This window comes from Gymnogyps californianus, chromosome 2, assembly GCF_018139145.2.
Source record: "Gymnogyps californianus isolate 813 chromosome 2, ASM1813914v2, whole genome shotgun sequence".
NCBI classification, from domain to species: Eukaryota; Metazoa; Chordata; class Aves; order Accipitriformes; family Cathartidae; genus Gymnogyps; species Gymnogyps californianus.
This window is the reverse complement of record NC_059472.1, coordinates 19,830,940-19,975,118: the sequence shown is the minus strand read 5'-3', so window position 1 is coordinate 19,975,118 and position 144,179 is coordinate 19,830,940. Positions and strand designations below refer to the sequence as shown.

Sequence of the window (144,179 nt, the reverse complement as noted above, 5' to 3'; positions counted from 1 at the left end):
TCATAGAAAAAGAGGCAAGAGACACAAGTTAAGAACATAGAAAATTCTGATCAGATATTAGAAAACTTGCTTTTCCATTAAACATTGGAACAGGTTGCCCAGAGGAGTTGTAGAATCTTCATCCTTGGAGATGTTGCAGATACAGCCCTGAGCAACCTGGTCTAAGTAGACCTGCTTTGAGCAAGGGGTCAGACTGGATGACCTCTGGAGGTCCCTTCCGACATAAATTGTTGTATGATTCTGTGATTCAGTGGGTGATGTTATTCACCCACTCACATTGTCATTGTCTGAGAACCTGGGCATAGTCCTGTGGATTTGAATCCTAAAACAGACTGAAAAAGTATAAACTCCCACTTTCTGGCAAGAGCTCTGCTTTAGTATTACGTAGAAGTCAGGAAACACAACCTCTACTGTCTGTTCTGCAATAAATTAAGCACTACTCTGTTCTGTCAAAGAACAGGTATATAATCTCAGGAGAGAACTTCACATTCTGGCTCCTAAATGGACAAAAATGCCCATCCATAGCCCTTATAAATGTCTATGCAAGTTCTACAAATCAATGGTTCCTCAAAACTCAAGATTTCTTGACATTCCTTTAGAAGTTCTAAACTCTCCAGTGCCTTGCATGAGGATACGTGTTGGTTTTGGATTTCATTTACCACGATTTGCCTTCTTTGTCTAAGAGCTGGTATTATGGACAGTTCATATTGTTTAATTACTAGCAAGCCTCCTGACACGTTTCTTTTTTCATGCCAGAGAGCACTCTCACAGACAACATCTGAGAACAGTTTGGGAATAGCATAGGGTGTAGGAGAAAGAACATTTAGTTACATGGACGTAAATTATGCCATGACACATTCCCTAACGGCCCGTTTTAATTACATGCACAGATGCAAACAAGGATTCTAACCATTAGGTTCTTAGCTCCTTTCCTGGATATAGCTTGTAGTTATCCAAATTATTTATCCATACAAAAAAGAGTAAAACATGATTGAATACCTTTTGAACTCTACCTATGGGTTTATCCATCCCTATCCTTTAATCTGGAAAGCAGGACTTAGAAGAAACTAGTCAAACTCTCTGAAAATACTACACTTAGGCAAAATGCCATGGCAGACTAGTTATACCATACAAGCATTAGAAAGGTCCCAGTGCAATGCCCACTACAGACAACAGAAAGACTCCTACTGACATTGCTAGACACTGGATTGAATTTTAAAAAAGTGAGAGAAGATACAAACTAACTAAATATATACATGGAATTCAAGAAATATAATTCAGGAATAAAGAAAACAGTGATAATGCTAGAAGCATGCAGCTAGCCAGGAAGCTTGTCAAAGGCACAGGAGTAGATATTCCTCAACAAAACTTTAGCTGAGAGCCAAAGAATGTGAATTTATTTCACTAATGATGACAAGTTCAAGGCATCTACACCAAAATAAGATGAGTGTTGAAAGATGAATTGACACAGGTTATGCACTTCATCTGAGGAGTGCAGATACTGTTCTTACAGGAGGATAGAACCATTCAGAGCACAAAGATATTACAGACAGAACAATGACTGCTGTAATAAAATGATGTGCAACAGGTCAGAGGCATAAAAAAGCTGTTCTTTCAGGGGGATACTTAAAGTCTTTTTCTGTTTCAGAGCTGATAATAAAATAAGAAACAGCTGAGAATCCCCAAGCATGGTATTGCTATGTATTTCATCAGTTCCTTCACTGTGAAAGAGGGGAATGCTACAGATAGATAGAAGAAGTTCCCCTTGCACAGATTTATTTTCAACATGACTTAACACTCAGCATCTCCCTCACTGTATATAGATGGTGATCATCTTTCTGTATTTACAAACTGTATTAGTTAAGTTCACTAGGGGACTGAAGTTTTTCCCATTTGAAGCATAGGAAATTGCACAAATTCAAGATAAAAGTATGCACTATTATGCACTAAATGTCTATTTATAAACTGCTGTATGGCTTCAGCATTCCATCTGGCCCTCCAAACCAGGGCCTGCTATGGGACATTTGGACACAGAGACATGAAAAATTAATGTTATGAAGGGAGTAAGAAAGAGTTCTACTTGTCAACAAGAGTTTTGGCTTTCATTTTGCAGATAAAAATGTAGCTATATCTGGAAATGTTCTTAAGATTTAAACATACTTAAGTAGTTATAAGGAATTATAATTATTAAAGAACTCTGTAAACCAAAAATACCAGGGAGTAAACTGACTTAATGAAGACCTAGTTCTTACAGGCAAGTTACACTGGTTTAATGAAATGGGATCTTAAAAGGCAACTTTAGCGCTATCATTTTTGTTTTAAGAATGGTTTCTTTTGCTTTAGGTTCAGGTCACTCTTAACCCTAAATTAAACTGATTCCTCATGGAGGCAGGCTTTAGTGCTACAAACTCCAAAGAAATTTCCAAATGTACAAAAAAACCCCAAATAAACCTACTTGTGCATCTTCCAGTTTGCTATAGTTTTGTTTTTATGCAGAACTTCCACAGAGCATGACTTCTCCTACCATTTCCACTCAACACTGTCTCCCAGCGATGTCCATTTACAGACATTCACTAAAGATTTTGATATTAAAACTTGCACTATGTATGTTTACAGATACCCAGGTTAAAAAGGCAATCTAAACATAAGCAGGGATATTCAACCAGTACCTTTCTTTTGGAATATTTGAATGCTGGGCTACAAAAAAAAAATCTTGTCATCTTGAAGAATATTCTAGTCCTTCACTAATTAGATTAGGGATGGATCAAGGATGAAAGACTTGCAATATTGTGCTCACCAAGTCTATGAAATCTTATATCATGCCAGATCTGTAACGCTAGTTTTCATTTTGTATTTTTCATCTCATTCATATATTATGGAGGAATATAAGAAAGACTTCACATAGATACACAGGGAAAAGAAAAAAAAAAGACAATATTGCACAGCCAGACATCTCAATGAAGTAGGTCTATCTACCTATCTTATGGACCACCTGGGAGCTTGTCTAAATTACAGCTCTAATGGCTAAATTTAACCCCAAAGAGGGAGAGTCACAAACTCAACAGGGCAAAGGAATATTATGCATAGGAGCAGATACATTAAAGGTGCTTTGTAGACAAGAAATAAATCCAAGCCTAAGTTTAGAACGAATTTTTTCCCCCTTCATAATAAAAGAAAGCCCATTTAGCTGAAAGAGCTATAGCACATGGAAGTGTACTCCTGTAATTAGTAGCAGGCAAATACAATACTTAAGGGCATTTGGCAAGATAAACAGGTTCAGGTGATGGGAATCAACTGAGAAGGTATAAGTAGGATGAAGTCCTCAGACAGAAGGGGTAGTCCTACTGAGATAGACTGAAGTATCTGAAAGTCTGATTTTTTTTTTCTCTTTCATTGCTATTAGTTGAACAGAGTTGTCCATTCTGTTGTACTGAGTGACAATAAAGTTATTTTGGAATTTTAGACTAGTGCAATAAGAAGTACATGGAAAACAAGCACCAGAAATGTTCTCTCTCTATGAGAAGAGCATACACATTAAATTGACCTGGAAAAATGCCAGCTGAAAAGTATTCAGTAAGTGCATAGTTATTGAGACACAAACAATAATGAAATTAATAAAAATTATAGCCTTAAATCTCATGTACTCTACTACCTTAAAAACAAAAAAACCCCTCCTTCTCTTTTTTACAAATGAAAGCTGGCGCTCTTGAATCATCCCATGCTGAGCAAAGGGAAGCTGAATATTTTTAGGAAATCATGGTATTTTTTAAAAATTACAGGGAAAGAAACAAAATCTAGACATTTAATGAAATCATAGGAGACATAGACATGCATTATTTATGCTTACTCAGGAATAAACCAATAAAATACAACATTAGTGTTTTTGTTTGCAAGAGTAAACATTTAGTGGAATGAGACAGTTTGGAAGAATATATAGATTTACTTCCTGTGAAACTTCATTAATATGCTTTGCAACCAAGTTTTCAATCATTATTTGCTCATCTGAAATGGAACCAGAAATAAATGTCAACTACTGATAGCAAAATTCGGTGCCCAACTCTGTTCCCCATCTTGTAAAAGAGGGTTCTTTCATGCTTTTGAAGTTCATGCTAGATATTGGATGGACCATCTCTTCTCAAACTACTTTATGCCCATATTCCTTGGAGCAAAGGAAAGCAGGAACCTACAACAGCAGGACAAAGAATCTTTTGAACAGTCAGATAAATCTATGAAAATTTCTCCCAGAGAAAAATATGCAACTGATAAGCAAATTGCTTCCAGGAGTGCTGCTAAATTCACTGCTCCTTTTTTCATTTGAACTTATCCATAATCATAGAATAACCCATCCCCTCTTCCATACTTCTATCAGGGATTAAAAAGAAAAAGAAAAAAGCTAGAGTGCCAAACTATAAAAAAAAAAAAAAGAAAGCTAATGTTGAATTTATTCACAAGATGATCCTCAGATATTACAGTGATAGTCACTATTATAGCAAAGTATTCTCTCTCAGATTTTTTTTTATACTTTGTGCTTCTTTAATTGAATTCTTACCTATGTTCCAATTCTGGAGCCATACATACCTCACCCTTAAAAATATTGTGTCTAGATAGTAAAATAATATGAATAAATAACTTTGATGCAGTGATAGAAACATTAGCAATATAATACACTGATCACCACTGGATTAACTTCTTAAGAAGATATTTGTAAAGCATGTTTAAGTCTTTGGAGGAACTACTGGAGAAATACAAAGTATTATTATTAGAAGATGTTACAACAGATGTCCCCTAACAATTTGCCACAAAAACAAAAACTTAAATTATTTTATAAAGTTCCTTTGGTGTTTCAACAGTCTTTGAAGTACAGAATAATATTTTCTAAGAGCTGTGATTTATAGACATACTGTTTTATTTTGATTTTTTTGTAAATCATGTGGGGTTTCTTCTGCTCTTGTAATGTGACAGCTTAACTCCTCTTATGTCAGAACAAACTGAAAAAAATCCATAAACAAAGGAAACTCTCTTAGGACTTGTAATTCACAAAGTATACATTGGCATGATGCATATCAGAAAAAAACTGGATGCAATTTCACACTTGCTTTCTGTTGCAGATCCTGGTGACTGGAATTTTATGACTTCATTGGAAATAAGGCTCTTATACCTACTTTACACTAAACAATGCAATGCGATTATTCTAGATATCTCTAACTGAACATGATACATCTACATTACACAAGGAATTGTCCTAGAAATCATGAACCGGTCCTGCACTAGCCAGGGGTATTTCCTGGACAATTAACTGAAATTTTCAGCAATTTAGTAAGTGTGGGTAGCCAGTCCTCCTGACACTTCTGAGTCCAGAAGCAGGAGGATAAGTTTTCTGGAATGAACACAGGTATCTCTGTAACATGCTGCATCATTCACTCTGGACATGGTTATAGCTCCTGAAACAAATTCATTCTTCTTGATCATTTCCCCTGTTGGTGAACCCTAATATGCAATAACGGTTAGCACTAGAACTAGATGAGGTTTTAGCAGCATAGAGTTCCTGATGCCAACAGGAAAAATAATTTGTCTCATACAGGAAATAAAGGAAAAGTGCTTCAAAAAGGTCATCTATTCTTAATTTTTTAAATAAATGCTTTGATTTTTTTTCAATTTGAAATAGCTTTAACTGTTGAAAATCCCCATGACTTTTTTTCAAAAATGCTGACCAATTCTTAGAATTAAACTTCTATGTCAACTTAGAGTTGGGATTATTGTTTCTCAAATGGTCATATTTTGTCCCCAAATATGACATTTATTCACAGAGCTCTAGTTAACAAGGTGTGAGTTGAACAGATGCAGTGAATTATATAAAAAATACATCATTTACCAGAATTAGTAAAATTTGTGGTAAGTGTAACGACTTTTCCATCCCCAGTTTCCTTAATTTGTAAAAGAGCAAAATACAGATGACTGAGCAAAAATTTGTTTTCATTAGTAACATGAAACAGCTTAGCCATGTCTTTAAAGAATTACTTGAGCGTTTTCTTAACCTTTTTGTGGGCACTCTTTACAATATTTTTCCTAAAACGTCTGAAGATTGTACTGTTTCTTGTATTGAACAGATCCCTGTATTGCTCCTGGAAGTGTGGAGCAGCAATTTGCACTGCAAAATTACCAGAGTATTTTGCATTTGCATTCTCTTTTGTCAAGCAGAAGTCCTGGGACCTGAAAAGTGATGATAAATCAAAACCTTGATCTGCTGCTCTGTAAACCCAAGAAAGAGCACAAAACATTTAATGACTTACTGGTAAGTCAGTTGAGGTCACAATATTAATACCTGTCAGTAGCTAATTAAATGAATAGGAATACAGAAAAACCTGAAGATCTGTATTTGCAGAAGGGTTCACATAGCTGTACAAACCTAATCTTATTTAGGCAGGCACCTACAAAACCAGCTAATTATTCAAAAGTTGTTGGGAGGTTTTGACAGGGAAAAAGTCTCTAAGTGTGTTTCATGCTCATGCAACTGTTCTGAATTCAGAATACACTAATCTGGAAAAAATGTCTAGAAACCCAAACGGCTGGCTACATTCATGTGTGTCTATCTCTCTGTGAAAGTTCATTGACATTATGGAGGAATATAAGAATACCAGAATGTGCTTAGATGCTATATTGTTCAGCATCTACCGTAAGTTTTAAGGGTGCACCAATACAGGTTTAAGAAGAGTTGACTTAACTCTTTCAAGACCTATAAAGTACATTGGACAAAACTGTACACTGAGGGATCCCAAGCCAACTGCTGAAAGCCTTAACCCTGGAAACCGAAATGCTGAAATCTTTTTGGTGATTTTAGGAGTCACCATAAAACTGTCGTTGTGTTTTACATCTTTGATTCTACTTTGTTTTATGGATATTTAAAGAATATACATGGATGGAAAGCACCACTAATAGAGATCATCCCCCGTGTCAGTCTAAAATGTATTCTAAATTGTATTCTTTCCCTTTTAGGGGCTAGCTATCCTCTAAAATGCATTTTTCTAACAATTCAGTATGTGTTTTAAAAGAGTCAATTATATTTGCATGTTCCAGTTTGATCTGTACATCTGGAATCTCTTTAATCAGTCATTTTCTTATTAGACCAGGTGGAGAAATGATAGTCTTGTTCATACAACTTTGTATTAAAAAAAAATGCATATGTTTGCTTCATGAAGGGAATAAAAAGAGTCTAGGGATGTTGGAGTTAACTGCATGGGCTGGTTACTTGAGGTTTAACAATTCTTGCTATTCACGGCTGTCGGTGTTGCATCTAAAAGTGTTATATTCCCTGTTGTCTCCCAACTCTTTGTACTTTTTATAAGATTAATACTGCTCAAAGAATTATGTAAGAAAGACATGCAGCTGGTAATCAACAATCTACGATTAAAGCAGTTTTAAAATGTGCTGGATATTCTAATCCTTTTAATTCTCCATTTTCATAACAATTTGCCTTCGTATTTTCCCTATGGAGTTTAAAACTGTAATCTAAGAAAAGAAGAGAGATAGTTTCATTTCCTCATTAAAAGTTTCCATTCACTTCAATAGTAAATCTGAGCCTGGAACAATTTGTCTGAGTATTAGCTGGTGCATAAGGAGCGAGGAAACTGCCCAAACAACTCTCAAACAACTGCTGCTTCAAAATGTGTTCTGGAATGGAAGAATTTTTGCTATTTCCTACCCCTGAACATCAGCATCATATGCTACCAGTCTACTTCCAAAGACAGAGGGACCTGCATGTGAAGGAGAGACCAGGGCATAACAGAAACTTGAGCATTTTTTCTCACAATATCAGTTTGAAGACAAAAAGGAAACATCAGAAATTTCATCCAGCCTTCATCAGCAGGCTTCCTCCTCCAAATTGTTAGACTTCTTCCTGGGATGGATGGATGGATGGATGGATGGATGGATGGATGGATAGATTTTTTAACAGAAATCTATAATAGAAATATCAAAAAGCTAGCTAAGCTCTAACTCCATGGTAAGCCAAGATGAGAAGTGACAGCAGCTTGATTTAACTTACTCTGTTGTCTGATTTGAAATTCTGACAATGAGTTTCATTTATAGGATAACAAGTTTTGAAACAAAATACTCTTTTCCAGTGTCCCATATTATGCTCCAGAAGAACAATGGTTTTGCTTTAAAAAAAAATAAAATTTTACCCATGTAATGGGAAAAATCAATGCATGGTTTACATCAGATTCATGTTTTGAATGCTATATCTGCCAACGTTCACAGAGTCTGAAAACACAGTCTGAAAAATGTGAATCTTCCCATTTGGGTATTAAGTCATTCACGGAACTCAGGAAAGAAACCCCTTGCAGCAAAATAATTGCATATTTTTATATTTTCTCCTAAAACTAACAAGAAGAAATAGGAGGGAAAAAAGTGTAACTGTTCCTTTAACCACCATGCAAAAATGTCAAATGCTTTTCATTTAGCTTGTGACATTTCCAGCTTTTTCCACTGTTAAACAAATTACCTAAGAAAAAAAGATTTCCTATGAGTAACATCTCATTAAAGTGAGATGTCCTTGAGAAGTTCTGCTGACTTTTATAAATGAGCAAAAGAAGAAAGAAAAAAGAATAAGCAAATTACCAGAGCTGAACACAATCCCAAGGCGGAAGAGCCAGACCCCAGCAGACCAGTGAGAGATTTGAGCTCTGAAGGTCAACATGTCAACAAGGACTCACAAAAACCTTCATGAGGAGCGGTCAGAGCGCACCGTTGGAAATGGGTCTTACATCACTTGTGCGAGAGCCATATTAAGACAACACCGTTTGCACTGGGGCTGGAACATCAGAAATGTCACTTTATTCCTTTGTTCACTTAGTCTCTGCTCTCACATCACTGATCCCCCCAATTATATTATAAGTACAATATTGTTTATGTAAGAATTAGTTTTTCTAAGCAGTGTTCCGATGTGAGTAGCACTTTATACCATGAAGGATTGTTGAAGAGCACATTTTGTGTTCTTTTCATTTACTCCTGTAAACACAAAAATTGGAGTCAGCTGTCAATTTAGTTGAAATTAAAAGGATGAATATCACTTTAATGTTACAATTGAAACCAGATTACTTTTTAAACACAGAAAGAAGCAGCAAGTTATGCCTTGAAGAGTTTGTAGAAGATTTATTGCAAATGCACAAACCAAAATCATTTAATGCAACCACAGCTAAGATGCAGTATATATTGTTTCATTTTTCATACAGCTAATTCTGGCAGATACTAATTATCCCACCCCAAACCAGCACATGTATTTAATTATCCCTTTGTCTCTAAAGCTGATATAAAATCCAGTAATATAACACAATCTAAAACTATTTAAATATACTTCATTATTATTGGGAATTATACATTTTTCTTCATCTTGTGTTTAAAATATAATTCTACTATTCTTACTGGTTATTCTGAGATTTTCTTGCTTGTCTTGATTTTTCCCTCAAGAGAAGTCCAGCTTAGTAATGTTTTGTGACACCAGATGCACTTTTAAACAGAAAACACAGTAGAATGCAAAGCTCATTGAAGTCAATGAAAACAAAATTAGACAAAACAGATGCAGTTTGTTTCAGTTGCCTTTGGCGAGGATGCTGCCTCCTCTGCATGTAACTACATCATGGAGAAAATATTTGCAAGTAAAATCTGGCAATAATAGCAGAGTACACACCAATACTAGCTGCATACTAGCAATGAGGTAATCTCTTCAAAACACTTATCTTCCAGCTGTCAATGAGGCCATGCTTGCAGCAGTGTCTTCCTTAATTGGCTTTGTAAAGGCCAGCTAAGCACAAGAGTTTTCACGCGTACCTACTGCAGTGACCCCAAACAATCCTACTCTCACCATATAACTTGTCTTTCTCCTGGTAACTTCCAGCCGTGTATTATTTTGTACTTAGCAGGTATGACTGTTTCTCTAAGTGGCAGTATGACAGCATGCAGCTGCTGTAGAAGAGCTCTGGCGAGGTAAGGCAGTGGGGGCTGCTGCCTGCTGCAGGAACAGAGCTTCCCTTGCCCTGCAGTACCTGACTCCCCACTACTGACTAAGCAGTATGCAGTAGGGTGCTCCTGAGCCACCAGTCTGCAGTGCTCTCTGGAGGTGGTCTTTTCAGGGTTTCAGGGATATTTCAGAGAACCATCTGTGCGAGAGAGATGAAACAAACACAATACTCAATGGTCTACAAACCTCTGAATGCTTTTACAGCCAGTTTGCAGGGGAGAGTCAGCTCGCTTCCCGAATTGCAGGAGCATGCTATAATTCTGGTGAGTATCAGGAGCTGGAGATCTTTGTTTCCTTTCTCTGATGACCTAGGACAAGCTTTTAGCCTTTAGTACAGAGAGTCTGCAGGATACCTGCCTCCTCTTCTATTCTGCCTTCATCAATTACAGAGTCAGGTTGCGTTCCCCATTGCTATCCTATGACGTTTGTCCCCTGTATTCCCAACAGCATCACAGGGACAAAGACCCTGTCTGACTCTTCTGATGCATGTTCAGTGCTTCGAGACTCCCACCTGCCAGTAACTAATGGAAACCTATCACTTCAGAGTCTGACCTGTCTCTCATTTGTCCCAGCCACCCTTTCAGCAGAGCTAGGAAGCATTTCCTTGTCAATCTATAACAATAATAAAAAGAGGGAAGGAATGGTCATGGCTGTACTTTCTAATGGGGAGATGCGTTAAAGGCTCTGTTGTGACAGTCCAGTTCTTGAGGTGATGAAGCTAGCCAGTATATCTACAGTTGTCTATTTGCTTTGCGTGAGACATAGACCAAAACGTGCAGGAAATACACCTTCCATCTTTCAAAATATTTTCTCCTGTGCTGAAGAGATTTGAATGTCCATTGATTTTACGTCTTGGTGGTACTCATCAGCCAATTGTTTCTTTCTGGAAACATCACATCCCATGAACTGTATGGCTGTAAGGATTTCCAAATTTGACCAGTATCCTCTCACTCAGGTCATATCTAACCTTGTCTGTGACATAGATGGTGTATTTGGAACATCTGTTTTATCCTGACTTCTAAGAAATCCTTATTTTGATCCTGAATCTTAACATTTAAGTGTGCCCTCTTTCTCTTGATGGCTGCTAGGGCCTCTCGCTTGCTTAGAACCAGGTTGTCTGCCTCTTCTCTCATAGTTACTGGCCTGCTCCCCATCTCTTTGGCTCTTCCACACCACCATAGCAAATTTCCATAGCTCTGGAGAAGCTCTTGTTTTTCTGTGACTTTTTGTTAACAATCTCCTTGGCCAGCTGCTCTAAGACTCCTGATCTCCCTGGGTTCTGGCTTTTGATTATTTCTCTCTGGCATGGGGTAGGAGGAATGACATTCTCTCCTCAGCTTTATATAAGATTTTGAAAGGGAAAATATGAAAGAAGCATCCTTAAACAAAGGTTTTTTCATTGTCTGAAGCCAGACTTTTTTTTCCCTGTTGACTTTCTTATGTCCTTGACATTGAAAAAGAGAGAGGAAAGAACGAGATTCTTTAACTTTCCTCTGGCTCTTTTCTATTTCCTTAAGTACATTTATATATGCCTGTCCAAGCAAGAGGGAAACAAACCTGATCAGTGTGAAATAAAACTTCATCGTCCCTGTTATCTACTGGTGCATCATTGCATATCATAGTTATTGTCAGCTACTTAGAGCAGCCAAATCCCCCTGCTCTGGCCTAAGTTGAGAGGACAAGTTTATCTAGTATATATAATATGTGTCCCCTCTGGACTCACCATGAGTTACTAGTAAGAGCAAACTGCAGATTTTGGCAGAAGTCAAAAGAGCAGAAAGTGAGGAAAAAGCATCAACTTCAGCTTTCTGTAGAATCAGTGTCAGGCTGCCAAGAATAAACTCAGCACTTTAAAGAGAAAGGCAATCTTTTTTCTTTTACCTCTGTGTTGGGGTTTTGACTTTTGAAATGGAATTGAGATTGAAGTAAATGAGGATGTAAAATCATATAAAAGGTGTTTCCTTCATCCATCATTTACCATGGATGTAATCTTCTTTTTAAAAAAAAAAAAAAAGTATAGTAGTCTCGTTAGCTAGAGCTAACTACAGAGTTGGACTGTAGATGAATCAAAGATCTTAAGATAGACAGATCTGACAAAAAAAAGGAAACATTATTAGTTTGGTACCATATGCTTATCCAATAACCAGCATGAGATCCATCTACCCTCTGTTCCAAGTTTGTTTTGTTTCCACAGAGGACAGATCAAGGTACAAAGCAGGATCACACAATGTAATATAGTAGGATCACAACCCTGGACTTCAGGAGAGCAGACTTTGGCCTCTTCAGGGATCTGCTTGGAGAAATCCCATGTGATACTGTCCCGGAGAGAAGAGCAGTCCAGGAGAGCTGGTTGATTTTCAAGGATCGGCTCTTCCAAGATCAAGAATGGATTATCCTCATGTGCAGGAAATCAAGCACAGGCAGTTTGGAGGAGTCCTGCATGGATGAACAAGAAGGTCCTGACAAAACTCAAACATAAAAGGAAATGACACAGGAGGTGGAAGCAAGAACAGGTGACCCAGGAGGAATATAAAAACAGTCTGAGCACACAGGGATGGGAAAGACAAATCCATCTGGAGTCAAATCTGGTGAGGTATGTGAAGAGCAATGAGAAAGGCTTCTACAGATTTATTAGTAGCAAAATGAAGATATGACTAGGAGAAACGTAGGCCCACTTCTGAATGGAATAGGGGTCCTGGTGACAAAGGAGATGGAGAAGGTCAAGGTGCTCAACGCCTTCTTTGCTTTGGTCTTCACTGGTAAGCCCAGCCTTCAGGAATCCCAGGCCCCTGAGGCCTATGGGAAAGTCTGGAGCAAGGAAGACTTACCCAACGAGGAGGATTAGGTTAGGCAACATTTAAACAAATGGGGCATATGCAAGTTCATGATATGTGATGGGATGCACCAATGGATGAAATTGGGGGAGGTTCCTAAGGACCCGAAGACAGTACATGTCACTCCTGGAAGAAAGTAAATGTCACTCTTATCTTTAAGAACAGCAAGAAAGAGTATCTGGGGAATTACAGGCTGTTCAGCCTCACCTAATTACTGGGAACGTGATGGAGCAAATAATCCCCAAAACTGTTGCCAAACATATTAAGGACATAAAGATAATGGAGAGAAGTCAACATGGATTTATGACGTGGATATCATGCTTAACCAACCTGATTGATAGCTTTCTACAATGTGTGGTTCTATGAATGAGGGAAGAGTAGTGGATGTTGTTTATCTTGACTTTAGTAAGGGTGGCCAACTTGTTGAACATGAGCCACTAATGTGCCTTTGCAGCAAAGGAGGCCAACAGCATCCTGATCTACCTCAGGAAAAGAATCAACAGCAGATTGAAGGAGGTGATCCTGCCCCTCTACCCAGCACTTGTGAGACACATCCAGAGCACTGGTCTCCCCAGCAAAGGAACAAATGAACATGCTGGTGTGAGTCCAGTGAAAGGCCATGAATATGACTAAGGGACTGGAGCATCTGTCGTACAAGGAGAGGCTGAGAGAGCTTGGGCTGTTTAGCCTGGAGAAGAGAAGGGTCAGGAGGATCTTACAAATACAAATAAATACCTGATGAGAGGGAATAAAGATAACAGATCCAGAGTCTTCAGTGGTGTGCAGTGAAAGGGCAAGAGGCAATGGGAACAAACTGAAATAAAGGAAATTCCATTTATACTTAGAAAAAGTTTTTTACTGTAAAAGTGATTCAATACTTTGAACAACCTGTTCCAACAGAGAGGTTGTGGATTCTTGATGCTTGGAGACATTAAAAACCTGGCAGGACACAGCCTTGAGCACTCTGCTCTAGATGGCCCTGCTTTGAGTAGGTGGTTGTACTAGAGGATCTCCAGAGATCCCTTCCAACCTCAACTAATCTGTGGTTCTGTGACTCTGTTTCCAAATCTACCTCCCTTCATTTGCAAATGAAAAGCTTAAATCTTTCAGTCCATTTTTGTCTTGGGAATTCACTGGAAATTTGAAAGACTTCTAATACTCACATAATACCAAAAATGCATGGCCAACTGAGAGTAACAAGTGAGAAACAAGGTACAACTACGAAGTAAACACTCTCACCAGCACTTCTAACTGGGATATTATTCTTCTCTTTTTTGAATAAAACCTACATATCTTGCAAGCACCAAGTCCTGGATACCCTGGAAGCAGTATAAGCAATATTTCTTCAGGAACACATGATGGTAACTTGTATTAAAGCCACATAGCTGAACTGAAAGCAGTTAAAGAAAGGAAGCTATGCTATACTTACTTAATTTATATTTGATTTTTTCAAACATGCTGGTTTTAGCTCTGGGGTTTTTTTTCCCACAGTGTAGAGCAGGGAAAAATATTAACTGCAGTACTTTGAGGCATGACAAAAACATTCCCTTTGTCTTTTGATAATGAAATGTCTCATCATGGGTCTACATGTAATTATGGATTAAACAATGGGCAAGATTTGGAGAGAAGGTTTATATTTTTCATTAGACTGATTTGGTCCACAAAAAGCTATTTTCCTTTCCAAATCTTGATCCTCATTTCTTTTAACTATTGCACCCACAATATCTGTGCATATAAAGATGACAGGCAACATCAACAGGGCAGAAAAGGATTTCAGTTTTTTTTAATCTTTGAGTGTATAGGACAAAGAGAAGATGTGAGCATACTATATAAGATGAATCTTATCATGCCAGCTCTCATTTGGCTATAATATTAAGTGGAAGAAAAGTCAAAGTTAGAACTGAGAACGGATCGCCTCCTTGAATCTAATCTGAACTGAGATTTAAAAATATCATATTAAACATCATATTCCTTAACAGTAAAACAGCTTACTTTCCAAACAACATTCAGCTCAGTTCAGCCTTTCAGACAGATTTTCTTTTCTTTTTAGAACAGAATAGTATAGAATAGACTATTTCAGTTGGAAGGGACCTACAACGATCATCTAGTCCAACTGCCTATGTTTTTTGAAACATCATCAAATCTGTGTACTGTTCTGATCTTTTTTTCAATTAAAAGAATACACATCAGGGAAAAATTCATGTCACAGTCTCCACAAAATAGGTATTATCAGTGTAGGATATATAGGAAAAAAGCAACTCCCATCCAGAGGAGGATATATGCCCCCATCCAGAGGCAGAAATAAAAAAAATATTTCAACTGTGCAATATTGCCCAATGAAAATTCCTAGTGCTTTCTGCGGGGCTCTAAAAAAATAAATCACACAGAGTATTGAAAAATATCCTCATGTGAAATGTTGCCTCCTTTCGGGATTGCATTCTTTCTTTAGAAAGCGCCATGTGTAGACATGGCGCTCAGGGACATGGTTTAGTGGTGGACTTGGTAGTGGTAGGTTTACGGTTGGGCTCAATGATCTTAAAGGTCTTTCCCAACCTAAATGATGCTATGATTCTATGATTTATGTTTTCTTATAGCTGTGTATTGTCAGCTATTTATCGTCACTGTTTTGTAGAAGTATTTGCACACACATTTTTACATTGTTCAGCTAAGAAAGGAAACATCATTTAGAAACAAGGCTCAACATCTAACGTATTAAGTCTTGATTAATTTAGGTGGAGTGCAGAGATACACTTGTAAATGTGGATTGTGAGGAACCTGCAGTGGACGTTCTGGCTGTTAGGCCTCCGTAACTCTGTGATACCCTCGGGAGCCGCGGACAGCGGGATAGCCCGGCGTACCGCGGCGAGGCTCCCGCGGCGGCGCGGCAGCAGCACCAGCGGCAGCACCAGCGGCGGCGACAGCGGCAGCAACAGGAGCAGCAGCAGCGGCAGCAGCGGCAGCGACAGCAGCAGCGGCAGCGGCAGCGGCAGCAGCATCAACAGGAGCAGCAGCGGCGGCGGCAGCAGTGACAGCAGCAGCGGCAGCGGCAGCAGCATCAACAGGAGCAGCAGCGGCGGCGGCAGCAGTGACAGCAGCAGCGGCAGCGGCAGCGGCAGCAGCAGCAACAGGAGCAGCAGCGGCGGCGGCGGCGGCAGCGGCGGCAGCGCTGCTCCGCGGCCTCGGGGCGGCACTCGCGCTCCGCCGAGCTCTCCCGAGATGTGCAGCTCGTTTTTTCCTACCCTGCAGGGCCATTTCCCATCAGAAACTAATCTTGTTTTCAAATCTGCGTGTTTCTTAGAACTATCCCTAGAAAACTAAAGGAAAACAAAAGAGCTGTGCAGTGTCTGTGCAACAACTCTTACGCTGGGCTCTGGCCAAGATGGGAGTGCCAAGAGAACGGCTTCCCGTAGTAACTCAGCATTTCTAATTCTGCATGAGAATGTTAAAATAAACATACACACACACTACTGTTCTGATTTTGTTTGGACATAAACCTAAAGGGTCAGTCTACTTTTTAGTAAAAATGCTCTTACTCTAATCCACAGCAAAAAAATGTATAACAATGAATATGCATTTTGGTTTCTTGGACAGTTTCTTGGATAAAATTCCTTAGACAAGGTTTCTTGGATATTTTTTGTCAATTTTTTTTTACAAAAATGCTATTCAGGCAATAAACCAAAATATGTTAAGATTTCTTTGAGAAGTTTTCTAGGTTTAGTGGATCTGACTTTTCCTTCATAGTTCTGCATCAGAGTGGTTTTGGAAATGAGACACTGTTTTATTACTAAAAGCTATGACAGCAAAATCTCTCATCTCTATTCAAGCTGCACACTGTTTTTCTTCAGTCAAATAGTAACTGATTAGCCAGGTAATGTTTAATATGAGGGAAGTAGAAACTGTCCTTTGTTTTGTGCATAAACTGAATCTGAATTAGCAAAAAATCTAAAGTCTAAACCACCTTTGGCATACGTAGCTGCTCTCTTTACAGCATCTTTTGCAATGTGAAGAACAAGGAAAAAAGTGTTCTGTACTCATTATTACTTGCATATGAAAGGCCTTTTCTGATCTGAATCTAGGCAGAATGAAGTACTTTAAATTCTTTATTAATAGATAGATTTTTATAAAAAATATCAAACAATCTTGCTGCCTCCAGAGGATGCCTTTTGCCCACAAATCTTCATTTGATTACTTTCAAGGGAAGCAGTGGTCAATTTTGATCAACTGCTTTATTTTAAAACATGTTTATTTTGGTTCTTTTTCCTTTGAGAAGATCTTTTGAAGATTTGTGTGATGTGGGTTCTTTGTGGAATCTAATCTGTTAATCTTCTTCTGATGGCAAACTGTTAAACTGTTAGCAAGAAGTTGTACATGAACGTAATAGTTGTTAGATAATAATGTTCTATTATACCCTGCTGAACAGTGACAGACTGTTTAGAGATTACAGATGGGATGAAGATGATAAAGTAATTGACTCCTCTTGACTAAGCCTGAAAGACTAGTAGTAGTCTTCCTCCACGGTGCTGACAGTCCTGATTTATTCCTGTGGAAGATAGCAAATCAGCGCAGTGGGGCTGGAGGGCAGTTGATCCAGAAAAGAGTATGATGAAAGGGTATTTAGAGAAGCAGGGCAGTTAACTGGAAATGAACAGGACAGGACTATATCTAATAACATGGTATTTCAAGAGCAACTCAGAGCTGGCATTAGAGCCCAAAGTCTACATGGTGTGGACACAAGCCGCAGACCAGAAGCTTTACGGCAACCTTGGTGATATTCCAGGAAAAGAAAGGTTGGTAAGCTTTGTCCCTTGGCAAGCATCCACGAGTGCATGAATCACAGTGTGCAGAAGACAGTTTATCGCTATATCTTCCATCTATGCTTGAATAAAATCATGTGGCAGGTAGATAAGAGGAGGGGCCCTGTCCAAAATGTGCCTCACTAGGATGTAACAGCAACCAAATTGAGTAGTCATATATGCTAACATACACAGTGTCCCAGATCCTGATGTTCACAGTTAGGTAGGTTTGGGCCAGAAAATTGCCTGGCATTATTTTGCCCCCTTGCCCAATGTGCAAAGTTGGCAAAATCTAAGTTTCCTGTTATGGTGACCACAAATATTAGCACAGCACAGTTCCTGCTCTGTAATACCCAGTTTATGAAGCTTTCCACTGGAAATTTAGGCAAGGCAGTGGAACGTTTTCTCCTTTTGTGCAGTGGCCAGAAAAACAATGGAGCTATTAATGTGTGGATGATAATATCTTATTAAAAGATAATATGTTTCTAATTAAGAGCCTTGTATGACAGATGGATACAGCAGTATTTTTCATAGGGCTTGAGACTAAGGAAGAAGAAATCCCAAGCAATCAAAAAAACTGAGTGTTTTTTATCCCTACCTAAGCAGAGATGGCTATGTGTAAGGAACATACTGTGTGGAAATCTGCTTCCTCAAAGTGGAAAATAATAGTAAGATATTAAACTTTTCAAGCAACTCTTTCAGCAATGGAATACTATTGCATTAATACAAAACCAGCAAGCAACATATTACTCTTGAAACAAAAGAGTGATAATTAAACAAAGTTATGGTAAAAATTAAGATCAGAGGAACTGAGGCACAGTCAGACAAAGGGCTGTTCAGAAAATCCTAGGAGGTGATGTGTTCAAAGAAGTCTCCTTCTCCATCTCTCTGAAGGCAACAGAGGAGAATGTTGTGGCAAGGACTGTTATTAAAAATGAATCGTTTTCCACATTTCTTGGAGGCAATATTTGACATTTGTAACAGAAGGAGCTCCAGCACAGCTCTTTGCTGCTGCACCGTCTGCATCATGCCCCTCTCCAGTCACATGCTCCACCAAAGTCCCTGGCCAGTCTGTTGCCTTCTTCAGGGATGGAGCTGAAGCCTCTGTTCCCTTTTCAGTTTTCTTTGAAGACTTGTCAGCCTCTCTCTAGGTGACAGTTCCCTTCTTCATATGGGCTGTAGTTCTGCAGTTGCTAAGGGAAATGACAAAAAGCCCAAGAACGTGTTGGGCTGCTCTTAGTTTTCATGCTAACAAAGATGAAATGTATCTGCTCAGAGTTTTGGAATGCTGTTGTCCTCCTTCTCCTCTGGGGTGGCTTTTCTTTCAAGGGTCTTGTCCAGAAAGGCCTGGACAAACTAGAAAGAAATGAAGTGCTGCTATTCACTTGGCAACATTTATTACAGGCATGGAGGGCAAACAACAGTCATTTGAGCCCTCTGACTGTTGCTTTGACTTCCAATTTACACAACAAAGCAAAACATCTTCTTTGGCTTCTATTCAGTTTTATGATACACAGAAATCTGCATAAAGTTTAATGCAAATTTTAGCATTCACATCATAAATCTCTGTTCAACAAAAAACTCCATACTTCCTCAAAGCTTATACAATTTGAGCCATCTCTGTGGCTTGATTTAAATATTTACCTCTTGAAGGTTCAGCTTTATTTAACATTAAATTTATTAATGCATCTTTGAGCTAATACATCTTTCCTGTTGTTTTAGTTACACTCTTGGTATCTTCCACTATCATAAATATTTTTGTTGTGCAATGCCTGAATATTTCCACTTGTTTTGTGCAGACAGCTTGAATTAAAGGACAGCATGAGGTAGGAGGATTTTATGAGCAGATAGCACGTCAGGCAAAATGCATGAAGGCAACAAACATGAGCTGTGATTGAGGATTTCATGCAGAAACTGAAGATTTTGAAAATTTTAAATTCTTCGCACTTGGCAGCTGCTTGCATATGTGGCATTAATCCTAAGGAAGGATCCCAGATTTACTAAGTATTGTAGCAGGCAGCTGATATCCAGAAGAGGGTAATTTTGGTGCCTCCTGTGCAGAAGTGAACAGAACAGAGGATTCCCTCTGCAGCACTTCCAGGCTGGCTGAACTCCTCCTTTACAGTCTGCACAGCATTGGTGCCCGAGCAGCAGTCTGCTCAAACATACCTGCTTGCTTTGGTAAGTCTCATCCTGTCCAGATCTCCGGATCTCATGGAGGAGAGAGGTGGAGATTCAGTTATGAAAAGTACTGTCATCTGGGACATTTTGATGACCATCCACTTCCTCTTCACAGACATGCAAGGATGCACTCCAGTTTGTCATTGTACGGGCAGACAGCAGCATGACCAGAGGTCTTGCTTTGGCTTTTTCTCCTTAAGGTATTTCTGCCAGTGATCCTTTCATTGGTTTTAGCATTGGGGACAATTTTGTCTCCGCCTTTTCTCTTTGCAAGTGCATGACAAGAAAGTGTCATGTAGATATGGGCATTCTCTGACAGTTCTCCAGCTAGAGTTGAACATGTGTCTCTCCCTCAAAGGCACTAGGCTCAGGATCTCTGAAGGGTTCCCAACAGAAGTAGCAGAAAGCAGGAGAATGGCTGCACCACTAGGTGTGTGATGTTACTATTTCTTAATATCAAGAAGAGAAACTCCTGTCTTTTCACTAGTTTTTAATCAGATTGATGACATGTAGTCAAAGTGATCCACGCACAGAGGTCAAGTGAGCAATTGGAAGAGTGCTTGAGAGCAATGCTTGGGATGCAGCGCATAAATCATTAGGCTCCAGGTTTTTTGCAAAATCTCACCCACAGAGCTGAGGAAGAAAGTCAATCGTGAAAATCTTCTTGATGGCAAAACCACTTCCCCTCATATGTTTCCCTCTAAAGACACACCTCTCTCTGCTTTCTAATGTAAACTGTTAAATAAAATGCCAGCTTTGTGCAAACAGGTTTCCTTGCAGAACACTGCGGCCTCGGTGCTCACCCGAGTGACTTATTCTTAAGAGGATTAGCACTGCAATACCCCACAGCTGCGACAAGTTATGGTAATTCCTACTTGCTGAGCCAGCAAACCTGCAGTATCAGCTCATCTGTTCAAATGACTGCTCACTGACTGCAGAAGCACTGATTTGGACTGGCTCTGCTGTTGCGTATGCCTCAAGTACAGCATGTTCGGCCAAGGCCCCCTTAAAAACCTAGGCTTATAGGTTAAATGGATTTGAATTGATTCTTGCCTAAGAGACAGAAGGGTAACATCAGAGATCCTGTAACACAGGGGCATTTGAGAACACCAGTTTTTGTGAAGTGAAACATCTGTTTCTATTCTAGGTCTCCATTACTGTCTGCAAAAAATATTACTAGCTACCACTTGACACAAAGTATGAGGCAATGAAATGGAATCACTAAATGAGTTCCTTATTAAAAGCACTTCAATTTTTTTTTTTTTAAGTACTGCTGTTACATTTCCAATCAGAGATTTGTTTCTGCAGCACTCCTGCCAAATGCATCACTTTAGACAGTAAATTACCTGGAAATATTTGCACACAACCTCTGATACAATTTCAAGGAAGCAAAGAACCAAAATAAATGTTAAGCTGCCAACAAACCCAACACAGTTCATTTCCTTTACTGCCTCCTTATAAAGGTAACTTTATGGGTTTTTTCAGATTGAAAAAAAAATGTTGTCTTGTCTGAAGTTCTAATCTGTTCAGGACCTTTTTATTACTTCTTTAACCTGAATGTTGTTAGCAGTTTCCTCAGCTTGGCACTATTTCTCATGCCAAACATCTGAGGATATGGAGATTTTTTAAATTAAAACTGCAGTTGTGCTCAATTCATTTGAAATATGACTAAAACATTCTGCCGTGATTCTCTCTATAGCATCACAGTGTTAGCTCAACCTGCCTTTTTTCTCCTGCTACAGCCTTTTTGATATATATTCCTGTTTCTTTGATCCTAAGCGAGAGACCATGCACCTCAGGACCAATCCTGAGAGCTCTCCGAGGCTGGCACAACACCACAAGCCAGAGGTTTATGAATCACTTTTCATCTGATGGGCACTAATTTTTCTAAACAGACTGCCTTCAGCATTTCCTACAAGGACTCAACAAATTTGAAAAATCATTTTCAGGAATATTGCAAAACAAATACATACATAAAGAAGAATTTTGCATTTGAAATTGGGACCTCAGCACTATCGGCTCTGCCATTCTACTTCAACCTGCACTGTTGTGGGCAAAGCAGTCTAGATTTGGGGAATTTTGCTGGAATGCCAACAAACACAAACCTCTGCTTACCAAGTTTGGTATTGAGAAAAAGAACATGCATGCAAAAAAAACCCTTTACATAAACCCCTATCCTTCTCTGTCCTCTGTCTCTATTTTCCTTCTTTCTGCCATGGATTACACTAAATCCATCAAAACCCATCCAGTGAGACGGTGAGCCTCAGTCCCTCAGGCGTGTCCCTGCCCCACCATCGGTCGCCCACAGCCGCAGTCCCTCAGAGGTGTACCTGTGCCAGCATGGGTCGCTCACAGGCCCATCAGGGTGTCCATACCCCCTTCAACATGGAGCATCTCCTGCTCCAAGAGTGCATCTCCAGACTCCAGCAGCTGCCGTTGTCCTTCTAAAATATTTTTGAGTAGCAGCCCTTGGGGCTTCAGGATTCGGCTAAAGTTTTGATCAGGGATGGGTTTTCCCACTGTTGACAACACTTGTTTCAGGGCCAGCTGGAAGCAGCTGTGACCTTCACAGGGTAGTTCATGGCCTCCCCACACTGATCATCACTGCCTCCCCCTGCGACTTAAAACCTGTAGCTTATGCCCACTTATGTCTACATGCCAAATATAAATTTGGAAAAAAATTAGTGTGTGCCGAAAAAAAAATGGTCACATTTGACAAGATATTGTGAAAATAGCACTGAATTTCTAACACCTTAGATATTTATGTTGTACTCTTATGCTTCACACTACCAAATATTTCTCATTAAAAGAATCCTTTGAACTTGTAATTGTATATAAAGCAGACAATCACGTTTGGTTTTTTTAATTAAAAAGTAGTTTTGCCAATTGACAGATACCAATCATACCCCAATTCTGGTTAGCAATTTGCAATCATCTCCCATTGAATCATTTACTGAAATAAACAACTCATGGTAGAAATAATATTTTCTTCTTTTTTTTTAAACAAAAGAGCAAAAATTAAAGGCCTGGCATTTTCTCTAAAAAGCTAAGTAACAATTATGAAGCTCACAGTCTTCTAAATAGCAATTTGCATAACTGGCATTGAACTGACATTGAATATGCAAGACATTGGGTCCAAGCCAATGGCTTCCCATGCTCTTGAGAAGTTTGTATTTGCACACATGCTTTCTATCTCCCTCATGATCCAGAGATACCAGGATTGGCTAAAATAATACTCTTGGAAGAAATGAGAGCATTTTCACAATTTTGAGGGCTTATTAAGCTTATACTAGTTTTTCAGTTGTTGCTGTCCCCCACTGATGAAAAACTGCCTTTTTCGTGAAGACCAGAAAAAGGATTTATTCCCCCAGAAGGCAACAGGTTTACCTACACACACTGAATGGGAAGAGGTAAAGAAGATCTCATCTACTTTACCAGCTTCTAAAAATTAAATAGCATTTTTGTGTTCCCATTTACAAGGAAAATACTGCCCAATTTCATCCATGTATCAAATCTTCAACTACTTATCTAAACGTCATATGCTACCCCGTATGGCACATAGTTTTGAACAACTCTACAGATACAGCTGGTCATGGCCTGTGAGACGGCCTCCTTTCCTCTTAAGATCTGTGTCCTGTACAACTGCCATTCTTTAGTTCAATATATACACAATATCATGTCTTTATTACTGCTACTATTAAGCAGTTATTAAAGATGTAAGTACAAAACACAGTTCAGACGTACTTTGTTTTGAAGGTCTGAAGCTGAATAGTATCTACCCATGGAGAGACTTCACCGACAAATAGCATTTGTGAGCCTGTGCTTCTGATTACATCTAATGTTAACTTCCAAAAAGTTTAAGGGTAGGATTCTTGCTAGCTTAAGATTATACTGTTCTTCAGCTTGGGCAGAAAATTTTTGGAATGTGTTTGTTTTTGTCTTTATCTGTATCTGACTGAAGACCAATATGAATTTTCTCCAAAAAATGGGATAACATTTTATACACCAGCCAAGTCTGTATTTTTACAGATTTGTGCCTGCTCAAACTCATGGTAATTCACTGAAGTCTCTATGAGCTTTCTGGGAGCTCACAAACAAGATGAACACAGTGGTGTCTGATAGCTTCACCTCAGCAAGATCTACAGATTCAGCTGCAAGACCTAACAAAGCTCCTGCACCTAGATGTCTGTCTCAGCTCCACTCTGAAGATTAATGCAACATAGCAGTATGTTACATGGTAGAATGCTTGTTTCTGGGCTGCTGTAATTTGTAAACTCCTAAACGCAGATACATATCCATGGCTCTCAACAAGCATAGCTGAGGAGAAAGGCTGGTGATGATGACCCCTGGCAGTCTGTGGAGAAGATGGGTGGGAACGCCAAAGTGCCTGGCTGCCACAGTTAAGTTAAAGAAGGCTTGCGAGTCAGTCCTCAGCAGTACCACCCCAACTGTACAGACACATTTATACAAGAATTAAAAATCAGTTACTGGCTGAGCACTGCCCTTGTCTCTGGCCGTATGCACATCTAGTCCTTCAGAACAATAAATACGCGCAGAGCTATCATGTATTCCTTTCAGGTAGCTATTCTCCCTTACAAATGGCTTAGCTCATACTTAGTTGGGTTTCTATGTCCAACGGATGGCAAAAGTGTTGTTAATAGGCTAGGCCAGGCTAAGTAAAGCTCTAACAAGTCATGATTATATATATACTGAGGTGGACTTTCTATTAAGTCTCACTTGGACACGTATTCTTCATTTCATACTGAAGCAACTGTATAATTTTGAGAGTTTTTAAACTACGATTTACTGATCCAGGTGCACTTTGCATAGCAGATGCCACGTGGAAAATGTGTGGGTGTCGTGTTTAAAACAGTTTGGTCCTGTGTGAGATCTTTCATCAACAAAACTTTCAATGCAACTCTTTTCTTCAGTGAATGCTTAGCAAAAGCATTTTTACAAACAACAGAGAGCAAAAATCAGCATAAGAGGACTTTCATATTAGTGTGACAGAAGAGACCTATAATAGCACCAACATATATAACCAACAGAGCAGAGGATACATGTGCTTAGCATTGAATATAATTTATAAGTGAGAAAGAAATTCATTAAAAATTAACACCACCACAGTAAAATTCAGAATCTCACTCACTCCAGGTTTCTCCGGACATTTCAATCTGCCTAATCAACCCACCCTTGCTGAGTTCCCAAGAAGGCAGAAAGTACACACAGTACTATGTACACAAAGGGCCTCGTTGCTGTTTATCAATCAGCCTCAGGACTGCTACACTCTGGATCATGATCTACTCTCAAAACCTTTAAATTATTTATAGAGGACAGGGGTGCCATAAAATTTTCTACAGGAAAGGAAAGTGACTTCTGCTTGGCAAATGCAGCATTCAAAATGGGCTACAGCTGGTGGACAATTTCACTGCTGGAATAATTAGGCAGGTGAAAGCAGGCTGAAGGAAGGCACTCTCACCAGAAGCTTGATGTGAAGAGAACGAGGAGCTTGCTCTTTTTAAGACTAACTAACTCAGATGGAGGGAAACACACATTTCAGGAATTATGTTGTATAACCTGCTATAGTCCACAGAAGATATTCTGCTTAGGAATCAAATCTGTCCTCTTCTAGGTTTCAAGTCCTACTCCAGATCTTAAGAAACATATGCTGGGTTTCAAGACTGGTCTTGAATAATGCTTTGGTGATACAATAATCCAGGCTGAAAGGCACACCACATCTTCATGGTTAGCAAAGGATCCATCAGCATTAAATGACCTGTATTTGTTCAAGAAGCCTTCATCTATATTTATATCTGTTAATTAGCCATTTTAATAGGGAAAAGGTAATTTGGGTTTATGATAAGGTTATTTGTGGCAGGAATTTCTGTTGTACAGCCAAGTTCTCCATCTCGTCTGTGTATTAAGCACAATAATGCTAGCATTCTGCTTAAAAACACACTAATATTCTTCAGTGCCAGTATGGTCAAAAATCTCACTTTTCTAAGAAGTGGACTTGAAGGCTTCCCAGATAATATCTCTGCCCTTTCTTTTTACATCACACCTCAAAAAATTAAGCTGACCAGAGAAATCATAAGAATTAATATATTTCTTTGGAATGCATGTGCTACCTACTTTTTCTCTCTGAATAACATCTGGATTTTCTTCAGAGTGACTGGCTGTGTAACTGGGAAATACATGCCAAAACATCTGCAAGTCAGCTACATATTGCAAAGCATCTGCAGCTTAGAGCTCGTGGGAATTCCTTGAATTATGGTATAGGGAACACCAGGGAGCAGGAGGGAAGGGGAAGAAAGAGTAGGCAAAAAACCCAAATCCTTGTGCTGTACTGTTTGCATGAAGGAAAAATAATAACAAAGTGAGACTAAGAATGAAGAATGATTGCCTCATTCAACTACTCAGCATTGCAGAGCTGCAGCTCATTTATAATCAGCAGAAATACAATTCTGGTCTTTTCAGTACAGATTTTAAAAATACTATCATTCAGCATTCATGCATCATTATCACAACTGCATACAAAATTCAGACTGAAAATGTTTCTTCCACATTCGTTCTTACTGTTGCCAATCTTCTATAAAAGATCATCTTGTCATAAACTGGAAAATTCTTAATGGTTTTAGTTCAAAGTCAAATATACCTTTAGGTGATAAGAACCTTGTACATTCCCTGTCAAAGTCTTTACCAACTGTCTCAACAGAACTGATCAAAGAATTTGATTTTGAACAATCCCATTGAACTGGGATTGAACTGATTTGAATTTGCAAATTCATGATGAATGCATGATGAAGTAAAAAAAAAAAAGGCAGAAAAACTGTTGTCTAAACTATCTTGGTAGAGCAACAAAAACTATATACTTTTATATAAAAACCTAAAAAGAGGCTCTAACGGGTCCAACCAATAGTTCAATATTGTGCCTTGGCAATGGGCAATACTGTGTAAGGTGAGCACGTGAGCCATTATCTGCAGTCCATTCATCTCGTACTCCCTCAGCATCTGCAATCATTGGATCAGGGATGGTCATTATACTTGCCTATATACTTACCTATTCCTGTTTTAGATTATGGATGTGAGGATACATACTTGCTTATTCCTCTCATCATTTGTATATAGACCTTTAGTCCATGAATTTCTCTTTAACTCTCCAGAGAGAAAATATCTGATCACAAAATAAATTACTAGGATCAGCCTTAGAGTTTGAATCCACATGCCCTAGACAAGAGAACAAGCAGACTAGAAAACATTTGTGGCAGAAGGGCTGTTCACTGCTCCTGCCGAAGACAGGCCACAGCGTAACAAGGAACATGAGGCCAAAAGGAGAGTACCAAACTCTGACAGAGAAATCCTGTGGCTGCACTCCATGTCTCTGAGATTTTTTGTGTACGTATCACTAGACAGCAACTAAATAAAAGACTGAAACAATTCTGGAGCAAAGCTCAGGAACCCCCCTGCAGCTGAGGGCCTTAACTTCTGTAGGTGGCAACCAATACCTCCAAGTCCACTCAGAAAGAGAAAGCAAACATAACCTCTCACCAAAGTTTCTGATAAAAAGAGGACTTCAGGGGAAAAAAAACCCCACAACTCTTATCTTTCCCATAAAGCCCCCTTAAAGTCTGATAGGGAAGCTAAGACATAGTTGCAAGCCTAGACATGTTCTCTAACTGTCACTGTTTGCTCTCTTGAGCTGAATTTCTATTTTGAAAAGTGACTGGGGAAAAACAAAACAGCTTAATTTTCAGTGTTTATTCCTTTGTGGTCTATGAACTATTAGTTAGTTTCATTGGTATTGCCCAAGTAAAATCAACAAGATTACATGAGTGACACTGAAGATGATACATACAATTTGAAAACTAGGAGGCTAGGCAGCTCTTTCACAGCTTGCATGACCACAGATACACTACTGGCCAGTTTAAGTAAGGATCCAACTTCACTGGGGTTGAGAACGTATGTTCATTAGACATAAACAGAGCCAGTTTGCATTAAAAAAAAATCAGCTGAAGTCTAGAAGAGTTAGACAATGGGCTAAAGGCTGGGATCCCTTAGGATCCTCTTTCTAGTCATACTTTCCTTATAGCATTTTTCACTCCTGAGAGGAACTGCACTTCAAACGCTGGTCTGCCCTCCTCTCAGGTGTCCTGTAGATCAGGCTGTTCTAATACTTCCTAAAGTCAATGTCCTTTCCTCACTCCTGGACAGAGGCTTCTCATGAAAGAAACGATGCCAGCTTCAGCGCAGAGCTTTCGGTAAAGAACTAAACAAAAAGCTGACAGTGGTTTGTGGGTTACACTGTCAGAAGGGTACATTTTGTTCTTGTTGGTGTCAGTCCAAAATAACATCAGTCTAACGTTTACTGGAATTTATGCTGGCTTACACCATCAGAAGTGAAAGCAAACTAGTGTCAAGAGACAAGTACATTTTGACGGTGAAGGGAAAGAGATGTGCAGTTTGAATTCAAAAATCTCTCATACCCTCTGGTAAGTGGTAGCATCAGTCTTCAGTAGCATCACCCACTTAAAAAACATGGCACTTGTGCTGGCAGTATCCAGTTATTTTTATTCTATATTCTATTTCATCAGCATAAGAAAGTTGAAGCACTAACTTTGATCTTAATCTGTCTGGAAAATTCTTCTCAATTTATAAGCTTTCAATCAAGATTTTATCAACATTTTTTATTTTCATAAAAAAAGAAAAATAAAGTTAACATGGCATTTAATTGATTTTTGCTTTATTTTTAGCTAACTCAAATGAAAATCTACTTTATACTTTTTTCTGCTCTGCAGTTTTCTGTAATAAAAACTCATACTGATAAAGGAGACACATCATATAAGTTCTACCAGTATTCACTGTCCTTTCATAGACATCTTTATGTTAAGCATATAGGTGTAAGAGGAGAACAATTTCCTAATACTGACATTTGTAATATGAAAGGTTTGCATTGCCATAATGTGGAACGCAACATTTTTTTTCCCCCAGGAATAAGAAAAGAGACATGTAACAATAATTTCTCACTAGCAAGAACAGCTGAGATGCAGTAAAGACCAGTCAGCCACAAAATAATTCCTTTAAACTTGCACCTGGGTTTTTTGGGTTGTTTTGTTTTGGTTGGTTTTTTTTTTTTTAAATTTAAAGAGACAGATGCTAGGAGATCAGGATAAGGTAAGGCATACTGAGGACAGAGAGATCCTAAATGCAGAGTGGGGCTGTGCAATTGTCTCTTCTGGGACAGGTGAATAAGATGTAAAGGAATGTATGCTTTCAAAAAAGAACTTTTTGCACATCATAGCAATGTAACACTTTTTTTAACCGATGATTACAGCATGAAAAGTTCTTTATCCTACTAACCTGAATCTTTTCTAGTTTTAAACAAATTTCCAATAGCTAATCATTAAACTAGGAGCATAAAAACCGTGTGAACACAGAAGCTCCACTGCTCCGAATCCTTCCACTGTTTGAGAGAAACAGTTAGATTCAAAAAGTAATGACAGGTCTGCAAGGGGAAAAAGGTGGCATCTGTACCTGGTCAGTTGCTTACCAGAAAAGAAGTAAGACCTTTACAAGCCTGCTTCTGGTCAAATTTAAAGGAAATAAGAGGCAGAGTGGGCACAGGCTGTTTTCATGATATCCAGCTTTGAAAACCTGATCTTCTTCACTTTACCAAGAAACAGTATCTGTTTGAAGATCCTGAAGCAGTAGCATAAACCAGTCCTCTCCCAGAGCTGTCCCCAGTTCTCCAAGCATCCCAGCAGAAGTCTGAAAGCCACCGTTGTGAGGATCATCTCTGGAATCCAGAAAGGGAGTAGTCTGGGAGAGGTTGGACCTCCTCTACTCAGGAGACCACTGCTGCGGTACTGTGCCTGGTTTGGGGTACTCAGTACGAGAGGAATGGAGTAAGTCCACTGGAGTGTCACTAAAATAGTTAGGGGGCTGGAGCACAAAACATCTGAAGAGAGGTCAAAGACACTGTGGGTGTTTCACCTGGAGAAGAGGAGGCTAAAGGGAAATCTAGCAGCAGTCTTCAGCTATCTGATCGGGGCTTATGGAGAAGACTGAGCTCAAATCTTCTCAGAAGTGCACAGCAAAAGGCCAAGGGGCAACATACACAAATTGCAACAACAACCACCATCCCTGTGAAGGTGGTCAAACATGGCAACACACACTAGAGAGGTTGTGAAATCCTCCACCTCAGGCAGATTTGATATAACTTCGAGGTTAGCCCTGTTTCAAGCAGAGATTGGGGCTAGGTGATCTCTCAAGGTCACAGAATCATAGAATATCTCAAGTTGGAAGGGACCCATAAGGATCATCAAGTCCACCTCCCTGCTCCTCGCAGGACCAGCTAAAACTAAACTGTATGACTAAGGGCATCATCCAGATGCTCCTTGAACTCTGACAGGCTTGGTGCCATGACCACTTCCCTGGGGAGCCTGTTCCAGTGACCAACCACCCTCTCAGTGAAGAACCTTTTCCTAATGTCCAAGGAATGGTCCTTCCTAACCTCAGGAGAAGTATGATCCTACAAAAACCCCAGTGCTATGAATACATTGATAGGATCCACCATGCGAAGGCAGGATAAAAACAGATATCTAGGACAAAGAAGAAACTACACACGAGGGCACTTGCTGCATAGGGATGAGTTCCTTGTATCTACACTTTCAAGGAAACTCTGAATTTGAAGGTGACTGGGACAAGAGAAATCAATGTATATCTAATGTGCAGTGCTTTTTTAAACATGTTGTAATTATCAACTAAATAGCTGTTTGGAAAACCCTCAAATTTTCCACTCCAGTGGGAGAAAATCTGCTTCCACACACCTCCAATTCTTCTATGCATATGCTATTCCAAAGGAATGTACTCTTTGAATTAAAAAGGACCAAATATTTTACTCAGAAGCTTGTGACATCATTTTATTGTATTTTGTAGCATTCTTTCCATGACATGCCTAATACAATATTCGTAACCATTACTAAAAGGATTGTATAAGGGCATTCACTGCACTTACAGCCAAATTTTATAACCAGTAAGCAAACAGGCAGCTACAGTTCTTATTGTCCTTTTTTTTTTTTTTTAAGTGAGCATTTAATGTCCAAAATAGTAGCCCAGGATCAGAACAATCTTACTGTCCTTAACATTATTATGTTCTAGGTAAATATGAACATATTCTAAACGAAAGATGGTGAAAACCTCATGGTTAAGTGGAAGTCCACAAGCGGTTTCATGGAACATTCATATGTGCCTAACTACTGCACATTTTTATAGCAACACTTGTCCTAGCTAAATATGGATATATTTGTGCTTATAGATGCTTTTTTTCCCTAGTTTATATTTGTAAAGCATATAACCCATAAAACTAAAACTGAGATTTGTGGGATTTTTCTAAAGTATATGTCAAAAAGAGTTTTGTAGGGGTCTGGGGTCTGTTTTACCTTTTCCTTGCTTTGTGCAGGTCATATGCAAGTTTTAGTCCTAGAACTGGAATAACTTCTCTAAGTGACAGCATAAATGACAGCCATTTTAGTGTGGGCTTTTCCCAGCAGATATTAAAAAATCTCCTTGAATGCAAGCCCAATAATGCTAGATTACCAAATTACACATCCTGAGTCATTTTAACTTCCTACACAGAAAACTCTCTCCACCCCTCCCCCAAAAAACCCCAAACCAAACACCAGATGCAGATTAGATTTGCTAAACTTCTACAAATAACTGGCAATACTGGGACATTGGTGTTTGCTATACTTTTGAATGACTGAACTCAGATAGCTTTTTCTTTTGTTTCTCACCGATTCAGGTTTGCTGTATCTGACTGGATCAGGACTAACAGAAATAAAACATTGGGCATTATATTTGAAAAAAACTACACATACAATCTTAGATACCAAGAACTTTCCATATAATTTTTCTCCTGACACTCAAAACATCTATCATCATCGTGCCTCATCTTAAAAAAAGTTACACTTCTTTTTCTGAGAGAAAATACACTGGGGCTGAGATAGGAGTACAGAATAGCAGAAAAGATTCATGGTTTACTAGTCTGGCAAGTATACTTCAGAGCTGACACTCCGTTGTGAGGGTCAATACAAGGTAGTTTAGCCATCTGAATGTGCTTTACAAATGAGAAAAAAATCCAGTTTGTAACTATTGAGAAATATGAGAAGATACTTAAAACATAGTAAAAAGTAAACATTTACTGGATTATTTTAAAGTATATTACTAGAACCAACGGGACATAACTTTAAACATGTATAAAGTATTATACATAAAAATGCATAGATATACAGTAAATATGTTCATTTATATGTAGACAGAGTAATATGTACACATAAAGTCTGTTGTGCTTCTGTAAGTCTAAGCAGTAATTCCTGCAGTATATTGTCTTAAACCAGTTTTATTATGCAACTGTTTCAATGTAGCAGGTGCTGAGAACAATGTACATTAATGCTAAGTAGGTAAGTCATATCCATTTACTCTTGAAATGTACAAATATAGGAAACAAAGGCCATAAATGCAATAGTACCTACACCTCCAAGACTTCCTTTTTTTTAATTTAAATATGCACAAGTCCGCCTAATGGTGATACATAGGTTTCTTTCCTCCTTCCCTTCTGCGTCAACATGTTGTTGACCAGGCACTCAGGACAAAATCTTTGACACATTTCAGCACCACTTCCACTGATTCAACTCAGTGCGCTCCTGACCTCGAAGTCTTCAGGTCAAAAATGAGAGGAAAAAATAAAATAAAAAATATATAAATAAAACAAACAAGCTTGTGGGCTTTTTTTCACAAGTTATTTGCCACCAATACTGTCAAAGCAGCTGAATCATAGTGCATCCATGGGCAGGAGCATATAGCAGCTTTTGTGCACTTTGCAAAAAAATATATTAAAGAAAATCAAGTCTTTACTGGCTTGTTTTATCTGTCGCTAAAAAGATGCTGTGCTGCTTCTGAGCCCTTTCCATCAAATTCTTTTTCTTCTTTTTCTTGTCCTTTGTTTTTGTTGGTCTTCTCCCTAAAAAAAGAAAAAACAAATACTATCAATGAGTCAACTAAGTAAAGAATACAGAAGTGATATTAGACTGTAGTCGAAAAACTCAGCGGCACAGAAATTATTGATGGGGACTGTAAAGGTAATGCTAGCTAATGAGCTTCCATCATCAGTGAAAACAGAAGTTTTCAATGTGATACAAGAGGAAGCAGGATCCCTGACTGTCATCACTTGCCCACAGGCACAATTTTGCTGGTATGAATAACCATGCTGATGTAGGTCTCACTTTCGGCAGGGTAACTCACGCAAGCAACGTTATGCAAGTGCCTGGGGCCAAAAGCCAAATGAGTACGTAGACTCCTAACTCACTGAAAGCTGGATATGTGCCTTAGACCCTTGCGTAAATTGACTTGAGTGAGTAATCCTATTTCAGTCAAGTCCAATACATCCGTGATTTCAATGAGAAATTAGGCATTACAGCTCAAGTATTTGGTTGGATGTCATCCTACATGCTTTGGCAGAAACAGTGCCGCCTCTGTGAAGAACTGTTGCTGTTGCTTATTAGTACACTGTGCCTAATTCTCACAGCACATTACTGTGCAGAAACAAAAATTTCATTACACGCTTCTTACTATTGGAAGTGCACTGAAAAATAACCAAAATTGGGAAATCAGGATCAACGCAGGGAAAAAAAATTCTCAAGCTCCTGGGATGGGAAAGTTTTTTCCTGTTCAGCTCTAATAATAAATCAGGGCCTTTTGATTATCTCAGCAAAGATGCCATGGACTGAAAAAATGCTAGATAAAAAGGCCCTCATTCAGCAATGCATTACCTTTTAAGTATATGATTAAATCCTATCAAGTCTAGTAGGATTTAAGGAGATGACCAAACGCTGTCTGGAGTGAGAATGGTCTGGGTTTTCTTGGTAGTATCATATAGTGAAATACATGATCGATGGTAAAAAAATAAGGTTGTTAATCTCTAGATGTGCCAACTTTGTAAACTTTCAGGAGAACTAAATGAACTTAAGAAGACAGTAAAAGGAAATTCAAGTAGCAGATGACATAAAAATGTGAAAATGCATTTTTCATCTACATTGTCAGTACATTATTAATTGGGAGAAACGTTTGCCAGTCTGGCTTTGTCTTACTTCCATATTGTTTCTTAATTAAAAAGGCCCAGTAGGAAGCATTTTTCTCTATTTGATAATAACACTGAATAAATCTGATTCTAAAACTATCAAAACTTATGATTCATTAAAAATATAGGGTTATATACTTCAGATTACATATTTGTAATTTGCTGTCTAGGCTACTATTCTCTAGGAATTATTGGAATACTTGTATATAAAATAGGACAGGACATTAAGGTAATGAGCACATGAGTTTAGTCCATATTAAAATCATAAGGGTCCTTGGAGTTTACTTCTGCTTCTCGTTAGAGTCTGGCATTAATGCTACTATGGCATTTTGCCATTTTTAAATCTAGTTAATCCTACACAGTAAAACCTCAGTCCAACCAATCATCAATCAAAGCAGCTTTTAAGTTAAAACTCTTTAGTAACACTGTATCTAATGACTAGGCACACCTAATGAGGTCAGAGGGAAGGAATACTTGACACAAAGTGGCATTACAACAAGCTGGTTTGAATTATAGAAATTTCCATATCAAAATTTTATTACATGATTCTACTAGTTGGTATATTGTAAGGCTTCAGAACTGGGACGAATGTATAGTTCAATACTGTATTCTAACTTGCACTTTAAATATTGTAATTTTTTAACCCAAATCTTCAAAATACTTATTAAGGAGTGGATGAGGGGAAACAATTTGAAACCAGTGACCAATGCTGCTGGTCAATTGATTCTCAGAAGACCAGCAGAATCAATCAGAGCTTTATTGGAGTTTTGTTATCCTGTTTGCTCAGTGATCTTACTTTCTGAGGTTTTTCACTGTACAGACCAATTAGTAAAAGAAATATAAACTCCAGTCAGTGTCTCATCTAGTTTTCTCTACGACCTCCTCCAGAGAACTAGAGTAAATGCTTACTGCAAGTTTAAGGTAGTGAAAGATCCTATTATTTTTCCTCTGGAAAATTTGAGATGCACAGATAACATGCCACCCAACCCACTTGGTATCTTTGTCTAAGCTTTACAAAGTAGCTCCTGTAACACAAGCGTCAAATTGCCAGCATGCTCCTTATACGATATCCTTAAAACAGAAATGAACTGGACTAGATTTCAGTGATTTGACATGTCATTATGCAACAAACACATTACGGTGCTTCTGCTGCTCTGCAGCAATCATCCCCATCACTGCTTTTGCCCCAAGGCACACCAAAGGCAAAATACCTTCTTTTACGTGTGCCATGGAGTAGCAACCCATGCAGAGGCAGTACCACTGAGCCATTGATACCTGATAATTTGTTCTCCTGTTAGTGAGCTCTTTGGCTGCTCACTGTACTTCCAAGTGCTCTGTTGTACAGAATAAGTTTCATTATTTTCAGGACAATATTAAACCACACAGAGAAAATCCAGATGGCTGGCAATGCTAAGAGTCTCAAATTCCAGCTGTCATTTTAACCAGAAAACCGAATAGAAAAGGTATTTCTTGGCTAACCATCGGTTCCCATATTGTTACTAGAACGCAACAGAGATTAGCAAGAAAAAAGTGACTACAATGACTAGAGAGTTCAAACAAAGTATGCTGCTGAAGTCCCCATGCATGAGAACTTTTATTAAATTCAGATTTCAATTACAGTGCTTATTTTGTCAGCAGAAGCACAGTGAACAGAAGTAACTTCTGAATATCTTGCTACAGATGTCTTTTGAAGAACATGATGTTTATGATATGGAAAGTAGATCCTCAAAGAGGATCCGGGAGCCAAACTGTCCCAGTTCCCCAACTGGAGGGGAGCAGGGCGAGGACAGCCGATGGAGGAGGCACTCCCCCGGGGTTGGGATGGCAGCGGCTCCCTCCGCCCTGTGCCATGGGTCGGGTGTGGAGAACCGCGTCCGCAGGGAGCCTTGGGTGGCCTCCCCCATGCCTCGCCATGCTCACTGCTCCTGAGAGCAAGAGCCCTGACCCCAAGACCCTCTCTCCATAGGAAGCAGCAGGGCTCTGCCACACTTGGCTTTGCTGGGGCAGTTGAAAAGGAGTGGATTTTAGCAGCAGCGTATTATAGTCCAGAACTTGCTGTTGCACACAGAAGGCAATTCCTGGCTGAAGCAAACAAGAGAGAGCAAAAAGATTTACTTTTATTTTTATTGCATTTTCCCTTGCATACTAACTAGCTAACTAACTTTTCCTTGAAGAGCATTTTTTATCTCTGTCTAAAAAAGGGCTCCTTGATTTTTATTATCAGAGTCAGCTCTGAACATTATTTACAGAATTTGTTTAATACTCTAAAGTCGTGTATACACTGAAATGCATAGGGCCTAAAAAAGATCTGAAACTTAGCTGGATTCAGTGTTCAATTATCTAGCAAATAAAAGCCTTAAAAGCTTATCTATCATTCTGTATCTCATATTTCTCCACAGGTTATTTTACAGAAGGAAGATTGGCAAAGCCATTCATTCAAACTCTTTATTGCAATGTTATAAAATTCAGTTTTGGTATTTGCTTTATAAATTACCAATGAGTAAGTCCTTATTTTCTAAAAGTAACTTATCCCAATGGTTGGTATCTTTACAGTGTTACTCATTAAACTTTCGTTTGGATCACTTAGTTCTGGTAGGTAGATGGGCAACTAATATGCTATGCAATGAAACATTATCGTTAGCTAACAATGTACCACAACTGCTAATGGTATGATAAAATATAGGTAATAGTACAATAACTTACAGGTAATAATGCAATTCCAACATGAATTCCTGAAAAAACATTATTTATGCTAATATACACAGCAATTGTCCGTACACCAGACACTAACAGCTACAAAAATAATTATTTAACTAGTCTCTTACTGGATTGTTTTTCTTCCTCTTTTGTTGTTTTTGTACCATTTTATCAGTGTTGCTCCTACAGCTGCTGCATGCTGGTATATCAGAGACTTGTGCTCAGTCCTCTGCTTTGTCTCATACCCTGAGCTGAAAGGTGTTTGGAAATACTGCATGTTCCTTCTGGATGGACCCACCTGGTGAATTCGGGATACACATTACGTGCTTCAGAAGGAGTCTTCATCACCTTCTGTCAGCTGCAAAGGCAGCTTTCTCCAGACAGAGTTTGGGCAGCAGATTCCTAACTCTCAGGGAACTCCTGGTTCTCCAGAACTAAAATGCAGCAAATGTATTCACAGGGACTCCCAGCCACATTGCTCAAGATCCTTGGCTCAGACAGACAGCATCAATTCAGTATCTGAATTGTCCTTCATCTGCTGTATAAATACTGTTGTATGTACTGCTCTTCTAACAAAATCTGTCCATTGCTAGTTTCAGCAGATGGAGAAAACACAGTATACATCCACATGAGGGCAGCAAGGATTTAAATTTAAAACATTTAATAGAAGGAAAAAAAGCAACAATTATCTGCACTTTTATTTCATAGTGTAATTCCCTCATAAATTTTCAGCATTCTCACATACAAATTATTATTTTAGAGATATCAAATGTTTAATACTCCCTTCCTTATTTTAAACATTTTTCTCTTCTATTGATGATTACTGAATAATGGGAGTTACAGGTGTCTGCCTGCTTCCCTTCCCTGGGTTTTCATGTGCAGAACTTTCACTGCTAGCAGTAAAGGCACAACGGTGTCCTGCAATAACAGCAGACCTCGCTGAATACACCTTTTAATCTTTTCTTCCCTTTCATTAGACCTTTTAGGAGCTAAATGTTGCACACTTGTACATCATTCTATACACCTGCAGTTCTATCATAGACCCCGCATGTGGCAGCATCTCATCCGCACGGTAAGCTAGAAAAGTTATTACACTCAAGTCACATCACTGAAGGATGGCAGACACCAGGGAACTAATGACAGCAGTGGAAAGATGATAGAGATACTCGATGATTAACCAGTCAGATCAACTCAAGAGAAAGATGACAGATGTAAGCTTCTGGAGGAGCCCTCTCTGGCAGGACAACTTCTGTCCTGCATAGACCCGTGGATGCCTCATCATTTACTCCCCATTTGCACTGCACATCAAACTACACATAAACAGTGACTGCAGAAATCCAGCAACCAAGGATTCAGTCCAGAAATTATTCCCCAGAGGTAATTTATTTCCTGGGGCCTTCAGTCGGGTTAAAAATTTTGGATACTGAAACTGCCAGAGAAATACACAAATTGTTAAGAAATCTTATAAACACACACTCAGTGAAAGAAAAAAATTTCCCCACTGCTACAAAGTCAACCTCTTCCTGAAGCATGATTTACAAACCAACGCTGACAAGTGGCCCACACGAAGAGGATGCAAAGAGCTTTAATAACTTAGCAAACCGCACGCTGCGGGCATCTCTACCAATGTCACCTGCTACCAAATTCCTGACAGCTTTCCTAAGCTAGTTTGCAGTTGTTGTTTTTAACACCATCAAATTTAGGCTGAAATTGGCTATGCTCAGTGTGTGCTACAGGAGGAATACGACTTGGGAGAAATCAGCCAAAGTAAAATAGCCTTTTTGGACAGGGAGTAAAAGACATTGGGAGTTGGATGGTGACACTGGAAAAGAAGTAAGAAGGTTGAGGAGATGGGACAGAAAGGGTCAAGTGTCAGAAACCAGTTCCTCGTTTTCCTGGATGAATTTCTGATGTCTTTTGAAGAAGTCCTGCGAACACATACTTGCCTCTGAAGACAACAGAAGGGATGGTATGATCACATAGAGTACATCAGCTGCCTGCAACGCCATTTCAAATCCCAAAATACCAGAATTTGTAAAGGTGGGTTAATTCATGTTTGCAAAGCACTGAAACACGGTAACAATGGACACCATAGAAAAGTCATGAATTATTTCATCATTCTTTCTTCATTTGCAAGGGTTGAATAACGTTGAGCAAATGAGGTCTTAGAACAATTACTGAATAAAAATTTAAAAAAAAACCCATAATTATAGACTTTATCACAACTGATACAAACAAGGAGCAAATGAAGGCACTTCTTCAGCTTTGAAGTGCTTGAGTTTGCAAGCTTACTGGTCTTTTGTACTTTTTGGTGCAATACTAATAGCTAATGGTATAAATTATATGTATTTCTGGCCTACTGAAATTAATAATAGACTAAGAAAATGAGTTCCCTTATGAAAATGCACAGTTTGATGTTTTTTTCACACATTCTTGTCTATTTGATGTCAGCTTTCTTGATGAAAATCAGGGAAATTTCTGTCTTGAGTAAACCTTGTAATTTCTACACAAATCATTACAAAAGCGCTGGTAGTGCAGAGCTAACCTGCGTGATATCTTATTCAGCTCCTGACAGCCAGAATCCTGATATTTTATTTTCAACTTAATAATTTCACAACTTTGGGTAAATTATTATATCCCAACCAACACTTAACGTTGCATATACTTGGTGTTTGTATACACCAGACATCAACTACTGAAATGAAAGCTAATTTAAAAGAATCAAAGAATAATTCCTCAACTAAAAGAAATATCAAATTATCCCAAGTTTCTGTATCTTAATCCCACTAACTTTTTTTGTTTTGACACATCCACTAAGAAATAAAAGGGTTTACTATTTAGGGCAAGAATAAGCAAAGTAAGTGAGGTACTCTTTTTCTCCCAAAGTACACACCTACTTTTCATCTGGCCTGAATACAAACTAAGCAATACTAAAATCTGATGTTCTTTCCTTCTGGACAATATTGAGTATCATCAGATATTGTTATCTGTTTCAGAAATACTGATTCCTCCAAAAAGAATGGAATTTACATGTCACAGCCTATTAAGAGTTCAGTGGACTTTTTCCTCAACTTCAGGGCAAATTCACTAGGAAAAGAGTCATCTTACATTGCTGAAATGCAATGCATTTCCCACACTGCAGTTTTCCAATGTATACAGTAGATGGCAGTGAGATATTAACTGAAAACTGGCTTCCACTTCCATCATTTCAAAGAATATTAATTTTTCTTTGTAGAAGTACCCATTACTCTGCCTAGAACGTAAGCCATTCTAATCGTTAATGAATATAAAAAGTGCAAAAAATAAAAATTCACACATATGGACTCAGAGAAGAAAGCAAAAGAAAGAACACTAGGGGAAGAGGAAAACTAGCAAACTCAAGATGACATGGAAACTCTCAGAAAACTCTGATAGAAGACCTATGTTTAACTGAACAGCACAGATGTTTAAATGTTGGGTCCCATTGTCCTTTCAGTCACAGTTGTGTAAAAACAGGTGAGTCTCCATTGCAGCCAAAATGGTTATCATCTAATGTAGATTTAGCTCAGAAGTCAAATTATATGAGTATCAGTTGCATGCAGGGTACTCGCTATTCTTATCTTAGTCAACACCATGTCAGATCAGCTGCTTTGCAAGCAGAGCCAAGCAAAATATTTCCAATGAAAGGTTTGGGCTTGTTTATTTTCCTTCCTTTCACAGTGCAATATAAAGCAAATTTCAAAATAATAAAAAAATATTTATACACAGTCAAGAGCACACATACACGTGTATATTTTAACTCTATAGACAACAATGGTAGCTAAGAACTAATTGGCTTTGAACTTCTCTAGGTTTGATTGGACACTAATCTGACTTAAAACTCCCTCTGTCTAGTATTTCAAAACAGATTATTTTTCTTCCATTTCTCCCTTTTCTAGCCAATTTAATTAGTTTTATTTTTATCTTATCATATAGGAAATAGAAAATAAATTCTATTGAGACAACATTTATTTGTGGCACCTGCAAGGTTTAATTTCATACTGGAAATTGCATTTTGTTCAATTAAGGGTTTCTTACACAGAGAGAGATTATACTGGGAAGTGCATATTTTTTTCAGAGATTTTTTCTTTCTGTGAAATACTATTTAGTTGTGAAGGGTTTGTCTTATTGAATTTCCTTTAGAGATTCTGGTCAAGAACGGAGGAACAATTTTGTTCCAGGATCTTTTTTCTTTTTTTTCTTTTTCTCTTTTTTTTTAACTGAAACAGCTCAAAAAATAGTTTTAATTATCACTTCTGCCTCTCTTCAAGCAATGCACAGGTAATCCTATCGAAGTTCAGTAAGAAAAGAGGCTAAATTGAACACCTGACAACAGAATAAAGTACAATCCAGCAAGAAGACTCCTACTGAATAAGAACTGAAAGCGAAGATGAATGTATTATTTCTAAAAATATGATGTAAAATTATTACCTCAGTCTGCTCCTCAGGAATGGTGTACCAGATTAACTGCTGCACCTACATTGCTCACGGATATTCATTTGGTTTATACTCGAGAAAGTGCTGAAACAGAAAGTATTCATACTGCCTACCTGAATTTGGTCAGGTTAGTCTCTGTCTATCCATAACTACATTGGTGTATACTGTGTACACTTTTCCCCTCTCCTCAGACATTTTGCTGGTGCAGCGAGATGAAGCACATGCACTTGTTTTCTTCACTAAACCCACAATCAGAACTTCACTCCATCCATTATAGCTTTTACTACGTCACAATGGAGTCGCTGTCTTGGTCTTCTAGTTAGGATATTCTCTTTTCTGATATTTCCCCTCTGCTGACGCAGTGTAACACACTCTTTATACCTAATGATCTAAATTTAGCTTTCAGGACTTCCCTTTACCTGTACATCCCACACACTACGGCCACAGACTTCTCCATAGTAATGCTACACCCGCATTACTAAATTAAACAGTGTTAGAGAATATCCCCAAACACTGTACCTCAATTGTCTGTCATGTTTTGACCTGGGGAAGCCCCTGCCCTTCCCAGGGAGACAGCATAGGCCAGGGCTGCTCCCGCAGGCATGTCCCTGGCTGGGGAGCTCTGAGCTAAGCAATACAGATGTGTACTGACCTGTGTCACCCAATGCAGTGCCAGGTAACACCCCAGCATGTTAGTTAACTACTATAGAGATAGTCACTATCTTTGAGCTGTGGCCAGTCAGGATTTAAAAGCTGTCCTGAGTTACATGGCTTTATCCCTAAATGTATTACAGTAGCTTTCTTGCTGGCTTAGAGAAGCACTTTCCCAAGACTGCCTATGAGGACCTAATACTCATATGCATGCCAGGCTGATTTATACTGTAACCGGTTAATTCCACATCATATAGCTACAGGAAGTTTATTCACTATGAGAAGGTGGAGAAAGGGCACTTTTCACCATAAATCTTACTTGTTCCCCAATAGTCACACACCAATTTTTCATGGATATTAAAATTAATACTGCACAGCCGTTTATAAAAAATGGATACATACAGTATCCAATATGGCACTTTAGCTTGCTAAAGCTTTTGTTTCTGTACTAGTATCATCAAACCACTGTCACAACTTTAGAAACAGCTTTATGGCCCATGGAAATTTTTTGGAAGTTGTTTATATGGAGTCTACTTTACAATGAAGTTAAGAACATAAAGTCACCCAACTGGGTTCTGTTAACTATGATCTGGACCAGCTTTCGAAGCTCTGCTATTATCTTTGGAAAAGGAGTGCATGAGGAGTTCTGCAAGGAAGCAAAAAGGCATCAGGATGACGGCCCCTCCGTAACATGGTCGTGCTGCACCTGAGCCTGTCCGCTGCCTCCGTGGGAAGTGGCAGCACAGCTCTCCCAGGATGTTGATGCTATTTTTTTTCTACTGCAAACACGCCATGGAGAGAGCCGTGGAAAGGAACAGCTGGACTAAAGGGTGAGTTTCAGCACTCTAGGGAAAAACACAGTTCCCTCTCTGCCCCAAAACTGGTGTTCAAACAGGTACACGACTACTGTATGTTCATCGGCACATACACAGTGTGTAACTTCTTTGGTTTTAAAGGAGACTTATTCACTGACTGTTTCATGCTGCCTGATAGACTTGGCCTGGAATGTGAAAGAAAGAGAAGTTGCATGACCATCAGCTATTTGTGTTATTGTCTATTTTATTTCATAAAGAAGTACCGTTAACTCTATTGTCATTTTCATGCACCATGTACCTAGAGCTTTGCTGTAGCCCTGGCTCCTAGCCTGGCCATGTTTCTGGCACACAGACAGTGTCTGTGGGGGCCATCTCGAACCCTGGACCATGGAACTGTAAAATCATTCATCATGAATTTAAAACTACTGAACGAATTTTCTTCAAACTTCCTCCTGGACTTTTTTCTGAGTGTTTGAGCAACGTTTGGTTCAACTCTGTATAATTTTTACCACAGGAAAAGCTGTGCACCCCCATCCCCACAAAAACCCCACACAAGCAGCTCTTTAAATGTCCCTGCATTGCTGTGAAGTGTTAACTAAACTTTTTTGACCAACTAGCACTTGAGGCTTGAACATGAGCTGGCTAAGGACAGGAGAAAATATCAGTAAATCAGGATCAAGGACCTAAGATAAACTGAGCTTAAAAGTATTTCTTTTTGGCTTTCTCCAAAGTAATGCATAAACAGATCATGGGACCACCTAACTTTTTTTCCCCTCAAGGCACTAAACTGGCGTATACCACTCATTAATTTCTCGTTCCCTGGAAAAATAATTTTGCTCAAGGTATCATGAGCCTTTAAAAATATGGTAGTTAATGGATTTCAGTGAATGGGTTGTAAAATACTTAATACTTTTTTTTTATTATTGCAGATATTGAGTTATTGATAGGCATTTTTTCCCCTTTTTTTAATGTTAATCAGAATATAGTGTAAAACAGCCAAAAGCAGAAAATTCAATCTGATATGCTTGGAGATTTTCATAGTGAAAGAGTCACATTTGAAGGAAATAAATGAGGTGGTTTCAAAGTTACTATTATTTAAAACAGACATTCACATAGAAACAAACAATTTACGCCATACTTTCTTTAAATTATGCTCTACAACTTTTCCAAATAAATTCAAGTCTGCATGTAATAGCAGCATTAGATATAATGTCTCCTATATTAAATTTTACTGCAGATGCAAATGGGAACATAGTAAGGACAAGCCACAAGCCAAATAACCTGTGATTTCTCAAAGTTTATTATTAGACCTAATAACTTAAAGTGTCTTGTTTGCCTTGAAGCCAGCTGAACCAGTTCTTATCTGAAGTTCAGTGCATCAAGATTGTCTTAAACCTTCACACCTTTTCAAAGTCTGTAGATTAAATAATAAATAGCTACATAGGAAAATTAGATAATGCATGTCTGTAAGAATGCTTACACTTTATATTAATATAATTGAAAACATATTTTATTCCTTAAAACTTAAGATGATGCAGTGATTGCAAGTGAGAAGTGGGGTCAAGAGAACCTCTAGTGAGATCTCCTACATAAGCATGAGAAATCAAACGTTATTCTCATATGCTGTTGAGACTAATAACTTGTTGGAGAAATGCATCCGGTCTAGATCTGCAGACAAGAGGAGACGGAGGATCCACCACTTCCTCTGGTAATTGTCCCAGCAGTTAATCATTCCACTGCCAGAAATATCTGACCAATTCCTAACTTAAATTTTAATATCCAGCTATTATTTCTCATTATGCCTTTCTGTGCTAGATCAGACTTTTCTCTTTATGCATTGTAGATAAATGTCTACTCATCGTCTTTCCGAGAAGTTACATATGACAGTCTTTGTGCGCCTTTCTTTAAAGCTTATTTTGTAGCCCTCAGATAAAGTTTTTGACTCTTATCTGCACAGTTTCCAACTGAACTATCTGTTCAGTTTTCCAATATCTTCTACAAAATATGGGTCTCAGACTGGATGTCAGAGTTCTGCTCATACATAGGATAAAATTGATTTATTGTGCTTTTTCCTTATTACCAAAGTTATACAGCCAAGAATTGCATTTGAAATTTTTCTCTCTACTTTGTAGTGGTCTCATGAGATTTCTTCTGAGAAACACTGCTTTTTAGGTGCCATTCCTCATCCTGCAGGTATGCGTTCCTAGTCTATAACTCTTTGATCCTCCAGGATAACTTTACATTTAACTAAATGAAAATTAATTGTGTTTGAATGGGACCACTTTACAAAGCAACCTGAATTTTTCTTTAGGTCTGCTCTAGAGTATTGTTTACCATTATCCTCAGATTATTTCTTTTTTAAAAAAATGTTTATATAATTGACTGAAAAAAAAAAGCAATGCTTACAGAACCATATTAAGGCCATCGTCACTTTTTCCTAGACTTCCAGCCAGCACATGCTTTAATTTTATTTTGTGGTAAAGATAAGAAAACTTTATAGATCTATAAAAGTCCCAAGCCTGAACATTTTCAGGTATGGTAGTTAGTCCTGCCCGTGACTTCTGTGACGCTTCTGTTAGCTTCATTTCTACAGCTGCAATTATTAATCCAGAATGAACTGACTTCGCAGAAGCTTTCCACATCTGAATGTACAGGCTTAGTCCTCACACAAAGAAATTTTACTTTGAAAGGAATTCTGTTTGGATAAACTTGTCTGCTGATGGTATGGCAAAAAAAAAAACCCAAACCCCAACCTGGGCTGGACTTAACAGTATGCCTCTAATAAATTTTACATCAGAAGCTGCAATAAGCAAATAACAAAATGTGACCTATCAGGGAAGTGCCATACAGCCTAGACTTGTTATTCACCTTCACCATACAAACGTACATCTAGGAAGAGCCATGAGGAGCCTGGACAGAGTGTATTTCCAGAACGAAACCAGTATTACTGCGGTTACGGGGATGCCCCTTTTCTGGATCCAGCTGGAGCAGCTGAGGACATTTTTGCCCCAGCTATTCCTCAGTGCCCACCACCTGGCTATCACCAGTCACAGCTTTGCAGGCAGAAGAGGCTGTATTAACAATTGCTAATCCACCGAAGTACAAAATCGTGCCTGCAGGAAGGCTCAGCCTGCCTCCCTTGGTGCTGACGGCCACCCAGCAGACTGTGCAGGGCTGGATGAGGAGCACGTGCGTGTTCCTTCCCCCGGCACAGCTGCAGGAACAGCTACAGTGGGGCAGCGCTGGCTTCACGTGTAGCAACCATGCAGAACTGAACAAAGGCTTGTTTGAAAATTATGTTACTAAACTGAAGTAAGCCCTTGACAATAAATTTATCCACATGAGCTGTTTCACATGCTTAAGCAGACTGAATAATGAGTATGTATTTCAACCCTAAGTGCATCAGTGTTTAAACACGTTGTATTTGAAACCATATATTTTTTATATTTAGCACAGACCTGAAGAACAACAACAAAAATACTTTTTTCCCCTCCCAGAGGTAAGAGACATTGATTTGCCAGGGGAATGAATGGTCTGCAGCATCTCTGTTATGCCAGCCTATTGCTGCAGATGCTCTCAGCACCACAGGGGGCTGTCTTCCCCCCTCATATACGCAGCAGCTGGATACAGCCTTGGCATCACATGATATAAGAAGCAGCATAACGTGGTGTCTAATAATACATGTGGAGTGGACAAATTAGCTTGTCTTCTTATTCTGATATACATCTGCAAGAAACACAGCACTATAATCTCCACCATCAGTTTAAACAACCAGTCTAAAATAAATTGAAAACTAAAGTTTTTTCCTGCATAAAACATTTTAAAGTATATATTCACTGATAAAGTTGAAGAAAAATGTGTGGATGCTTTCTTAAGAAGAAAAGGAAAAAGAATATATGAAATAAACACAGCATGTAGCTTAAAGGCTACTTGCCATAAAAGGCTTTTCCTGACTGGAAGTTACAGATGTACTTAAAAAACAGATGTACATCAAAGACTGTTGATTAGAAGCACAGAGAGAAGTAATTATCAGTTATTTTTTTCAAAAAAGAAATTCTTTATTCTAATACCAATAAAACCTTAGTACGTACAGAATGATTCTATGGGTTTAATTAACCATATGAAAAATATAAATATATATGCTATTCCTGCTCCACATCATCACATTCTTATGGCTACTTTGGGTGAGCTTCTGAGGGAGATGAGATCTTGGCTTCATTATTTTGTGACAGTATTAGCTTAAAGACATTGCATAACTGAAATTGTTCAAGATCTGTTCATTTTTTGCTTAGAAGTGCCTGATGCTAATAATTCTTTGAGGGCCAGAGGTATTTCCACTAGTAGATATTGAGGCTGGCAGTCATAAAGAGTCCATCCTGCAGTATCGTACAGTGGGTACAGTAACACAAACCACAATCCTTGCTAAACTGGTGGCCAGCTGCAAGGGCTACATCTTATGAATAAAATAAAAAGAGCCAGAGCACAGGTTTGAACGCTGTCCTGAAACACTAGCAGGTTTCCTGGCACATTTCTGACTTGTGCCAACTAGTACTTCTCCCAAGAATGGTACATTCCTGTCTGTACATTCTTTGCAGACGATCAAGAGATGATGAAAGAAACATTTACCCGAACCTTCAGACTTCACTAATTTCAAATTAGCAGCTGTTTTCCAAGCTGAGCAATTTTTACAGTTCTGATTTTAGATGCATACGTGATAAGCCCCTGGACTGGAATACACGGACCTAAAAAACAGACGTGCAAGTGTTTAACTTTGGCTACATACTTGGGCTGGCTGATACTGTTTTGAATGCTGGAAGGAAGTATTTATTTGAACCAAGCTCAGCTAAGTGATTATCAGCTTCTCACATTGAAGAGTAGTTGATCTCTACTGAATGCTAATTATTTCATCATGTTAGCAAATACTCATTTCTTGGCCAGTGCCTCCATCACAATCTGTTCCATATGTTGATTTAAACTGTCCTGTAAGATTAATAGTGGGTGACAACTGGATCATTTAGAGTGTGACATACTTATCAAATTAGTTACAAGTATCTACTCAACTGTTTATTTTCTCTACTGAGACAATTAATCCACTATTATAGCCACTTTCCTTCTCTCTAACTCAGACTGGAAGGTAGCATTTTCTTCTTGTCATTTGCTGACTTCAGGAGATTCCTTTCAAAATCCTGTTTGAATTTATTCTCCTTCCAGTTATGCTTAACATCTTTCAGTTTCCTTCTGTGTAGCCGAATAATTACTTACTCCCTAATGCTATCCAGTTATTCTTCTTTAAACATCTTTCCACACATACAGGCTTCAAACATGTGATTTCTGTTGCTGTTAATTTCTGTGTAAATAAACTGTAGATAATAGCTCTTTCCCCAGACCTGACTTCAACACAAAACATAAAGTACTAATATGCAGTCGAAAAGAAATGTTTGTAATACAGAATAAGCATTTCTCCCTGGTTTGCCTGTCTTTGCAGACAATTAAAATCTTTACAATTATATGGATTATTAGTTAGAAATTGCCAGTGTTATAGTTTGTCTCTATCAGAACTATGGAAACATCCTAGGTAAGAGTCACAAAGCAGACTGACTCTCGTATCTCCATGATGAACATTCACAACGTGCATTAATAGTTATTTACATGTAATTAACTAAATGGAAAAAACCTGCCACCTATAAGATAAGCGTGACATAGAGAAAAAATAAGTTTTAAAATGCACATTAGGATGTAATATCAACATCATACCATAAGTTAAAGAGTTATTTATACAGTTAAATTTTCATTGATACACAGTTAGCTTTTCAAAGAAAAATACCTTAGCCATTTGAATATTTCTAGAATACTGAAAATAATACCATTTTAAACTACTTACCAGTTTCTGCTTGGATCTACCCAACAGACAAAAACACAGAAACATTTAAGAGTGATTTGTGAGGTAAGAGCAACAAAGCAATTATTCATTGTCAGGAAATGTCTATTTAGATTAAGTGATCATAATATTATTTGTTTCCAACAAATACAATTCTGTGATCCTTAAACAATACATTATTTTGAAATACCTCTGACTTAATAAATGACTGATTTATTTTTTAAAATCTGGACAAATATACAAGTGAAATGCTTGTGAATCAAGACTTTCCATGCCAAGTCTCAACTGCGAGGGATTTTTTTATGATTAAGTATGAATTCCTGGAAAACATGGTTTATCATAGAAAAACTGGCAAAACTTTCACAGTATTTGCTCTAACAGGCGCCACTGTAATGGCCCGCAAATCTACGAATAGGCCAAGAACAGAAGCTAAAACTAACACTGAACAATACAATATGTTACAAAGTGGGAATATAGGGCTTTTTTCTTTTCTAAACTATAATAGATGGGATTGATTTCAATCTGTAATTTACATAATGAAGAACTTAACTGGCCTGATCTCATAATTTCTCAAAAACATTGTTTTGATAAGTGATTCTGTTCTGAAATTTCATCTGGCAATGAAAATATGGTCATCTTCTTACTCACAAGAATTACTGCTTGGAAACATTGAGCTTTCAAACAACAGATCAGATACAAGTTACTATTGCTAGCAGAATTTTGTTCATTCCATGCTGGCCATAAGTCTTGAACAATGCACTGACCCTCAAATTTCACAAATCCTTAAAAGCCTATGTGCATGTTACAGGCTGAGATAGTCAGCTGGTAGCATCAGAATACAAAAACATGAAAGCCGCTGCTCTGGGTCAACCAAGGACCCACCGAAACCACTATTGTAAACAGTGGCCCAAAACTAACATGTCGCTAACAGTATAAGAGCAGGACAAAAATATATGCTCCCTTTCACAAGAAAATTCACTACCACGCGTGAGGTCTGGCATGTACATGGCCATACAGAGGCACTTATTGCAGAAGGGTTTGCAAACAGTTTTTTGCTGGGGAATGTATTTTCTGGTAGAACCCTTGTAAGTGAAAGCCCCGCTGTCTGCCCTTCTGCCACTCAGTAACTTCTTTGCCGCTTCGGGATCTAATCCTGCAAAGCTAGTTAGGATTATGCAACTATGACATTTTGGCTCATAATTTTTCAGCTGATAATAGATCAGGCCAAACTTCTTTTGCACAGAAGGGACAGCAGAATTTGCATGACACTGAAAATGCATGAAATCTCACATGTACTGCCTGAGACATGAGAGACCAGAAATGATACAGGAAAATATGAACTACTGTATGAGATGAGACTAATATAGTGTGGAAGAAAGAGTGGAGTTACAGCTGACCATAACAGTGCTTTCATGCTAAAATCAGGATATTAGTTATCTTAAGGCCCTGCACATCAGGTCCATTCCTGACATGATAGGACACAAATCTACTTCTTTTGCAATGCCAACCCTACAGTATCATGTATTCATACAGAGGCTGCCACTGAAAAACTTGTAGCTCCATAGTATATCATCCAAAAATGTGTGCATCGCTCCACCTCTAATTTAAATGCCTTACAAATCAGGTACATCATGCCTGCATTTCAGTTATCCTAGGTTTACTTCTATAGAAAGTGATTGCATATTTTTGCATATGGCTTCCAATTACTCATAGTTTTGAAAGACTGGCCCAGAATGGTAGTTACAAAAGATGAAAGCATGTGGAGACACTAATTTCTGATAAAATGCTGGTTAAGATTCCCTCTCATAAGCTAACTACATCAGATAACACTCTGAAGTAAGAGCTCTATCATCTTTGGGAAAAGAAACAGAATATTTTCCCTGTGTTTAAATGGGGTCAGAAAAGAGAAAGGCATCTGTTAATACTCTGCATTGAGGCAAGCTTATTCAGCTAACTATTGTGCTAATGCAAATGATAACAGTTTGTTGCAGATGTGCCGCTGAATATAATGCGGCCAAATCATCTGGGCTTTTTGCAGTAAGAAACTACACACAGACGATGGTGGGCTGTGGTGGGTTGACCTTGGCTGGATGCCAGGTGCCCACCAAAGCCACTCTGTCACTGCCCTCCTAAGCTGGACAGGGGAGAGAAAATATAACAAAAGGCTGGTAGGTCAAGATAAGGACAGGGAGATCACTCAGCAATTACCGTCACGGGCAAACCAGACTCGACTTGGGGGGAAAAAAAATTAATTTCTTACCAGTCACATCAGAGTAGGACAACAAGTAGTAAAACCAAATCTTAAAAACACCTTCCCCCCACCCCTCCCTTCTTCCCGGGCTTAACTTCACTCCTGATTTTCTCCACCTCCTCCCCCCGAGTGGCGCAGGGGGACAGGAATGGGGGTTGCAGTCAGTTCATCACACGTTGTCTCTGCTGCTCCTTCCTCCTCAGGGGGAGGACTCCTCACACTCTTCCCCTGCTCCAGCATGGGGTCCCTCCCACGGGAGACAGTCCTCCACAAACTTCTCCAACGTGAGTCCTTCCCATGGGCTGCAGTTCTTCACGAACTGCTCCAGCATGGGTCCCTTCCATGGGGTGCAGTCCTTCAGGAACAGACTGCTCCAGCGTGGGTCCCCCACAGGGTCACAAGTCCTACCAGCAAACCTGCTCCAGCATGGGCTCCTCTCTCCACGGGGCCACAGGTCCTGCCAGGAGCCTGCTCCAGCACAGGCTTCCCATGGGGTCACAGCCTCCTTTGGGCATCCACCTGCTCCGGTGTGGGGTCCTCCACGGGCTGCAGGTGGATATCTGCTCCACCGTGGACCTCCATGGGCTGCAGGTGGACAGCCTGCCTCACCATGGTCTTCACCACAGGCTGCAGGGGAATCTCTGCTCTGGCACCTGGAGCACCTCCTCCCCCTCCTTCTTCACTGACCTTGGTGTCTGCAGAGGTGTTCCTTTCACACATTCTCACTCTTCTCTCCGCTGCTGTTGTTCTTGTGCAGCAACTTTTTCCCCTTTCTTGAATATGTTATCCCAGAGGCGCTACCACCGTCGCTGATGGGCTCGGCCTTGGCCAGCGGCGGGTCCATCTTGGAGCCGGCTGGCATTGGCTCTATCGGACATAGGGGAAGCTTCTAGCAGCTTCTCACAGAAGCCATCCTTGTAGCCCCCCAGCTACCAAAACCTTGCCACGCAAACACAATACATGGGTTCAATAAGCATTTTAAAAGAGAATTTTAAGCACAGTGCCTTCCTGTCGATGTCCCCTGCCTCAACCACCAAAATTACAAACTTTCAGTTGTAAATGTTATTTTGAGAGGATTAAGATGTAGGTGACTCAGAAATCAAAGTACAAGTGGCTAATGGATTTCAGGCTTTAATATCGACATTTCAAGGCAGAAGGAATCTTTTTAGGTGCTACAGTCACTTATTATATTGATTATTATTATTATTGTAGCAGAGAAAGATTGATAGGGTGACTGTAAAATAGAGGAAGTCTTTTAGGATAGTAAGAGAGAGACAAAAATGGTGCTAGTGTCTCAGCTGTAAGGAAAGAGCATTCACAGTGTAACAAAGAATGATATTCTACCTTCAGATACATCAAATAAGCTGCAGATATTTTGCTGGCATTACTATATCTTAGGTAAGTTCTCACTAAAATTTTTTTTCCGTAGCACTCCACAGGTTTCAGAAATTTTCTCCACAATCACCCTCAATGTTCCAGTGAGGTGTAACAGCTTCCCATCATTCAACTAGTCATATAAATTGCCCTTCCCCAGTACGGCAGTGTCCACACCTGGACTGAAACATCAGGTGCTCTAAACTACAGAGCACCAAGGCACATGTTGCATCACTTGTTTTTCTCTTATTAATGGAGAACCATATAATTAATAAGAAAACCATGAACTTTCTACGTCTGGCAACATTCTTGCTTTTAAAGATAGATAGTATAACAATTTATGGTTAGTTTACCATCACTTCAAATTGTATTTTGAAATCAAACTATGCCTGTCAGAGAATGGTTGAAGTTGGAAGGACCTCTGGAGGTCATCTGGTCTAACCCCTCCTGCTCAAGCAGGACCACGTAGAGCCGTTTGCCCATGACTATGTCCAGGTGGCTTTTGACTACCTCCAAGGATGGAGACTCCACAACCTCCCTGGGCAACCTGTGCCAGTGCTTGGTCACCCTCACAGTAAAAAAGTGCTTCCTGATGTTTGGAGGGAACCTCCTGTGTTTCAGTTTGTGCCCATTGCTTCTTGTCCTGCCACTGGGCACCACTGAAAAAAGCCTGGCTCCATCCTCTTTACACTCTCCCTTCAGGTATTTACACACATTAATAAGATCCCCCTGAGCCTTCTCCAGGCTGAACAGTCCCAGCTCTCTCAGCCTTTCCTCATAGGAGAGATGCTCCAGTCCCTTTAATCATCTTCATGGCCCTTTGTTGAACTCTCTCTAGTATGTCCATGTCTCTCGTACTGAGGAGCCCAGAGGTGGACACAGTACTCCAGGTGTGGCCTCCCCAGTGCTGAGCGGAGGGGAAGGATCTCTCTCAACCTGCTGTCAACACTCCTCCTAATGCAGCCTAGGACACCGTTAGCCTTCTTTGCTGTAATGGCACATTGCTGGCTCAAATATATAAACATACTGAGCTTTCTTATTTAAAGGTTGTACAAATATATCCCATTTACTTAGATTACCTATTAAATACACAACGGTATCATCACCAAACATCAAAATTATCTGGTAGGCTGATAAAAAGGATATTATCAGTCTAGATTAGTTACATCAGTGAATTTATTTCACACAAAATGAAAGATAGCTTGCAAAACTGAAAGAGTGTATTATAGCGTTAATGAGTAAATAGAAGAGGCATTGTCCTGGTTTCGGCTGGGACAGAGTTAATTTTCTTCTTGGTAGCTGCTACAGTGCTGTGTTTTGGATTTGGTGTGAGAATGATGTTGATAACACTCCGATGTTTTAGTTGTTGCTAAGTAGCACTTATCTTCAGCCAAGGACTTTCCAGTTTCCCGTGCTCTGCCAGTAAGCAGGTGTGCAAGAAGCTGGGAGGCAGCAGAGCCGGGGCAGCTGACTTGAACTAGCCAAAGGGGTATTCCATACCATGGAACGTCATGCCCAGTATATAAACAGGGGGGAGTTGGCCGAGCGGCGCGGATCGCGGCTCGGGAACTAACTGGGCATCGGTCAACGAGTGGTGAGCAATTGCATTGTGCACCACTTGCTTTGTATAGTTTAATTCTCTTAGTATTGCTATTGTCATATTATTATTATTATCATTATCATTGTTTTTCATTCCTTTCTGTCCTATTAAACTGTCTTTATCTCAACTCACGAGTTTTTTTTCCTGATTCTCTCCCCCATCCCAGGGGTGGGGGGGCAGTGGGCGAGCAGCTGCGTGGTGCTTAGCTGCCGGCTGGGGTTAAACCACGACAGGCATACAGAGTGGAAACCTCTGGTTATTAAAAAAAATAAAATGCAAACATAGGAAGCAGAAGGAAACCAGGGAAGTGGGGAGGAATATAGTTAAACAGGGAGAACTGTGTCAAAGAGAGAAGGAAGAAGAAAGCACGCAGGGGAACTGGAGATGTCCGGAAACAGTTTTGAAATGTGCTAGGAAGCTGGTAGTCATTAGGCATAACCAAAGGCAGAGGGAATGACATGTAGACATTTTGGATGTTAAATGATGCTTTTTGTAATCACCCTCAAAATGAAGTAATTACTTATTTAATATATTAGTTTTAAAATAAAGTATTGTAATTATTTTACGGGAGGGCAGAAAACTGATAGCATTATGCATGTTTGTTAAGCTCAGCAACTTCGAAAATTCAGTTTTTGGTAAAGCTACTACAGTTTGATGTATACCTGGAGTTGTGATTTTCAATATGCACTATGCAAGCACCTGTACAAGAGTGGGTCTGTCTTTGTACAAGCATCCCGAGTGCAGAGTCACTCCATCAAACAAAAATATCAAATCTTGTCTCAATACAGGACTGATAAATTATGCATAAGACTTGAACGGAATATTATGAAATACTATCAGACTTTCTTTTTTCCTCAAGTGACTTAAAAAACATATCAATTTTTTTGTGGCTATGTTAGAGAGCGAAGTAAAAGAAAAAAAAAAAAACCAAAGTAGAAATGTCCCAACAAAACTGCACTGCACAGTGTGCGCAACAGCTATGTCTCCTCTCCAAACTGCATTATTCCATTGAAACTCATTTATTGTAGTAACCATGAAATGGAGTTTTAAGGTTATTTACTAGCCACATCTTGACATTTAGAAAAATAGCTGTATATCAGGTAACACAATTATACACAGTACAATAACAATATAATCATACAAAACAAAACACAATCCGTTAACCACAATTTGAATATTTTCATATGCTTCTGCAATTCCTACTTTTAGCCAGTACTGGAAGCTCCAAAAGACTGGAAGAAAGATTGTTCTTATGGCATGATTTCAAGGAGAGATTTTACATCCTTTTTAAGGGTAAGATAAATTAAATGATGGTCAGGAGTTTTTGCAATGATACAGAAAGCTAAATATTCTTGAGGTCATGGTTAGGATTGTAGGGATGTGGGTTAATATCCGGACAGTATTCAAAGACATACTGCGCTATCATTATTCCAACCTAATAAGTAATTCACAGGTACCTACAATAAAGAAACCTCTGTCCCTCACTCTTCCTTTCATTATTCCACCCCTTGATTTAGCTTTTGTAAAAATAAGGTTTTAAATACTTGAAAATAAATTGAGTATATTTTCACTGATACCAGGCAATTCCAAGAATAGTGCAAAAAAAGACGTTTTATTGCCAAACTGTTTCAAACTCCATTTCTAAACTAAAGTCATGGAGGGCTCCTTGAGGAGTGTTCAGCACATGTGACCACTAGATTATTTTGTCCCATTTGGGCTGATAAGTGTAACTGCAACATAGGCAGAAATATTTCACAAGTTAGGTCACTGCTTCTGAAATAAAAAAGAGAACATGATTCTATGGGACTATTTGTAATCTAGCATTTTACAATCTTGAATTTTAGTATGAAGAAATATAAGACTGCAAAAATCCCACAGCACGCTCTACAATACCATTACTTTGGGCAGAAAAAAGACTAACTTTATGATGGACATTTTCACAAACCCCCAAGGGATTCAGAACAGCAAGTCCAACTAGAAGTCAGTAAGGCATTTTGAAAAAAGCCAGAGGAATCTCTTAAAACACACTCATCCTTCTGAAAGAATACTCTTCAGTAGCAAATGTTCAAAAGTGCTCAGCACTCAGTAGGGCCTGCTAATAACAAAATTGTCATTGAACAAATTTTTGAAAGCATGACCAACAACAGCTGTGTATTAAAAGTACCACCAATAGCTAAAGATTCAAATTATTCTAGCAGCAACTATCTTCTGGATTTAGGAAATACTAGCAAGCCTGGAAGCAAACACACACTTTTATTTCTATGCATATACACATACATGTTATATTTGTATTAAATATGAACAAACAGCTATTGTCCCAATCTCTCTAATGTGGACCATTAGCTTTTGGGGATAACATGGTAAGTTTTAGGTATAAATGAAAAACATGAGAGATGTCAAACCTATTTAGAAAAAATGTAAGCACACACAAAATCTAAGTTTCCATATCTTAGCCAAATGTGTTGAGAGTTATAAAAATCAAAGCAGAATAATAAATGTTGGCTCTTGAGCTACAGAAACTCAAACAAAAATGTTTCAAAACTTTAACATTATATACAAGATTAAATACTCAATTTCCTGCTATTTTTCCGTCAAAATAAAGCTAGACTGTAATAAACACTGTATGAAGCTTCAAGCAAGGAAGATCTAGATCTGATTATTATTGTTTTTTTAAATTTGGCAGAAAAACACTCTAAAACTTCCAAACTAGACAAAGTACCTCTTGCACTTATCTTCAGAAGTGTAAGATCACCATAAGTACATTTTAGCTCCTTTTTAACGGGAAAATATGTTTGCTAGCAAAAATGAGATTATGGAGCTTGTTTAGCATTAACTTCTGCCAAGCGTAAACAGTTTTTCTCCAAGTTACTACTGAGCCATATGGCTAACGGCAGTAACTATTATCACTTCATTTTCTGTAAAATGGCTTAGGCTTGAAACCTCCCACACTTTCCCCTTGTGACTACTCTGGACTGTTAAACAATCAGAAAGCGCTTCCTTTCAAAATCTAATATGTGTGGTAGCATGGTGGCATCCCTACCGTTCAACGGCCTTTTAAAATGTGCTTCTTTTATTTTAAATTTGGCTCAGCTGAACACCATATTCACATGAACACCGATGTAATAGGATAACTTCAATCAACTGAACTTTGAAGACCACAAGTAATACATTTTTAAAAGAAAGCCACTTTTTACTAGCAGTATGTAAATATAACTAAAGACTCAAGTATTTTTATCTGTAGTAGGAAATTGCTGTGCTTAATAAAGGATTTGGAAAGTCTGACTATATCACAACTGGGTTTAGTGCAATCTTTTTGAGGACACGCAATTATACCTATTCAACACAAATGAAACTGCTGACAGGAACCAAGGAAGTAAATTACCAGCTATTATTTCGCTCGGTCACAATGCATTGCGTTAGCTCATTTTTCAGAGCCTAAACTAGAATATGAATTTCTAATGTCCTCAAATTAGCATGCTAGATCATTGCATTGAAGTGTTCCTTCACTAATAACACTTGATTTTTTGCTGCTGACTCGGTTTTACGTAAATATCGTGAAAGCAAGCTCTTCGGAAATATGCCAAACCTATAGTCCTACACAACAACATTCTCTTCTTCACAAATTATATGACAAATATTTTCATACAGAAATACATCAGAGTTTTCACATGAATACCTAAATGAGACACAGCTTTTCAGCAAACATTGGAAACTCTAAACCAGCATCTTTAAATATGTTCCTTTTGGGATTGGATATCAGGTACAAGTTTGACAACCACATTGAGTCAAAAATCATGAGACAGTCGCAAGTAAAATTTAAAAAACCACTAGATTTTAAAGCGATAATTAAGTTCCAGTGCTTTTTATTTAATTTCTGGTGTTGAAACATTCAGAGTGTCTGTGTTTTCAGACTTTTGCCTGCAGCTACAAAGACTGGAAAAATAGCTAAAACATGAACTCTGTTATTATCTGGTGGTTCCAGCAGCTGAGCTTTAAGAAGTCAGAAAACTAGTGACAAAAATCACACGAGAAAGCAATACAGGGAGCTCCCATTAAATGTCCTCATTACTACTTTATTCTCTTCATTTAATCGTCTTAGGAAGCAATAAGGTAAAGCCCTTTTATAAGAGTTCCTGCAAGTGATGCACAGTAACTTCCACAGTTCAAAAAGTTCTGCTGAGGGAAGTACCTGAGCTTTCTCCAAGTGTCCACAGGGGACGAATACTCTTACAGATTTCAGGGCATTTGTACCTTTCCTTTGGCAGCTGAAGCATTGCCATGCTGCTAGTATGAGAGTTTCACTTCCCGAAACAGTGTCTTTCCAACATCAGTCATTTTTGATTGAGGGAGAAGCCCAAAGTTTCCACATCACACTGTTCTCCGTAAAAAGGCCTTCCCCTGTTCTCTTATTGTCTTAGAACAAAACCATTAGAAAAATTAGTATAAGTGGTATAAAAGGTAGACAAAACAATTCAATTGCTAGTGAGCTGACATGATGTCTTTACCACACGCTGAACAGTTCTAGAGAGTTTACACAGTTAATTGTATAATTAGATGAAATTTTGGTTCATATAGAAAAATAAAACACACCCCTATCAATAGATCCACCCCCTGTTTTAATAGCCCTGAAAGATGATACGGAGATGCTGACTTTGACAACTGTCTACAAAAAAAAAAAAAATTTTTTTAAGTGGTTCTGTTGCAACATGTTGCTCCCAGCTTTGAAGTACATGCACTGATGCAGCCAGTTACAACTCCAAGTACAACAATGCTATTTAAATTCTTATTCTATGCTCAACTGGTTGGGGAAAGTGTATCTATCTTTCTTTTTTCTAATCATTTCTTCTAGGACAACCTTCCCTGCATGAAAGAGAGGTTCCAAAATTGCTCAATGAAGTGAGAAGGACTGTAGTTATATTCTGGCTCCTATTTTAAGTTCACTTTTAAGTTTTGAGATCCTGTTACTTTGTGGAACAAGTAAAGATTACAAAACAGCCAGATTTGCTTCTCATTTAAACCAATCAAGCAATAAAACTTTGCTGGCTTTGATGGAACTTCTGACTTCTGGCAATAACCATCAAGAAACTCACGCTCATCAATGCTATGAGAGATCAATAGGAACTCATCTATAGAGCAACACTGACCTATTCCAGATAAGTATCTCACCCAAAGAACTAGGATGTGAACGCTTTATAAGCTTCAGTCACAGTTTGAGATACTGGAAACCTATAACACTGTAATAAAGGGGGGGGATGTTCCCCTCCAAAGAAATGGAATTTCTTTTATCTCCCTGAAAAAATAATTCAGATGGTTGGAAGAAAAGTAAGAGAAAAGTAATATATTATTCTTTCACAACATACTCCACCTAAAAAACATTATTCTGGAAAAGACATATGATTCAACTTTTTTTAGAGCTTGAAATTTTAAAGACAATTACTCATTTAATAAAGAAACTCCAGTTGAAAGAAATATTCAGCATGTTATAAAACTTCTTACGAAACACTGTGCTGTTTTTTGAGCCATCTCTACTACTGAGTTCTGCAGAAATGGTAAATCCCTCTTCTCCTTTTCCTTACCACTGCTGCAAGAAAAAATGAACCTTATCTCCCAGGATTTTTCCATTTATATGTCTAGGACTCATGATCCACTGGCTTCCCCTGCTCTCAAAAGAGCTATTACTGCAGCCCACGCTCGAGCTGGCATTGGATTGCAGAGCTGATTAAGAAAGTCTGGTGGCAGAATGACCATGTACTGAGTGCTGCGAATTATAGCTGATAGCATCTATTCATAACTCCTGCAAAGAATATATATTTAATCACCTTCAGTGATTATGAAACATTGATTCTGACCATCACATCAGAATGTCAGTACTTTGTATTATAAAACTGACAGTCTGTAATGATCTTGAAACCATCTTCTTTTTGCTCCAAGACTTATCTCCCTGTATTCTGCCACGGTACTTTCTTTTAGCTAGAAACCTCTCACCAGCTATTCTAGTTGCCTGACTAGAGCAATGATTTGAAGCCTGACACAGGACTTGCTCAGTAGATATTTATCATCTGTGGAGTTTTTATGGCCCAGAAATTTCTTCATCTTTCAGCTATCAAATACAATCTCTTTTCTTCCGTTGTAAATACACTAAACAGTCCTACTCGTATATCACTCCTAGTGCTATATGGCAGAGTTGTGAACTGATTTTTAGTGCATCTCTCCTGCACAATCTTTTGCAATGCTTAAAATGTATTCTCCATATTTTGCCAAATTGTGGGTTTTCTTTGCTAGGCCTCACAAAAGTTGTTTCTTCTAGGTTAGATGTTATAAGGAACAGATGGTAAATGAGGAGGTAATAAAATAATCTGATCCATAAATTCAGAGCAAAAATACAAAGCTGGAATTTAACCATCTTTGTGGTAGTTTTTAACTAGCTTTGTTTTAGAAACTCTTTAGGCATTTATCATTTCAAGTAGCAGATAAAAGTAGCACTTTTCACTATTGAAGATACTATAGTATTAAAGCTAAATGCAATCTAGCTTCAAGATAGCTATGCTAGATCTGATCAAAGCTGCTTGGCACTTGCATCGAGTCAACAGCTAAGGTTTCATTGTGCAACTTTAAAAGCAATGAATTAAGCAAAAAAGTTTGAGAGTTTTTACAGTACTCTTTCTACTGTGCTGAACTCTTTGTGTAAGTACAGTTGGCAACCCATTCAAGATGTTGACATTTGTATCTGACAGAGAAGCAGAATAATTTAAGAGCTGGCTGTCATTTTCATCAGGAGTTCACTACAATGTGTGCCATGGTGTTATCATGGGATATCAATGTCATTGGAAATATTGTGATCTTTATGCTACATGATAGTGCAACTCAAACATAGGTGCTTGAAAGTCATGCCCCTTGTTTGAACTTCTTAAAGAAAGTTCTTAATAAATCTGACATGCTGTAAAGCACCTGCTCTTGCTGGTGTCCTACTGCTGCAGCTTTTTGCAACCAGATAGCTACACGCTTCTCTGCTCTCCAGCAGTGTCTGACTTGGTACCAGGTTTGCAGAAGTCAGACTTACGTGTCTGATCAGCTAAGAATGCCAAGGAATGCTCATAGGAAACCAATAAATTATGATTTGAGTAAAAAGGCTTAAAACGGACAAATATATGAACAGCCAAGCTAATCAGGTTCTACAAGAAGAAAGATCTCAAAGGAATAGACGAGCTAACAGTTTGCTACTGTGTCTGCAATATTTATACACAGTAAATAGATGTGCACGACATAAGATTAAAGTGTGAAACTTGGAGGTGATATGTAAGGCTGTATAAACTCAGCCTTTGTTTGAACTCCAATAGCCTTCTTCCTGATTCACGCTATCTAAAGAAACATAAACTGACAAACTCTCACATTAAATAGCAAAGATGATGTAAGATTCTAATTCAGTGGAAGACACTTTACATTAGACTTTTGGGGCCCCTTCAGAATCTAAGCTGTGCCAGTTTAGACACACAAAATAAATATGTTTAAGAGAGAGGACTTATTGCATAAAGGCATAAAGAAGCCCCTTTGGGAACCAAACATATTGGTGCAGTATTGTGTCCATCATAATTAATACTGATTCTGTGCTTGAACATATGGTGTGGAATGTTATACTGACACAGGTACAGTACTGAGTTGCCTCTGTGGTATTGCATTGCTATTTTACACGTTACTACTCTTTTTAGGCTAATTCATTCTTAAGACTGTGCCCAGAAAATTATTTAAATGTACCAGTTTTTAATGTGAGGCTATAATACCATGTAAAATCAATGCAGAGTAGGGATGCCCTGTTCATCATGAACAGTTCTTGCTTTCTATTACTCTTTTTCTCTGCTTGCATTCCCACTCCTTTTCCAAACATTATCTGCAGTCATGTTTGTAGTTCTTCAGGATGAACCCAGAATTCAAACTGTTCAAGAGGAAGTTCTTTTCATTCACCTCTGAGGTGCAAAGCAAAAAGTACTATGGGAATCAGTGGTGTCCAAGCTTTCCAATCTGAGGTAAATCATCTCAAATTAACTCAGAAAGCTCTAAAAAAAAAAAAAAACAACCAAAAAAACCAAAAACACAAAAACAAAAAAAAAACCAAAAACGAATCCAAGCAAAAGCAAGTAACAATAAGGAAAAGCAGCAGATCTTTTCCTCCATTCCCCTCCTTCTGTGCTGTTCCTGAGAGGCAAAGATGTACACATATCTAGAAGCTCTCTATGAAGGATTTCCACAGCACATCCTTAAAAAGCAGTGCAGTTGACTCCAGCCTAGTTCTAACACTGGCAGCAACTTGATCAAGTGAGAGCAGCTGGGGAGATTGCTCCTCTACCTATTCCCTGCTGGCATTCCCCCTTGACTCCTGTAGCCAGCTGGTGCAAGTTAATTAAATTAAATCTGGCCTACAGCAGAGTATTGGAAGCTGCTGCATTTATGAATTGAGCAGCGTCCCTTTCCAGAATTTTTGTGAGCTCCTCTGTGATAATTATTTGACAAGAATAAACCCCACAAGAGAACGCGTCCCCCAAGTTAGCACTTGTGAGCTACGCACCCATACAGCAAATCACAGTTCTTTATCACAAACGTAATAACTCATGGCCTGAAAACATTATATCTGCACAGCACTGTGCCAGACCTACTAAATCCTGCCTCTCAGCAGGGGTAATTAACTCTTGCACAGCATTATGCTGACACTTTTAAACTGTTCCCATTTCTTGAGCTACATTATGCAGCACCAGCTTGGGAGCCTCTGAACTACACATCACTGTAGATGTGCCCGTTGTGTGTCAGATTTCAAAAGGCACTGGAAACCAGTCAGTGAAGCAGCACATGTGGATAGGCTTTACCTTTTGCACTCAGCTAATAAAGCCACTAATTAGGACTCAAATGTCCCTACATGATTTTTTTTTCTGTCTAAAGAGCCAAAGAACAGGAAGAAGCCATAACTTTCTATTTCTCAGATTCTTTCCTCTCTCCTCCTCTTTGCTGGATTCTTTACTCTCCAGATTTGCCCTGTCTGGTTGTGGGATAGGAGCAAAAAATTTCTGCTGAATTCAGCCTGAATCCGTGAGGCTCCTGTCTTAGGCTACCTTAGGTTGCCACTAGCTATTTCAAGTAAGAAGGCTGCAGAGCATTCAAAATGATTCTCCAGAAGTAGTAAGCTATTATAAAGGGTACAGACAGGCCATCACAATCAATCAAGTTACAGCAGTGTAATGAGTTCCTAGCTTAACAGCGAAGCAGCTGTAATTAGCTGCATGTACACTGCTAGCCTATTGCAAGTCAGAGGGTGATGTATACTTAGATAATTTACTTTGCATTGGTACTGTGCAAGGAGTATGCACCCAGTTATGTCTCAGCTGAAAAGCTTTATCTACTTAAACTGATAATTTAACTGTTGGTAATCACATGTACATCAAGAGAATCTCATTTCTGTCACAGTTGGCTAGGGATCACCAAGCCAGTCCTGCAGAGCAAGGCCCAACATTCAGAGTCATACACATATTTTCTTATGGAATCCTTAAGGATGATGAGGCAGATAGAATCTAAATATTGTGTACAAATACTGCATATTTTCTAAATATTATAGTATGGTGAAGTCTTTCTACTTTGGTCACAGTTGCCATTATTTCTAGAATAACTTCCAATATCCAAACACTGCCATGTTAGTACATGTTCTGCTGCAGAGATGAACTGTGCAAAAGATGAGGAGTATCAGAAACACCCAACCAACAATTCTGCCAGGAGTATGCAGGATGTGGCCCTTGTATCAATGTTGTGAAAATAAATAATATCTGTATAGCCTAGTAGGTTTATTACTTAAGAAGAGACTTCTGTGCAAGGAAAGCCTTAGTGAATCCTTACAAGTGAGCGAAGCTGATTGCTTCTCTAGTCGTGCCACACCTGAAGCAGATGGCTCTCCAGACCTGCCATACCCAGGCCTGTGGTTTGGGAGAGGATACGCATAGAACTGTGCCTTACTGATTGATCCTCAGGGAGGAAAATACAATCTCAGGTAGGTGAGTGTTTGCTGGTTTCTCTGCTGTGACTGAAATGGCTGACACTATAACGTACAAAAATAGCTCTCTTGTTGAGAATCAGAAATGAGTAAGTAGATGGCTTTTCCTCCTACAGGTGGATTGTAGTTTCAGAATGAGCAAAAGACAAAAACCAATAGGATTTACTTCATAAGGGCATGCACAATAAAATTTGTCAAGTACCTTTTACAGACAAATTCAATCTGTGCACTTGGATCAGCTACAGCTCTTTTCAGTATTTGTATTTCCATGTGGATTAGCAGCTGGCTGTCCTTCAGCATTTTTAAACAGCCGTGAACTGTATAATTGCCATGGGACGGTTCTAACTCACACTCTGGTCATTTACAAGGATTTACACTCTGGTACACTCAGTTATTCATTAAAAACAGATAACTCCCATAGGAGATACTGCATCACATGATACTCATGCTACTTCTGAAATACAATATACTTAAGGAAACACACATGTTGAAAGTACTTATTTGGTCTGAGATATAATAATGGCAATAAATAAATTGCGCATACAACCTTTTAATGATTGGAAAAACGGTGTGAAAGTCTTCCCAAGAAAATATTTCCTATTACTATAACTAAAAAGGAGGATTGAAGGATAATTTATATTCAGAAGGAAGGGAAAAATGCACTTGAGTTGGCTCTTCTGCACTGCCAATAATTCCCTGATAATCCTTTGAAAATAAGTTGAAAATGTATCATGCTGCAATATGATAAAATAATACATAAAATTCCACAGGCTGAATTGTCCTGACAAGGTACGTAGAGCTAAAACTTTGCACTCAGGTATACATAGTCCATTACAAGAGATGCTTTGGGCAGTGGTCCTGAAGAAGGAAAACTAGAACAGAAACCGGATGACAACAACCCTTTTCCACAAAAGTGTTTTGCTAATGTCGTGAAAGGTACCCTCTAAAGGTCACTTTAGACAGATTTTATTTCTAGTCTTAAAAAGAACCACGCATTTTAAAATTTTGCTTAAGTCAAAGAGAACTAAGCCTCTTAAAACCTTTAAAAACCTGACCCATCAGTTAAATAAGCAAACAAACCAAAACCATACTTCACTACAACATCACTTCAAGGAAATTTAGGCTATTTATATCTATCTAAGCTAAGTTACAGGTTTCAATATAAGTAATGTATTTTTTCACCATATTTACACAAACCCACAAATTTTAATAATTGCAGTTGTAACCCATAGTAATATTTATCTGGACTAAAACAGCAAAAAAGTTTTGTAGGAGCATTCCGACTTTATATCAAGCTGCCTCAACTCCCATGCAAGATGCACCATACCAGTTTCAAGGAAAATACCAACCCAAATACTGAACAGTTACCTAAATTACCTAAATCTTGGAAAGGTTATTTTCAATAAGTGTTGATATTTTTCAGAGCACTTAATTTAACTGACCTTATTTCAAACACATAGAAAACCAGAGGAGGAGAAGTCAACAGCCATATCTTGTTCACAGAGCTTTGAGAGCCGTCTAGACCATTAAGCAATGTGATGTAATTTAGTAACAGTGAAGAGGAGTCATTCCTGTAAAATCTGCAAAGGAAACCTGGATCTTGGTCCTTGCCAGATAGTACTTGGTTTTAGAATTAAACATAACTGCTACTCAAACTGATGTTCAAGTTCATATAGCTTATAAAAACTATTTCTAACTACTTTTCATATACAAGTCTAATCGGATTGCATTTTCCCTTTAGAAAATAACTAAGGAATGGATTGCTTCCAACAACGTAATTGAAAAATAACAGCCATTTTTTAAAAGTCACACTAAGTTTATACTTGAACTCATTTTAATTAATATGAATCAAATGCATGCGTAATACAGTTGTTTAATCTCTTAGCTCACACATGTGTAGGCATTTTCTTTTCTGCATGTATTCAGGGGTTTTGTTGCTCAGGTAGGGGGTTGTTTTTTTAAAAAAGGTGCTGCAACACAAATTCAGCTGAAACATTTTGTGTGCAAGGGAAGTTTCAGAACAGGATTTCATAGATTAATTCAATCACATATTTCCTCATTCATATGACCAAATAACACACAAATTACACTGTATGAAAAATAATATTTATACTAATCTTTCTGTATCTCTGTCCTATAGCTGTGAACATCAACATGTCATACTGGGTAGTCAGGAGCGAACAGATTTGCTATTCATCAGCCTTAAGGAAAGAACATATCTGCTTATGTTTCATCATTAACACACCTTAATTTTCTTTACTGCTTTGATATGAAAATATGGAGAACACCACTCCCCCGTCATCAGATTCCTAATTTCCCTATCCCTGCTGCAGGAGGGAAAAAGAAGACAAACACACAAGAAATATCAGTATAGGTTTTTTGTTTCTAAGAAAAAAAATAATATAAAATACTGTATTTTAATGCAGAAAAGAAAAATCAGAGTTTCTTGCTATATCTCAGTTATTTTATAGTATCTTATCGGCTGAGAGGTACACTGCCTAACTTTTATCTGCAAATCTAAGAGGCATCAGGTATAGCAGTGCTCCAATACAGGTACATACATGCATGCACATCTAAGTGTCAATGAATGCAAATGTCATGAAAATGTAATTACAAATTTGCTGTGCATTTCTATATTTTTCACTTCAAAACAAATAAAAACAACACAATTTTTCTTATAATTTATAAATCGTCATCTCACAAATAAGCATATGAAGAGGAACAGAGCTATGACCGAAAAAGGGAAAATACTTAATCTCTGATGATTGCCAGAGTAATAACTAATCCTGGTTTTCTCACAGCTGACCTGATTTGAGCAGGAGGTTGGACTAGATGACCTTCTGTGGTCCTTTCCAACCTGAACTACTTATGATTCAATTTTGATTTTTTTTTATTATTACCAAACAGAGATGACAACCTTTGTGCTCTTTTTAGAAGCTGGCAAAAACTTATTGATTATTGATAATATACCTATACATTTTGCCTATGTGCCTTAATTTAAAATACTTAAAGTCTACTTGCAGGCACTCTCATTGAAATGAGCAGTATTATGGGTGTCGTTTTCCTTAGGGCTTAGATTTCCTTTACTATTAGTTTTCACCTGCAGCACTCCCTTCTGAATGTGATCAGCTAAAGGTTAGGAAAAAAAAAAATTTAATACTCTCAGCACAACGTTCTCTGTAGGAAGCAGATGTTGACAATCCAGACAAACAGATTCTGCAGCTGACAAAAGCTTGTTTCCTGAACAAACATACTAACAAGCATGCCAGGCTCTGAGGGTTAAGCCGCACTATAAAACAGTTCTTGTTTTCTGGAAAGCCTCCAAACGACATTCATCTTGTCCCTTCTTGCTCCCATTTGCTAGATCCTTCACAAAATGTGCAGAATGGCCATCAACTAAAATACTCACAAAAATATTTTCTTATTACTATTGCTTTCCCAACCTGCACTGTGCAAATAAGTGTCTTTGGTGGAGTTTACTTCTTGTAAGCTCTCTGCTGATGCTGAGATGGTTTTTCCTTTTTTCCTTCAGAAGCTTTGAGTCGTGCTTTGTAACTGAAAATTATGGGTTATATTTTCAGACAAGCTAAGGCCAAGCCTTCTTGGTCAGAGCATAATTGGTGCTCACAAAATACAACAAGGAGGCAAGCCTGCTTGGTGATACCAATATTCTAGCAGAGCCAGTACTCAGTGGAGCTATACTTACTGTAGTTTCTACCTGTCTGCTGAGGGCAAAAAAGGGCAGATTTGGTTCAATGCTACTGCAAAATTAAAAGAGAGGTGCAGTAGGCAATGACAGTATATTGTTCTAAATTCTATGTACTACAGTCTCATTTAAAATGCTCATAAGACTTGTAAAGCCTAGTTTTTAGTATTACAGTGATAAATAATATTCCAATGTCTTCAAGATTCATGCAATACTAACCAAAGCAGTAAGATCTTACTGTTTGTAAATCTTGTCATCCTTCCCCAAACCACAATGCTTTCTGTTTGCTACCATCCCTCTTCAGATCATGCCTCAATTTATAAGATAATATTTTCTAAGTAGGATCATTTTCTTTTATCTATAACTTGCCACATAAATGTATGTCATGACTTAACTAACAATGGAACGAAATCCTCAAGATACTAAAAATGTCAACAAGCTAGACTGGACTTTTCTTTAAGATTTGAAAAGTCAAAGCAACTCTAAAACTAAAATACAGTTCTGTATCTGCATCTCCACAGTTCCTCTGCTGGTCTTTCAATGTTTTCTTAGAGTGCCATAGTGCATTAACTTAAAATAAAGGTACATTGTGCTATGTATCTTTTAGATCCTATGCAAGATTTTGAAATTACAAGTGTGCAGCATTCAGCCAAATACAATTAAGTGAATAGGTCAAATAATAAAGTAAATTAAGAAATCAGCACTTCCACCTAAGCTTTAATCCTGATTAAAGCTAAACTCAGAAATGCATGAAACAACGGTTAGCGTTATATTCAAAACACTAGACACACTCTGCATATTATTTCAACATCAATAAAATAGGCCAAATTAAGAGATCTCAGCACTATATCAAACACAGTAAAGACTTATTTTGTTCTTTTCCCTATGACCAGTCATTCCAGCTTCTCTCTAATTGGGAGTAGAAGATATCAGAAATTTTGCAAAGCCCAAACAGGAAGAACGGTGTTCTTTCAGCCTAAACCCACAGCACGTTCTGCTGTTCACAGACACAGAATCATCCAGGTTGGTCTCCAGTCCGACTTCCTGCTCTCAGTAGCATCAAGACCATTCAGACCAGATTGTCCAGGGCTTTGTTGAGTCATGTCTTGGAAACTTCCAAGGATGGTGACTGCACAGTCTTCTGGACCAATCTAGCCAAGTGCTTGACTGTCCTCATGGAGAAGGCAAGAGTTCTTGCTCTTCCTGGACCAGTCTTTGCCACTTAGGCTATCTGTTCTTCTGGCAATATAACATGATCAACAGGAGACAGAAAATATAGTGGTTATGTTTACTGAGACCCACCTGGAGAAAGCCCTAGCATTGACTCTCAAAGGGCAGACGGTATTTGTAGGTATTATGCACTGAGACTTACTGCAAGTGTAATGTATAAATGAAGGTCTCAAAAGCATCCTGGCTTACAAAGTTTTCAACATTGGGCACTACAGTGTAGATGTAGTCAAAAAGCTCAAAACAACATAATCATCTGTCTGATCACAAAGATCACTCACTGAGTTCTGGTGCTACATTTATTTTGAGCTTTTTTTTTATTTCACACTTATGAAGAAGAGATTTATTGTAGCTGAAAGGAACCTCATGAAATTCAACAAAGACAAGTGCCAAGTCCTGCGTCTAGGAAGGAAGTACTCCCTGAAAAAATATGGGCTGGGCACTGACTGGCTGGGGAGCAGCTCTGCTGGGAAGGACCTGAGGGGTCCTGCTGAAACTTGAGCTAAATGTCAGCCAGCTGTGTGCCCTGGCAGCAATGATCACTTCCCTCAATCTGCTGACCTGTTAATACAGCCTGACAGCAGACTAAGGGAAGTGATCATCTCCCTTTATTTGACATTCATCAGACCACATCTGGAATACCATATGCAGCTTTGGGTCCCCCAGTTCAAGAAAGATATTGATAGAGTTTAGCACAGAGCCACCAACATGGTTGGGAGCTGGAGCACTTGCCCTATGAAGAGAGACTGAAGGAACTGGGTTTGTTGAGCCTGGAGAACAGAAGGCTTTGGTGAGCTTTCCAGTACCTATGAGGAGGTCATCAAGAACACAGAGTCAGCCTCTGCATGATGGTGCATGGTGGGAGGATGAGAGACATCAGATGAATTGAAACAAGTGTAGTTTAGATTGGATATAGAGAAAAACTTTTTCACCATGAGGACCGTAATGCACTGCAACACTTTTGTGTAGAAAGGTTGTGCAGACTCCACACTTGGAGATTTTCAAGACCAGACTGGATATAGCCCCAGACCACCTTGCCTGACCCTACTTTGAGCAGGAGGTTGGACTATGTAACCTCCTTAAGTCCCTTCCAACCTGTATTGTTCAATAATTCTATTATTTTGTTTGTTGCACAACTAAAAAAATTCCTCAGCCTCTTCTAAATAAATCTTTATTCATATTTAGAGGGAAATCCAGATTTCCTTTGACAAGTTTCAAAAGAAAACAAATGTCTTCAAAGTACATGTACAGTTTTACTCTAAATATTTTCTATCCTACCTTAAATATTTTTTGCAAACCAGGATCATTAACTCCCTGTTTGCCATATCACTAGTAGCTTATCAGACTAAAAAAAACCTTACACTACTTAGTTAACATGCATTTTGCAGCTTTGCATATTTATTAGCTTTCTGTATTTAAGTATATATTCTTTTATCTTTTAGTCTTTTCAGTCATAATTCCTGAATATTAATAATGAAATGTAACTGCAGTATAAGGACAGAAAGTCTGATTGGGTCATTTTACTGTTGCTCTTCCAGAAGTCTTAAATTCTATTGCAGCAATAGAAAGAAGAAAGATTACTGCATAAAAAAAACCCAAAATCCAATCAACCAGCAATGAAGTCCATCCAATTACACATCCGTGTCAAGGCAAGAACTCCCTCCCACTGTAGCCTCATGACCTGTCCTGCTGCCTTCCCACTTTTGAGCTCAGGAAATTAATGCAGACATACATCCTATCTTCATCTCTCTTTCTTCATGTCTTTAATAAGCATTCATAAATGGCATCATGATTTGTACTAGAAATAATAGCGTTTGGCATAGAGTATACACTCACGTATTGGACAGCTTGAAGAACTCAGTCTGATGGCAGACTAAAAGAAGTAGAGAGCTGCTTTGCTTGCCTGTGTAATACTTAATATGAAACATGAGAGCAATCTGCAAGTTCCTCAAGTGTACAAACAAAAGAGGAGTAATTACTGAAGTGAACATGGGGAACATGTAAAAATAAGAGGTAAAAAGAGAATATTTATAATAAATATATGGGAAAACTTCAAGACAGCAAGATTTATCAGTCTATAGAACATTTCTGCCTGCTAATTTCCCCATTGCTTGTAACGCAATCACCCTTTTTTAAAAATTCTTTTTTTCTTTCTGTTTGAGCTAAAAAGGAGGAAATTCCTTATCAGGAAGAGACCAGCACGGGTAGGACGTTGCCTGAACGATCTAAGTCATCTTTTTCTAAGTCTAACCTCTCATAGTATGAGTCATGTTACACCCAAGCCACAGGGTGACATACATAACATGAACAGATACACAAATGTGACATTCCCATCTGGTAATAACAGTTAAATCAATTAGTACTGACAATAAGAAAATATCACTAACATATTTGAAATCAAGTAGAGTATCCTCTTGTGTTGCTGGCTTCAGTAGGAAAGAAGTGAAATCATCTTTCACTTGCATTCCAGCTTGTATCTTTACAACTCTGCAAATACTGGGAAAGTGATAAAGAATTCTGCTTCATCGACTAGATTTGTACCACAGCCATACGGCCAGATGGGTAACATCTCAATCCCTGATAAATATGAAACTGAAGTACTTAGTAGGAAAACTGAATTTAACTCCACTTCTGCAAACGTGTAAAAATCTGTTTTGGAAGTTTTTCTGTAGTGTGGACCATAGGTAGTAACTGTAAAATGTACAGAAGTAGAAAGCATGTGTCAAAAGAACTTTATTTGACCCTGTTCTACCAAAAACATCCTTACTTCCTGTGCTCAGTTTAATTCATCACAATCTACAACCATCTTAGCTATATAATCCAGTACTTATCCTACACATTTGTGTGAGTTTACGTGCTGAGAACATTAGGAAGAAAGGATTTATTAACAGCCTCTCAACCGACATTTACAGGGATTATGGTTCTTCAGTCTCCCAGTAGTCCTAACCTTACATTTTTCTCTTATTTCCTCAGTTTAAAAGTTCAATTACAAAATTTCTAAAATTAAAAAAAACACCATACTTTTAAAAACACAGAATCTCTTCCTTAGCAGCCAGGACCTGGCTGATTTGAGCTTCCCTGTAACCAGTGTGTCTACCTCCCGCTGCGTCACATTGATTAAATAAGCAACAAAACATTTCAAGTGTCTAATGGGGCAACCTGCTAACTAAATTAAATATGATAAAGGAATGGGATCTTAGACCAGCTGTATATAAAATCATAATTAAAACATACTACGAAGCAGGAGTTTCAAACAGGACAATGTCTGTGGCTTCCTCACCTACAGAGATAACCAGGCCTGGGGAAGACTTATGCTAGGCGCTTAAAACATCACTAACACGCTCCTTCCCAGGAGTTTCTTAGGAGAGAGAAAGGAGTTTATATTCTGGCCAGTGTTTTATATGATGGCACAGAAGTAGTATTAAGCATCAGCATTCAGTGTGGAGAGTTCAAACCTGCAGTTTTGTACATATTTATTTTTATCTCTGAAAACACAGGCAGGGAATTCCACACCATGGGAGGGCAGGAGAGAACTGTAATCTTTAGGATCTACTGGAGCCCATGGTTATGAAAGAGTACTACAAGCCTTTCACACTGAATTTGTATTTGCAGCAACAACTTTCTTGATACATAGTGAAAAAAATGCAGAAATTTGATCAAAGATCTTGATACAGACTACGCAATAAATTTCCTAACTCTTAGGAAAGCCCACCACTGTGCCTTTGAAAAGATAAAATCTGAGAGGTAATTCTTTAACCAGTGACCTAAATTGCTGGACAAGAAAATTTGAAACAACCTAAGAGAATCTGCTACAGAAAGGTATGAATGTTCAATAGCTCCAGATTACCACAGTTACATGAGCATGCTACAGCATTCATAAATATTGTGGTCCACTCAAGCACACTTCTCAAACTATGTACAACAATTTGAGTAATTTGTATCCTAACTAAATTATCAAGACGAAACCCACACCTGTAAATTTCTACTTGCCAGGCGTTTATACAGAAGCTGGACATTGCATCCACAAAATACCTCCCTCTATACACGTTGGGTACATAAATGACTAAACCTCTACCACATGGAGTTGAATTGAAAATATTCTGCAATTTTCTCAAATTTTCCACTACAAGCTAAACTTCATGCATCTGAACAGCAAAAAAAGAAAATATTGATTGGAGATTTTGTAGAACTTCACACAGGCTCTTTTTTCTTCTTTCCATTTTAGCAGTAAAACATTTCCCCAGTTGATCTGATCACTAACCCCATTGGGCTTCAGAGTTTTTTTAGAAGTAACTGGAACAGCTCATCTACCTCAGCAGGCTGCAAGCACTAGAAAGTGTAGCTACCTTGATGTAGATGCAGCTGACTCACATTCAAAGTTACCATGAGATACATACCATGGCAGCCCAAATCGGCCTTGATTTTTACCTTTTCTTCTTCCTTCCTATAGAGGCGTTCATTTTGTAGGTTCCACTCTTCAAAGTCTTTGAGAAGTTTATTTAGGTTGCAGATTAACTGTGCTGTACAATGCACCCCAGTACCACTATGACTATGCACTATGCGTGCATGCACATGTGTATGAGTAAAGGGACAGGGAGGAAGAGTGCATAACAGCCTCAGTTAACCTGGATAACAGAGAATCAACTTTATATTCTCTTCCAGATTGTGTCAGGGTCCTACAGACAAAAATGAAGCTTGCACAGATGTAATCTGTATGTTAAAACTTTATGTATAATTTTCACACATACTGGTGGGCAGTATGTTCAAGCCAAGAGACACATATTCAACAATCCCAGAACACAAAGCAAACTTATTTATGTACCTATTCTAAGATTATTTCAGTTTTAGCTTATTCATCAGGTTATGGCTTTTCTCAATACTCTGCAATCCTTTATTCCTTTTTATTTGTCTGATCTCACGGTGGATCAAGCTTGCAGCAGGAGGTTGGACTAGAGATCTCTTGAAGTCCCTTCAAGCCTGAATCTTTCTTTAATCCTATGATTCCAAAAGGAATGGCATCTTTATCACCTGTTGATCACCCACCTCTCTACAAATTCCGAAAACTCTGTAAGTGTTCAGTTTGCACAAGTGAAACGTTAATCATTTCAATTTAAAAGATAACAAAAACTCCTCTCTACCCGTGACGTGTCTCCACTTTGGGGTCTACAAAAACTGAACACAAATCTGAAACTCTATTTCCTTTTTCAAATCAGTACCACTACTTAAGTCTTAGAACACTATGATAAAGAAATTTGATTATTTCTTTTATCTATTTGTGGTAATTGCCATAAGGTGGTCTCATGCTGAAAAGTTTGATATCTGTTGCTATTCTGCTTGTATCACATATATCATAGTTTGGCCCTGATCTCCAATATTCAGAACAAGTAACACGTTCCAGCTAATAGTTCCAGCTAACAATGCCATCTGTAACTAACTTAATTTAAATACTCATCACACGAGCACTGGGTCTGCCGCCTGCAGAGAGGTTTAGAATCATAATCTTTCCTGCCACACACAGTGCAATTAATTATTCCACCATCACTATCGTTTCATGCTGAAGCTCAAACTGCAACCTGTTATCGTTCTTCCATGAGGCACCTCTTTGAAAAAGCCTCAGTACCACACCAGGAAAAACACAGTTTCACAGTCTACTGAGAGACTGATCACTCCCACGCTGAGCCTTTCCCTGGAGTCTTGCTGCACAAATTAGGACTGCCGTAGTACTGCTGCCTTTCAGCGTTGGCTGGCAGAGCAGAGACAGGATTTCCCCTTCAGCTGGGATGAAATAGCTCTTTTTTCAAGTTAGAAATAAGATTTCAGTTAAGGAAAGCTCATAAAGATTTTTGTGGCATGGGCTATGCTTACCTCCTGGACAATGCCTCGTGGCCATTTTACACCGTCTGGATTCTGCAATGGTTGGGCACGGTATCGTGTCTTTCGCTGGCTTCTTCACAATTTGTCTTGTTCTCGTTTCCAGGCCCCACTTAAATCCACATGTTTTGTTATTTCTGCTGCAAGTTCCCCATTCACTCCACTGACCCACTTCACAGCCTTCTGATAAAGCAGAAGAAAACATGAGTGAGCAATTCTTCTGGGTTTTTTTCTTTGTTTTCTTTTTTTTTAAATTTGAATACACTATTAGAAAGCACCACTTGAAAGTTTTACTGTTAACAGGCAAAAACTTAGAAACAAAATTGAAATCTCTTGCAGAACCTGAAAGAATCTTTTTAGCTGGCATCAATCTGAGCATAAAACCATTGGACTATCAATCTGTATGTATAGACACCATGTCAGTCCCAAATATTCAAAAACTCTCTTACAATCATGAGATAGATTGATCTAATTTTTTCTCTTTTTAATAAATAAATCCTATTTGGTTTGTCACCTGGATTTGCAAAGCTCAAGAGTTCACACTTCCAGGTCCTCTCCATCATGAAATGCAAGGAATACTCTTGAAAGAAAAAGTCTGTTCTGATACAGTTCCCAGGCTTCAAGATAAAACATCAAATTGTGAGACTCAAGAAATATTGTGAGAACTGCCAATGCTGGCTCAGAGTTATAAAGTAAATTTCTACTAAAAACACTTATTTGGTGGTTTATATTTGTTACTTACTAATGGAAAAGGGGGAGCTGCAGAGAAACTAAAAGTGAATTTGAAGCTCAGATGTTAAGGAATTCAATCTGCCCTGCCCCTGTGTTCTGGCCTTGGTAGAAGGCAAAATGAGCAGGTATTTTTATGAGGGCAAGAATCCAACAAGTACATCACCGACTTTTAAAGTTCTAATGCAAAAACTGGCCTTCCTGAAATCTTACAAATTCTAAGTTATAAATCCTCATACAAGGTGATTCACAGTTAAGAGGACAGAACTTTCTGATGCAGAACAGAGTGGCATTCCCAATAATGCAATATTTCAAAGTTTGGAAAAAACTTATTATCATTTTTGTTATTATTATTATTATTATTGGGGGTAAAGAAATCCAGACACAATTCATTAGTGAATATTTCTTGATAGGAAATGTTAAGCATGAGCTTAAAAATAGTGCCATATTTGAACCTGGCCACCTGGCAGAAGAGCTGTTTCAGCAGCACTGCTGTGCAAGAAGACTCACCCACACATTCCATAAGCTCTTCCAAGGCTGCAAATCCAGGGGGGCATCCTCGGAAGCAGCGGCCTCTGTGCGAGTAAAAGCCAGTTTTGCATTTGGTACAAAAGTCTCTGCTAAAGCAGGAGTCGCAGTTTTCTATTCTGCATCCTGAATCAAAAGGGTCATAAGGAACAATGAGACAGCTAAGTTAGGGTAAGACTAAAAATGAAAGGACTTATAAAGCAATAAAACAGCAAAACCAGAAGTGCTATAATGAGGAATACTGTCATCCTAAAATCTATCTGCTCTGTAGAAGAAATTACAGTTCACTGTCCTTATTGACCACATTTTCCCCTACATCCTTTTAATCCTATTTTTTTAAATCAAAACTGTAGATAAAATATCTGGTTAAGTGATATTTGAGTTAATTACATTTTTTTGGAGGAAAAATGTTCAATGTAAATTATTTTTGTGTTTAAGTAATCTTAAGGAAACTAAGATGCAACAAAGTATTTTGGGAAGTATGCATGTATTATATGTAATGTCTTCAGTTTATCATTTGTCATTGAAAGCAGGATACATTTTTTTCCATGAGCTGACCCTAGAAATAGCTGAATGAATGCTTTCATGTATTATATCTGATGTCTGTATGTACACATATGCATGTGCTACCACGCAAAAAAGCCTCAATTTTTCTGGATATAACTCCTCTCTATTATTAAGGTAGTTAATCCATAAAAAATAACCATTATTAAATTACTAAAAGACATAAACGTATAATCGATAGCAAAAAAAAAAAATACTATTGCCTTTTGACATATTAGATTTCTTTGAAAATTTAAGAGAAATATTGTCCTCAATAGATTACAGACTCAGAAGCAGACTGTTCAGAAACATCCTATTCCATACTAAAACATGGCAACTTGGAAATAAACTAGATATCAACAACCATATGCACACCTGAAAAGCAGAAATACTTACATGGAGGCTTATGAAAGTCAGTCATACATACCTACAAAAAAATGCCAGGGAAAAATGTTCCAAAGATTAAAAAGTAAAAGCCATTATATTTGGAACAGTAATGAACACTTTAAAATTAATTTTAAAAAATCTAATCCTTCAGCTAACATACCTAATTTATATAAACTACTTTAACTGTATCCTGTCTTCAGCTATCTGAAGTCACCGCAGGAAGCATTTGTTATTCGTGTCATGCAACAATATACTAATCTTTTTGGTCACTTATGTCATTCATTTACTCTTCATTCTTTTCTAAAGAAAGAAAAAAAAAATCACAAACCATAAGGACTTCTGAAATAGCTATTGGTAAATATCCCCTACCAACACTTCAAATTTAGCCAATCTTTATAAAACAGATTTTAATATTTATTCTTGAACTTCAGCAGGCCAAAATAGGGCATACCGTAACACTTAAACTGGGTGGTGGTGGAAAATTATTCTTTGGTAGCAATTAGGGAAATACGAGACTTTTCAGATCAGATTTCTTGTGGCATTTGCCAATAAATTAGGCAGATTGCATGAAAAGAAAAAAAAAAAAGATTTCAAATGCTGGTACACCTTTCTTTGGGTAGAAGGAATGTGAACATCAGTTTGAAGTCTTGCACTGGCAAAGGTAAGCTCTGCAGACTCTATTTAGACACAACCACACATAACCTGCATGCTACCAACTCCTGTGTCCAGCATCTCTCAAAGGGGCTTTTAGAACTTGTGTTCATATAAGCAGCACAAGTTGGGCTTCTCATCCACAGTTTAGTTTACAGGAAATTCCCAAGAACAATAATTTCTTTTTCACGAGGCTTGAACCAGTCTCAAAAGCACAGGAGATCAATGCCCATACAATGACCCTGCAAAATCATTTCCCCAGATTAATGTGTCTGCAAGGCAAAACGATAGGGTGAGCTGCTCTGGAGATGTACCGCAATGGTTAATTGCAAATCTGGTTTGTTACACTCAAGATGTACTGCAAGTATTTTATTAATTGCAATGGTTGAATCAAACATCCAGTGTGTTTAAATATTCAGAAAAAACATTTGCCTCTTGCCCACCCACACAAGACAGTTTGAAAAGACATCAAGGTTTTTCCAAATTGTGTAGTCCAATGATGAGGTGCAGAACAGAACATTAAAAGCAAAATTAGCATCATGTGACCCTCCCTCACATCCAAGTGATGCAAGTATATTTTTGAAATAATGTTTTAACTATTGCTTTCAAAACATGTTGGGGAGTACATGGGGAGTACATAAACAAAACATGTTTAAAGTTTACTCCATTTGAACTTTTTTGGGTGGAAGAGGGATTAAATGAAAAACTTTCAGTACAAGTTGCCTTTTGATAACATATAAACACGCTTAGCAGGCGAAAGCCTGCCTCACCTTACACTGGGGATATCCTCCACAAAACTATCGCTATTTAACAGTACATATGTGAATACCCCATATTTAAACATCAAACGAATGAATCACTCTCAGTTTCTTGAACATACTTCAAAATTCCCATCCTATTTATATTTTTTGCTTTGCCTTCTATGCCAGTTTTCTTTTGTATCATGGTAGAGTCCTCGTCATGATAATTATATTTTCGAGGCATTAGTAGGGGCTCCTGGGTGAAGGCTGGGTGGAGATTTCCACCAAGGCAGTTTATTTTCCATTTTTTCCTATGAAGATAAATTACTCCAAACATGAAATGACTATTATTTAATCTGTATCAGATGCAATTTAGGGGGAAATACTGAAAGAATATTAGGAATACTTTAAGAATTCTGAAATTGAAACACTAATTCACTAGAGTGATATTCAGCGCAATGCTTGGGGTTACTGGCTAATCGTAATGATAATTTAACTCGATAATAGACCACACTGTAGCTGAAGGTCAACTGGGAGTGACAACTTCTCCTTTTTAACATCCTCCGTACACTCAGTTTCAAATCATGAAGGTGCTCGTGCAGCCAAGCCTTGCACGGATTTTTTGTAAAATTTAAATAAACTAAACTAAAAAGCTAAAGAAGAGCTGTGCCCTAAAAGTTAGAAAAGTTCACTTTCTAGAAGTCTACTTTCAATCACAAACTGTCACAGCAGTGGTTATAAAATAAAGAAAATTTTATAGAGTTTATTATTTTTGGTGCCTAGCTTCATCTCATTACATGGTTTAAATGCTTTTGGGGCAACTTTTCTTTTTTTTTTTTCCTTTTTTATTTAAATAAAAGTGTTATTAATAAATCATTTTAATTGTGACTGAGGTTAGTAAATTAGAATAAATGAATTCTTTAAATTCTTTTGCTTTTACAGCTAAATATACCAACATAGAGAGATAAAGAAAGCATACACATTTTTAGTTGGACTCCTAAAGAAAGTTCATACTCCATTATGAATATTAAGATACCTTCGTTTGGAAATAAATATAACCGTGTCGAATTTTCTATTTCTTTTTGTTAATCAGCTTCATTATCTATGTAAACTTTATTAAATACAGGTCTTAATGGAAGTATATTGCAGATTCCTAAAATTTTTTGCATTCTATTATTTAAATAATGAATTGGATAATAAATGAATAATCTAGTATGAAAACTGCAGAAGAGCTGTTTGACCTAATATTCAATAATTAAGAAAACCAGCATTTTAAAAAATTATTTTATCCTTTACACAAAATAACATAACAAAACCCAAAGAAATATTGTTTAAAGTTAATGACCTGAACTGCTTTCTTCTGATTGCCACAGTTTTCAACCCTTTGAACTTTCTGATCTCAGCATCTTATGCCTAACTCTGGAGAAGGAAAGCAAAATCTTTCCTACTTTTAAAAATCCCTATCTAAATCCTTTTAAATTCCCTTTAAATTAACTAGTTAGCTTACTGATACAGTTATAATAAACTGGAACAAGACAGATTCTTTTTTCATCTGGAGAAGGTTCTTGTCAAAAGCAATTTTATTACTTCAATTTATTAACCATAGATCCAATTGCTTTTCTCATCAGTTCAGTGGTTTCATTTTGTGTATAATTTCAGTGGCTCAACCATGCGGCTAGTGCATTCTTTTTATTCCACTTAAAAGAATACCTAGAAGTTTACAACACCAAAAAAACCCCAAAGGAAACAAGAGCAAAAAATTGAGCTAAACATATAAGATTTTAGACCCAAGGAGTTCTTTAGAGGAAAGAAATAGATAATGCATAACCAACAGTATTCTTCAGAAATGTGTTGGTTTTTTTTTTTTTTCCCCCTTTAAAAATAAACATAAAATGGTGTCCACTAGAGGTTTCCAGATAGACAAGGGTAACTGCCTGGGAGATTTTAGAAGCAGTAAGGAGGAGGAGCCTGGAAGTGGAAGCTCTGGGGGCACAGGGAAAGATAAGATTGGTGTTGAGGGGAGAAAGAGTTGATAAATTCAGTCCTGCAGAAGAAGCCCAAAGAGCAATCACATACCTTTGGCAGGCCTACCATACTTGCAGGGCAACAGTGACAGTTGGAAACCTAATCTTCAGAACCTGAGAGTGAAGACATAAAGGGTACTTCATTGCTGCTGTTCCCACTTAGCTAGCAACAAGAGGTCTGTAGGTCAGGGGCAAACACTTGAGTCCCTACCTGTTCCTTCCCTTGTATTCAATTTGCAGTGTCTCATCAAGGGTCTGCTTCCTACCAGACCTCAAATCCCTTCTATTCCTGTTCAGCATCATGTCTCCTTATATCCCACTGACCCTACTACCCTCTACGCAAGCCAGGATCTCAGACATCTTAACACTCTTACCGCAACTCTTCTAGCACAATCTCGTATTTTCTTTCCAGTGATTCCATCTTGGGAAAGTCAGAAAGTCAAATATATGCTTCCATCCTTCCACTTGAAAGGTATAAAACACCCTTGAAAGCCACCCCCATATGAAGACAACACATCTTCCTCTGGTACCATCCTCACATAACTGGACTTCAAAAAGCACTCAGGGAGGCCCAGAGAAATCTGCTGGTATGTCTGATTAGCACAGCCCATTTCTAAACAGATGACACTTTTTAAAACGTTACACCATACTTCCCACAAGAGTTGTATGTAAATGCTGAAGGAACAACATTCTGACCTCACTGAAATCCATGACAAAGGTCTTAACTGCTTCAGCAAGGGCAGTTTTAAACTAATAACTTTCTTATCCCATCAGATAGACCAGAGCCCACTGCAATGACTTTAATATGCAAAATTAATATTAAAACCCCTAAAGAGATATAATCTTTCATGATAAATACATATTCATAAAGTGAAAAGTGAGAACTGAAGAGCAGTACTCCAAAAGTTAGAAAAGCTAACTTTGCAGAAGTCTATTTTCAATCACAAGCTGTCACAGGAGTGGTTATAAATTCACAGCTCCATGACTTCATCTCCCAGGGGAAGGGGTGGAAGAGAAGTCGCTACTTTGTCTGGTGAAGCTAAGCTGGGCTGAAATTAGACAGAAGTGCTTTGCTCACGTATCTTCAGTGTTCAGACAAAACAAAGCAAAACAAAAACTTATCCCTTCGACAGAGCTCTGAAATGTTGATTTATGGGACAAGATATATAACTTCTCCAATGGAAAGTCTATTGATACTGTGCAATCTCTTAATTTAGGCTGACAGGAAAGAAAGAACTTGAATGACTGACATTTCAGTAGAGCGCAAGGGTAGATTAGAGTATGTAAAAGTGCCTCCGTGCTTGAGAGCAGTTACAGAATATGCTCAAGAAAGAAACATAACTCCATGAGCTAATACTGTTCCACTCCTCAGTCAATGGCCAGGAAACCTACCAAACTGAAGGACCATATTCTTTGGTTCTACAGAGGAGAAAAAGAAAAAGGATCATAATATCTCCCTTAAAAAGGCCATTGTCAGAGAAGAATCCGAAGACAGAAATTTAAAACATCTTCGACTTTGTTTACTGAAACAGAGTGGTAAAAGATAAGTTACATACAGGACTTAGGAGCCAAAGTCCCCTTTTCCTTAATTCTCAGTGAGCTCTAGCACCCCATGACACTTCAGAAATAATTTTCTTCTGAAGTGTCTTTGCACATACACTAGCTTTTTAAAAAAAGTAATAGCTATGAGCCATATTTCAGTCAAGGTTAGGGCAACCAATCTGATCTATAAGAAGTGCATTTAGCTAGCCAGCAATAAAACATTTGTATTTAGGCTTTATAATCTCATTTATACTGACCCAAATGTTCCTCTGCCATTTATTTGAAGATCATAAAAAACCAAATCTGATTGACGTGGATGAAACTTAAAATATTTATAGAAAACTATATAAATGGTGCATTAAAGAACTCTGGAAGGAGAAAGCCCAGATTACAAATCATGCCCAAATTAGAGATACATTTTAAGCAGATTAACCATAGTGATATTAAAAGATTTTCGTGACCTGCTTTGGTTTCCTGACAGTCATGATAAGCCACTCCTACTCATTCTTCTTTTAAAATAAGCATTAAAGAATTGACAGACTTACATTTTAGAGAAGAAATAAAAAGCCCAGGAGTTCAAAATACAAATTCAGATATTGAATTAAATTTAGACTCAGGTGCATGTGTCTGTTACTGTAAAAAAAGACTATGTGCTCCTGTAAACAGCTTGTTTCTGTACTGTAATTCCAGAGGGCATAATGTTACCAAAACTAATACTATCCTTCCACAGTAAATTTATCACCAGCTTATAAGGTGATGCAGAATAAGCTGAATTGTAGGGAAATATAATGCCTCTGAAGCTCAAAATAAAGCATAAAGTGCCCCATATTGAGATGCATGTACTTTGTATTTTAACATACCTTAACAAGAAGGTGGTTTACTATATCAGTTTCTCATACTAAGTGCAATACGATGAATTTTAAAGTCAAAAGATGTCTATCTCAACTGTTAAAAGCAGTTACTCATTTGTAAAGTATTTTTACTGATATGCATAAACTTTAAAATTTTACATGAGCCTTATTTTGCCTTTGTGAAAGATCCATATTCTGTAGCGTTTCCATTGTCACATTGTCCCTTTCTAAACATAATCAATGTGATTGACTATCCATCCATAACGCCCTTCATAACAAAGATATTTTGTAGTACATGTAGTGGAAAAGACAGCTGGTCAATTTCTAGTAATGTTAATAGCAACGACGATTCACAGCAAGTTCTGCTCTGCATGAAACACAGACACCAGTGAAGAGCAGTTGAGTATGGGAAAGGGAAGTGAGAACACATGAGGGGATCAGCATGAGTGGAAACCAGCAACCACCAGTGTAAGAAAGAGAACTGTACTGAACCATACTGAACACCTTCAAGACGGAGAGATAATGATCATATTTTGCAAAGAGAAGCTGCAGACTGAAGCTGGGGAAGGAAATGTGGCATTCTTAAATTGAAGGGCTTGGTAGTCTTTGCACTGAAATTGGGTCCTTGCTTGAGGCGTCCCCTTGTGTTTAAGAAGTCATAGACAATGATTCACTACAGTTAGCATTTTCCTTCTGAAGGTCAAACTCAGTCTTTCCACTGAGGCATCATTCCAGAAGAGCCTCTGGGCCCGTAACTTGTAAGGTTGGTTATCCTGGGGAGTGACAACTGTTGCTTGGTCCAAAGCACCTAATACTTTGGTCTTTCACACTGAACTCTAACTCACAGCACCCTACTCTTCTTGCCTCAGATCTCTCTGCTTCTTCTACCCCAGAACATCCTAAGTTCACCTATCCCCAGACTGTCCCCATGCCCATCACACTCACTCCTTCCAACTCCTGCTCCCATCCTTCTGCTGCTCAGTAAAACAGCATTGGTGCTACAGACTTAACTTCACGCTGCCATCCTGACGTGTCCGTTTGCAGTCCACACCAATTTGTCATTGACCAGCACCACCTTCTGTACTAATCCTCTCCAGAATTTCCTGAGCTGGGAGAGACTTCAAAAATGCAGACAAACTACACATTTTATAACTCACCTTGAGGACACAAGAGCACGAGAGACAAAGACTGTGCTAGTGCTAACAAGAGCAGGATCAGAGGCAAGATGCTGAAGAAAGCTATGATGTGAGCAGTTCTTACAGTGGATGGAGTATCAGTTGAACAACCAATGGAAAGAGAAGAGAGACCAAAACTTTCAGGAAAGTCACTGAGGAGACAGTAACGAGAGGAGGAAATTCATAAGCAAAAGAGCTTTGGCCTACAAGGGAATATTTATAATAGCTAGCTATTTAACCTCCTAAGCAGATGTGGCTTAGGTAGTTGCAGGTTGTTTATTATTATTATACAAATAAAGATTTTTAAGCTACAGCTTTGGCAGGGGCTGAACATGAGTGCTAGAGAGTGATACACACAGTCACTTGACCATAACAGGTCCTGAAGTTTACCACAGGTCTGCCATTTCATGGAGAGCAATGCTTGGAATACAACATCCTAATTATAAAATCCTATAGTGAGGATATTTTTTAAAATAAATTAACTTAATAAACACTTAGTGATACATTTCCAGTATGTTCTAATCTTGATTCATTATTAGTTGAGATCTTTTAAATAAATGCCAAACCAGTGTTTTCAATTAGTACTTTACAAATATACAATTGCCCTATTAAATCTAAATTGACTACAGATTTAATAAATCTTAATTCAAATCACTATAATGTTTTTTGTTGCCAGACAGATGGAACAAAACTCTTCCGTCAAAATACAAAGTAAGGCCAAATTTCAAAAAATTCCAAATAAAAAAAAATCCAAATCCATTTGAAGGAGGAAAAGAGAGTGGAAGAGATAAGGGGAAAAAAAAAATGCCTATAAAATAATGATAGGTAGACCTGAATTTCTGGCCACCCAACTTCATTGTCAAAATCCCAAATGCTATATTAAGCTTGTTTTTCAAAGATAAAGCTATATTTGAAGGAAACAAACAAAAAAGTAATGAAAACTATTTCTAAAAAGCCAGAAGAATTATTTTATTTAAAGCAAATACCGGTGCCCCTGTGGTAATTGAACCCCCTGACAGACTGTTACAATTGCACTGACTACAATAGTCTCAGAAGGTCATATGCTCTGCCATACTACATAAGAAAGAGTCAAGCCATGATATATTAATGATGTCTTGTTATTTTGTAACAAAGTTCAAAAAAAATCCTTACCTTTCTTAATACAGTGAATTAACTACCTGTGTTTAGTAAATGCTCAATTTGTTTAAAAGCTTGTCTTTATCTTGTTTTTATTGAAGGCGCATGGAAGGGGAAATTACAATTTTAGCAATGTCGGGCCCTCCTTTGAGAAAGGTGAACCAAAACAAATGGAGTAGCCAACCAAAGCTGAATGGAGCTGTGATTTCTAAACTCTGAGTGCTTCCTCCCCCTAAAATTGTAGGGGTTACTATGGATACAGACTAAGTTGAAAGGCTCAAGATAGGCTTGATCCATTAATCAGACCAATGTTAAACCAACCACCCAGGTGACAGATTTCATCTTACTCTTTAATTCAGTTTTGTTTTTTTCTCATGAGATCATTTCTTGATGGAGCAGTTCAGTTAAAAGTCATTAATGATTAAAATTTCTTGGAAAATTAACAAAGTGTAGCTCTTCTCTTGGGCATTCTTCTACAGAAGAGACTCAACACTTTTCAATTTCGTATCCAAATATATTGCATTCTTATACTGCAGTGTTCAAGATTAAAATCATCTCCAGCAGGAAACTCTACATCGATTTCTAGAGACAAGCAGTCTCAAAATTACATGATTCACTGTTACTAGAAAAACAATCTAGAACTACTTAGCAAATTCAAGACACGCATACTGCTTACATGTAGAAAAGAAAATTAGTCTTGAAATTCAAAATTTCCATCATTTTAGAGCTGCTGCACTTGGCTGTAGTATTTATTGTGTTACATTTGGCACTAACTTTGTTTGGCTTTTAAAACCATGTCAACATTTTCCATAAAAATATGTTCTATAGCTTCTCTAACAAAAATGGGCAAGTGTTCCAGTAATAAAATGTTAAACAGCATTTGTGCCTATAAAGACATTAATAGGGCAGAAATCATTTCAACTTATGTAATTCAAGCCCTGTAACTCCCAGAAGGATTTTAACATAGCCAGAATTTTTATTATTTTTAGCTGAGATAATACTATCTGAGCAATGGAGTCTGTAACTAAGCGTACGTAAAACTATCTAACATTGAGTAGGAAGAAACCTATTCTATTTTTTAAGAATGTTTATTTTAACTCAACTTCAATCCACAAAATGTCTATGTGTCCACAATGCAACATATGTGTCATGCAGGATCACCAAACCAAGAAAAAAATGGAGATGTGATTTATAACTACACCAGTTGGCAGTTACACTAAAATAAAAATATACAATACAAAAATCATTGGAGGGGAACCAGAACTGGTCGGTAAATGCAACTGCATCATTATTCTCACAGGGGGAGACTGTCTAAGGCATGAGGGTGAGTTAAATATCCAGTGCTCAACACATGCCAATATGGGTTGGACACAACTCGCATTTATGCTTTTCAAAACCAATCCTGTAATTCAGGGAAAAAGGCCACTTTCTGTAAGTGGTAAAAATGAAAAAAGTTATATTGAATTCATCATCCACATTCTGCAAATAACTTTTTTTTCTTTTCAGGAAAGTAAAGAAATACTGACAGTATGGACTACTTTTCCTATCTTGCAAGCACAGTACAGGCTAATATAGATAAATTCATCTCTTCCGCAAAGCTGTAACTATATTCAAAAACATTTTTACTTAGGCTAGTTTTACAGCCCAGTTTTGGAAGGTTTAAAGTGGACAAGTTGCTGAATTCACAAACGCGTTATGAAAATTAAGGCCAAGATCCTAAATTACTCTACAGAAGGGATATATAAACCATATACTGGTCTGACTTAATTTTTCATCAAAACCTAGCCACCTGGTATAGATTAGGCAGCACTTGGCAATATTACGCAGCAGTTGGGAACACAATGTGAAGAATAGCATATCCACAGAGCCCATGAAGGGAATGGGGAGAAAGAGGCGGGACGTCATTGCATGGGCTGGGACTGGTCCAAGCACGGCCGTGAGTGCTCCTCATCCAGCCCAGATTGCCACGGAGTGACCTCACATGGGTCTCAAGATTATGTGTGATACAAAAGCCAGCACCCGCTTTCTCACAACGCAGTGCGTCCCAGTGACATGCCACAGTACTGAGGGGGAGAGAGCCATACGTTTAACAGACACTTGATTATTCCAGGAAGCAAAGAAAAGCTATTTCTCATTTCAGGTTCTTGGGTTCAGTGACCTAATTCTGGTTAGACTATGACACACACACCAAAAAAAAACCCCATAAATACAAATTAGAGGTAATAGCAATGATTAATAATCCATATGGGTGATACTCCACATATAAGCATATGGAAAAATCCATATGAATCGGCACAACTGCCAGACAGCAGTGAAATAACGTGTAGAGATACCAGAGCACTCGATTTTAACAGTTGTGCTTCTAGGCACAAACATGCAAACAGGGAATCTTGTTGCACATTAGCAGGTTGTAAATTTCCAAATAAAATGCTGTACTAAAAGTGAAAGGTTGTTTGTTTGTTTTTAATAGTACGTCTGTTTTATTAAAATAGCAACACTTACATATTAAAGCATGTCTGGTGTGAGGTGTCTGGTCACCTGAAATTTGTGTGGGAACAAAAAGCATGACAAGAAGCCCACCCATATATTAGTGCATATACCGACTAGTATGAGTCATGAGGCACTGTTAAATTAAGGTATAATCCTTTTTATTTTCATATAGTGGGAATTTGTTTGTTAAAACTAGGAATATCTGCTTAAATCATCATTCTTTCCTAAATTTCCCTTCTAACTAAAGCAATAATAAAAAAAATAACAACAACAATAAAAACTAGGTTAATGCATCAACTATTTAATCTGCTGAATGTTACATATCTTGGAATGAGCTGGGATGTTCTTTAGCAAAGAAGTTTTATGATGATCTTGAGACATCTGTGAAAATATCACCATGTTCCACAACATATCATCTTAAAAACTGAGCGTGAATTATGGTCTTCCTACAAAAGTGAATGTAAGGGTTCAAAAAAAACTCACTTGAACATCTGTTCATATCTGGCGTTCGGAGTCCGTAGTACCCCGATGGGCAGGAATGCAAGCATTCACCATATTGTCTCATTCCTTCTCTTCGTAGGAAGAAGAATAACTTGTGTTGGCATCTGATGCACCCATTATCCTTTGAACAAGATAAACAGCCTTTGCAAATTGGATTTGGTCCATAGCTAGCTGCAAAATAAGAAGATAAATTACACTTTAAGATCATTTGGAAATTATTTTGGCTGGAGGTCCTCTTCCCTCTAAAGTGTTACTTACCTACCGCATGATTACAAGTAGTTTTGAAAGGAAGGTTCTGAAAGTGCACTCACTCTCATACATCTGCACTGGCAAGTGAATAAAAAGAAATGCAATCTCTATATTTTTAATTGTGCGTAGAGCAATTTAATGAATTTACACACATTTAAAATAAATGTACAGGCAAGCAGAGACCAAGCAACATAAAGTTCACCAGTATAACTTAAGTAAACCCAGGTGCTGAATTCTAATTTGAAGCTCGGAACATAAGCACACAACAGCAACAAAATATAAGAACATCAGCACCCTGATACATGCACCTGGAATCATATGTACATGGAAATCCAGCAACCACACTAATGCAATTTCTGACTTGTGCAGAGAGCAATATTAAGAGTAGAGAACTCTCTACAGAACAGGTACAGCACTAGCAACGTGTGCTGTCCCAGAGCTCTCAAGGTTCTACAACAGCTGTCTTCTTGCAGTCTCTTCTTGGTCTTTCTATTAAGAATGTCAAGACAATTATTTCCAAAAAGAGAGTAGCAGTTTTAACTTCTAAGAGCCTTTTTCTACGAGTTTCTACCCAAAATGGGCTGAAAACCATATGCACAGACATTACCAAAGGAGGACATCTAGTGCAGATTACCATTTTAGATCACCAGTTGCTGTGCCTTCAATTCTATTCTCTGGTTTTGTTTTGGGGGTTTTTTCTTTTTTTCTCTTAAATTACTTGGCTGATAACTGCAACACAAACCTTAGCTGCATCACTCTTTGCCCTTATGAGCTTTTATTATCTGGCTTTTCTGCAGAGACGCAGAACACTCCCCTGTCCCCATGGGCTGTCAACTCCTTCTCAGGCGCTGAGTCAGCACAGCAGGTTAGCAGAGGGAGGATGGCTCAAGACATTCCTGAAACCAGCATAACTTAACAGGTCTGTTTTAAATATTAAATTGGCTACAGGACTTCACAGAAATTTGCCAGTTCAAACCTGGTTTACTGGAAACAAAAGAAAAATATTATGAAACAGAAGGAAAGTGTCTTTGGGCTCTCAAGACCATTTTAATAGAGGCCACCCCGAAAGCAGCTGGCCAAAAGGGCAAGGACTATGTTTAATTGTTATATGTTTAAATATTTAAAAGTATTCACACCCTAACATAGTACTCTGGTACTTTTATCTTGTATGGATGGATAATTGAGGTTGTTCAATGGATGATTTCACCAGCAGAGCCAGGAAAAGAAAAAAGGAAAAGCCCACCACCCTCTGGAACCAGTAGCTGATAAGCTTTACTCTCACCTTCACACATCTGCACACCACATTCCCACTCCCTCTCTGCTCCCGTCCCCCACACATGCCTCACCAAGTTCAGCATGACAGCATTCAACTCCGATCTTGTACAAAATAATCCTAGTGGGTGGCAGGCAGGATGAGAAGCCAAGCAATCCGATGTGAAACAGCTCAGCCAGTGGGACACTTTCTGAGTGTTGGAGTCCTCTGGCACCAGGCTCACCTGGTGAGATCCTCTTGATGGGAATAGCATCCTTACCCTCTACAGTATATGAACGATTCTTTAGCTCTCTGTTAACCCTTTTGTAATGACACACCCTACCAGACCAACTGCATTATACTCCCAATCCAGTTCCCATCTCCTGTTGCCCACAAGACCTCAGGTATAACTTTTCCTACAGTTCATCTTGCAACTATTCTCATTCACAACCCACATCTTCAAAGACATACAAGAAGAGAAACAAACAGATGATGAGCTAGGCCTGGATGCATCCCTCATCTCACTGCTGGCAGGGATTGTCTATCTGTAACCACATCAAATAATATGTGACCATGTACTCCAAAGCAATTGTTGCTTAACACATGGTGGGCAATCCTGTAGACTTCTGAATCCCCTTTTAGTCTCCTTGCATCTCACTCAGTAAATCTATACCTCCAGCTTGTTCAAGGTTCCTCAGAGAAGCCTGTACTACAACAAAAGAATTAAAAGGAACAAAGCAAAAGTAAAGATGCGAGATGCCTGAATTTATTCACCACTCAAAGTGGTTTTTTGAGTTTGAATCAGTTGAAGTCAGGATCTCATATAGAGCATGTATAGGATTATGACTTAGGGCCAGGCCAGTTGCTGAACAGCATGGATATAGCTAAAGGCTACTATTCTCAATAGTGTGGCTTGGGGAGCAGGGATTAGGCTCTGGAGCAGATAGATTTGTAATGTCCATGTAGGTCTCATGTCCACCTTCCCTCATTGACCCCCACTAAAATTCAGACTTCTGGGCTACAAAATGTGTCTCAGTTTGACTCTACTGTCCAACTTTCCTTTACCTATGACTGCCCACGTTACTCTCCTCAAGTACCTCTTTTTCCTTTTCTGGTAAGATGTCTTTGTTGATAACACTTTGTTCTGCAGACAAATTTAATTATGCTGACTTCTCTGGTCTTCAGCCATAGCTCTGTCCTAACATACTTTCACATGAAAAGGAGCTAACAGCATAAAATGATCCTCCATTATCCTGTGTTATCCTTTGTTTAGGAGATGGATGGCACAGCTTAAGGTCAACACAAGATATATGAAAGAGTTCAATAATATAGTAATTTTGTAAGATGTATATATTTATCCCAAAATTTTAACTTGTGTGTAGGTTCCCCAAACCATGACATCTAGACCCTCCTTCTTCTTTATCTCCTGAGCAGCCTTAACAAATGATTTGTAACTTCTATGCCTGTATTTTTTTCCCCTCTCATAGGAACACTGTGAGATTCAGTTCATTAAAACTTGTAAACCACTCTGAAATCCTCAGATATGAGGTATTATAGATGTGACACATGTATTGTTACTTAAATGAATGATTATTAAACTCACACATTGAATTTGGATAACAGAGTTCAAGATGGTCACAGAGTGAAAGGTCACACAGTGATGACTTTCTCTGTTGCTCTCCTAGTTACTAAGTTACAATAAAAACTTAAAAATGCATCAGATATTTTTCTTTTCTTTACCACATTAAGCAAAAAAAAAAAAAATCACTGAAGAATTATACAATGGTAAGGGGAGATAATATGATTTGTATGCTATAATACAGACAGTAAACTTTATGAAAGAATCTGAAAAACTTCCCACTGTGCTGCTTAGGCACCAAACTGAATAATTTCTAGATATTTTGCATACAGTAAGTTATTGCGAAGTGTGTATCACAGAATTGGTGTTCTTCCACATTGCTGTTGCTTATATTCTTTTCAGAGCTTCATAGGAAGCATACTGACTTCTGTGACCTTTCTGTTAGTTCAAGTTGTCCCAAAGCAGGGAAAATCATGATATGCTCTACTACTAAGTTACTTGGACACTGAACATATACTTTAACAGATCATATACAGTAGCACTGTTTGTGGTGTCACATAGGCATGCCATCTTGAAGATACCAGCTTAACTTTTCCTCTTTGCCCCTATGTACTCAGGCTATAATTAAATCCTACAAAATCCCCCCACCCCAAAGTCTTCCCTTTCCATCTTGGTTTCTTAACATAGCAAATACAATGTATTCTTATCACATACAGCTTTTTCAATTCTCATATAATTGCTCTTTGAAGGAGGAAGTGAACGCCTCTGTGTTCAGCAGAAACATCTATACACTTCCTTTTGACTTTCTTCATAACCTCTTCTTTTTCCTTCTGTATTAGACTGCAAGAAAAAATAACAAGCTTACAAAACATGGTCAGTCACATTCCAAGTTACCAGCTGCATCATACGCAATGTAAATCATCATGCTACTCAACCCTATTTCGACCCTGCCTGGAACACCCTCCTCAACCCTGTGTGCCAGGCAGGCAGGTTTCCCCCAGCCAAACCCCTCATGGAAACTTGCTCCTTCCACAAGGCCCGCAAACGTTAACCAGTGTCAAAGCACTGCTGTCGTCACATCATAAAACCGAAAATGCACACATGCTCTAAGTTAGCACCATCCTCTGGGTCTCAAAGCGCATGATTGCCCTGGCTGTCTGTTAAGATTGTAAGGTCCTTGAAGCAGGAGTAATGTTTTGTATAGCCACGTAAGTATGTACGTGGGTGTGAACGCTGCACATACATAAACACAAACACACACCTTTATACAGATAACGCATTTTCTATTCCTTCTGCTTGCTGCTTCTACAACTATACTCTAGAGCACCTCTATATTTAAAGAAAAAGCATTTACAGACTTGATTCCCTATGCTGCTTTTTTATTTTAAATCTGGGATTAAATTTGCCAAGTTTGAAAAGGTTACTTGAGAACACAGACTAGTACCCAAACACTGAATGAAACACTTCTGAACTCTAAGGGTGTTCAAAGTTTCATGGTTTGGATCCATATCAAGTAAAATCAAATGTCAGCTAATTACTTTAACTCTTGTCTGGATCAAATGTATTTAAGCCATATTGCTGAAGCGGTTTTAAGTGAATTGTTATGACTATTTGAAATCACAAGAGAGTTAACAGTACAAAATAAGTCTAGCCTGTTCCCCACAAGAATACAAGTTGTTCTGTAAGCAAGAGAACTTAGAGCATTTGATTTTCTGTGATCTTACTGTCTTGCAGCCCATACCACAACAACTGCTACTAATTTGTGTCTGTCTTGTATACCCACTTGTTAGGTGTCACAAACCTCTTTTGAACCTGGTGCTTCAGCTCACCACAAGAACCTGGTATTTTTACACTTCTTTAAAAACCAGGCTGAAATGGACAAATGAATCCAAAACCAACTGGAGAAAGAGGAGGGCCTGGCAGAGAAACAAGCAGTAGAAAAAGTCATTACCTAACCATCATTTCTTTAGAGGGCCAGGCTAACATGCTCATTATGTTCCTAATATCACTCGCTGCCTGGTCATTGTGTCACTATTTGGCAGTCTTTGGTCTTTTGAATTCTCTGAAGTCTGAAACTGGGCTTACTGGTACAATGGCCAGCTTAATGGCACTTTTGCCCTAACTGGGATTGCAGCCACATAAATGCTGGTAATTGGATTTTAGTTTGGATCTAGCAGGAATGTCTCCAAGACACTTATCACTGTAAACATGAGATGTGCCGACGGGACTCAGAGGAGGGAAGCAACTAAAAGACCACTACAAGCTGCACTTATTGCAGAAAGAGTAGATTTCATAATCCTGAATTCAATTAATGCTATAAAGATATTCCATACATATCTCAATAAAACCAGCTAAAATACACTTATGCTTGGCATATGTTTTCAGGGTACCAAAGAATGGAACAAAGAATACAGCCTTACAGATAGACCAATATTGCATAGCATACCAATGTACTAACACTGTAAGACTGCAAGGTCATTATAGTTAAAAACCATCTGATGGGCTATGAACAGAAGCTGGCCAAGAAAAATACCTATTTTTCATTAGAGCTGTGTAAAAGCAAAAGTGAGTTTTGGACAGAAAACATCAATAACAAAAAAAAAAAAAGGGAAAAAATTGACTAGCTTGACTCTAGTCATTGTCTTTAAGAGAATTAAGAGATTCAAGGTCAAAGGGGATTTTTATGAACAGTTAGCCCAATGCCTGTACAAAGAAGCCACAGAACTTGTGCTTTACTAAAACATATCATTTAAGAAACCATTCAATCTTGATTTTTAAATTGTCAGCGGTAAGGAAACCACCACAACCTTTGTTAAGATATCATAGGGGCTAATCACTCTCACTGTTGAAAATCTGCAGTGGAATTTTGAACTTCAAATAGCAACCACTGGACCTTTTTATGTCTTTGCCTGCCAGATTGTTAACAGTTTTTCAATGTTTTTTTCCCCAATGTAGACACTCTGATCAGGTCAAGACTTAGCCTTCTCATGGGTAAGATAAACAGAGCAAGATTCCGGAATGTCTCACCGCAAGGCAAAGTATCCAGTCCTTTGATCAATCCCTTACCATTTTATCAGCAGGCTTATGGACACCAAAAAAAAAAAAAAAAAAAAGAGCTCAGCAATGGAAAAGCGATTGTACTAGTGCCAAATACAGAAGTGATATAACTTCTCTACTTTTCCTAGATATTACTCTCCCGAAACATTCATGGGTTATGTAAGTTTTTTTGACCACAAAGACACCGTTTCCCAAGTACCACACTGCTCTGGGTAGGAAGCAGCCATTTTTTGGAGTTATGCAGGAGATCACCGAGTGTTATCTTTCTCAGGATGCTGGGCCTTAACCACTTGGGATCATTTTCTCTGAAGTTGTCCACAACTCAGAAAACCTACATGTTCCCCACTCTTCCTCTGAAGATATACTAACTGTAAGGTGGCATTTCACTTCAATGAGTTTGGTATAAATCTCACCAAATTTATGCTCTTAAGTGAACAATTTTGCCTGCTTATTATGAAACCATTTCTTCACTTCCTTTGGAGGTCTTAATTATATTTTCAATATCATAATTTTATGCTTAAACTACTCTCACTTGTCAGCTCATTTCATTCTCTCATTATTGATATAATGTCCTTCTGACTATTCTAGTCTAGGCCTCAGAAGACTTGTCTTCATTCCATCTATATTCAGAAGACTTTTATTCCACTTCCAAATCAAAACATTTTACTTTTGCTACATGGCTATCCAGCTGAATACTTTCAGAATTTTCTGTACTGTTTTCCCCACCACCATGGTAGGGAGAATCACTGTGAAGATCAGTTAGATATTCTTCTCCTTCAGCACTCTGGCAAGTCTCAAGAAATCACCTACATGTTGAGATATTTTGCAACATTTAGTGACTATAGGCATTATCAGCATTGCACACTGACTACCAAATTCAGAAGCCTACTTTATCAATAAAGTGACATGTATGTTGGTTTCAGGATGCCCTGGTTGCTTAGATATTTTGAGAACATTACTGACTTTCTTTCCAGCTGGGCTGAACTGCCAGTCACAGAGGTATCTCAGCCGTCTTTCTTCATTCAGCTATCTGGAGCTTTTAAAGGCATCTCTCATAGTTTACCTTCTGGATACCTGCTATCAACTGGAAACATTTAACTCCCTTTGTCCTCTTCTGTCTGCTGTTCACAGCCTACCAGTCCTCGCTTGCCTTCAACTCTACTGAATGCTGCTTCCTCCTCCTACTTCTGATGTGAATCCTCCTCCACAATTTCTCTGTGTTCAGTTCCTTGGGGGACGTTTCCTCTCTCCCTGAAAATGGAGCAGCAATGCTTCCTCAGTCTGGTTGCTCAGACCTCTTCCATTTCCCCAATGTTCCCCGGTGACAGTACTCATCCTTCCAGTCCAGAAATCCAGCACTGCCAACAATTTACATTTTACGCACAGGAAGTCATTTCTGGCTACCAGATGGAAAAAAAAATATGGAACATCTGTTGCAGGTCACAAACACCACTCCATCACCTGCTATCCTAAAAATCAAGTACAGAAATAGCCACAGAGAGGAAAGTGTCCCACTCCCTGTTCAAATGTCCTAGGAAATACTAGCTTTTATTGCTGTTTGCTGTTCACAGATTCACCAGTTTTATCCTAGGTCTTCCTGCTGTCACTGACAAACAGTAATTCAACACTCACACTTGAAACACTGGGGATAAAAGGTCCAAGCATCACAGCCACAAAGTGCATGCAGAGACAAAAAAAGGTAAAAAAATAAAATATACTAACAAAAGCCCTCTTCCCTTGTGTTCATGCATACAGGCCACCTACATAGCCTGTTCAGAAAAAAAACCAACAACCAAGCCTTACCAGCCAACTGGTTCACAAATACCACTCACAGGTCATCTATCCTGAAGCCTAGCCCCCCAAATACTTACATTTGGTGTTCAAAAGTCACATGATGCACATTCATGTGCATGTTGCCAATCCCACTTCTGAGTTTTAATTTATAGGCCAATCCATTTCAGCTGTAGTAAGAAATTGCATTACACCAACAAATGGACCAGCCATTTCCTTTAATCCATTCAAGTTGTTGATTTGTAAAGTGGCTGCTTCAGTTGTTATCACGCTGAGAAGAGTCCCTCCAAGATGACCTCTGTTTCATCTGCCTATGAGTTGCTAGAATTATGCTTTTTTAGGAACCCTGTAGTCTAGCAGTACCAAAACACGGCCAATACATGCCCGTTGCTGTACTGTTTGCACAGCTGTGGGTAGTTTTGTCTACTCCGAATCTCAAAATTCTTTATCTTATCTGGCATCTTCAGTCTCTGTAAAAATATCCATGATATAAGCTTTAAATAAACTTCCATCAGGTAGTTTTATGATTTAGGATACTTTATAAGCCCCAGATAATTTGATTAAATGCCAGTAGCTTCATCTATAGTAACCTCAAGAAACTCCAACCATAAAACCCAAGAGGATTTTTAACATGCAATACTTTTGAAGGATGACTTGTCTTCCAATTTCTCTTATTTAGATTTTATATTAATTGCACTTTCAGCTTTTTACAGGTCTGTAGAGTAAAACGTAGAAATCCCTCAAAGCCACCACTTAAAAAGAAGAAAATAATCACATCTGAGATTCTGGGTTGTTCCCCAAACCCCAGCAATTCAGACATGGAGGCAAAGCACCACAAGTCATTACTTTTGGCAACAGCACAGATTAATTACATCTGATGAAAACTGCATAAATCAATTGATGGGACAGAGACCAGACCCCCAGTCTGCTCTACCCCTAGGATCTACTCCAATGTCCAGCTCTCCGGCATGCCCTTCGTGCAATGGCAGGGCTCTTTTGCCTTAGTGGCACAGCGGGCTGGTTTCAACGACGGGATGTCTACAGCTCCCTCCCACCAGGCCACCACTCTATCATTCACCAGTCACAGCTCTCCTGCAGACAGTGAAGTACAAAAGAGTGCGAGTACTGAGCCTAGCTGCTCAGCACGGGGAGCTCTGCGCCTGCACAGAGCTGACCTTAAACCATCTACAGCAGGAATTGGGAATTTTCAAAATCAATTGCTGTGTTTTCCCAAACAGGCTTTTGAAAATCACATTCCTCAGCTAAGGCTTTATCTCTTTTTCACTTTTTCTCCTATATCTCACTTACATGAGGCGCAGGAGCTCCTTCTAGGCTTTGTATGTAGGAAGAGGGAAGCAGGAAAGACAGTATGTGACAACTTCCATGTTCCCCAGCTTATTTCAAGTGGGAAGTTTATTTGCCTTCCATTGAAAATAAATCGCATTGGGAAGCATGACCAGACGCTCAAACAGAGGCTGGTAGTTCCACTTCTAATACAGAAGAAACAGTCATGCTCCTTCCAGAGACTTACTATACCTTGGATCAACTCTTTATATAAGATGTTAATGTGGAAGCTGTGAAGAGAAACAAAAATAAAAACCAAACACTCCTTTACTTTCCTCATAATACCACGCTGGTGGGGAGGCCTGGTCAGTGGAGTCCACAAGGCAGTGTATTTCCACCTCTGAGGTGGTTAAAAGTCACTTGGACACCAGTCTCAGACCTTTCCATTTCAGGTTCCCATGCTATAGTCATCCAGAAATGAACAGGCTGTCACAGCCTATTTCTCAATTACAAAATTGCACAGAAATGCACAGGAATACATTTTCCCCATGTACATATTCTGTGTGCCACTATCTGATGGCACATTCAACAGCAAACTTCATCCAGCATATTGCTGCTGCAAAGCAACATCTGGGACACAAATCCTATTGGAACAAAGTCCCAGGCATTTAAACAAATTCATTTTTTTCCAAGCCTTTTAATATCTAGAATATTTCAGCTAGCTGCTGTGAATAAGATTGATCTCTAGCATGCAGGTGAATAAACAGAGATTTAATTTTTTCCCCTTTGATGGTGTGTTTACTTTGTCTTCTATTGTAAGTTATAACTTTTCCAAGCACTGAAAACTGCAGGGATCCAATGTAGAGGCGTTCCAACAAAAACACAGTTCCAAACCCAGATCCACCCAAACCGCTGAAGACAAAACATTATTGGAAGCACTAAAGCTAAAGAGGTGAAGATCCAGAACACTCTGCTTAAGACACAAAGTACAATGACATACAGGAAGACTTTATGTATGATGCATGATATTTCACTTTGCTGTTTCATACTTTTACTGAACAATTCCTAAAAAGGTAGAAAAGATTGAGGAACAGAAAAAAAGTAGTTAGAGAAGGAGCTCAAGTCTTTCTTTTCACTTCCTGGAAGATTAAATTAAACATATTTTAAAGGTGATAGATATCAAATCTGGACTCTGAAGCTAGATAATCCATACAGCATCTCCAACAGAAATAAACAGAGGCAAAGACCATACAGTTATTTTCATTGTTATATTAGGCACAACTAAACTAATGAATACATGCTTAACTATTGTTTACTATCACATTTTATTGTACAACAGGAACTAGCATGTAAAGGAAATGCCAAAGAAACAAATATTTGACTGTGATTGTAAATCTGTAACACTGAAGAACGTGCCTGATTTCTCCAGTTTATAAAGCAATGAACACACTGGTTAGTGTTTCATAAATACCAAACTTCTGAAATGTTGAACAGCATGTAAATGGAGCTTTTTGCCCTTTTTTTGGTTTGGGTTTTTTGGAGGCTTTTTTTTTTTTTTTTTAAAGAATATTATTAAACTGAAAGATACAGAAAGTGGTACCCTCTAAGAATGAAGAAATGTAAGGTTCAGATAGTTGGGAATAGTCTGGAAGATTTAATGGCCTCAGACATAAGGAGCTGAGTAGGAAACTTTAAAATGCATGTAAGGTTATATTCACAGTATCATAAGTTTTGCAGAAGAAATGTACATGTCCTCACGTTGAGCAAAAGCTAGTTCTGAGCAAAGTTTCAGTGGGGGTCTGCACAAGCAGATTTGCCAGATGTCCAAGCCCGATGGAGGCAACCTGGGTTTCAGGACAGGCATTAGGTTGAGAATGAAGCTTGGACCACACAGAAGTAAAATTGGTCCCCACAGTATCGCAGAGGACTAGGCTGATAGTCTCCAGGTAGATATGACAAGTCTGTAGAGAAACTCCTTTGGGTACTGTGTAGACACAGCACTGCATTTCCTCAGTTACAGCACCTGACAGAGAGTAGTTAATGATTACGTTTGTGCTAGAAAACCAATAGCACTTACAAGGTCCCAGGTGGGGTACTTGGGCTCAATCCACTTCAACTCTATTGAAGCACTAGGCAGAGAGGAGATACTGTTTTCTCCTTGCCCAGGAAGGAAATTCAAAGCTAGATGGATGCTGTGGTTACTCCAACAGCTACCCAGTTTCAGTAAATCCAGGACTCCAAGTGGCATCACAACACTCCCGAACAGGTAAAGGAAGGCACAGCCATTTCAAGCCCCAACTAGATAAAGCCCCAACTAACCTGGTCTGGCCTCACACTTGACCCTGCTTTGAGCAGGAGATGGGTAAGGGAGGTCCAATCTCCTGCTTGGGAGGTCTCTTCCAGACTGACTTATCCTGTGGTCCTGTGATCTGCATCTGAAGTATCAGATTTCAATTCTTGCTTGAAGGAGGAGGCAGCTTGAGCTACACGATGTGAAACGGACTTCTGATGGAGGAGGAACAGGTAACAAAGCATACAGGGTTATGGATAGTTTTCTGGATGTCCAGATATATTCCTTTTCACAGGAGATCCCATGGAGGAAGGCAACAGGTATCAGTGAATGAAATGGAAACAAAACATTTTGGAAATGTGCTGTAATTGCAAATAAGGGAACCTAAAGGGTATCTTCACAGCTGTAAGTATCCTTGCCCACACAACGTGAGCTATCTTAAGAGAAAAAAAGCTCACTAGAGGAAAAGACCTATAGATAGCAATGCAGCTCAGCTCAGCTCAACTGAGACTAAATTCAGGAAAGCACAATACAACATCCCCCATTGGCCAAAAACTCCCCAAAGTTCCCCCCAGAGATACCTTTCTTTTGAAAAGAGCAGTGATGTTCCAGAAAGACAGGTGGCAACTTCCTGCCTCCTGTGAGCAGAGGACCTCCCCACAAGGACACGCCACTCTGCCGTACTCTGACACTAGACCAGAGGCTTCATTATCGCACTCCTAAAATGAGAATTTGGATACGGATACCCACTTTGTATTACCAAGACTGAGGAGAAAAGGCTGTATGTTCAAATGCCCACATGCCCTCGTTCCAGGAGGTGAGACTCTGACAGGCGGTGATGGGGGACAGTATTCTGGGGGCATCAGACAAACAATTACCCTTTAGTGTCACACACTCAGAAGTACAGCAACTCCATGTCCTATAAAGCTCACTCACAAGACTAAAATGTTAGTACTTGTGGACTTCCAGCCCTCCCAAGACACAAGGATAAATTCTTCCTTAGCCGTCAGCTATCAGAAAAGAAAAATGGCATCCGAGGAAACTTTGGCATTGGAGAAATCTGGTATGACATATGTCTGATATGAGCATTTAAAGAACGCTATCTAGAGTTTCTTTAATAAGGTGGGATCTTTTTGTATTTATAAAGAGCACTACCTTAGTGTGCTTATTATGGGGCAATTCAAAGTTAGATTAACTTTTAAGACAAAAAACAGGTAAGTGCTGATCAAAAATTAGCAGTTGACAATGTACCTGTGAGTTTTGGACTGGCTACATTTCCACTGTACAAGCAGTACATAGCATAAGCCAGAAATGTGATTATCTGAAACTTTACAAGGGCCAAATTTGCCAAGCTTAAATTACTTGTTGGCATAATTGACTGGAAACAAAAATTAGATGTTGGGAAGAGTTAAAATTGGTAATTGTTTAAGGATATTCTACTGGATGAGTAACAAGCCATAGTACCACAAATACCAAAACAAAAAAAATGTAGGGCAAAAAAGACCATTCTGACCAAAAAAAAAAAAAAAAAAAAAAAAAAAAAATTATGTGGAAGTGGTATTAAAGCACAGCTTCAGAGGATGGAAAAACAAGACGTAAATAGCAAATAATCTAAGTTTAAAAATTGAGATAATTGACAAATAACCTAAAGAGATCAAAAAAACCCAACCCCACCCCTCTAAACCCTCAAATCCCAAAACTCAACAGTGAACAGAGACCAGAAAAACAAACCATATTTCTAACACTTAAAATAACAGACGGAGAAAGCAGAAGAGCCTAACAGTTACATCTCATGTTTGGAATAAAGCAGGATGTACCCACCCAATGTGATAACACAGCTGTAATCAAAAGTTTGCCATCCATACAAAAGGAAGCTATGCAAGACCATTTGCCAAAGAGAAAAAAAATTTAAGCAACTATCACTGCCAGTCAATTGCTAAATGCATTAACTTAATGCTTCCCTCTAGAATTTTTTTTTTTTTTTTTTTAAATAAATGCTTGAAGACTGAGGAAAGCCCAACAGCTCGGAGGACAGCCTATGCATGAAACAGGGAACTACAGACCGATTCACCTGACATCAATTTCAGGAGAAAAAAAATTGAGTCTTTAAGAAAGTGTTGCATCATGGAGAAGCAGAGACTAAATATACATACATACATATGTAATAGATAGACAGAATAAGCAAGGGTTTAGATCAAAATAAACTTACCTTCTATGAGCATGGAAGAAAAGAAGACTGTTGATGAGTTATACTTTGATTTCTTCAAGTCATCTGTCCTAGTACAACATGACATTTTGATTTCAAAACCCAGCTCACCGACTAATCTCTAAATGCACACTGTATTAAGAAAAAAATCAATGTTTACCAAAAAAACTCCAAAGAATATAGAAAGTCTTTGCTGACAGTCTCCAGATGATAAAAGTTGATGGGGTAACAAGTCATCAGAAGGAACCATTACTGGTACAGAGTCACCTCAAGTCTCGACTAAACATTTACAACCCAAAAAATGCAGTTGAACAAAGGTAAATACCAACTACCCAGGGGAAGGGAGAGAGGGGGTCCATCTTGCTGATGATAACTGGAAGCTGAAGTTAGGCTTGAACTAAAACAGGTTGTATCCACCATGTAACTAAACACTGGAACGTGCTACCTGTAAGATGGAGGCAGGGGGAGAAGCAAATGGGAAGAGGTTTGGACTGGCTTGAAGCCCTTGTTAGGGAGACTACCTCTCTCTTCAGAAGTTATATGTTTTCATGCCACTTCTGGGATAAAGTATTTGGTTCTTGACTCTCGAGATATCATGCACACACTTCAGAATACATGAATTGTGAGTGTCTGTCACAGTTTGGATCATCAGTGTGCTTTTATATCAGGAATCCAAATCATCCCCCATAGACTGAGCCTTGCTGTACATGCCAGAGCAGTCCTGGAGCTGCATTTCCTTCAAATTAACCTGAACTGGAAATATGCTTAAGTGTACACCTAACGTTCTTCAGCAAGTAGCATGCATCCAGTTCACAGGACCAGATTAGAGCTAGCCCAAAGTAAAACCCTGAAACGTGTAAAGCATGGGCACCAGGTCCCCAGAACTAGTTGTTTAGTTCTACAAATGCGCCCCACTGGACCTCATTTCTTGCTATTGTAGACATGGCCAGTGAGTCTCTCCTGATCCCAGGTAGGACACAAATGCCCAGATGGCCCTCAGTAGTCTCATGCCTGTTAAGACATTAGTTATAAATCACATATAGTCTCATACTGCAGGGCCCAGCCAGTAACCTGAAAAGGTTACCGACTTTAACATGCAACCGGCAGATGCAGTTTCCCAAGAACGAAGGAAAATTATTTTTCTTCCTCTGAATGATCAGAGACTGGCCATAACTAGGGGCAAGTAACATACTAGATCAAAACTCATGTCTAGTTTGTATATGTCCCCCACATACTCCGAGTCAAGCTAGTTATCAGATTACATTCAGACAGGAATTTTCTTCCATCAGATCAGCATAGACTTGCAGCATGTGGCACAGTTTACCTGCTGGGACTGTCTGGGCAACTTTCATTTAGTTAATGTCTCGCCTTTCCAAGGACCTGAAGTGTTTTGTGGCTGCTTGGTCACTGCTGTGGTCTGTGACGCATAGTTTAGTAACCTGTGAATTGAAGTGCTTTGTACCAGTTTAGTCTTTAGACTACATGTATCTGAGTAAAAGGTAATACTACTTGGCAATATATTACAACAACAGTCCTTCCTGATCTTAAAAAAACAAATGAGGATATGCTAAATAAATCAGTATATTTTTTATTCCCTTTTATTATAAAGGCTGTACCACTGAGAGGAGGAATGAACTACTCAAGGGAGCCCTCAGCTTAGGATAAGGCACACCTAGGTTCAAGAAATAATTCAGCCACAGTTGTTTTCAAGACTTGGGCAAATAACTTAGCTTTTCTTATTCTGAATTCCTCATTCTTAAAATTGAGATAATAGCACTTCACTATCTCAGAATAAAAGGAGTGTCAATGCCTTAAAGTAAAAAGTTACATGGTCTTATATCTCACTTTAAAAAAAGAGAGATCAATTCCATTAAAAAAGGGAAAAACTTCACTTCTGGAGTATTTCATAAGAGAGAAATGATTTCTCCAAAGTTCTCCCTTCAGCTCTCAAAACACTTCATCCTAGAGACCACCAGAGGTAAAAACTGTGGAAGCCACTGAAAAAAGAGCTACTGAAAAATGCAGACCAGTATTTTCAAAGGAGGCACTTGAAACCTGACAGCTAAATCAATGCTTTGATATTCAAACAGGTTTTTATTTTCGACATTGCTGTACATTAACAGACTCTAATAATTTCAAGTAAGTCAGTAGGAGACAGGACAACTCCAGTTATGAGTCTCCTGGTACAGTTTTCTGAATGATAAATAGTTGTTGATACCTTTCCAGAAAGGAAGGACTGTGTAGTACAGCCTTGGTGCAACTATGGTCTATAACTCAGCCTGCTAATTCATATCATGATTACAACTCCCATTACTAGATTTTTGACCCAAAGTTATTAACTGAAAGAAAGAAAACATATTGTCCAACTGGAAGCAGATGATAAGAGTTTTCTGTAAAGATAGGCAAAAGCTCTTTAAGAATTGGACTATTGGGAAAGCCCATGGAGAGCCCAAAAAGCATCATCTGAGTAAAGAAAATCCTAGCCATACTGTCATTTAACAAGAGCCACCTAAAAATTAGCAGTACTAAACATGCTCTCATACATGTTGGTCCAAAGTCACATACTAGGATGTCAAAAAAAAAAAAAATTTTAAAAAATCTTCATTCACAGAACTATCTGTAAGAAGAAGCCTTGGTGTGGACAGGTCTGAGCTCTAAAATGAGACGTGAAAATGACTGAGAACAAATTTACTTCATTGCATATACTAATGCAAGCTCATGCACTGAGAAGGAGAGTGCACTCAAATGATCCCCTAATACACCTATTTTCTTCACACAGCTATTTCACAGGAAGAAAGCAAAATATTTAAACGCATCTCTCACTTTGTATCTCAGATTTACTTGAGTTTGTAATTCCTTAAGATTTTTAGGAAGTATTTGTGACACAAAGCTGCAGCTGAGAATCATAAGCACATTTTCATCTCTATCACCAAAGGCAAATTTTTAGGAAGCTAAGACACTTACTTTTGCCTCTGAAAAAAACATCATTAAACACATTGATATTTAAATTTAAACACTTAACTACTTAAACTGAAACCTCAAGTTACTCACATAATCTCTATGCTGTTGGTTTTTTGTTTGGTTGGTTGGTTTATTTTCTGACATTGTGAAACATACAGAAAATAGGCTATCCTAACCTGAAGTACATTTTTAAAAAATGGAATAAATGATGCAGTTAGAATATTCTTCAAAGTATTGAAGCTCCTCTCCAAAACATGACTGCAAAACCAACATTGTGGTGTTCCACACTTGTGCCTCAAGGATTTCCAGAACAAAGTTTGCTCAAGTTATGAGCTGCACACGTGTAAATGTGTACACGCACACATATACACATGCGTACATATTCCCTGCCAAAACCAGCCCTAGAAAACAACTAATTAAATCATGTCATGGAAGGTGCTTGTATCTCCCTCAAAGATTTTGTACTCACTATGGTTTCTATTAAACCACTTAAAAAACATGGCCTTCATAATTAAAAGGAGATGTAAATAAAGGCAGAATTTAGGTTGCCAGTGCAATTTTATTTCATTATTCTTCAAATATACAAGCTGGAATCTAAAGCATTTTTTGTCACAATGCTGGCTTTGCAAAGCCAACAAGACAAACAAGCACCTTTTAACTCTATGAAGCAAGAATGATAGAGAATGCATGCAAGATAGTCCCAGGGAAAAGACTTTATCTTATAAAAGATTTTTTATATTTTCAAGATTATTTTGTCTGTTTTTTAATTAAAATATAATCATTATGTCTCAATGTAGTACTATTAACTCTTGCCTAAACACTCATTTTCAGCAGCTAATATTACAATCATCCAGATACAGCATGATCCTAAAAATGAGGCAGCTCCTAATTTTAGTGTCCTCTTATGCCTAGTAAGTAACATCAGGGTCTCCTTACATTCGAGGTCATGGGACAAGACACAATGGTCCAGCTCACTAAGATCAAGGACCTGGCATCACCTCCATGAAGGGAGAAGGATGGGAGCACCACGCCCTGTATGTACAGCAACTGCCAGTATCTCCATATGAAGCTGTAAACTCCTGGCTTACCACGACTGCCTCCATGCTGGTCACCGCAGGCAGCCAGTGATGGTAAGTTTGTGATTACAGTCAGCCCTTTACAGTAGGCCTGCCTCCAGCTACTCCCTCTTTCCACCTGAGCAGGAGCACTGGCCCGTGTGACTCTGACCCTGAACTCGGGGCACATCAAAATACAAGGTGATGTTAACTTTGTGGCTGTTTTCCTTTAAAAACCCCTTTTCTTACATCTGCTTGAACATAAAATGAAACAGATAAGTATCTGATCAAGAGAAAAGATAAAGTAGGTGATTTAGAATCACCACGGAAAATGCAGGAGAGATAATCACGTGTGACTATCAAACTTACATTGCAGCCAGAGGAGAAGCTGCTTCCTTCCTGGAAACAGCTTCCCCTCTCTGAAAGCTTGCTGTAGGGATTGTTTGACAATGCAGTACAGTTGGGTCAGACTAGGATTCTGGCAAAAAGATATAAAATATCCTGCAAAGAGGGAATGAAAGGGAAGGGGGAAGAGGGATGTATATATAATGACACCTTCCTATGCCCATTCTCTCCTCCTACACTCCTCGTATATCACCATTCCCTGTGGAGCTATTAAACTCAGCATATAGCCCCTTACAATTACTATAACCATCTGATTTTTATAACTTCCCACTCCAGGCTTTCATTAACCCCAGACTCACTTGATGCCAACTTCCTGGAGCACCAAGGCTATGTGTGGAGTCCAGCTGGCGAGTCAGGGAGACGTCGTAAACTGGAAGAGTGTGCTGGTGCTACTTAAAGTTGTGGTGAACCAGAGGAAAAGGACCAATTGCACAAAAGATTTAGGAAATGGATGATAGAAGGTGTTAAAATATCCATCATGAGTGTAATTTGTGAAATGACACCCAGAGCACAACAAAACCTAACACTAAAGACACCTACACAAACCAAAATCATCCATCCAGACCTGATACTGTGCAAAGCGACCCATAAAAGCAGACCCCAAACAGCCACCATACACCTATTGTCGTACATTTCCTGACTTCTAGGAGTGCAGCACAGTCAGAAAGCAGCAGATTTCCCAGTCTTGTTGATGTGCCTCTAATTTCAAAGCTGCCAGACTTTAATTGCTTTTCAGCAACGACCTCACATGGCATGCTTTGGCTGGGAACATATTTTTATAGACAATTATAGCTCCCTCTCTCCAAATGGAAACACTGACAGGTTTCTAACTCCAGAAATATTAGCAGGAACCATAATAAAACGAGTCTGGTTTAAAACATAACCTGTGACCTGGAAAGTAATTTTTAACACTTCGTGTTTTAACATTTTGTGTGCTTTTTTAGGATTGATTAAATGTAAAAATTAGAAACTGAAAAAGAATCCCAGGTGCCAAAAATGCACAGATTTCCCCCACTCTCCACTATGGTCCTTGTTGAACAGCTGCCTCCGTCTCCAAAGATGGAGAGAAAAACATAATTGTGCCATAAACCTGCACAAACACATTGTGCTATGCTTAGCTCTGCTTTGTTGCAAGCACTGTAAAACACATTCATTTTAATTTAGCTTTTAAAAATAACTTAATTCATATCTGGAGAATCAGCCAGAAGGATGCATGAACACATTCATAGAATCATAGAATGGTTTGGGTTGGAAGGGACCTTTAAAGGTCATCTAGTCCAACCCCCCTACAATAAGCAGGGACTTCTTCAACTAGATCAGGTTGCTCAGAGCCCTGTCCAACCTGACCTTGAATGTTTTCAGGGATGGGGCATCTACCACCGCTCTGGGCAACCTGTTCCAGTGTTTCGCCACCCTCATCATAAAAAATTTCTTCCTTACATCTAGTCTGAATCTAGCCTCTTTTAGTTTAAAACCATTACGCCTTGTCCTATCACAACAGGCCCTGCTAAAAAGTTTGTCCTCATCTTTCTTATAAGCCCCCTTTAAGTATTGAAAGGCTGCAATAAGGTCTCCCTGGAGCCTTCTCTTCTCCAGGCTGAACAACCCCAACTCTCTCAGCCTTTCTTCATAGGAGAGGTGTTCCATCCCTCTGATCATTTTTGTGGCCCTCGTCTGGACCCGCTCCAACAGGTCCATGCCTTTCCTGTGCTGAGGGCTCCAGAGCTGGATGCAGTACTCCAGGTGGGGTCTCATGAGAGTGGAGCAGAGAGGGAGAATCACCTCCCTTGACCTGCTGGCCATGGTTCTTTTGATGCAGCCCAGGATACAATTGGCTTTCTGGGCTGCAAGTGCACATTGTTGGCTCATGTCCAGCTTTTCATCCACCAGTACTCCCAAGTCCTTCTCCACAGGGCTGGTCTTAATCCCTTCATCCCTCAGCCTGTATTGATACTGGGCATTGCCCTGACCCATGTGCAGGACCTTGCACTTGGCCTTGTTGAACCTCATGAGGTTCACATGGGCCCAGATCTCGAGCTTGTCCAGATCCCTCTGGATGGCATCCCGTCCCTCAGGTGTGTCAACCGCACCACTCAGCTTGGTGTCATCTGCAAACTTTCTGAGGGTGCACTCGATCCCACTGTCTATGTCATTGATGAAGATACTAAACAGTACCGGTCCCAATATGGACCCCTGAGGGACACCACTTGTCACCGATCTCCATCTGGACATTGAGCTGTTGACCACACGTCCTCTTCACAGCACTGCAGCAACCAATTTATCTGCAGACAGTTCTAAGAGGGGACAAGCAGTTTCTGATGAAGTTAACTCAAAGACAAACTCACTCACATGCAAAATGATCTGGTTACACAAACTCACTCACTCACAAAATGAATTGGTTATATGCTAAAGCCATGAACTCTGCCTCATCAAAAGTCAAATAAAATCACCACAAATGCTTGACTCTTCAAACAACAACTAACCTGCCAATTCAATAACAATTGTGAAAAAGGGAGTTGATTAGAAAATGGTATAAAGTAGAAGGGAATTTTATATGTCATGCTATACTTCCACACTACTGGTTGTGTGATGACTTTCTAAATACAGGTTTTTAAAGTATTCTGTTCCCTAACTACATAACTCTATCTGAATCTACCTAATAATTCAAAGTCCCGTGGTACAAAAACAGTCCTTCTCATTTGCAGGGATGTACAGGAAACATAATCCCACTTCACAGAAGATCTTCCTGTTTCAAAATCAGTCTTCATTCCAGTCCAGAATAAAGTAGGAATAAATATTTCAAAGATAAGCCAAGTTTTGGTGCTGCCCACCTGCAAGAGTATTTCATTGCGCCAGGAGCAGGAACACAGGCACTTGGGAACTGGCACTCCCAGGGCTTCCCAGGTACTCACGCCCTTTCATAGTATTTAGTGGGCTAAAGGGAAGCCCCCAGTGACCAGCACCGAGACACGCCAGTCTGCTCTCCCCACAGTACCTGGGAAGTTACTGGGCCAGCCAAAGCCCTGACAGCACTGGAACATCACGGTAAAGTGAGAGCCCCAGAGCTCAGGAGCTGCAGCAAATGCCACTCCCAGCTTCAGCCTCTACAGCATCTTTCCTGGCTACAAAATGCTGCCCCAGGGAAGCCCACCAGACTAAGAGGCATTTAGATGACAGTGGTTTCTGCAGTGATTCCAAGATGGTCTAGATTTGGTTGCATGTAATGACCTGCTGACTGGCAACACTTATGTGCACCCATATTTATTTTACAACTAACAATCTTCCTGCTATTGTATTCAGTAGTAACAGTCTCCTTGGCTCACTGGAAGCAGACAGGCTACAAGAGAGCGCACGCAAATACAAACACAGTGCAGTATTTTAGAACTAGCTTACTTTTTAACCATACCCATTAGTTTACTTTGTTCTACACCTCTCTTTCTCAGCAGAAGATATAAGATATAGAATTGAAGAATCCTGGTTTACAATCAGAAGACACAATAACTAGTACTAGATAAATCGTCTTAGAGCTGAAACAGCACATTGGGAAACACAAATTAAGAAGTTACTTAGGATATGTTTAACATCTTTGTCGGCGACATGGACAGTGGGATTGAGCGCACCCTCAGCAAGTTTGCCAACGACACCAACCTGAGGGGTGTAGTCGACACACTGGAGGGAAGGGATGCAATCTAGAGGGACCTTGACAGGCTTGAGAGGCAGGCCCATGCAAACCTCATGAAGTTCAACAAGGCCAAGTGCAAGGTCCTGCACAAGGGTTGGGGCAATGTCAAGCACAAATACAGGCTGAGTGATGAGTGGATTGAAAGCAGCCCTGAGGAGAAGGACTTAGGGGTATTAGTGGATGAAAAACGGAATATGAGCCAGCAACGTGCACTCACAGCCCAGAAAGCCAATCACATCCTGGGCTGCATCAAAAGAAGCGTGACCAGCAGGTCGAAGGAGGTGATTCTCCCCCTCTACTCCGCTCTCATGAGACCCCACCTGGAGTACTGCATCCAGCTCTAGGACCCCCAGCATAAGGATGACATGGACCTGCTCGAGTGGGTCCAGAGGAGGGCCATGAAGATGATCAGGGGGCTGAAGCACCTCCCCTATGAGGATAGGCTGAGAGAGTTGGTGTTGTTTAGTCTGGAGAAGAGAAGGCTCCAGGGAGACCTTATAATGGCCTTCCAGTACCTAAAGGGGCCTTACAGGAAAGATGGGGAGGGACTCTATCAGGGAGTGTAGCAATAGGATGAGGGGTAACAGTTTTAAACTGAAAGAGGGTGGATTTAGATTATATTTTAGGAAGAAATTCTTTACTGTGAGAGTGGTGAGGCACTGGAACAGGTTGCCCAGAGAGGTTGTGGATGCCCCCTCCCTGGAAGTGTTCAAGGCCAGGCTGGATGGGGCTTTGAGGAACCTGATCTAGTGGCAGGGGAGTTGGAACTATATGGTCCCTTCCAACCCTAACTATTCTATGATTCTATATACTTTACTGCTTAACTTACTTGTTGAAGACGGGAGACATGCATTTATCAATATATAGAAGTTCAATGGGAAAAATAATTACCATCTCCTTTTAAAAGTTGTCTGAACTCTCTGTTTCCTTAAGGAAACAGAGTCTTGTCAGCCTTCATTATAGTTTCCTCCAAGTGTAACATTCATAGCTCTTAAATCCTTAGTTTTATTGCCAGTAATTAGAGTGTATGGTTTCTGTCCAAAAGATGGAAATGTTTTAAAATATTAAGAACACTGTCAAGAAAATTAAGTACTCTGGTATTGCCAAATGACCATTTCACTCTCCCCTCTCTACTTCCCCCCACCTTATTTTGCTGAATTAATTTTGGAACATAACACATATCGTGCTTGGATTTGTCCCAGACAAATGAACTTGAAATCATTATTTATCATTTACGATGCTTTTTCTAAACACATTTGGCAACTGAATCCCAGCCAGACCCCTTTTTACCAAAGGGTCTGTTTGAGCAGGCAGGGCTTTAGACACCAGGAAAACAATTTGTGCCAAGAGTCAGAGTACTAAACCTGAACTTTCAGTCTTAAATATATTCTGCAAAAGTAGGTGCACTTTCAGTATATAAGTGATAAAATATATGACTAAAACATGTGGGCAGTATTTTGATCATTGCAGGCTAGAAACAACATATAGGTTAAACAGCCTTGTTAAGTAGTGGAGTGGGCACACATACCACAAAACATATGCCTTAGCAATCTTCTGTTACATTAGCCAACTAATGACACATGCTTTGCATCCAAGTATCATTAAAGGAACACGAACAAACAGCACACAGCAAAGCAATGCTGTAAAACTGGACATAGACTCTGCAATGTTATATCACTTATAAAACAAAATCTTTGAACAAGAAACTGCACTACAGCCACTGCCACCTCAGGAAGCTGCGGTTTGCTGCTTGGAACGCTTCATTCATGTACTATTTTTAGGAACGTGGACATCTAAATAAAATTCTGTAGGCACACAAGGTTATCTAAGGGTAAAACTTAGTTTATCATATTCAAAAACACAAGAGAAAAGGAATACAGAACAATATGTGTTTACTGGGGCAGTCTTTTTGGAGAACATGGTGATTAGGAGAGAAAGAAAGGCTTGCCATAACTCTTTCAGCCCAAGTTGTGCTCTTAGAAATCTGCCCCACCACAAGGCTAAGAAGGGGTCTCAGATAGAGATGGTAGTTTCAATTCCACTTCTTTTCAAGAATGGATTTCTTTGCCATAAATAGCTGGTGGGGAAGCAAGAAGTGCCTTGGTTGGTAATCAGTAGGCTGAAGTGTTTTTCTGGGTTCATCCAGCTGATTGTGATCAAGCTGGTATCTCCCTTTCCCTTTCTATGTAAACATGAATGTGCTCTTTCTCATAGCTTTGTTCCTATTGATGGCACAGGTACCACTAGAGTTTGCTGCAGGGACAAAGACCTCTAAGACCTACCTACAACTGGTCCATCAGAAAACTCTTTGTTGTACCACCATCAGCTTATCCTTTTCCTTTCCTCATAAATGAAAGTTCCAGCCAAATGCTGTCTTACCAGGTCCTCCTGCAGCCCCTGTACAACCACCTAGCATGGCATGGTCTGTGGAAAGGCCTACATTCTCTAATTAGGTGCAGAGAGAATTAGGAACACCTCAGTTAGGAACCAAGATGTTCAAGTATTTAGATGCCCAAGTATCTAATTAAATGTGTTCTGTAGCAGAGAAGCAGGTCACATCAACTTTTTACCCCAGAGGGTCACAAGCTAGGCTGGTCTGAGGGCATGTAGGAATATTAAGGTCATACTGAAGGAATTTCAACAAGTTTGCAAGGAGATTAGCATGCTACACAGTTTTACAGGGGGAGAACATGTATGGGGGAAGTATAGACAATAAAAGGTTCAAAAAGGAAAATTAGTCCATCGTCACATTCACACCGTTTTCATGCTCTTCCACCTCTTATCAGAGGAAAAAGTACCACAAGCAACCTTACTCCAGGCCAGGATGCATTTGACTTGAGCTCTTTACTTCAGTTCTTTACTGTACAAGATGCATATTAACAATGAGAAGCAGAGATACAGTAACAAGGAAACCTAGGTTACATTTCAACAAAGAAATTCTGTATCCTGCAGCTAGGTTCCCCACCTTTATTTCTAGTTGACAGTAAAATGGCAATTAGTTTTGAGTAGTAAAATGCTTAAAATCATTCCTACTATCTTCTTTCACTGCCCATCCCCCCGTTCTTTTTGCTTGCCTCCACAGTCCAGGTTTGGTTGTCAGAAAGGCTGCAGGTTATGCATTTAGACTCTGTACTGAACCAGTGGAACATTTACCAGCATTCAGCTGATTTAGTCATTTAAATTATAGGAATTGTATATACTTCGGGGATTGCCTTTCTGCTGCTTGCGTTTTAGCAACTGTGCCATTCCCACCCCCCTCAATCCCGCTGTGTACAGGAAGTCACACTCCTTTTCTAACGATGGGATGTTACGCTTGTGTGTGTCTGTGTGCGTGCGTCTGTATCCAATGTTAAACCACTTCCTCAGGCTTCAAGGAAAGGTTCTTAGAGAAGGTGGTGTGCAGAGGAGTGGATGTAGAACAAAGCTCTCGTAGGAAAGGGAAGAGAAAATAAACACCAAGGTAAAGCCAGCAAAGGAGTTTGTTAATACTCTGTTTCACAGTGCTGGCTGATTTCAAGTCCTACCTATCCCAGCTGCAGATGCAGAATTGACAACTGATTATTGGATGAATGCTGCGTACTATGAAAGTCCAGTCAATACTTTAAGAGATGCTTCAAATTTCTTCTGTTCTCTAACAGTTTGCAGTTCCATGCTTACCTCCTAGATGTCAGCTGCCAGTTCTGCATGCTGCTGGGACAGACTAGCTAGTAAGATCCAGCTGGAAGTTAACAAGCTGAATCTGGCCCAGTGCCTTTTCCCTGGAGGAGGCAAACCAGCCAGCACAGCCCAGCCAGCTGCTTCTCACACAGCTGGGCTGGGAGCATCTGCCACCCCGCAACGTCATGGCCTTGGAGAAACCTGAGTGCTGCAGTTTTCTTCAAGTGTGGAAGAAAGAAGAGTCAGCAGAACTGCAAGCTGCTCTTTATCATAGGGGGAAAGGAGACAGGAGCGGAAGAGGTCAGCCTCCAACGCAGCTCAAGGTTGCCCTGAGCTTCTGCTGCTGCTGTCTCCCAAGAAGAAACCCAAAACTGACATCTAGTTCACATGCCCAGTGGTTAAGACCGGACCATGTTAGGCTAAATAAAAACCTAACCATCAGATCTCCTGTGGTATGTTACCTGTAAAGTCCTCAAAATAGAAGACAAAAAACACCTTTTTGGAACCAGATCAGAAAGGCTGAAACTATTAACTGCAAATGTGCTAATCCCAAACCTTTCCTCTCGCTTAGCAGTAGGAATTGTCAGTTTGATGTTCACAAAGGGATAGATCACTCTTAGCAAGGCTCGGAGAAATCTCAGAGGTTTTTCATCCTTGTGGAGAAGATCCCCGTGGTGGCACTCTGCTGGAAAGGCAGGTTGTTGCCAGGCTCTTCCAGCACAGAAAGTGTTACTGGAGTCCTGCTGGGCAGCTGTAACATCTCTGCCCATTCATCAGCTTTTCCTCAAAGGTTCCTGCAGCTCAGGCAATCTCCCTCCAAATGCCCTTTTCTGCATATACTGTCCAGCCAACAGAAGTTAACGGGATATGCTGAAGTGGGATGTAGAACAGGAAAAGTGAAGTTAGATATTCTGAAAACCTCTGAAAAGGTCACCTTTCATAGAGGAGTGATCATCCAGTCGATTTGCCTTTCTTAATCGTTCTCCACCTGCTGGTAGGAACATTTCAGCACTGCAGTACAAGAGAGTGTGAGGAAAAGTACCTGTCCTTAGAAACAGGAATTAATATAAGTTTCAGAAAACAATGCCCAGAAAGGAAAGCTACACACACACACACACACTCAATCTCTGTAGCTGAACAGCTCCACCATTTGCTATCAGAGAAGAGCTCTTCTAGGAGAAGAGGAGACCATGACTCACTATGACTAAAGACAAAAAAAAAAAAAAAAAAAAAAGCAGACATCGGCCCAGACTGACATCGACTCCTACTGCAATCCCTCAAAACTCTTCTTTCTCAAATTTCCCCTCTCTCAAATAGAGATGATGATTAAATAAAAATGCATTTATTAAAATAGGGAGAGAGTTAAATATAAGATTTTAGTAACAAAGCAGTTTGGAGGTTCTAAAAGCAATTACTATATCAGCTTAGTCTTTGAACTGTTTAAACTAAGGATTAGTCTCATCTCCTTCTGGCTGCTGCTCTTGCAGACACATGCGATCTCAAAATATCATGTTAAACCAACAAATCAAAATGCATCTAAAAGTGAAAAAGCTCATCCAAATGTATCTAAGTGTCTTTGGCAACACTAGGCACAAATACATGAGAGAACAGACTGGTTTTTGCTAAACTGATACATCAACTTCTGACCGTATCCAGAAAGTGCACAAATGTAAGATTCTGGCATACAGCTGGAGAAAAAAAAAGTTAATCTTTATAAACCACAAAATAACATCTGCTTACAAATGTGGTGCAGTTTCAAGTATGTTCTTGTGAGATCTCCCATCTTTACATACTTATTGGGCAAAGCATTTTCACAGACTAAGAACAGAATCTTTCTGAAGAAGACACCATCATAGAGAGACGAGGCTGAATTCTGCTCAGCTCCACTTGTAGTGATAGGAATCCATTACCAGCTTAATCCACCTCACTAAGCAATTGCATGAAGACAGTTGCACCATAGTCAAAATAGAAAGTATATTGATACTCCTTACTTCCAATTCCAACAGTCTTGAAACCAGCCTTGTTTGACTAGATATTTAAAATCAGTTACATCTGTAGAAATTTGAATTTGTTTGGAAACGTGAGTATGATAGGGGAGTCTAGACAATATAAGGTACCAAACAAGCACGCTTGGGCAATAAATTAATCAATCAAGCCGTGTCCCAGAGATCAAGTACTATTCTTTCACTTGATATCAAATAGCAAGTACCTGTTCTCTCCTTACCAACCGAAGCGGCACAGCAGAATACCCTAACCCTTCCCTAGCTGCACTGAGTCTGGTCTAACAGTAATAATAGGTGTTTGTGGAACTGGAATAAAAAAGACTTACAGAGAAAAAAAAAAAGGACAAGCACAAATGAAATAATGAATCTAATGAGGTGTTAGAGGTTGCAAGACGTCCTGATTTCAGCTGGGACAGAGTTAATTCTCTTCTTAGTAGCTGGTACAGTGCTGTGTTTTGGATTTAGTGTGAGAATAAAGTTGATAACATGCTGATGTTTTAGTTGTTGTTAAGTAGCACTTATCCTAAATTAAGGATTTTTCAGTTTCCCATGCTCTGCCAGCAAGCAGGTGTGCAAGAAGCTGGGAGGGAGCAGAGCCGGGGCAGCTGACCTGAACTAGCCAAAGGGGTATTCCATACCATAGAATGTCACGCCCAGTATATAAACTGGGGGGAGCTGGCCGGGAGGGGCAGATCGCTGCTCAGGCATCGGTCAGCAGGTGGTGAGCAATTGCATTGTGCATCACTGGGTTTTTTTCCCTCCTTTCCCCCCCTCCCCCCCCTCTTTTTTTTGTTATATTCCTTTTCATTACTATTATTATATTTCATCATTATTATTGTTAGTATTATATTTTAGTTATTAAACCATTCTTATCTCAACCCGAGAGTTTTACCTTCTTTCCCGATTCTCCTCCCCATCCCACTGGGAGCGTGGGGGAGTGAGGGAGCAGCTGCGTGGGGCTTAGCTGCTGGCTAGGGTTAAACCACAACACAAGACCATACATACCACTCTAAAAATCCTACCTTAACGTACAGGTGCATACAAATCAAGTATTTTCACGCTGCATGTGGCCAGTAACTTTACCATGAGAAAAATTACACATTCAGTTATAAAGAATCAGAGAATAAAATGGGAATTCTCTGGTTTCTATTTAAATAAGACATAAATACCTTAGGAAAATCCTATTTTTTGTAGTAGGAAAGGAAAAAAAAAATAAACCTGAATACTCAAGAAACTGAATTCAAATTCCTCATAGAAAAAAAATAATTTGCTGAACATATTTTCAATAAATCCTTCAAACCCATGAAACATGAGTCAGACCAACTCTTAAAGCACTTTTAAAAAACACTTTACAAACTCCCTTTGATCGACACCGGAGACATAAAACCCACCTACAAGGTCAGCTGTAGAGAATATCAAGAAAAGCAGGGGCCACACAGAAGCACTTGCCAACACAGACAAAACAAATACAATATATATAAGATTTCAACACATTTTCAAGTCCTTTTAGAGTTAGCAGAAAATGCATGTTCCCTTGAGTCCCATTGAAACTATAAACTTTACCCAGGTCTCAGCTTTGAGAATCTGTTGAAACAACTGTGTTTTCCACAGTGTATTGTGTTGACTACAAATGTTGGAAAAAAATACATATACTTGTCCCTTTTTATTTTTTTTTTCCTCTTTGCTCTCCAAGTCAGTAAGTGAACATATGCAACAATACAAAGAACAAATTATAGCACACTGTGGAAACTCCAAAACAAACATATCACCACAAATATAAGTATTAGAGATAAAGATCAGTAACTACAATGCAAAGAAAAAAATATTTAGGAATTAAACAGAAGGCACAAGCCAGTCAAGCACAAGTGCCAAAAAGCAAAATAATTAAAGAGCCAAACCACCGCCTCACCCACCCCCTCAAAAAAAAAGCGCAGGATGGTAACTATGCAAAGCCAGACAGGAACCAGGGGAAAACAATAACCTATTTACATATACAGAATGCTATGGAGAGGTTAATATTGCTGTGCAAGTGAACATACCAAGATTAGGAGCTTGGCAGAACATCCTAACGTGCTTTCTAGGCAATCCTGAAATTCAACCTACCATGGCAAGACTCTAGACAAACACTACTCCTGAAAAAGTTTCAACTTTTAAGCTGCTTTAACAGAATTGGAGACAAGCAGATTTCTTTATTTGGTAAGTATTTCCATCAAGTCATTGACAGTTGTGACAATATGGGTGTCATCCATAGGAACTGTGTTAGCCTTGTGCACGCAAAGTTTTGCAGGATATATTGACTCCAATCTACTTTTGTGAAGTCAAGGTTTTGAAATATAGGAATAAATAGGAATATAGGAACAGGAAAGGACCTGTGCAGGTTGTACAATGTAAAATACTTGTCATAATCCTTTTAAGTTCCATCTTAAAAGCGTTTTTCTACCGTAAACCCTTCTGCTATCATTCCATAATGGAATGATGTTTCAAAAAAATTCACTGAAATTTTGGTCTTCAGACTCTACCAGAACTTCCCAGACTGGACCCCACCTGGGGGAATTCTGAGTCTTGACAAAGGTATTTCTTTTCACGAATTCACAACTCAAAATGTTGTTTTGCCACCTTAAGCTAAGTGGGCTGAACATCCCTGCTGAGATGCCAACTTCATTTCGCTGACTAATGGCTAGGTCAGACTGAATCTAACCTTCAGATGGCTAAAACTAAGTGAAATGGGTCCCTCTTTAAACTTCAGTCTATGACATGCTTGTACTCTGCTGTAATAACCCGCACGATGCAAGGGTGCTACGCTTCTGGGGTAGGCAGAGAGATGCTTGCCAGTAGCATCTCTTTACTAGGCAGCAGCTCCAAAAATATATCATATACATAAATATCTAACAAAGAATTGAGAAGCTGCAGTAAAATGAGGGTTATTTTGCCTATTATTTCACAAGAGGTTTGAAAATAGCTTTTTGCTGTACATTTGGCTGGGAACTATAATCACTCAATGCACATGAATTCATACCATCTCCTTGAAGTTGCCTCTAAAGACTCCTTTTATCACAGCTTATTTATTACATTTAAAACTCCCTAACCACGTAAGAAAATTACTTTTGGCTTAAATTTCAGTACAATTACCTTTCAGTGGTTGAATTTCTAGCTTTGATATTTAAGGGGATTTTCTGGGGTTTAATGCTTTCTTGTACATATGTGCATTTAGCATTACTGTACTGTTATGTTATAGGAAATGAGGCACTCTTACTTAGAGAACACCAGCTTCTTGTTAAATTCAATCAGCAGACAAACAACTGTGTCTTTGTCACAGAAGCCCAAGTTCAAATGCATAAGGATCAGATAATGAAGAAAAAAATCTTGTATGACACAATATGCTTTCACTTTATTTAAGAAGTGAATGCACAAGTATCTAAATCAGATGCTCTGGAACCAAAGCAGTTTAAATGAGTGCATTTTAAAGCCTAAAATATGTTTAAGCAGTTGGATGTTGTAACAGCATATACCACATTAAAATTAAGTTAAAAATCAGACTTTTTCTGGTAGTCTTAAATGTAAAAGACAAAAAAAACCCAAAACAAAACACAAATAAATGGCCCTAAGCTTGAGAAATACTTTTAAAATTTGGGGGAAGAGGGGTTAAAAGAATCAGAATTCATTTTCAGAAACAAATTACCATCTCAACATCCTTGTCTTTTATGTTCTGAATATGTAACAGGAAGTGGGAATTGTCAGAGGTATGTATAACTATGCCTAAATTATAGCTATAAAGCCAGCTAGCCTAATTCTTAGAGAACTTCTAGTTAGAACCTACTCAGATTACATGCAGATAATAAAAAGAATTAAGCTAGGAAGCTGAAGGGATTTTTGCCCACACGTTATTTAAACATGAATCCAATTACTGAAGTTTCATGGAGCGGCTGTCTCACTCCACTCAGTTTCCCCTAAAACAATGATATAGCTGTATTGTGGTGTTGAACAATCCTGAATTAATGTGGGCAAATGAAATCCCTTCTACAACATTATTCTGCTGTGGGAGGGGGTGTGGAGGAATCCCTTTTAGCATAATAAAAATGATGGTGATATAATGAATAATTATTATAGGATTTTATAGCTGGAAGGCATGGTAGTTATTTCAAAGCTATTTGTAACCAACAGCCTTATAAAAAGCTAGAATGTATTACATATGTGCAGAAGGTAACTGCGAGCATGTATTAAATCCCAATATCTGAAATAATGAACAGATGTTTTTTTCTACAGTAACTACCTCTTTATCAAAAAATGTGGGCTGACAAGCAACTGAATTAATTAATTATCAGCCTTTTAAGAAAACAGAAATAAGGACTTAAAAATAAACTGCCGTAAGATGAGAGCTCTCCCTTCCTTCCAGCAGCAATCTGGTTTTCTGGTGAAATGCATGGGTAGATTAGTTCCAGTTGGCATCAGCCCTTTTTTGAATGGCAAAGAGCAGAGCCTCCAAAAGTTGGTATTGCCAACACTTAAGATGTCAGAGAATGGGATCCCAAATACCCAGGTCCTGGATTCCTGTGATAAATAAAAGAGCAAGCAATGGGATTTCTTTCTTCTCATCTTAAGAAAAAAAATTCTGTAAAGGAAAAACAGAAGCAGCAGTGTCTGTCTAAGTTTGCAGTCAGTTTGTATAACAGCCTTGAAATGCATGAACTACTTTACAGACCAAGGAGAACTTTCAATTTTTCCTTTTTCTCCCTTGCTTTATAGAAATATCAGCAATTCCAATAAATTTTGAGGAAACTGTTTTACTTCATTATCATGAGGTAATGCTGTGATACCACTCAAGAGGATGGTCCATATGCCTTCTCTGTCTCTCCAGGAGTTAAAAATGGATCCCACTGCTGTTACTCGCATAAAGCAAAAGAACATTTAGTTTGGTAAGTGATCTCCCTGTCTTTATCTTGACCTGTGAGCTTTTTCATCTTATTTCCCCCCTCATCTTGTTGAGGAGAGGGAGTGAGAGAGTGGCTGGGTGTGCATCTGGCAGCCAACCAAGGTCAGCCCACCACACTTAGACACAGGCAACAATCCTGAGATGAAGCGTGAATATCCATGTGGACTACGGAAGTGGGAGATGCACCTGAACGTGGGTCTGTTCCTTTGAACAGAAGAACTAACTGCTCTGAATATAACTTTGAGGTGTCACCTACAAGTATTAAAACAGCTCCTTTCAAAGTCAGTCTACTTTTTAAAGCAAATCTAAACAGTTCATGGAATTAATAATTCAATATGAAAAAAATTTTGAATGAAAGTCAGAAAGGTTGAAATTTATTAGTTTTTCCAAAAAGTCTTGGAAAAGACCATTTTTTATATGCTTTTTTGTAAAATTTTGATTTTTGACACCTAGACAGAACATAGTAAGAACTTGAACAGCATGCAGTAATTCCCCTATATGTGCTCACACACAAACACACGCATTTACACACACTTCTCTAAAAAGCACAAGTCATTTTAAGACATATAAAGAAAAACTAGAAGATTAGATTCCTGCCTATGCCCTTTTAATAGAGCCATGGCCTTTGTTTTCTACCAAGACATGCTTGTCTCATTAGGGTACACTCATGCAAATGTCCAGAATTCCCATCTCAGGGTCCATCAATATTTTCTGTCCCCCCTCCTGCAGACGTCTCAGTGCCGCTCTGCGGTTTTGATCCACGCAGCAGCAGACCCAGCTAGGTCTGAACGGGGAAGAAGCACATCCTCTGACATGGTGTGGGTATGCACATTCCTCACCAGCCTGTGCCTAAGGGGTGGAAGCGAAGGGGGGATTGCTACAGATTTTTTTAACATGCTCCCCACAGGAAAGTTGATACAGAACCCAGTGATCTGATTTTCACTATGAAAGGAGTGGCTGGGCCAGGCAGCACTCATGTAGGGTCAGTGGGTTCGGAAATACTCCCAAGTGCAAGCACTATTTTGCGGGGGGAAGGAGGAGCAGGCGATCAGACCACTTACATAATGTGACCCTAGGCTAGCCACCCATTAGTACCTAAGCACTAGTTTCTTAAAAATTATAAATAAAGCTGCTTCATTTAAATATTTAGCCGTGAAACAACTTTTACTAATAGTTATTAACATTTCTGTATAAAAGATTATCACTAATGCAGGAAGACTGCATCCTATATCCATGTTTTCCTATGTACATCTACTATTTTAGTCTTTATTCTGAAAGAGCCTAAACTAAGGTATGCATTGAAACAATTGTTTTAAATTGCAAGTGGCGTACTTGAAAAGCTGTTTGTTGTTCAAAATTAGTTTTTCCTCAAGAGGAGGGATATTGCATTTCAGTTTTCAGGAATTTAAAGGGACAATGCAGCCAACACTGATGCCTGCTTATTGTAACAATATAAACCATAATACTGTTGGCTTGAATCCATTAATGAATTAATCTTTGTCAGAAGAGTGTCTATAAAGAAGGTTCTTAAAAGACCCCAAAGACATTATAGCACTGATGGTTTACCATTATGTGGTACAGCAAAGTTTTACTCAACCAGTTCTAAAAGCAGACATATGGAGTCCATTAAACCTCTTTCTTTTTTGTGGTGTAATTCTGAATGGCTGTATTATGCTACTTATTTAAAATATGGATTGTAACTTCCACCACCAATTAATAAGAGTTCTACACGTTGCATGCAATTTATAAGATGCACAAACTTTGTCATCAGCACCTAAAACTGTAACAATGTCAAGAACTGTATTTCAGCTAACTGTAACAAATAGAAGATTAATATGATGAGAGCTAAATAACTTTGACACTAATTAAGTCAGGGACACACAATTTAGCTGCTGTTAAAGTCAATGAAGAGGTGCTTCTCCTGGAAATCTCCTGATATTTTGAAGGGTTTGTCTTTTTTTTAAATGTATACATTGCTATCCTCAGTCACACATGCATAAACATACTCAACCACAATATTCCCAAGTAAGGAATTTACATTTAATTCTATAAACAAATATTTTAAAATAAGAAACCCACACATGAAAGTAATCAACTCAGCTGATCTCCCTTCCATAATAAAAACTGCCGCCTTCACTATTCCTTCCTATTGGTGCCACATTCTGCCCTCTTACACCAGCATCATCTTTTCCCACCTTCCTTTCCTTATTTATGCTCTTTTGGACTTCCTGATCAAAGCAGTTCGGCCTCAGTCTTACACGTGGTTCCTGAATTCAGTGGACTTCATTATGAACCTACAAAATCCCTTGCATACACCTCACTTCAAGATCAGGGCTATGATAAGAGTTCCCAAGAGGCAAGGACCAGGGCGCACGCTCAAGGTTCGAGTGACTATCTTCTTGCAAAGCATCCTACCCAAATAACAAACAGCAAGGAAGTAAAGCTTAAGAGATATTTAGAAAAATATAGCTGCATTGCACTTGCACACGTACTTATGCATATATGAATTGTCAGTCAAAAACTTGACAGCAGAGACTAACTAAAAGCAAGCAACACAGGAAAGCTCATTTATATTTACTCATCCTTCTATTGCTGGGAAATGCAGTTAAAATGCAAAAAACACCAGGTTTAGTAAGCTTCAAGTAGTTAAGAAGAAAGATTTTCAAAGACACAAATGGGAATAAAGGAACTATCTCCCTTCTCTTACTGAAAACTTCACGTTTTCAAGTCCATATGAACACCACATTCAATTTAACATAATAACATCTAGTACCAAAAAATGTAAGCTTTTGCCGTGAGTTCTAAGGAAATCCGAGTCCACAAATACAGTATCTCACACACATGCTGGCCATTAGAAGTAGATACATTGAAGAAAATGGGAGGGAAGAAAGGCTCATCCATTTAAGACTGTTTGTTCTCCTCACATGCCAGCCTTCAGCCTGTGAAGTGTTACAAGGCCACAAAGATGAGGATGTGCAAGGTTCTTTGTTGAGCAGACCTGTGTCTCACTGAGCTCGTCACCAGCTTGGTTCAGCTCAAGAGGAGACCAAGAAGAGGTGATCATATCCTGGAAGATGTTGGCAGTTAATACTTATCAGCACTTGTTAAATATTACAAACAAAGCTGAAGCTAGACTTAGGTGAATGTAAGGTTCCCAGTTAAATGCTTAATCAAGCAGATACTATCACCTGCAACTTTACAGCAACACTGTTGCAGCTTTATCCTTCCTATTTTGGCCTCATTGGCTTTATTGTGAATGGGAAAGAGAAAGATCATCTCCCCATGAACCCAAGAAAAGACTTTCCTTTGAAAACCAGCTCTTACACTTTATCTCCTTTCTGTAGTTATAAAACCTTGACTACTTCATACAGCAATCATATAACCAAGAATTAACAAATATAACACAGCAAATGTTCCTGGATGAGTCACTGTACTCTTTATATTCTTGATTTGTTGGCTTCTTTGCCAAGCAATCATCAGCTAATTCCTGGGCTAACTATAGAACACCAAAATCTTTACATCTGCTCAGACACGGCCATTGAGGAAAAAAAAAAAAGATTTCTCATTTCATATTTGAGTTAAAATGAAAGCATACATAATGATAGTTTTCAAGAGATCTCATTACAACTTTGCTTCAGCTCTTCACAATTTTTCACATAAATAGGTCTTTTAAGGGGACTGCACAGCTATGTTATCCACCACCACAACTCTACCTTCAGGGTACTTTCCCAGGTCTTGTACTACATTTGAGCAGATTTGGGTTCCTCAGTTCAATATCCAGAAAATTCCAATAGATCAAGTAACATTACAAAAACAGAAACAATCTTACTACAGAACATAGGGTGCTATTTTTTTCATTGCTTTTGCATCCCACGCACACAAAGTGAGCAAGGAGTAATATCAAATGCTACTGCAAAAGGGTTTACTGGTCTTTTAACCAATATGAAAGCCAACACAGTCGACAAGACAGAGTTGCCCACTGTACAACACCTGGATTCACCATGCATGGTTCATAGCAAGGACCTCTGTATCCAGGAATGTTTCTGGAGCGTCCTCCACTGCATCAGCGACCTGTTAAAGTCATCATTGTATCAACACAGAAATGCATCTCTCCCTACTGACAGCTATTCAAATGGCAAAGTACTTGCCAAAAAAGGACTGGCTTTTGTTCAAAGAAAACAATGCAACATGGACAACAGGCAGCCAAGCTGTAACAGCAGCTTTTAAAAGTAGCAGTAAAAAAAATTCAAAGAAAACTGAACAACTTTTTCTGCGGGATCTCATCTTTTTTTTAAGGAACTGTAAGAGGAATGTCTACTACTGTTATAGATACAGGTACCACTGCTGGGAGATATTAAGTTTCCAATTATTTGTTATAACACAGCTGAGAGTGATTAGACAGTTTACATATGACTGCTAGGAGCCCGGTGCACATTATGTGGGCCATCAGGTCCTGCAGCCTAAACACAATTCTTGATTTAATGGATAAATGAATTTTGCTAAACCACTTCAAATACAGGAATGTTTTCTGAATCTGTGCACAGGCTGTTAGTATATTTCCATGAAGTCTCATTCCAAAGAGATCACAACGCACTTTGTCAGACCCTATAAAAACTGCACCCCAAAATCCCATACCAATGAATTTGGTACTGTTTTCTACGGCTGCTTGTAAGCTTCTACACTGATGTCTTGTTTGGCAATTATTTTTCTTTTCACTCAGTGATACTTTCTATGAAAGTTGTCTGCTTTTCATGAAAAAGGGTTTTTTTCCTATTTCTCTGCCTAACCTCCCCCACCAATGGAAAACACTTCTTTGTCTTTCTCCACCAAATACACTGGTTCCTTTGCTATTTTTTCCACATTAGCATCTCTGTGCTGTGGAAGCATAGTGATCTCAGTCCTAAAGGAAAGGTCTGAGGCTTAAGAAAGGGACAGAGTAAGGCTACAAGTTCTCTTTCACCGCATCTTTTACTGCTCAGTTGCCAGTGCCAAGGAACTTGACTTGTTCTTACAAATGCCATCGTTGAAGATCTTAAATTTCTGCTATGCTGTCTTGTAATAAGAGGAAAGAAGTAATATGGCAGCACACTAACGCAATACTAGAATTTTGCAGCATTATTAAATAAGTAATTAATTAAGCATGAATTAGGTGGTCTCAAAAGAATGTCTCCTCCATTTATAAAGGGACTGTCCTTTCACTTACACAAATGTATTGAAAGTCTAACTTGGAAGCCAACACATTGAAATATCTTCAGGACAAACTCCATGGGGAAGAAGGGGAAACTATAAAAAAACATGATGGCTTTCAACATAAACAATATGAAACTCTGCAGTACACAGTGGGTCCATTTCTGGAATTACAGACTTCAAAACTTTTGAAACATCACATATAATGAAGGCCCTTGATCAATATTCTGCCCTTAACAAATTTCAAGCAGAAGTCTAGCGCCTTGACAATCCAAGAGGAAAATATTCATGGGAAAATTAAAACTGTATTCAAAGGCCTTCAAGCTTCCTTTCCACATGCATGCTCCCCACAGATGAGCTACAGATAAGATACACAGGCTATTCGCTAGGGTATAGTTTCCCATTTGGAGGCCCATTCTCCCCACTGAGTAGCACCAACTAATTTACTGAACGTATGGCCACTGAGACCATCATGATCATCACTTCTAAGATTCTTGTGGCACATGCTATGGTATCAGTAGGAATTTATTCTTTCCCACTTCTTAAGCAATCTGAGTAACTCTCAGATTAAATTTGGGAAGGAAAACCAGTCCCAAATTAAAAGATCATGGTAAAATAGAAGAGCTTGGATTTACTGCTTCATTGACTACAATTATTTCTTTATTATTATTATCATCCCCAATGTAAAAATGTAACCATTCTCATAATTGAGGAGTCTTTCTTCTGTAAAACTTACTGAAGAACTCTTCACATATTCTTTAAGTTGTCTTGTTTCTGGATTCAATGAAGAATACTGAGCTGAAGGTAATAAAGCCACTCACCCTATCTATTTAAGCTATGTCCAGCAAGATGTGATAGGCATCAACATATAATGTCAAACAGTTGAAATTTCTTAAGGCTTTTTGCTCTTAACCCCAAAATAAACCAATAGCAGATGAGCCTTGTCAACAATTTGCTAGTTGCTTAGTACACTCTGACTACCATGTTCTAGAATGCACACTATATATCTGGTTGGTATTAAAGTGCATAATGAAGAACATATTTACATCCTGTATTTTTCCAATCTTATTCACTATATTACAGGATTAATGGGCCTACAGTTCATGTCAGAAGCCAAATTGTTCTAATAAAATATGAAGCATTTATCTACTGAGAGGCTGGAAAGGGCACAGTTTGTTTATTGCCAAGTCTGAAACAATGCTAACAAGAGCGTATGTTACTTAATCTCATTCATGCCCATAAGATTTTACATGCTAAGACTATGCTGAGTAAATAAAATTCAGAAACCTAAAGGAAATCCTATTCTCTTATTTTTATTGGGCATTAGTAACAAGCTTGGTTCTGTACTGGAAACAGCCTGTTTTCCAGCTCACCTCAGCTACTTCTAAGGTAGTTTAGGCCTCCTAAAGCCTCATTATAATCTACAAAAGACATGGAAAGTACTGGGCAAATAAGCAATGGAACACTGTCCTACCAGAACCCAGGAAAATCACTGGATCAGTGAAGTTTGTTCACAGACATATCCAACTGTCACAGCATTTCAGCCTGGCACTTGTGAACCAATGGTGATATTCTCATTCCACTCAAGTCAACGGAAGATGAGCCATTCATTTCATAGTACCAGAATTCTCCCTATATCTTTGCCCTAAGGAACTTACAGAGCAGTTTAAACAAATAGAAGTACACTGCTTTAAAGTCCAAGCATGAGGTTTTGACCGTCATGTTGGTGTTTATGGAGAAAGCTTCCAAAGAACATGTTGGATAAAGGCACTAAAAGCAGAAAATACTGAATGCTAAGTAACAGGTCTTCCAAGTTATAAACATCAGAACAAAAAAAGGTATGTAGCAGAAAGCAAGCAGAAACAGAGAACTAGATAACAGAATTGAATTTATTTCTTCTAAGAGATGTCAGAGTCTTCACCGTTGCAGCACTGTTATGAGTCTATGCCAGGAGCAAATGTGTAGTCCCATTTTCCAGATGAAGAAAGGTGGAGACAGGAGGTGGACTGAACAACTTCAAAGTTACACAGGTTGAGAGTCAGAAAGTGAAAATAAGTCTTCTGTACCCTGAGACAGTTCCTTATCATTGCAGTCATCCTGTTCTAAATCTTTAGTAAAACTGAACATAATCATTGCAAAACCATAATTCATAGAGCTCTTTAAAAAAACTCAAATTACTAAATTTTAAAAGACTTCAAAACTTCCTACAAAGTTTTCTTCCAAAACAAAAGTGAACCAATAAAATCATTTTCAAGACAGGTTTTTTTGGAGGTTGGGGGAGAGGAAGAAGGTGATACTTCCAATAAATATGGAAGTTTCAGCAATAAGCTCAGAGAGAAAATGAAGGATTTGCAGGCAAGACAAAAAAGCTTATAGACACTTGGAAAAACCATGAAGGAAGAATAAATGTTAAAAATGCCAAAGCTGCACATGACAGAGGAGCAGCAGGAAAGCAATGTAATTAGAAATGGGGAAGGTAGAAGAGCAGAATAGGTGTCTTTAAACATAGTGGAGAAACACCAGATTAGAAAATTAGAACTCTGGAAATATGCCTATATTACCACATATGAATGTATCTGAGTTACAGAAAGATATATGGAAAAGACAACTCAAACTGTCACTGTTTCCACACTACACAAATATACACTTAGCTGCAGGATGTCACTTTAATTCAATCCAACAGCACTGTGCTTTACATCCTGCATGTACTTAGCACATTCAAAACATCCACCAAATCTTCTGTCATCCTCCCCGTTGTCAGCCCAAGGCATCAGAATTTGAGACATCAAACAATGACGATGGACTAGACTTAGAAATCTTGAACTAGAACAGATGGAGCATATTTGCTGTTCAGATATGTACAGCTTTATCTCCTCATCTTGCAGGAATACCATTAAAAATGGAATTAAATGAAGTAGCTTCTGTATTTCAGATCCACTTAAGTCACAGCAGGCTGGGTCTCATCCTGAAAGAATGACATTTAATGGCTACAGGGCTTTTTTTAATCCACATCAGAATTCCTCATAAAGAAGATAAAAAATAAAAGTGTATTAAATTTACCTCTGCACTCTGGGTGCTTAGCATTCAGCACATTTCAAGCAGAAATTAAAATTAATATTTGGCAAGGGGCTACTGATTTTTTTTTTTTTTGGTTATTCTGTGGGAATGCAAATACAGTCTTAAAAACAGACAAGTCATATTTATAAAAAAACTAAAAGCCACTTGGCTCACTTTACATAGATTAGATTTGTAATGTGAATAATAAAGAGAATCTAGAATTAAAGGAAAGATACTGGCAAGCTCTGAGGAGGTAAAGACAAATATGCTACATACTTTTTTTTTATATTCTTAATATAAGAAATATACATTTCATAATTTTGAGAATGCCTTAAACTTTTAACCATACGTTTCCATTTTCAGATAAGTTAAAGTCAGTAAGGTGTTCAGGTAAGCATCTCTAAGTGCAAACCTCTTTGAAACATCTTGTTTTCACAGCCCAAGTCTGAGGTACCTCAAGCCTCTTGTCATTTTCAAAATCTGATCATATAATTATCTTATTTTGGTATGAAGTAAAACATAATTTGTTTTTTATGAATATATAAATTTTTCTTACAGCAATTAAGTCAGCCTACTGCAAATACCTACTTGCATATGAAGAGCTCCATCCTTTGTATCTGAAAGTTAATAAAATATGCCAGGATAACAGCCCATTTACATACTTTTTCGGACAAATATCTTGTAATGAAAAAAAGGCAGTAATTTCTGCACACTACAGAACAGTGATGCAGAGTCACACAGGTTTTGCTATCTCATCTCTGACAGACAGGAGAACACAGGAGACTTCACATCAGATAGAGCCAGCACTTTCTAAATCTCTTAGATCATTGCCATGGATGCAATGTTCTACATGCAGGTGTGTGCTCAGTCAATAAACTTGGAGGCAGGAAACTTACTTATGTGCTTATTAGCCTTCATAACAACCATATACATGCCTAGAGATTAACACTCTAGGACCTCTTAGCCATGCAAATCACTGATATAATTTAAAATGCACTGTGATAAAACACTACCCTCTGCACCAGAGGAACCGAGGCACAGAAGTAAAAGAAAGACTTGCAGTGCCTGCTTAAGTTGTGAGTGCTCAATATTTATTTAAGAAAAAAAGAGAGAGGAAAAAACTTCTTTGCAGACACACATGCAAAAATCTATTATGGGGTGGTGGGGTTGAAGAATCTGGTTTTAAACATACTGACCAGCTCTGTTGGTAAGAGAACCAGGCACCTTGGATTCAAATTTCATGCTCTCACCGCTAAACCACAATCCCTGCAGAGCATTTAAGTAAAGCTGTAAAATGGAACATCAAACAGCAAATGCAAAGCTCTAGGATGTACTTGAATATTAAGAGCATTCAGCTAATCAGATTTCTCCTTGGCTAAACATATGTAAACAAAAGAGAAATTATTCCATACAGTAGAATATCATGGGGATCTCTACATGGTTACTACGAGGACAGAGGAGATAGTGTTTCTGTTACAAACTAAGCATGAATGACAAAATCAAGAAACAAATTAACACTGTAACAAGCAGTGATGAAAAACAAGTCAACTATGTTTGTGGCTAAACAAAATGGTTAATGCTTAGTCACAGTTTCCTAAGTTAGTGGTGTGAGATGTAAATGCAAGAGAAGGATAACGCTAAATAGTTCTGACGTTAAATCATTTCAATACAAGTCTCTTGAGAGACATGCTATTCCTTCACAGCACTGCATTTCATTGTGTGCTTTTTCTCATTACGTATCTGCCAAGCTTAACTGTAACTTGAAGTATTTTTAAGAAGAAAGATCAAGCCCAGAAAGGCCCATGCTATGCTGAACCTCACAAAAAACTAGAATCAATTACCATTTTCCTGTAGAAACAGAAGCTTTGTCATGAAAATTTTACATGGAAATTGATATACTAAGCAAAAGCATTGCTCACTCCAGCAGCAGTCAATAATGCTTTAGAGAAACGTATAAGAAACCTCTTGTTGGTAAAGGCAAATTCATCTCCACATTAAGAGTATTGCCAGTATATGATACTCAAGTCTAAACCTAGAAGCATGAGATGAAGTAGTTCCTCTGAAAAACTCTAATTTTTTTTATTTCCATATAAAGTATTTCCTACTTTACCCTGCAATGGTCAAACCTCAGATTTAGCAGGAATGGCTATAGCAGCCTGCTGTGGTGAACATCCACCTAGTCACATGATGTGGGTACAATCAATCATTTCATTTTCTTCTACCCCATCCCAATTCTGTGGCAGGGTTGAGTAAAAAAAAAAAAATTCATTTGTGACTTGTTTTTTCAGAGGTGCTATGCATCCCCAGTCCTCATTGTCTTTTACCTTATGGAGGAACCCAGGCCTTTATAACCCCAGGACTCAATTTCTACACCTATAAGAGATACCCTTCACTTCAGAAAGGTGCATGGGAAAGTGTCCTGAGCACTCCCAAACACAATCACAAAACAGAAGAATAAGTGATTTTCAAAGACACCATCACATTAGGCATGTTATTAAGAATAAGAGGCCACTGGGTTTGCTAACCCCACATAATCAGAAAACAAAGACCACGGTGGATGAAGTACCATTGCTACTAACCGCTCCACTGGGTCTTCTCCTGGATTTTGAAGTGTCAGTGCATGTATTTTTTTGAAGCTGTCCACATCTAAGGATACGAACTACACGTGTAGCTGTTTATCAGCCAGAGTGCTTACACTGAGCTCCCAGCAAGGATAAAAGCAACAGCATGTAGACGAAAAAAAAAGTTAAGACTTTAGTAATTAGAAAAAGCCAGCTGCAGCTAATGAGAAGGAATGTTAAACTGGGATTTTTTTTTTTTTTTTTTTTTTTTTTTTTAAACTTTACTGTAGCTGAAACACAGAAGCCAAGTAAATCACTGGACTCTTTCGCGATATGACTGCTGGTAGAAAACTGTGTGTGGAAAAACTACCACAGCTGATCTGGTAGGAACACAAGCCCTAAATGGAGGTCTTCATTCAGGTCAAGCTTTGGCAAATTCTAATCCTTCTCAGGTGACATTACTTGTATTTGACCACATCCAGTTGATCTCTTCAAATATTTTCCTTCCTCTCCTCCTTAAGCCTTCCAGAGTGTGTTTAAGTAGCACAGACTAATGTTATTTTACCCAATGAGCCTCATATTACACCAGGCTCAATATGCAGTAGTTTCACTTAGCAGCTGCTTGGAAAGCTATTAAGAGAAAACAATATGAAACCAAGTCTGTCTTCAGATTCAGGTTTAATAGAGTCATATTTCAGCCCTTTTCCAAAAGCCGAAAAAACCCTACATATTGATGCCACTGCTAATGTTACAATAACTGAAATAAAAGTTGGAAGCAGCAAGACTTTTTCCAGGAGTCTGATGGAAAGAACTAGAAGTCATGAAAAAGAGTTCTCAAATACAGCATTAGCAAAGTGAACTACAGCTCTTGAAAAAGAGAAGTGCCTGACTTTCAGTCTTTCTGTAGGATCCGACAGTAATATTGCATGAGACAACAATATACCAGAGCAAGCACCACTTCAGAAATATACACTATACCTGAGACAGATTGACATTACCTTCAGATTTACAACAAAATGAGTGAGATCAGAGTTAGATCTAGTATCTTAATCATTACATTCACAATGCACTCTTTGTTATTTGTAAATGTTTGGAAAGAAAAAAATGGGGGCGCAAGGAACTCATATGACGCAAAATTAGCATGATATAGAACCTTATTTTTATGATAACTTTAAATGGCTCAGATCACCCAGACAAACTTAGTTTTTTGTCTTCCCTTGATTTCACCTCTTACCTTTTATTTCCGCTGTGGATCATCAGCTTTTTTTGCATGGAAGCGTGAATAGGAGAGAGAGGGAAGTAAGAGGTGGAGCAGGTGCTATTTCAAGACTTCTGCTAGACTGGGAGTCTTGTTGAGGGGAAGTGACAGAGCTGGGAAGTCCTGTGTCACTGCTAAATACCAGGAAGCTCCTCTGGGTTGATCTCAGTACTCCAACAAAGTTAGGGTGATTGCAGCTGCACGTGATTCAGTCACATATCCCAAGGATTCCCAAAGAGAATGGACTCTCTGTTTCCTCTCCACAGCTGACTTAGTAAAAGCCAAGCAGGCACAAGCTAGGTACCTGATACATTTCCAAACCACCTTTCACAGAATGGTTGAGGTTGGAAGGGACCTCTGGAGGTCATCTGGTCCAATCACCCTGTTCAAGCAGGGCCACCTAGATGCAGTTGTCCAGGACCATGTCCAGACAGCTTTTGAGTATCTCCAAGGATGGAGACTCCACAACCTCCCTGGCCAACCTGTGCCACTGCTTGGTCACCTTCACAGTAAGAGTGTTTCCTGATGTTCAGAGGGAACCTCCTGTGTTTCAGTTTGTGCCCATTGCTTCTTGTCCTGTCACTGGGCACCACTGACAAGAGCCTGGCCCTGTCCTCTTTGCACCCTCCCTTCAGCTACATTGATGAGATCCCCCTTGAACCTTCTCCAGGCTGAACAGTCCCAGATCTCTCAGCCTTTCCTCATGGGAGAGATACTCCAGTCCCTTTAATCTTCTTTGCGGCCCTTCGTTGAATTCCCTCCGGTATGTTCATGTCTCTCTTGTACTGAGGAGCCCAGAGATGGACACAGTACTCCAGGTGTGGCCTCACCAGTGCTGACTAGAGGGGAAGGATAACCTGCTGGCAACACTCCTCCTAATGCAGCCCAGAACACCATTAGCCTTCCTTGCAGCAAGAGCACATTGCTGGCTCGTGTTCAACATAGCGTCCACCATGACCTGACCCCCAGGGCCTCTTCTGCCAAGTTGCTTTCCAGCTGGGTGGCTCCCAGCATGTATTGATGCATGGGATTGTTCTTTCCCAGGTGCAGAACTTCGCACTTCTTGTTGAACTTCATGAGGTTCCTTTTGATTTCTCCAGCCTGCTGAGGTCCCCCTAGATGGGGAGGGTTAATTTCCAGAATACTGCTGGCACAAGATGCAAATAACAAGACATTTTTAGCAGAAGAACAGACAATATCCTCCTCTTCTTGTACCCAAAGTCGAGCAAAACTAGATTCCCTTTGACACAATATAGAATTCTCTGTATTGGGTTGCAGAAATCATGTGAGAGATGGATAAAGCACATGCAGCACAAATACAGGAAGGAAACAGGAAAATTGTTGACTTTCTTGCTGAGAGAGATACAGATGAGGCTGAACTCTGCTACCTGAAATGGAGGAAACACTTTGTTTTGTGCTAGTACATGGCCTCAATGCAGAGGGGCTACTTAATCCAGTGAACACGGACAAGTCTGACAATCAAAACTGGAGATCAGATACCCAACTTTGTCCCAAACTGTTAATCACAAGGTTATTCTGTGCCTCCTCTTCCTCTCCTACACTGTGTCAATTTTGCTTACTCGAACCCTTCAAAAGAAGTATTTTTAATACTACACATCTGTACAGCAGTAGAGATACACACTGTGTAACACTAGGTGGCCTACAGGTTCTGTTCACCTAAACATAAGATTTTGCAGAAGATTTGCTTCTCAATTTCACAGCATACATATTGCCTTGAAGCAGTTCATAGTTTTCTACAACAATCTAAATTAAAAAAACACAAACAAAACATAGTAAACTTGAATCAAAGTAAGCTTTACAGAAAAAATTAGTTACTTTAAACACTACAAAAATGTTGGGGATTTTTCTCATTTTACTTCCCAACTGCAGCTACAAATGTTTCCTAAAACTCAATTCCCCAAAAAATTTTTGAAGGCCAAGGGCAACAGGTGAAGTTCAGCAAAAATCTGAAACCGAATAAAAGAGTTATGATAGGCACTTGTAATTCTGCAGTTTCATTAGCTAAAAAGAGAAACCATGACCCACTGTCAGCTCAGCATCCGTGAAGTTACTGCACACCAGCATACTGCAGTAGCGCCGTGAGAAATACAGTTGGAAGCCAAAGCACCTGTCTAGAAGCACCATTTCAATTAGATGCTTCCATTATTAACTCCCATACTGCCATAATATTAACGTTTCACACTGGAACACTGCTTAGCATTTACGTAAAAGAGGGATTTATTTTCTATTACCATTGCCATTGATGCATACATGTATTAACCAAAAGTTTTACCTGTGGAAAGACTAACAACGAAAGCAATCGCTCTGACTTCCTGAAGGTACCCTCTTACCAGCAAGGCAGACTTCCGAGCACCAAACCGTGTCAGGTAGACAACAGAGACACAAAACAGGCGATCTGCCCATGTGCAACCAATATCCACTGAACAGCTTAAAAATCACCAAGACAGACACATGCAGGCCAGGTATATTTTTGATGGCCCAGGCAAGGAGCCTAAGTCAAAGAACTGTCCTGTCATCAGCTGTTGCCACAGGAGTAGATCACAACAGCAAAGGCACACAACTACCCTACTCTAAAAGGTGCCTTCCCTCGGATGTCCCTCAAAGTCAACTTTCCTCACAGTGAGCATTGAACAAAGCAGGGGAGAGAAGACTGACCATTTTGGAGAGGACAGGAGACCAAATTTAGAGGTAAAACCACCTCCTGAGAATGCTCCTGATGAAAATACTAAAACACGTAATTCGATGAGGACAGATAAATAAGCAAACCCTCTATAAAATGTTCTTTGGGTTTAGGTCCCTTGCAAGAGTGAAGCATCTCAGATCAGAGGCTATTTGTAAGTATTTTGCAATAATTGGCAATAGCTTTAAGCAAACTAAAAACAAGTAGCTGCTGTGTTGTTGTGCTGTAAACACAACCTAATGCACCTTGGGTTAGGATCAGCAGTGATCCTGCTGAGTTACAGTTACTCTTGCAGAGTCAAACTGAATCCATGTCCATCTTGTTATTAGCATGCACTGTGTAAAATAAGACCTAAACCAGATCTGAACTAGCTGTAATGAAAGGCCAAAGAACATTTCTGTTAGTGGAGGGAAATCCAGGACAGATTCTGTTCTGACGACCTTAAATCAGAGGTTATTGTCTGAGCAGGGCCAGCACTACAGGGCCTCACCTCTGTTGGGACCCTTAAGCACCATCTCAATATAGATAAAGTGAAAGATGATGGAACTTTAATTCCCATTCAAAAGAGTCATAGCTACATGCTTGTCAGTGGAATCAGTAGGTAAGTCGGCAGGTTTATAATGAAAACATATTGTATCTACCAAAATTTTTTTTTTTTTTTTTTTTTTTTTTTTTTTGAGTAATTCAAGAAGGAAGCAAGAGCAAATCAGTAACACCTATCTTTGCTAAGCATAGTTGCTGTTTCAGTGGTTTCCAGCTTGCCCAGCAAGTTTTAGTATGGACGCGCTGGGTGTTGTCAGCACTGCTATACATGTGCAGATTAATCTGTGCATGCACAACAGCCATTTGTCTGATGTGGCTAGTTTGGGGGTTTTTTGGTATTTCAAAGGTGGCAACCATACGGCTGAAAAGACCGTACATTAGTGCAGAGTATATATTTGTGTGTAACATATTTCAGCCAGCATTTCAACTCAAAAAGGAAAATAACGTGTCTGGATCAGGAAGTTTATATTTTGTCGCACCACTGCAATTGTCTAACACAAATACTTTTGTCCCTTTGCAGTGTAAAGCAGTACAAGTTTCTCCCAATATATAAAAAGGCACAGACATTATCTTCATTGTTGCTCACGGTCTGCTCGGGAGTTAGTGTTCATGCAACTGCCCAGTGATTAAAAAAATGCACCAATTTAGGCAGTACCTAAAAGACGACATCACAAACGCTATTTATCTTTTAGGTCCCTTCCTCCATCTCAGTACATCTATGTTTGCGTCTGTTTTTCATCAAGATGGAGAAAATCTTGACAATTCTCCAAAAAAATAGACAAAAGTTTCTGCGAGGTAGATTTGAGACTCATAATCGCTAAACTGTATGCTCTGGATTATTTTTAGATTTACATTTTTTAAATCCAGAGAGCAAAAATTATTTTTTAAAAACAGGAAACCATACTAGAAGGATTTTCATAATGTTTTGGATCTATGTTAACCATACATCAGATTTGCTATTACCCTTTTCAAATAACATTCATAATTAAATTAAAAGTGTTTATTTTGAAATGTAATTACAGAACTGTATGCCTCTTCTAAATATTACCTGTAATTACTTACATTTTCCTTGTTACAGTCATACAAACATACCATTAAAAATAACAAAAAAAAACAGGAATGAGAGCAGATAGCATGAATTCCATTCCCTCATAAAAGGACAAAGTCTTGCAGATCCATCAAGCATTTGCCTCTACTGAAACTGGCATTTCAAAAAGAAATACATAACTGATAATTACTCAATGCCAAGATTTGCAAGCTGCCTGCGATCAAAATATATTTCTCCTATCACAGTGAAACAAAGAGCATGAACATTTTCTGCACTGCTCACCAGATCTTAACAGATGGGATCTTAATAACCTCCCCTTGATCCCATAGTCAAGGTACCTAAAATACTAGTTGCTTCTCTGCTTTCCCTTAAAAAATCATCTCTTTCTGCCCCATACTACAATTTTACTCCTTTTTTAATGTCTTTTTGCTCTTCACAGTTTGTAATTCAAGTCCATAAACAAGAGGAAAGGTCAGGAAATTTAATCACCGATCTTTCGCATGCTACCACCTAAAAAGAGGTTTAAAGCAGTAACTTTGCATTTAAGTAACAAGCAATCGCATCAAAATAGAGTAAGGTTAACGCAAAGCTATATAAATTCATCGGAGTCTTGCATTCAAGAGTATTTAGGTACAAGCACAAGGATGAGGCAGTGCGACCTGTACACATCCAGAACATGCTAGCACCTGCTCCATGGACCACAGTTTGATAGATAAAGGTCAGAGATGTGCATAGCTTCGAAATCAAGGTGCTGAGATGGAGCAATCCCAAAGTAAAGACATACAATTAAGGTCTCAGAGGAAGATCTACAGAGGAAAGTATTGTGATACTCCATCATTTCAGATGAGTTACAGTCATCATCTCCATTCCATGCTCAGAACGTTGACTTCCACATCAATTAAGTATTTTGAAATAGGATTATATACAAACATCAATTTCTTGTAGTTCCTCCTTCCCACCCCTCATCTCCACTGCAGAAACTGCACTGGCAAGATGACATTAATTGGAGTGTCTGTCAGACTCATTCTTTCACTCTTGCCTCTCCTGTGTTTGACACCCATCTTAGGTGTCTGTTTTCATGGTGAATCCCGCCCCTGGCGTTTTGAGCATCTCTTCTGCAAATCTTCACAATCCACTTGAGCATCAATTATCCTCAGTAACACTGCATCATTAGCTAATTCAGTATTCAGTCATTCACACAGAAGTTTTGACTTCTGCTGACATTTTAGTTTAAGAAACTTCTTCAGACTTCCCAGATAATAGGGCGTAAGTAGCCAAAAGTTTAAAAGTTTTGACTTTTCAATGGTTACAGTGTTAGGATATTCTTACTGCTGTAGTAATGATGTGTATATAAAGAATGTTCAACAACTAACTATCCTAAGTAGTAAGGGGCTGAGGAACAGAAGCTACCCTCCTAAGCTTTAGTACTGATGACAAGTACCTGGGAAATTACTCCAGAAAGCGTTAACATGTCTCGGTCCTTTTACAAATTCTGTTACAAGCATTTAATGTAACACCTGAGGAAAACACGTATCTCAAAGTACAGCTTCCTCATAAGATTTTAAGCCTTAACCCGCAGACAAAAAGTCAACTGTCCTCCAAATGTGAGACATGTTTCAAGTTCAGAGAGAGGAGGATAGAATAGGTAAAATATTTGGATACTCTTGGACAATTAAAAGATATTCTTTGTAGTATGACTTTTTTTTTTTTTTGAGATAGTAAATTACTCTTTTGGAGTTAGTACAGTCCTTGTAAAAACAGATGTGGTATTTACTTCAATCAAGTATTTCCAACACGGGTTCCTTTTCCCTAATGCTCAAATCTTTCCCAAAGCCTGACCACACAATCCAACTGAGACAGGTTCCAAGATTATCCCCATCTCAGGTAAGTATCTAGTTAGGAAAGCTAAATCACAGTCCCCAATATCTGAACAGGTTTTTCTTCTAGTTGAAAATCTGTGTAACAGCTTCCTATATTAATAACTGGTTTGTGGTCAAGATTCCCATCTTACATTAAGATGATACAGATTTAATTGACATAATTTTGATTCCAGCTACTGTGTTCCTCCATATATGCACATACTCCTGTAAACACCATGCACAGAACTATACTGAGCTCTGAGAAACACTTGGGGAAGTTTCCTTCCCCAGGCACTTCTATTTCTACCTGTGGATATTTTGCCATCACCACTGTCGCTTATTATTCACTCATTGCCACAGATATTACCCCTTTCTTTATGTACATCTAATACAGAGTGCAAGTATCCATGAGACGAGTAGGCACCTTAGCCCTTATGCCACTCCTTGAATACGAGCTAAATAGAAAGACAAGTATTCGACACTCAGTTTTCCTTTGAGTTCTTAGATATAGGTAACTTCCAACTTCCCAGCGTGAATATGTCCCATTCACATCTCATTATTCCAACACTGGTCTCACCAACTCCAGAGAGCCTCTGTACTACAGTTGAGTCTTTCCATCAATGCAGGCACTGCTGTCACACTGACTTTTTTCCCCCTCAGGGAATTTTGTTAGCATCTAATTTTTGACGGCTGTTTACAATGAACTCCATAGTCTTTTCTGTCAATGCTTTTGCAGAATACCATCACTCCTCCCAGTAAGCCAGCCTGACAGTCTTCATTTCTATATACTCCCATTTTGATTTGTGGTCCTCTTTGGGAAAGTTTTTTGTCATGTCTCAAAGACAAGGGAAAAACCACTGGTCTTTCATGCGCCCCATGATATTCAGTGAAATGCTTAGACATGAAGCTGCTCATCTTATACTGACTGCTAAAGAAAAATCCGAAGAAAAGATAAAAATTTTCCTTGAAATGAACAAGCGAGTAGGTATCCAGGAGAAATGAAAAATCAACTTATACAATTAAACAAGAACGGGAAAAGAGGTGCTTTAATATTAGGCTAAGCCAGCTGTGAGATTATACCACTGACATTTAAGCTACATAACCCTTAAATACGCTTTAGAATAGCTTCTGCAGGAAAGGCAAATACTCATAATTACCTGCTCAGGACAGAGTCTTCCAGAGGGAGAATTTGCTGGGGTGTTCCAAGGGAAGTAAGGCTTTGCTCTGAGCCAACTAGGCAAAGCAATATTCTAATGAGCTGCAAAAGTAACTAAGAGCAGCAGTGGAGTTAGCAGAATCTGTTGATTATAATGCATTTACCAAATGATTTTTAATGAAGTGACATTGACTAACAAAACGCAAATCAATGTCAGGTAGGAACCACATTCTAAACCTTAATTTTTCATTCCGCTTCTACTGCAATGTTGCATGCCTTGGTTTGGGAAAGGGTTGAAAGAAGAAGCGGAATGAAGAAATCTGGGAACATCCCCCCAAATTTACTGAACTCTTCTTTACTAGAGAATTCTACATCAGCTAGAAATCCACGCAAACTCCAATACAGGCATATATACTTAAAGTTTACTGTACATTTAGCTGCTTTAAAAAAAAAAAGTCAGCTACACATGATATGTGCCCTTAATTCCAGACTGAATGCAATTGATTTCTACCGCACAGGAGACTTAATCTATGCCAAAAATTTTATTTCATTAAGAAAATGATATTATGGAGCATCTGAGATCATGTAACAGACAAAACAGAATGCCAGAGAAATTTTAACTGCCAGTACCCCACAGTGAATGCCTGATTATTTGCAGATGGGATATGGAAAAATTGTGAAATTATTGGAATTTTGGGTCCTGTATGAAAGCATTACTTCAGACTGCATGTGTCATGGCAAATGTCTATTATAATTTGAATACATTCTTAGATTTTACTTTCAGTGCTTAGAACTGGCTATGCTTACTTCTTTAGACTTATTAACTGAAAAAGACTGCATTCTTCAAAGCACAAAACAAAACCCTTAGGTGATAGCACAAAACAGTGCCAGTAAGTCAACTGTCAATACTGACGGTATTTATCCAATAACTAAACTAAAAACTAATTTAAATCAATCTCCTTTGGAAAAGCCAACTGTTCAACAAGCACAACAATCGGTCTAAGATCAATCAGTGAACATGAGATCAATTAAAACCAGCTTAAGTTTTTGTAGGAGGACAATTCACACAACTCGAGTTAGATGTCTATTCATTTCAGTACTCCCACAATGCAATCCTTAAGCTCTGTTGTAAAGCAGAAATACCACTATCACCCTCCGCTGTCTAGCCAGCACTCTAAGTAGTTTCACATTTAATTAAAGACACAGTATACCCTTTGTTAGCACAGATAGTCTGGTCACTTTAAAGGACTGCCATCGTTTTAGCCACACACACAAAAATTAAATTCTGGAAACCATCTGTTGAAAAACCATCAAAACTAAATTGCTTTACAATTTTATTTGTACCTACTCTGAAGGTGACACATGCATGAAAGTGCAAACTATTTTCCTTTCACAGTTTTATTACTATTTGTACCAGCTTAATGCTGGAGATGTTAGCTCCCTCCCCTTCCAAACAGTTGCATTAAAAGTGTAATTCTTTCAGAAATACGGATTTCTCAGCAGCTGAGCCACCTGATTTTCAGATAACTTTAGAAATGGGAAGGGGAGACATGGCTGAGAAAATAATAGGAAAAGGTATAGCAAAATAATTCAGAAGATGTGGATAATAAAAACATTTTATACTGAAGGTGTACCTCCCCCCCAAAAAAAGAAAAAAAAAAAAAATGAAAAAACCCCACAGGCAACCCTGACAGCTGGGGAAGAGCTGCAGTAACCTTGTCGTCCACATGGGTGCTGTACTGGCACACTTCACCGCTCCGACTCCTGAACTCTGGTAATCCCGACACCAGCATTTTAGGAAGTCAGATTAAACCCTAACGCATCGTTTCTCTCTTTTTTTCCTCAAAGGGATCTGCACGCTTTGAGCAAAAGTTGGCCGCGCAGAAATCCCCTCGGCGCGGGGAAAGGCGCGGTTCGCTCCGCCGCCACGGCTCTCCCGCGGGCGGAGCGGCACGGCGGGGCCGGGGGAGCGGCACGGCGGGGCCGGGGGAGCGGCACGGCGGGGCCGGGGGAGCGGCACGGCGGGGCCGGGGGAGCGGCACGGCGGGGCCGGGGGACGGAAGGGGAGAAGCCGCCTTTCTGCCTCGGAAACACGGTCGCTCTAAGGAGGGTCCGGGGAAGGCAGCCTCAAAGTCCGCCCCACGGACACGCCAGCCTTAACAGCACGGGCTAACAGCGAACCTCTGGCTGCTGTAAGCTGTGGGACGAGGTACGAGGGCGCAATCAGCCACTTCCACCCGTCGCTGCGGCCGAGGGGCCGGCGGCGGCGGCTGCCGGCAGCGCCCTTCCCGCGGCGGGCAGCTCCCAGCGAGACCCCCGGCTCTGCCGGCCCCGCGGGGGAGGAGGACACCGCCGCGGAGGGCCGGGGGCCGCGGGGGGCTTGCACCTACCGCTCGACGTCCCCGTCCCCGGCAGCCCCACGCGGGTCGCGGAGCAGCCGTGCCGCTCAGGCCGGTCCTTTTCCCATCGGGGCTCGCGTCCACGCCGCTCCTCCGCTCCCGGCTCGGCCTCCCCAGCAGGAGGGCGACGGGTAGCCCCGCCGAGGGGTCGCCACGCCGGCAGGGCCCCGCGCCCCCCGGCTCGCCACCGCCGCCGCCCCACGTGCCGGCCCGGAGCCCGCGAGCGGGGAGCCGGGGCAGCCGGGGCAGCGCCCCGCCGCGGGGGCGGCTCACCTGCCGGAGAGCTCCCCTTCCTGGGCGGGGAGGGGACGGGCACGCAGTCCTCCGGCAGCCCCCCTCCTGCCCCGCAAGCGCTCCTGCTCGCCGCCCCGGGGCGGCTGTCCCGGGTGGGCAGGCGGCGCTACTCACCTCTCTTGCTGCGTCTCCAGCGGCCGGCTTGGCAGTGGCCGTAATCCATACAGTTCAGGATGATCAAGGCAAAGGAGAAGAGGCGAAACTGCATCCTGGGCGGCTGGGGTGGGCAGCCTCCTCCAGCGGCAGCGAGGGGCGGCGGAGGCCGGCTGCGTGCGGGGCTGCGAGCGGCCCCGGGCGAGGAGGGGGCCGGCGGAGCGCCGCGGGGCAGCGGCTGCCGCGGGGACCGGCAGGAGCTCACACGCCTCTTGCTCCCCTTCGCGGGCGCTGCAAACTCAGAGCCGCTTCCAGCATCTCCCCTGCGCTGCAGGGAGAGAGAGGGGGGAAAAGCTTGGCTCCCGGCTTTCCTGGTCCTCCCCCTTCCCCGGCTGTCCCCGAGAAACAAAAAGAGAAAAATCAAAAACCCCGGTCGGGGCAGGAGCGGGGGCCCCAGAGCAGAGTCACCGAGAGCCCCAACTTTTTTCCCGCAAGCGGCGGACGAGCGCTGCCGCTCGGCACCCCCGTGCGCCCCGGGGACGGGCTGTCAGCCGAGGGAAAGCGCTATTTATCCCGGCGCAGGGGCGCACCCCGCCCACACGCGCTCAGGTCGCGGGCACGGCGGGGCGAAGCCGCCCCCCCCCTACCTTCCGCGGCGCGGCCCCGCGGCCATCCCGCCCCGCCGCCGGGTCCGGAGAGCGGCTCCGCGCCGCGGGACAGACCCCCAGGCGCGGGCAGGCGCGGGCCGGCGGCCGCGGGGGCTCGGGCGCGGGTTCGGCGGGGCGGGGCGGGGCGGGCGGCGGGGGCTCCCGGCCACATGCAGGCGGTGTCCGCGCCGGGCCCCCCCTCCACCCCGCTCCGCCGGCTCCCCCGGCCGGCAGCCCGCCCGCCTCCGCCCGCTGCCTTTATGCGGCGGGGCGGGGGCTGTCAGCCGGGGGGCAGCGGCGGCGGCGGCGGCGCTGGCAGCGGGGCCGTGCGGGCTCCGCGGGGGTGCGCGGCGGCGCGGGGCCGCGGTACGTAGGTGGTGCTGTGGTCCAAGCCATCCCGCCGCCCGGCCCTAGCGCCGCCCGGCGCCGCGCCCCCGCCCCTGCCTCCGCCGGGCCCTAGCGCCCGCCCGCCCCGCGCCCCCTCCTCCCCCCCCCCCCCCCCCGGGACCCGCTGAGGCTTTTGCCTGCAGGCTCTTCCTCGGCGGGCTTCTCCCTCTCCCCGCAAAGCCTCCCCGTCGTTTCCCTGCACTGCTTGTAGCCTTGGGAAACCTTGTCCTCCTCACTTCGCTCCGTTTTCTTTTTTTCTTTTTCCCTTCCCGCAGTGTTTGATAATTAACTCTCTCTCTTTCTTTCATCCCTGGTGTTAAGACCTTGATCCATTTATTTTCCCCTCCTTTTCTTCTGGCTTCCTAAAATCTGATCTTGCACGTTCCAAAGCCTCTTCTTTGAAGCGCCACTTTCACTGTCCTGGGAAGACGGCTCTTGAAGTCCTGAAGTTTAACTTTAGCAAGTGATTTTTAGCTGTTTGTAGCCACATCTCTACTTGGCAAAGGTGTTGCAGAGCTGGTAAAGTGGGAACCCTAATAGTACAGATAAGAGAGGATGAAACAAGGGAGCACCAAAGAGGTTCCAGGCGAATTGAGCTCTGATGCAGGAGGGTCTGTTAATTCCTCATAGCATCAACTACACCGACCCTACAGAGCCATCTGATTTCTCTGCTCCTCGCTCACAGCCTGTTCCCCAGCGCTGCAGGTGTCGACAGACCGTGGCTCCTTGGTTGCGGTGCCGGACCTGTTGTGCCTGACCTAACGAGCCCCGTAGGACCTGG

General features: G+C 39.3%; 1 protein-coding gene across 2 annotated transcripts; it reads right to left on the bottom strand.

The window, feature by feature from the left end:
- Window positions 1-32,731: 32,731 nt before the first annotated feature.
- On the bottom strand, window positions 32,732-142,641 carry RSPO2 (R-spondin 2). 2 transcript variants are annotated; one of them, XM_050892161.1, is made up of 5 exons: window positions 142,386-142,641; window positions 87,790-87,978; window positions 75,749-75,892; window positions 74,504-74,692; window positions 32,732-32,841 (listed from the first exon to the last, which is right to left on the bottom strand). In XM_050892161.1, the coding sequence occupies exons 1-5, from the start codon at window positions 142,477-142,479 to the stop codon at window positions 32,732-32,734; spliced, it is 726 nt and encodes a 241-aa protein (XP_050748118.1). In that variant the 5' UTR covers window positions 142,480-142,641. The 2 variants fall into 2 exon arrangements, with proteins under 2 accessions (XP_050748118.1, XP_050748119.1); XM_050892162.1 differs by lacking the exon at window positions 32,732-32,841 and adding an exon at window positions 74,343-74,429.
- Window positions 142,642-144,179: the final 1,538 nt, after the last annotated feature.

What these genes read in the sequence shown, in the direction of transcription:
- RSPO2 (XM_050892161.1), bottom strand. Translation starts at nt 142,479, where the DNA reads ATGCAGTTTCGCCTCTTCTCCTTTGCCTTGATCATCCTGAACTGTATG. An exon ending in AGAGCTTATGGAATGTGTGG is followed by an intron (nt 74,693 to 75,748) that starts GTGAGTCTTCTT and finishes CTGCTTTATCAG; the next exon opens with AAGGCTGTGAAGTGGGTCAG. An exon ending in CACGAGGCATTGTCCAGGAG is followed by an intron (nt 32,842 to 74,503) that starts GTAAGCATAGCC and finishes TTCTTTTTTTAG; the next exon opens with GGAGAAGACCAACAAAAACA.